Genomic DNA, 144,179 nt, shown 5'->3' on the forward strand with positions numbered 1-144,179 from the left:
CTCTTCATCACGTGAACCAAAGGATATAGAAATGGACTTCAAAGAAAGATACAAAGATATTAAGGCCAAAAACGAAGAAATTAAAGTTGAAATATATTCACAATACTTGAAGTAAACTCCTAGATACCATAACATATTACTTTCTGCATTTGATTATAAGACAGGAAAAATGCAGAAGACCTTTTTTCAGCCCACGATATAACATCCTAATTCAGTAGCAGATTACGAAAAGATAGATTATGAGATTTCTACCAATGATGTTCATCCTCTAGACTAGATAGAATTTCATAAGCAAGCAGGAGAAATAATGTACTCAACTATGAATAACAAAGCTATGACTGCCCAAAAGCTTCACAATTCTTTGGAAAATGTAAAAGTACAGTTGAAACTAGAAAAAGCATGCTCACAGGGAAAAGATAACAGAATTAAATCCCTTGAATATTTGGTTATTGAAGTGGGATATGATCCAAAGAATGTCAAAGGTGCAGAAGAACTCATTAAGAAAAAGAATGCAGACATTTCTACATTGGAGAAACAAATTAAATTGCCTCCTATTGAACATCCAGAGACAAAGGATTTTATAGAGAATCAAAACCAAAAAAATGAAATTATGAACCTCATTCTTTAGTTAACTGCTCAATTAACTGAAATGGAAAATGAGATGGATAAGTTAGTTCAGGAGAAAAAGGCCAGCATGGAAGCAGTTACTGTCACTACTATTCCTACACTGTCTATAGCAGTTCCTTCTACTTCATCACTTCTAGCAGCTACAACACTTCCCACTACATCAGCAACTACAACAGTTACAGAATCATATACAACAATAGCTCATCCCAGTGATGAAGCAGGTAAATTAATCAAAGTTATGCAAGATATGTCCATCAAAACAAATGAAATAAATAGACTTAAAGATCAAATAAAAAGTCTAGAAGATGAAAAGAAGCTGGTACAAATCATGCATAAAGATGAAACACAGAAGTCAAACAGATTGACTAAAAGAATACAAAAGTTAGAGAAAGAGTTGACATTGAAAGAACCACTTCCCCAAGCAAAGCAATAGTTGTGGGCCAATATCATTAACTTAGTTATTGATATTTGGCCTTCTATACAGGTGATATTTGAGCATAATAATTTGGTCAAAGAAGTTGGTGAGGCAATTCAAAGGGTAAGAGCCGAACTTGGAGATAAGCCAGAAGAAGCCTCAAGAATAATCCAGTTCCTTAATTCAAAAAACAAATATGAATTGCAGGAGGTTGGGATAACTGACAGAATAGGAACTATACTAGAATTAAAGAAATTAATCACCAAAAAGAATGTGATGATACAACTTGAGGAGAAATTCAAAACAATGGAGCTAGCAATAGCCGGATTCATGGTCAGATTTGATGTTTTGAGGCAGAAAGGTATGTCTAATCCATTGGTTATTAATGACAAGTTGATGAAACAGGAAGATTATGACAAGAAAATCAGAGAAGTGGTCAAGGAACAGTCAACAATTCCTCCCTGAAAGGAATTCCTACAGTAAAAGTGTTGTATCAGACTTTTGAGAACCTCTATTACCTCCAACCTGAGGTAAGACATATATTTATAAACAAGCATCATTTTTCAAAGTATGCAGAAACTAATGATATCTTTAGAAGAATGGTAAAGATTAAATTACCAGATAGAGAGTCTTGGGAAAAGTTGAATGACTTACTGTGAAAGATAAAACAATGAAAACAGATCAATTACGTTAAAGAGTAAGATATCAGCTAAGTCAAAGAGTATCATATGAAAGGTATAGTTTAAAGGTCAAAGGTAGAGTAAAGGGAAACCAACGTAAGAGCAATAGCAAAAGAGAGAAAGCAGCAAAAGATCAAAACAACAAACAACAAGATCAGTAAAAGCGGGGAAAACTAGCCTTTTAGTCTCCTAGGTGTCTCTATCTTCTTGCATAAATATATTTCTTTTTCCTTGAATAATTCCTAAATCAGTTTTAGGATATTTTGTAATAGTTTTTGAATAAATACTTCACAATTTGAAGTATTGAGGGTGGATTGTTGAACTTTTCTATGGTTGTATTGATTTGAAACCTAAGGGTTTATTGTAACATTTTCAAGTCAGTAGACTGGACAAGTAATAAAGGCATTTCATTATAGGATTCATGTGTTAGGCAATTTTAGTTAAGTATCTTTCAATTGTTCAACTTGTTATTTTCTTAAGTATTCTATAAACTTTTATGTTTTCCAAATTTAAATGTAATAACTGGGATGTTATTACAAAATTTGTTTAAGTACACCCTGTCATGAACAATTATTCATTTTGATGTTTTCTTCTTTTATCTAGAGCAGGGAATTCTTCATTGCTCCCTAGTTTCGATTGACCTCTTTCATTTTCCCCATTATCCGGTTTGAGGAATCCTTAATTGCTCCTTGATCCAGATTGAAAACAGTTCACTATTTAGCCTAAAAGATCTGAATTTACTCAACTAACTTGCCCTGTGGACACTTCCTTTAGGACTTGATTGAGTCTTGTTTTCTCAACATTTTGACTCCATAGCACAATGGTAAAAAGACATTTATCTATCCATCAAAATCAGTGATTCCACCACCAAATCAAATCAAAACACAACGAAGCTTAAGTAACTAGCCTAAAATCAATCAATTCAACAAAGCTAAATTATTATCAGAGAGCCCTCTCTTAGCATTAGGAAGGCGAGATCCAGATCTCAAAAGTAGGTTTGTGTTTACCTCTATTATTTTTTTTAAACACAACATGACAACCCTAGGGAAATTTTAGTGTGATAACATACTGGCGACCATACTGGAGAAATCAATCCTTAGTTTAATAAACCTTAAAGGAAATCCCAAATCTCATCTTTTTACCTTAAGGCCATTTTAGGGTTGTCAAAATTTTCTTTAAGAAAATAAAAAAATTAAAATTCTCGCTTCCAAAAGAACATACTATACGAGGGCACATCTAGATCCAAACTGTTCTATAATTTTTGATAATCGAGACAAAATATTAAGAAAAAAAAATAAAGTAGAAAGTCAAGAAAACATTAGTCAGCTAATCAAAGCAAATTCACTTCCTAAAGAGTTATCAAACTTAGAGGATCTTATATTTGATTTATCGTTTGAGCATTCGTTGTTGCATACCAAATCTGCAATTTCAGTCCATGATAATGTAATAGACCCTACTTTTATTCAATTTATTGAATCAAGGAATAATACTATACATCCTGATTTAGATCAACATGTTCTAGACACTTTTGACTAACTTGATGCTTTAACCTCAAATTTGATAAGGCACATAGACGAAGCCTATTTTCAATAGTCAGTTGAATTAGCTACCCTAATTGCTGCTACTCCTAAGCCTTCTACCATTCATTCAGAGTTTGTAGATTCATATTTATTTAATACCACCTCATATATTATTTCCAGTACACTTCATTCCACATAATAATTCATCCCCAAGCTTCCACTTTAGCCCAGAGTTTTATTTCCACCTCCAAATACTTCAAGTTCATCTTCTAGCACTTCTACTACACTTTCTAGCACATCAAGATCATTTGTAAGCCCTTCAAGTTCATATTCAAGCGCTGCCACTTTACATCCTACCCAAGCTAGAATCTTAGCCATGGCTGCTAGATATGCTCCTTTGACCTTAGTAGCTCAAGTACATGATATGCACCAAGACTACCAGAGTAAAATATTTCAGTTTGATGGTACTGGTCAATATACTACACAACAACATGTAAATAAAATGAATTATTATTTTGAATCACATGAAATTGATGAAGAAGATGTACATATGAGATCATTTTCACAAACACTAGCTGGAGATGTCAAGAAATGGTTTAAATCTTTACCTTCTGGTCATATTGTTGATTTAACTGTTTTCCATAGATTGTTTATCAATATATGGGAAAGAAAGAAAAATCCTTTACAAATATTGTCTGAATATGAAAACATTAGAAGAGCTCCTAATGAATCTGTTCAGGACTATTGCACTAGGTTTAACAATTTTTATAATGCAATCCCTGCAAATATCAAACCTCCACCAAACTTGGAATTAATCAAATTTCCTGATGGTATTAACACTGATATGTATTTCCAATTGAGAGAAAGAAACCCTCCAACTTTAAAATAGATGTAGAGTGATGCAGTTAGTGTAGAAGCTAACTTGTTGGCTAAAAGAGCTAGAATGAGGAATGAAAGGAGAGTTACCATTAAAGAATAACCATCCACTTCAGATTTTAAGATAGATGTTTTGGCTAAAAGTTTAGAAAGGTTAATGGATAGATTAGAGAATTAGGAAAGAAAACCTCAGTGGGAAAATCAACAAGGACCTCAAATCAAAAACCCTAACTTTAGGAAAAATCCTAATACTGGAAACTTAAAAGAAGGTACATCCGATCAATCAATTAGGCCACCTTTCTACGAAAATTGTGTTGAAGGTTCACAACAGCTTGAAGAATACCATGACACCCAAATACACTTGATGGGAGTAAACAAAGAGGGTTCCATTTTTATTACTCAGGAAGAATAGGAATTGTACATGTTACAACAATTACAATTAGAATCCGGAGAGTCCTTTGACTACAAACAAGGCTGAATCTGTTATCTATGAAGTCCACAAACAATATAGCCTTAGAAGCAAAAATAACATAGAACTTCCTATTAAGAAATCAATCCAAACCCAAACTAAGAAAATAGTAGAAGCTCATGTGACCAAAGTTTTACAAATTCTACCTAGAGGAACCCACGAGGCTTCCAGCCCAAAAATTGTAGATATAACTTCAGCTAAAACTTAAACTTCAATTGCTACTCAAACTATTCCAAACAAGAAAATCAAAAGCAAAACAATTGATAGAGAGATTGAATTACCAAGTGTTGGTAAAGAAGATAGAAACACACAAACCCAAATTGCTAAAGATAAAATCATTCAACTAGGAAAGACTCAAATTCCATTCAATATCAAAATTGAGATAGCCAAATTGAAAATACCAGCTTCTTTACAGAGATGGTAAAAAATGAATCATACAAAGCACAAATTACTGAAACACTTGACATAGGTGAAGGCGAAGATGCTGTAAACCTTAATGATGATCAACCTAAGTTATTATTTGGTCCAGAGGTGAATGGAAAACATCAACAAGGGGGTATTCCTCCATTCTACATTATTTTAAACATTCATCATAAAATCCTGCATAATGCTATGTTAGATTCAGGAGCATCTCATAACATAATCCCTAAAGCAATCATGGAAAGATTAAACTTAAACATCACTAGACCTTACAATGACTTGTTTTCCTTTGATTCTAGTCAAGTCAAATGCCTAGGCTTGATAAAGTATCTGTGTGTAACTCTAGTCCAATGCCCAACAAAAGGTATTGTTATGGACATAGTGGTTGTTGATATTCCACCTAAATATGGTATGGTGTTATCTCATTCGTGGGGAACAAAATTACAAGGATCTATGCAATTAGACATGTCATATGCTACCATTTCTATATTTGGACAACAAAGAAAGTTTTATAGAGAAACCTTGACGAAATACATGGTAAGTAGTTCAGAAAGACCACATAATTACAATATTTGTTCAATGCATTTTCATCTGGACTCATTTATCTTGTATAATTTAGATAATGAGAAAAATGAAATCACAACTTTAGAAGAAAAAAATAAAGAACCCGACAGTGATAATATATTTCATGAATCTAGGTGGCACCTTGATTTTGATGGTTCAATGAATAGATTAGGAGTAGGTGCAGGAGTTTGGATTCATAAGATGGAAAATAACCATTCTGAAGGTCATGCCTTCATATTAAACTTCAAATGCACTAACAACATGGCAGAGTATGAAGACTTAATCTTAGGATTGCAAATAGTAAGAAACCTTGGAGCCAAGAGAGTTTTTATCATGGGAGACTTAGAATTGATCATAAAACAAATTAAAGGAGAGTATTCTGTAAATAATCCTAGACTTAGCCAATACAAAGAAACTAGATCTGATTAAAGAACTTCTTGAAATTGATTTTACTGTTATTCCAAGGAAACAGAACATGCAAGCTCATAGCTTGGATACTTTTTCTAACACTTGCAGATTACCTTTTCAACCCAATCACCAGTACACTACAGAGGTAAGACACGGGCCTATTATACCTGATAATCTGAAATATTGGCAGATTTTTTCACAAGATTTTCAAATCTATAATTTATGAATGCTGAGGGAGAATTCCAAAACTTTAACATAGATACTGAGTGTAAAATAGATGACATCATAAATAATGAGATAATAATAAATAAGCTCACTAAATTCACTAAATTAGAAATAGATAACTTAGAAAAACTAGAAATAGAGGAAAAAGCAATGATGATTCTGAGATTTTAAACCTTAAAAATAACTTTTTGCCTAAGGGATTAGCCCCATTAGAAGATTTGTTCGACTCAAATGATGTAGCTAGAAAACCAAAAATGGAGCCTTTATGATCAGAAATAGAAGAGTGTAATATAGGAACAGAAGAAGAACCTAAGATTATTAAATTATCCAAAGCATTACCTCTAGCTGAAAAGCTGGAGTACATAAGTTTGTTTAAAGAATTTCAAATTGTCTTTGCCTATAGTTATGAAGACCTCAAATCTTATGACACCATCATTATTCAACATAAAATACCCATCAAATAAGATTAGAAACCCTTTAAACAAAAGCTTAGGACAATTAATACAGTTCTTATGCCATTGATTGAAAAAGAAGTAAAAAGGATGTAGGAGGTGCAAATCATAGCACCAATTAGATATTCATATTATGTCTCTAATTTAGTCACCACTAGAAAGAAAACAAGAGAAATCAGACTCTATGTTGATTTCATAAACTTGAACAAAGTATCACTGAAGGATAACTATCCCCTCTCGAAAATGGACCACATTTTACAGAGTGTGGTAGGATCATCTAGAATCTCATTACTTCATGGGTTTTCTAAATAAAATCAAATCCTAGTCCAACCCGAAGATCACCACTCGCTTGGGAACTTTCATGTATTTAAAAATTCCCTTTGGATTGATGAATGCTAGAGCAACATTCCAAAGAGCAATGGACATAGATTTTTCAGAAGAAATCCATGAATTTTTAGTTGCTTACCAAGATGATATCATAGTGTTTTCCAAATCTGATAATGAACATCTAGATCATTTGAGAAGAGTTTTTATTAAATGTAGAAAAATTGGCATTTCTTTGAATCCCAAAAAGACACTCTTTGGACTGGAAGAAGGTAAACTCTTAGGACATATAATTTCAAAAGAGGGTATTAGAATTGATCCAGCTAGAATAGAAGAAATCCTAAACATCATCCATCCCAAGAACATTAAAGAATTGCAATCATTCTAAGGTAAAATAAACTTTCTTAGAAGATTCAGTTCTAACTTAGCAGAGCTAATTAGATGTTTGAATAACATGTTGAAAGAGAATTCAACACTTAAGTGGACAGTAGAGGCCAAGCAGTCTTTGGAAGCAATCAAAGAAGCCCTTACTAAAACACATATTCTCATAAGTCCCAATTTCAACAAAGACTTTATAATTTTTTCATTTTCTTCAGAACACACTATTGCAGCAGTCTTGTTGCAAAAGAATGATGAGGGTTATGAACAACCCATCACCTTCTTCAGTAAAGCTTTGAGAGATGCTACACTAAAGTACAATATAATAGAAAAACAAGCACTTTCTTTAGTGAAAGCCATAAAGGATTTCAAAGTATATATTTTGTACTCTCACATAATAGCATATGTTCCAAACTCAGTTGTAAAGGACACTGTAACTTAGAATGGGCCTGATGGAAAAGGAGGAAAATGGATTGCCACCATACTAGAATATGACACTAAGATCAAGCCTACAAAGTTGATTAAAGGCCAATGTTTAGCCAAACTCATGGCTGAATCAAGCTATCGAGCCTTAGACATAAATTTCATTTCTGCTATAGATGATCAGGAAGAGATGGTGACTCCAAAAATCAGTGAAGCTTTCATAGATTCACCTTGGTATGAAAACATTATTTTCATTTTACTCAACTTACAAACTCGTCTTGGCTTATTTAGAACCAAAAGTAGATTCCTAAGGATGAAAGAAATGAAATATTGTATCTTAGACAATGTTTTATTTTGGAAAGATAATGGTGGCATTTCGTTAAATTGTTTATTAAAATATGAAGCTCATAAATTCATGCAGGAATTTCATGTAGGGGATTGTGGAGGACACCTATACTAGAAAACAACTGTTGATAAGATTTTAAGGGCAGGTTTTTACTGGCCCACCCTTTTTGCAGATGTCAGAAAATATGTGACCTCCTGTCACAAATGCCAAATATTTGAAGGCAAGAAGAAACTCTTACCATTAACCCTCAAACCTATCTCAACAGAAATTCCTTCTCAACAATGGGGTTTAGACTCCATTGGGGAAATTCACCCATCCTCCTCAGCCAAACATAAATGGATTTTGACAGCCACTGATTACTTTACTAAATGGATAGAAGCCATCCCTTCTAGACAAGCCATAGATTCTATCATCATTTCATTCCTTGAGAACAACATCCTTTCTAGATTTGGATGCCCACAAAATCTCATCACTTATAATGATGCTCCCTTCAAATCCAAGAAAATGGTAGAATTTTGTAACCGATACCACATTACCCTTGGCCACTCCATGGTCTATTACCCTCAAGGTAATGGACTTATAGAATCCTCAAACAAAAGCCTCATTAATATCATCAAGAAACTATTAGAAGACAATAAGAAGACCTGGAACAAAAAGTTGGTTAATGCCTTGTAGGCAGATATACTAACTACAAAAAAGTCCATTGGTACACCTCCTTATCAACTAGTATATGGAATGGATGCTAATTTTCCATCCTCTATAGGAGTACCAATGATGAAGATGATCCAAGAACTATAGGTAGAATCCAATGAATCCAAAGGAGGATAAACCAGACAACACATTTGCAGCAAAACATGGAAGAAGTCTATGACAAATCCCAAGTGATCCAAGATAAAATCAAAAATATTTTTGATAAGAAAACCAAAGCTAATGATTTTTACATAGGTGACAAAGTACTCAAATGGGATTCTAGAAGAGAAGAAAAAGGTAAACATGGGAAATTTTATTTCCTATGGCAAGGCCCTTACATCATTTATGGTTACAGAGGTAACAATAGATTTTTCTTGAAACAATTAGATGGAACAGATCTACCAAGTGGACAAGTCAATGGTATAATGTTGAAGAATTACTTTTCCCCAGGTTAACATTAGTTCATGTGTTTACTTTTCTCATTGTACATAACATTGCAAAGTTTAGATTGGGTTGGATGATTACCTTTTGAGGTTGAAGCCCAAAGAGAAGGCCCTAAGCTTTGAAAGGTATAGCATCATATGTATGAATAAAGAAGATCATAGAAAAGCAGTTACAAGGCAAACACAATCAAAGTTTCAAAGGCTACTGATATTAAAGTTCTGACATTTCACTTGGAAATTCCATCCCCATGTGGAGCCACTGTTAGGCTCATATAATAATAGGATTCATAATTTTGAATTGACTATGATTAGTCTTGCAATATTGTACATACTTTTACTTTCTACAAAATGTTTTCCCATATTGAAAATAAAAAATGTAAAGAGGGTGAAGTCCTAAAATAAAAATCAAAGGACTAAGAGAAAAGGATAAAAAAAAGAAGAAAAATATGAACCCCGCCAAAAAGAGATAAAAAATAGATTCTGAAAGTGATGCAAATTCAAATACCACTACTTTTTACTTTGCTTTGCCAAATAAGATTGTGTGCAGCTTGTAGAAAATACCACAATCCATGAGGGTAAAAAGTTTAATCTTGATTCATTCATGCTTTAAATTTCATGCTAATAGATAGAGAATAAAGATCTAGCCAAACTATTTAATCTTGGTAGACCAGTAGTTAGGTAGAGAATAATAATGAGCTACATAGCTTAATCTGAGCCATTGGAAACTCATAAGGTTATAATTAGATAGTTTGATTATAAAAGAAAAGAAATAGAGTGTTAGCAATGCACCTAGTAAATGAAGAAAACATGTTAGGGTAAATGATGGGTAGGTAGAAGTAGTTTTCACAAGGCATGGAGAACATCAATTCGCTCATTTTATATTACTAACTTTCTTCCAAACTCATTTTCCCTTATAAGAAAACCCCTTCCCTATTCATTTTCCCTTGTTCTGACACGTTATGCTTCCTGATTTTCCCCTTATTCTAATCCTTTTCCTTTGATAAAAACCCTTTCCCTAGCTTGAAAACCCATTCCCATCATTAAAACCCTCCATTAAGGTAATCAGGCCCGGTGTGAAAATTCCCCCCCCCCCGATATTATTTAACTCATCCCTAATGTCTTTCTAACATTCGCTCTCATATTTCCCTAAGAGCCCTTTATATTATCTTAACCTATAGTTTTGATATATTTATTCCCCGCCATATAAAACTAACCCCCACTATATTAAACCTTTGCAATATGTATTATACCCCTCCGCATACAATATCCCTCAGTCCCACTTCATTTAAACTCCCACTATCATTTAAACCTCCACCTATCTATAACCTGACCCCACACCCCAACTCATCCCTCACAACTCCACCACGCGATCACCCTCTGATCACCCACCTCGAGATCCAATGGCCCACATCCCGTATCGCGTGCTTCGACATCCCACCTTTAACATCCCAAAAGCACGCTAGATTAGCAGTTTTACCCACTCTCCTTTTTACCATGTGGCAACCCCGCATTATGTCGTGTCCTCTAAAATAATACCACCCTACCACTCAAAAGTTGTGCGGTAAACCACCTTACCACCTCCTCGCATTTTATGAAACCGCCCTACTGTTTAAACTTAACTCCGCGCCCAAATATTAACCATTGATTGGTTAAAAAAAAAAGAAGCTGCCCTTTACAACTTTTTCACTATTATTCTATTAGCAGTTGCAGAAAGAACCTCTATCGACCTATTCTAAAGCCTAGAAAATCTGTTGAACCATTTAAAGCCATTTATGACCAGAAGACGCTGTAGACTCTGATTTGAAGTAGCATAAAGACCATTGAAGCCTCAGAAAGCCTCCGCTACCCCCAGAGAACCCTTTTGCATACCAAAGCTTCATTTTCCAAGTATTCCTGAAGTGTCAAAGTCCTATACTTAAACTTTGTAGAACATTTCTAATAGGTTAATCAATTGAACTAATCTAATAGCCTTACCAACCTAAAGAAAGCCATTGTTGCATCCAAAACCCTTTTTGCAAATTATATTCACATTTTCACAATATTCAAAGGTCCTAAGCATATTTCTTAGGCCACATAGTCATAAATTGAGTAAAATTAACAAATCTATGGCTTCCCAAACCATGTTGGATGCAAAACCCCTGCAAACTTCTCACTTAGATGTTGGCCACCTCCCATTGGTCGATAGAGATTTCCATATCAAAGACACGACCTCCCCTAGCAATCTATTAAAACTCCCTTGTTGGACCAAAGATAAATTCCTCAACCAGAATGATGATATTCAGCTATGGGAGTCAAATTTACCAAAATACTTGTTCCCACAGGTATACTAGTTCCCTAAAATCATCCACCTATGCCAACTCTACTATATCCCAAGTCAAAGAGCCATCGTTTCTCCTAACCAGCAAATTTTGTTCACAATCACTTCAGGATCAATAAAATAAATGTTGCAAATCTAGCGAAAGCCTAATGAAGCCCCATTTTCTATTGAAAACCTACTTGATCTGTACTGAAAGCTGGACCTTCCCAAGAGATCCCAATTTTTTCAGACTTTCCTCCTAGAAAAGGTCCAAGTTCCTATAGACAACCCTCCATATTCTACCACCATTTTCTCTGAGAAATCTAGACAGATTGTAACCATGATGTCCTGTATTCTAGGATATACCACTGATGAACATGTAAATGAGCCTATACTTGGTTTCCTTTCTATTTTTTGCCGAGGCAACCCTCCAGCTATAGTTTTCAATTTTTCCCAATTCTTAGTAGACAAAATCCATGATTAACTGATGAGATTTCCAGATGAAAGAGTATTCAAATACTCTTCAGTATTGTTCCATATGTTTCTATACTTCTAGTTAGAAAGGTTTACATTTAACATCCAAAAATTGGACACTAAGGGCAATCTTAGATATGTTACTTTTTGGACACCCTTAATCTAAAAATATTCCACTGTTTTCAGCTACAATGATTTCACTGATTCATTTGTTCGCCGAGTGGTTAACATGCCAAGCAGTAGCAATCAACCCAAGCTCAGTGATGAAATAAAGAAAGTGTTACAGTTGTCCAAACAAAGTAGAATAGAAGACTTGTATTTACACCAGAACAACACTGAAATTAGGGTTTATGGATGTCAACTCACTCCATATAAGCTGCCCAAATATCTACTTATGAGGATATTTTCACTAGAATATATCAGGAAAATCATAAATTCAAATGATGTTAATTTTCTATCAGCGAGGAAGAAAAAACAATTTCAAACCAAAAACCAGCTTGGTCCTTTTATCTGCAATAATAGGGATGCTAGAGAGGAATCAAAAAGATGTTTATAGGAGATTAAGTTCAGTGATAGTTTCAAATGGCAGTATGATCCTTTGAGTGTCATATACAAACTAATACTCAAGTTTAAATTGAGCCATTTTATGCATGATTCCAGGCGAGAGATTGAAAGATATTCCAACCAGTCAGAGTGGTTGGAAAACACCTTATCGGATATGGAGGAGAAAATAGATACTAGTTCAATTCTACATACTTCAGTCCTACAGGACAGAAATATAAAAAGGACTAGAGAAGAAAGCTCTTGCTCAAACAAATATACAACAGATAACAAATTTGAAATAATGTATAGAAAAAGAACAAAATTGAATCTTGTAAATTTGCAAGAAGAAGAAATTTATAAAATTGAGATCATTGATACTGACACTGTCATTAAAGAAAATTAACCTCCTTCAGTTTCAAAGGAAACTAACCAGCCTTCAACTTCTAGTGCTCAGATCATCCAGAAGCAGCATAGTGTTGAAGTCTCTTCATCAAGTGAACCAAAGGACAGAGAAATGGACATCAGAGAAAGATACAAAGATATTAAGGCCAAAAATGAAGAAATAAAAGTTTCAATATATTCACAGTACTTGAAGCAGACTCCTATAGTTCATAACAGATTACTTTCTACATTTGATTATAAGACAAGAAAAATGGAGATAACCTTTTTGTAGCCCACAGAACAACATTCTAAGTCAGCAACAGATTTCAAAAAGACAAATTATGAGATTTTTGTCAAAGATGTTCATCCTCTAGACAAAATAGAATTTCATAAGCAAGCAGGAGAAATGCTATACTCAACTATGACTCACAAGGCTATTAGTGCCTGAAATCTTCACAATTCTTTGGAAAATGTAATTGTACAGTTGAAACTAGAAAAAGCATCCTCATAGGCTAAAAATAACAGAATTAAATCCCTTGAAGATTTGGTCATTGAAATGGGATATGATCCAAAGAATGTCAAAGGTGAAAAATAACTCATTAAGAAAAATAATGTAGACATTATTGCATTGAAGAAACATCTTAAATTGCCTCCTATTGAACATCCACAAACCAAGGAAGTTCTAGAGAATCAAAACCAAAAGGATGAAATGATGAACCTCATTCTTCAGTCAACTACTCAATTAACTGAAATGGAAAATGAGATGGATAAGTTAGTTCATGATAAAAAGGCCAGCATGGAAGCAGTTACTGTCACTACTATTCCTACAGTGACTACAATAGTTTGTTCTACTTCAGCATTTCCAATAGCTACAACAATTCCCACTACATCAACAACTACATCAGTTACAGTATCATCTACAACAGTAGCTCATCCTAGTGACGAAGCAGGTAAATTAATCAAAGCTATGCAAGATATGTCCATCCCAACAAATGAAATAAATTGACTTAAAGATCAAATAAAAAATCTAGAAGATGGAAAGAAATTGGTACAAATCGTGCATAAAGATGAAACACATAAGTGAAACAGATTGACTGAAAGAATACAAAAGTTAGAGGAAGAGTTAACATTGAAAGAACCACTTGCCCAAGCAAAGTAGCAGTTGTGGGCCAATATCATTAACTAAGTTAACGATATTTGGCCTTCTATACAAGTGATAATTGAGCAGAATGATTTGGTCAAAGAAGATGGTGAGGAAATTCAAAGGGCAAGAGTCAAACTTAGAGACAAGCTAGCAGAAGCATCAAGAATAATCCAGTTCCTTAATTCAAAAAAAAATATGAATTGCAGGATCTTGAAATAACTGATAGAATATGAACCATACTAGAAGTAAAGAAAGTAATCACCAAAAGGAATCTTATGATACAACTTAAAGAGAAATGCCAAACAATGGAACTAGCAATAGCTAGATTCATGGGAAAATTTGATGTTTTGAGGCAGAAAGGTCTGCCTAATCGATTGGCGATTAATAACAGGTTGATGAAACAAGAATATTATGACAAGAAAATTAGAGAAGTGGCCAAGGAATAGTCCAACAATTCCTCTGTGAAAAGAATTCCTACAGGAAAAGTGTTGTATTAGACTTTTGAGAACCTCTTTTACCTCCAACATGAGGTAAAACATCTCTTTATAAACAAGCCTACTTTTGCAAAGTACATAGAAACTGATGAAATTTTCAGAAGAATGGTAAAGATTAAATTACCAGATGCAGAGACTCAGGAAAAGTTGAATGACTTACTGTGAAAGATAAAACAGTGAAAACAGATCAATTAAGTTAAAGAGTAACAAATCAACTAAGTCAAAGAATATCAGATGAAAGATGGAGTTTAAAGGTCAAAGGCAGAGTAAAGGGACAACCGGCATAAGAGCAACAACAAAAGAGAGAAAGCAGCAAAAGATCAAAACAACAAACAAAAAAATCAGTAAAAGCACGCACAACTAGCCTTTTAGTCTCATAGATATCTCTATCTTCTTGCATAAAGATATTTCTTTTTCCTTGAATAATTCCTAAATCAGTTTTAGGATATTTTGTAATAGTTTTTGAATAAATACTTCACAATTTGAAGTATCGACGGTGCATTGCTTAACTTTTCTATGGTCGTATTGATCTGAAACCTAAGAGTTTATTGTAACATTTTCATGTCAGGAGACTGGACAAGTAATAAAGGCATTACATTATAAGATTCATATGTTGGGCAACTTCAACAAAGTATATTTCAATTGTTTAACTTGTTATTTTCTGAAGTATTCCATAAACTTGTATGTTTTCCAAATTTAAATGTAATAACTGGAATATTATTACAGAATTTGTTTAAGTACACTCTGTCCTAAACAATTATTCATTTTGATGTTTTCTTCTAATATCTAGAGTAGGGAATTCTTCATTGCTCCCTAGTTTTGATTGACGTCTTTCATTTCCCCCATTATCCGGTTTGAGGAATCCTTAATTGCTCCTTGATTGTGATTGAAAACCATTTCACCCTTCCACATAAAATATTTGAATTTGCTCACCTACCTTGCCTTGTGGACACTTCCTTTAGAACTTGATTTAGTCTTGTTTTCTCAACTTTTTGACTCCATAGCCCAATGGTAAAAAGACATTTATCTATCCATCGAAATCAATGATTCCACCACCAAATCAAATCAAAACCCAATCAAGCTTAAATAACTAGCCTAAAATCAATCAATTCAACAAAGTTAAATTCTTAAGAAAAAGCCCTCTTTGAGCATTAGGAAGGCTACATCGTGATCTCAAAATTAGGTTTGTGTTTACCTCTATTATTCCTTTAAACACAACACAACAACCCTAAAAAAAATTTAGAATAATAACATATATAACATTATCTTCTTAATTTAAATTACTTATTTTTTTAATCAGAAAATAATATTATGCATATTCAATTAGACCAATAAATAAATTATATAATATATTAAAAGATACAATCACATCAATCTCTACTATTAAAAATTGGTGAATTAATTTTTTAAATTCACATGGAAGATGTTAGCATATTTTGGACATGTCTTTACCAAAATGGATGAGATTTTAAATATTAAGTAGTTTGTATTATTAAATCAATGTGTATTTTTCCACATTCGATTAGGATTATTATGAAGTTATTATACAATTTATCTAGATACAAACAGCATTATGTGAATTTATATATACTTTTTCACAATTAGTTAATATAATTACTATATTAACACATAAATTGTATTAGTCAAATAAATAAATAGGTTAGTTTGAATGATAAAGCTAACAAGGAAAAGGAAATGGATTCTCCATTTTTATCCACAACCTTACGTTCGTCCTGAAGAGTTGGAGTCAGACACAAGTTCTGCCATCAACCGCATATTCATGATCGAGAGGGACTTAGCCACATGGAAGAAAACGAAAATGATAAAGAGGTTTTATAATGTTAGGTGAGATTCGAAAGCACCAGAACACACAAAACATTCAACATCCTCTCCTATGAGATGAAGCCTTTTTATGGACAAATTGGACCTACCGCAAATCTGAGTGCCTTACAGCTCGCGATGGAATATATTCAACCAATTTGACATCTTGAGGATCATAAACATGGCACTTTTTCTTTTGGAACGCAATACAAATTTTGAGAAAAAAACTACCGAAATTAAATATAAATTTTAATAAAATTTTGAAAATATCCTTCCAAATTAAATATAAATTTTAATAAAAATGTGAAAAACTGTGGCCTAAATTTCAGAAAATCTGATTTACAGTCCTGGCCAAATTGGGACAACGCGGATTATAAGTGCTCTTTTTGATAAACATGGCACTTTTTCTTTGTCCCGCAGTGAATGGCCCACAGCAATCAAAATGGCTCCGAGGACGGTACACACGGTGTTAGGATAAAATTGCATGGCGTGTTCAATGAACTTGGAATTTTCGAAATCAGAGGAAGCGTGTTATATTCCAAACGCTGGTAACGTACGACAGTCTGTCTGATGATTTTCTCATATGGCCGAGAAAACCACCTCTCGTTTATCTGATTGTCACTATCTTTCCCCACCTTTCCATTCGATAATAGCATTCACATCTCAAAAATCTGCACTGACAAACGTGGCCACTATGCTCGGAAGAAACTGCGAGTATTAGGAATATATTATTCCCCGGCCCTATTCAAAATATTGTTCCTCTAAATATGCAGCTGGTATTTAATCCTTAAAGTCGTGAAACCTTTCATTTCCTGAAAGAGTATTTTGTTGATACTTCAGATGCTCAGCCCGTACACGGCCCTGAGAAGCTTGATATTCAGAAGAATTAGTCGCCCCAAATATTATTTAAAGGCCCAGTGGCAATGGAATAAATGTATATTACTAACCGAGTGAAAACCTCGCCTGCCTGCGCACATTACAAAACCGAGCAGTTAATTATTAGACGTTTTTAACATTTTTTTCGAATTTGGTGATGAAAATTTTCATGTGTAGTTTAATGTTTTTTTTTTTGTTAATGTATTTTCATAATGATTGTCTAACCCTAAAACGTTTTAAACGTTTTTATTTAGTTTTCAAGGAATCAAATGATTAAAATTTTACATGAAAATGTGAATTTCCACTATTTAGAATGTGTTTTAAGTGTGTTTTGGAAGGAAACATAAAAAAACGGGTAATAGTTCTAACGCGTTACAAAAATGAGAGTACATTGTACTGCTGTACTCATACACGAGTTCCTTGCCGTTAATGATAAGTGAGCTTGATAAATCTCCATACCATGTGTCTCTGCTTAATTTGAACCATGTTATCTTGTATCATTAATGAAGTCTAATTTTAATTATACGAAAATGTAATTATTGTCTGGAGGATGTTTACGTGTGGGAGTGTTACTCTCTGGTTTTGATATGATGTCTTGATACGATGTAAGTTTATTTTTATTATTTTTTCACTTTATTAATCATAATATGTATAAAGTTAAATATTATTTGAATATTGCAGAGTATATAAGGAGGTAGAAGATGATTTAGAAAAAAATTTCTATGAGATTGGCAAAGCTAGAGGAAAAAATTGACAATTGACCATTCTTTGTAGATAACCCAATATCTGGGAGATAAGCAAACATCTCTTTATCCTCAGAGATTTTACCCAATGTCTATGACTCAACTAGTTTTTTTTCTTGTGCTACTAGTAGTTTTTTTTGTTTTCTCATCTCAATATATGTCAAGGTATGACAACTACACTAGTTTTATAAGTTTCTATTTAAAATATGCTCTAGCTAGACTAGGTGCCACTTCAAGAGTTTGAACTTATGTTCCTAGTTGACAAAGTATTGGGTGAGATTCTTTGGTCTAGATAATCCTCATTTGACTTAATACAAAATGACTAACTTCATAAAATAATAATAATAAATATAATTATCTTAATTTAACAATGATGTGGCTGGTATATTTATTTTAATTTACTTTGATTATAAATAATATTAAGTAGAAAGTTTTTTATTTTATTTTTGTGATATATTAAATTTTTAATTAAATTAAAATTAAAATTAATTTTGAAAATCATAATTAGAATTATATTATTATTATATGACATTTAATCATTAAATTTAACTACTCATTACATATTTTGTAATTCTTTATAGACAGCTCCAGCACGGTTCAAAACATAAAATATAAAAAATTGGTCAATAAATTATATATATTTTTAAGTTTATTAATATTATTATTAATAACACAGTTATATAAATTATATATCTACCAATAAACATTAATAAGTGTCAAAATAATTTCTTCAAAATACATGTCACATTCCCCATATTTAAAAATTACATAAATTATAATTTTATTTTAAATTATTATTATTATTAATTATAAAAACAATTAACATATGAGTTAAATAACATTCTTAAGTATAGACATTCACTTATGTAAAGTTTTAACTTGTAAATATCTTTTGTTACAATACGATGATCCAATATCATGATTTATAAATACCATATATCAATATGACAGTTGACATTTTTTTATTAATTAATTTAAAATAAATTAATCAAAAAATATAACCAACATTAAATTAAATATTAACCCTTAATTTATATATACTACAATAAATATTTCTACATATACCATAGAGATTAAATCTCCACAATTTATTTAATCTATATTATTTATCAATAGACCTAATCTACTTATATCTATCAATATAATTGTTATCTTTTAATTTTTTATTTTTATTTTTAATTTTAAAAATTTAGTTTATCAATAGACCTAATTTACTTATATCTATCAATATAATTGTTATCTTTTAAATTTTTATTTTAATTTTTAATTTTTTAAAATTTTATTTTTTTAATTTGATTCTGTAATTTTTATTTAGTTTGGAGATAGTAGGTAAAATTGAGAGTTACGGGGAATCATAGTTTTGTAATTGTCTTTGGAATTTTAAATTTTCTATATCTATTAAAAAAAAATTAATTTTAAATCCTCCCTATCTATTAAAGAATTGAATTTTAAATCCTCCCTATCTATTAAAGAATGATAATGATTATAATTTTTTGTTTTTATTGTTTTTCAATAATTTATTTAGTAGTGTATATAAAATATTTAATGTGTTTTATAAATAACATATTTAAATATGACTCTTAAATAATATAATTTATATAAATTTTATATATAAAAAAAAAAAAAAAAATATAAATGTATGGCTATAATATAAAAGGTTATGTGTAAATATTTTAATATTTAATATACAGTAAAAAAAATTAATATGAAAAAAAAATATGTTTATATAAATAATAATTAAAATATTTCAATATCAATTTGATATATATAAATATATATATGAAATAATTGTATGTAAAAAAATAGTTGAATGATGTGTGTTATTTTTCTCATTTATTACCTAGTCAATATGGAATTAAGACATGTTATACATCAACTATTGTAAATCTATTTTAGTTCGACATATATCATGGACTCAAAGAGATATTAATTGTGATGTGACAACTTTTCCTAAATGAATTATGTTGAAAAAACATTTCTCCTAGAGAAATTCAATCCTTCTTTACTCAAGATACATTTACAGAGAAAATGAATTAGATGTACATTGATAATTAAAAAGATTAAGTAGTGTTCATTCCAATATGTTAAAAGTGTGTAATCCCTTCGATATTTAACATGAAATTCACAAATAGCATAGACTTGCTCTTAATACATAATATATGCAAAATTAAAATGAATATTGATAAAACAATTGAATAGTGTGTTACTTGAGATATTTGTAATTTTTTTCATATTTATATAAAATTGACATAAAACCTAATACATTTAAAAGTATATGAATATTCTCTTATCATTACATGTTTCTCTTTAAAATATAATAGTTTAATATTAAATCTATAATTTTATTTTTTTAGTATTATTTTTAATTATATTTCTTTTACTCTTTTTATATATATATATATATATATATATATATATATATATATATAGTTATATAATATAATATAATATAATTCAAATAATTTATATTTTACTAATTCTAAATTAATTATAAATAAATATGAATCTAATTTTTAAAAATGTAATCATTTGAACTATACTCATAAATTTTTTTGAAAGTTATAAAATGTTAAATAATCTAAAAGTAATATTAATTTTGTTGAAATGATAGTGGATTCAATTATCAACACTTTAAACAATTTAAACATTATAAATTTTTAACAACTTTATGATCAACCTTAAAATTAATATAAATGTGAACTTACTAAAAATACTATAATATCTTTGTAAATTTAAAATTGATATACATATAAATTTAATCAACTTATTTATCAAGATATTTTGGTATCTATATCTATCTTGTCACACTAGTTTTATTCTCATCCAAAATCATAACTTTATATCAGTTAGATATTCCAAATGAAATAGTCTTTAAGTGCTACTTTTTGAAAAGTTTCTACTTTGTCTAGAATTTGATAGATATTCACTGAAATTACAAGTTTTATAGATAAACTCTTCACAATTAAAGTGCCCCATAAATATTTTAAAATATTGAATCCTTATATGTAGTAAAAAAACCAACTAAAATAAAATTCTGATAAAAGAAAATATACCGCAAATTCCAAAAAAAATCCCCCTCCTATTACACATGTAAAACCAGTTAAAATTAATTAACACTTCCAAAAACACGACAACACATAAAACATTAAATACATCATTAAAATTAAAGTTAATTTTGTGGGATCTGAGTAGGCCTAGACCTCACTGCGATCAAAGCTCAGACCTGAATACAACCTATGAACTACATACCTACGCAAATAGTTCCGCATGTATTAAAAGACGTAAATAAGAATATCCGAACAAATGTCATTCCTCTCACATTTCTATATTCCCATCAGTCTAATGCACAGCTGTCATATATTTTCCAATTATACTCATGTCTGGATACCTCACTGCGATTTGCCTTTCCCCGTCCACGTCACTGGATAATGATCCGCGTCTATTAAAAAATTCCCCTGCCACACTAAAATGATTGGTTTTACCAAGAATCAATGTCACCCTGATTTTAAAAAATTCACCTGCCACACTAAAATGATTGGTTTTAGCAAGAATTAATGTCACCCTTAATTTAAAAAATTCGCCTGCCACACAAAAATGATTGGTTTTAGCATCGGCACCACAATCCATGTCACCCTGAATTTTCGAAAGAAGACAACGCATAGTATATTCTTGAAATCTTGTAATGCACTACAGTAATTTACCTGATTGCATGTATTTTACTTACGTTTTCAGTTGATGGTACATACTACATATTAAGCATGATAAGCCTCAAAATTGCAGTGGCTATCGCGCCGCTGGACCTAAAATTGCCACGAATGCAAGCACTCTTTGCTTTATACACGAACATCCAAAGAGCATCCGATTGCTGGAACGTATTATTCCGGGAACATAACACATATTTATTCCAAGTTGAATGATCATGATAAGTGACCCTGACACCTCTTCAGATTTATCTGATTGCATGTATTTTACTTGTGTTTCCACTTGATGGCCTGAAAATTGCCACGAATGCAAGCACTCTTTGCTTTATACACGAAACATCCCAAAAGCATCCGACGGCTGGAAAGCATTATTCCAAGTTGAATGATAATGATAAGTGACCCTGATACCTCTTCAAATCATAGTTATTAAGTTGGAACTGGAATTCGGTATATAAAGTTGGAATTCGAATTTTCTGGAATTTGTTATATAATGAGGTGTACCCTCCGCGCAATCCAATATTCACTCTGAACTGGTAGGAACAGTCGACCACCGCATCATTATCTCAATGTTACATCTCTAATGTGATCCCTGTGTCATAGATCTGGTTTCACGAGTGCTTCTGGGTGGAATTTCCAAACCTTTTTGGACAGAGTAAGCAGAATTTTTTTTTCCAGAGTATGAAAAAAGCTATATATTCACTATCAAAAAAGTTACATTTGCTTTTTCGGGAAGCTCCCAATACAGTAATGTTATCAGTAATAGTAACAGGTGCTGAAGCCTTGTGCCTACCCCAAATCTGAGTGCCTCAAAGCTCGCAATCGAATATAATCAACCAATTTGACATCTTGCGGATTATAAGCAGGTAGTTTAAACATGGTATTTTTTGTTTAATTTTTTTTTAAAATTTAGTGAAAATTATAAGCGGGTAGTTTAAAAAAATTTGAGAAAATTTAGTGAAAATTAAATACAAATTTTAAGAAAATCTGATAAAAAAAATTTCAAATCATGTGACGGCTAATTGTGAGGTCGTTAGACAACGCGGATTATAAGTGCTCTTTTTTATATGTTTAAAGTGTGATCTCTTCCTGTTCAAGAGGGGGAGGAAAATCTCGGACTTCTACGGTATCGTCAGCGGTGATGTCATTTGCTTTGTCCCAAAGCGAATGGGGGACAAAGCGAATGGCTCCGACGGCTGTACATACGGTGTAGCATAAACTTCACTACGTGGCGTCTTCAATAAACTTGCGTTTGGAATTTGCGAAATCAGACGAAGCGTGTTATATTCCAAAAGCTGGTAACGTACAACAGTCTGTCCGATGATTTTCTCAATGATCGAGAAAACCTCCTTTCGTTTATCTGAATGTAAGTATCTTTGCTCACCTTTCCATTCGATAATAGGCATTCACATCTCAAAAAACTGCACTGATAATCGTGGCCACTATGCCCGAGATTGCCGCTATGCTTGGAAGAAACCGTGAGTGTTGGAATATATTATTAGCCCGGGGCTGAAACATTCAAAATATTGATCAATCTTTCGGAATCAAATTACTACCCTTTTTTTTGGTTACTGCGTGTGCGTTTATATTTTAATATGAATTTAAGTTTTTGTTTATGAATTCAGTTTTTTTTTATCTATATTGAATTAAGAATAAAAATTTTTTTAAACATTATATAGGAGAATTTTTGCGGTCAAGATGAAAAAGCAAATCATGGCACCCGTCATCGCCAGGACAAGATGAAAAGACATATCATGTAATCAGCATAAATAGAGAACAATGTAGAGACGCTTAGTTGATCAAATGGCTAGTATAAGATTAATAATATTTAATTTATATGAAAAGGCATATCACGGCACTGGCTTAAATAGAGATCTATGTAGAGACCCTTAGTTGATCAAATGGCTAGTTTACTAATAATAATATTTAATTTATAACATTAATTAAGAGGAGCCAAATATATTAATTAAATCAAGAAATAAGATAAGAAACCAAATATTCAAAGAATAAAAGGAATCAAACATACAAAGTCAAAAAATACAAACCTTAATAAACTGCTAACTTACAATAAATATTATTTAATTAATAACATTAATTACTAGGATCCAACTATATTAAATAAGATCAAGAAATAGATTATGTTTGGAAATATATATAGAATAAAAAGAATAATAAAAGTCAAACCTGAACCAATGAGCATAGTCAAAAATAACAAAAAGAGTCAAAATCTTATCAACAAAAATAGGGTCAATGCCTTATTAATAAAAGAGCTTATTAATAAAAACAAATTAATGAAGAAATTAGAAAAAATAATAAATAAATTTCAAACAAAAATAATCAAAGTAAGAGTGACTAATGAATGAGGGTCACCGATAAAATAAGGGGCTAAGGCCATACAAATAAATCAAGGAGCCAAGAAAAAATGACCAAAGTCTAAAATAGTTAAATGACCAAAGTCTAAAATATGTTAGAATACTTTTAGAAACTAAAATAGTTAATATCCATTTTAGCCCTAGATTTATTAAGAGTTGAGAGGATCAAATGTTTTGTAATTAAATGGATAAATATTTATCTTAACAGTAATATGTTAGAATATTTTTAGAAAATAAACCCGTCCATATTTATTTTAGCCCCAGAGCTATCAAGAACTTAGAAGGATCAGATGTCTCGAATTGCAAATTTACTTCATAGATCCCCAATAAAAATGTATCTCAGTCATAGACACCCAAAAAAATTATGTTGAATATATAATTATAATTAATGTGCTGAATTTAAATATTTCAAATATCTCTAAGATTATGTATTATGAGAATACATCACTACTAAATAGTACATAGAGGGGTATTTTAAGACAATTCTTTAGCAAATTGTTTTAACTTGAGATAAAAAAAAACTTGTAAATTTCCTTTAAGAAAGTGTCTCAAATTATTGTCGTTAAAAACTTGTCTCTATAAACACAATATAGAACACAAGTATTATTGTCTCTTAAGAGGAAATTCATTTTTGCCTCTTAAGAGACAAATGAGTGTCTCAAATTATTGTCTTAAAAAATTGTCTCTATAAAGACAATATAGAAGACCAGTATTATTGTCTCTTATGAGATAATTCATTTTTGTCTCTCAAGAGAGAAATCCTAGTTATTGTCTCTACAAAGATATTTGTCTTTAATCCTAGTTATTGTCTCTCTAAAAAATTCTCTTTAGAAGAAAACTATACAATGCGATTTTTTTTGTTTCTTCTGTTATTAATTCATGTTAGGGCACTATCGAATCGAACCACCAACCTCCTTCTTGCAAGGCAAGTGCTCTTCAATTGAGCTAGTACCATTTAAATAAATGTATTATCTCAACCAGAAAAGATAAAAACCAATGAGAAAAAATGTATTTTCATATTAGTGAAAAAATTACGCTACATGTTACTACATGATAAATTTCGGACAAAAGAAAAAATTGTACATGGTACTCACTCTTAGGTCATTTAGTGGGTTAAATTTCACAACATTTATTTGTCAACTCATGGTAGATAATCATATCTTATAGTGTGTAGAAGAAATTTATGTTCAACGCAGAAATTTTTCCATAGTAAAGGGCATAAGCATACCGCAGACCAATAGTGCAGACAATGCTCTTCAAATCATATAGGAAGTAGAAAATTGTGAGAAAATCAGCCCATAGGTATTTTTTGTTGTGAAATTAAGATAGAAAGGGACTTTTTACACTGAAAATGTAAATATGGAAACACATACAGTAAAATATGAAGAAGCTTAATGGTAGAAACTTTCAGACATGAGAAGTAAAATTGCAACTACAATTGATTAGCATCAATGTGTAGGCTGTTGTAAGGAAATTTTCGGACATGGATAGTAAAACTATAACTACATTTGATTAGCATATGTCTCGAAGTAAAATTGCAACTACATTTAATTAACATCAATTATGGGTATATGTGAGGGTGTCAGGTACTTGTATGCTAGCTTGATGTGAAATATGAGAAACTGAATCCTTGATTAAGGGGGGGGAGTGAGATGGATTATCCTTAGAAGGTTTAAATAATACGAAAAGGTTAGGACCCAGTTATAATAAACATAGAGTTTAACAAGTTGATGAATCATGTAGATGAAAAGGATTTCTAATAAATTAGTGAATACAATGGTTGGAAGTCATATATCTTATAAGATGGATTTCCTTTTATATGGTCATCAGTTATCAATTATTTTAAGGGAGAAGAAAATATTAATATATGGGTAAAAAAATGAAGAAGGAGACTCCATCACATTTAAAGATGATAATGAAAGAAAATGATGATAACGATATGCAACAGAAAAGAGAATGAATTAAAAAGATCAATTAGATGAAAAAATATGGTGATAGGGATAATTATATAGCCAAAGAGACAATGGCATGATCAAAGAAGTTGTTTTCCAAAAGAAAAATGTAATGGCAAAGAGAGCGATGAAAGAGAGTGATACAACAATAAAGAGAATTAAGATAGAATATGATGAGAGAAAGAATGATGTAGAAACAAAGAGAGAAAATGGTGTAGTAGTTAAGAGAGTAGTACGGTGAAAGAAAATAATAGAGAAAATGATGCGGTGACATTGTAAAATGAATGATTAAGATACAAAGAAGAAATGATTATGTGAACATGCATGTATTTTGTTAACCTGCAAGGGAATAAAGAAGAAAAAACAGAAGAAAGGTAATAATAATATCATGTAGATGTAAATGCAATGAATTCATAGAAATACATCTCTAAGCAGCATGATTGTCATACTTAAATATTTTTTTTTGGATTATGGAAAGGAAACTATCTTAACCCAATGTTTGTTTAAAGGCTAGATTGGCCTAAATGTAACTTTGTAATTGTAAGTACCTAAATCACTGCTGTTGTAAGTCCAATAAAATCATATATGCTCCCAAAATATATTATGTTGAAAAGTTCATGGTTCCTTAGAAACCACTTTGTAAAAACTTGAAGGCTGATGGTTGAAACCACTAGTGCTTGTTGTAGGAAGAAACTACGTAAATTACATAATGTGATGTGTTTCTTTTCATATGTACAAACCATAGAAGTCACTTGATGTGATGTGTTCTTTGTGGTACATAGAAAGCACTCAACCTCTCGAGGATTGTGACAGTTAAGTGTAATCTATTGCAAAAACTATTAGGTGTAATAATTATGTGTTAATAAAAAAACGAGATGATTGATGTTGTTGTATGGGTAGTGAAATTGTGTATTTATTTTTAGGTACAAGATGATAAAAATTGAAGAAGAACATGGATAAAGAATCTAGAAAGTCCAAAGATCATAGAATACCAAAGATAAACACCAAGACCGGTGAAAAAACAGAGAATTGAAGATGATGAAGAAGAAGAGACCAGCTCAAAAAGAGTTGGATAATGCATATTGAAAACACAAATACTCATTAAGGGGAAGTATCTTACAGTAAATCCTACTTTCCAGTATATTACGTTGAATCCTACTCGGCATATATTAAATGAATAAAGTAAAAAATAAACATTTGGTTTAGTTATAAAAATCATTAAACTTATTAAATCATTAAAGTCACTAATTACAATACATGAAACCATTTATACTCAATGAGATAATATAATATATTTTTTCCGTTAGGAATTTATTACTCCTCATGTTCTTGCTTCATATTTCTTTGTATATTATAAGCTATTAATTCCAATAAATTTCCACATAAGTTAGCGTTTAATTTACATGGGATTTGTTTTTTATTAAAACCATTCTAGAACTTGAATGACTTGCACATCCTCACAAGAAAACCATTTTCATTGATATTCACATGAAAGAGTTTTCATACACTTATTAGTCTTTATTATTACATGATAATTAAATTTAGTTGCAGCCCATAATTTCTTAGTTGGTTCCTATTATCATTTGCACCAACAACTTGTTGCACAATAATGTAGCCAGCATGTTAAGAATATGTTGAGGGTACTGGAACCGCCAAAATCTCAGGGGATCCTCCCAATAAGAAGTCCCAACTAAACCTCAAACCGTTTGGAGTAGGAGTCCCAGCAGTGGGTAGTAAAGTTATGCCTTAAGTACGTTAGCGTGCAAAGGTAAACAAGATATCCTTGTCAGAAACAAGTGTGTAGCCTTGCAGTGAGTCATGAGAGATTCATGGGGAAGTTCTAACACATGAAGGGGGAAAATAAATGTGCGCCTTCGAAGCTTGTAATACTACGCACCCTAAAAGGAATACACAAGTTGAATGACATCACAAAAGGACGCTCTAGCCCATGGTTAGTTGATTGATCCTCAAGGTATTTGTTTAGGCTAAACAATAGTTAATAACATTGTTGAGTACGACGTAGTTATCGAATTGTTGTCAGAAGTTATCACTCCTGACATCTGGGAATCAGTTGTCAACCTTGATTCACAACTTGTTGTTCTTCAACTCAACAGGTAATATTCCATTAGAAACCCTAAGATATTGAGAATGTATCTACATATTCATCTATTGGAGAGAAATTTTGATTACATTAAATATCATCATATTCCTAGGCATATGAATACATTGACAGATGCATTAGCTAGTTATGTGTTGGATAGACATTTGCGAAACATGTGGAAATCTAAACCAAAATATTTGTACCATAGTAAGCAAGGAAATATATATATATATATATATATATATATATATATATGTCGATAATAGTTGTCATACATCAAAACCCCAAAAAATAATATGTGTTCAAATACATCTATGGCCCACATGCCTCAAAAATGTAAGTTGCTAGATCTATGAACTACTTGGCATGTTGCTCATGGTAGCACGTAACTACTCATACTACACGAGTCAGTATTCGGTGGATCCGGTCTAATAGCCACACTGTGTGCCACTGATATTGGCATGGGATGTCACCCACTCAGGCATAATTTGGGATAACGTGGGTCAATCCCTCGAGGTTCCGCACGATATCCTCCTCATTATCAGTTCCTTCGTAGTAAGAAGCGATATCGAATTGTCGAGCAACGTGCCTGGCGATCAGGGACATCCTAGCAAGACGCTCTAGTCCCACATCTACACAATCCAAATGTCATGAATGCATGTATTCCAGAAACAATAAACAATTAAAAATTAGAATTGTTTGTTTTTACCTCCACCATCATAACCTTCTCCCTCTGCATATCTGGATCACCGCGGAACTCATTACCATAGGGCCAGTGCTCTACGATTAGTTGTCGCCATAGCCACGACAAGAAGGTGGGCTTAGATGACATATGTTGGCCCCTGGTGATCCTAGGCATCAATGCACTCCAACAGAACATCCGCGGGTCTCGCGGAAATGGTGGTTCCACCTCAGCAAGCTAGTAGTGAAATAGCGAGACCTACTCCAAAAATAAGGTCACTAGAATGGAACCATAACATAACTGCTTCAATTTTCCCACGTTGGCTTTAGATAGCTGGTGCTTCATGTTTACTTTCATGGCTTCCACCTAATTGAAGATAGGCAGCACCGTTTGGACTCATGTTGTGCTTGAGCGCCGGCCATTTTGTTGATTGTCAGCAGTAGCACTTTCAACACCAGATCCTGAACACTCATGATCTCTATCTTGCCACTCCTTGAATTTAGTGCTTCTGGGCAGTGTTCTGCGAGAAACATGTTCACACTTGCCTCAATAGGCCTGGACCCATACAGATTGATTAGTTCCCCTCTTCAGGATAGTCCTTGATGAAATAAATGTCAAAAGTTTCCAACTCTAGTTCTTGGTGCTAGATCATAAAAACTTCCTGATTGACATCCCAGAGACTGATCAAATAATGCAGCAACTAAGGATGAGCTCGAAGACTATTTATGATAAACTATTTATGAAAAAGGTACTCCTTGACTGAAATGGTCAAGCAGTTCTCTCAAATATATTTTTCTACCTTTTCAGGCTCGAGAGACAGAAATGTATGAAAAGGGACCATGTGGAGTTTTCTTTTCCATATCTTTTTCAAACTCTCTAAATATGAAAAAGATACCGAGTTACACCTTTGATGGACTTGTTAAAACATTAAATGACATTGGATTCGTCACCATGACAGGCATGAGATTCTCCTTCCTAAGGCTCACTAAACTGACTAGGTTGGACTTGTCTGAAGGATGAACTTACAGTGCAATCACATGCTATCCCCTTCAAGCTTATGATTAAAAAATAATTGGGGTACCTGCCAGAAATGGTGGGCGAAAATGGGAAATTCTATCAGTTGTGTCGGCAGCTCACTCTTAAACATGACACTTTCTGCTTCATGTCAGGTTGGGATATCCTCCTTTCAATCATTGACCTTCCTGGGTTGGGCCATTCAGTTTTGCCTTCCATTTGATCTCTGCCATGTCATCATGACCACCGATCCAATGGATCCAAAAGCTGCCAAACTCCAGAGTCGTGTTGCCAATATGTTCAAGAGTTAGTCCTTCTACGGTTACACTTACTCTTGATTCTATGTAGCACCTAAAATAATTGCATCCCTTTGTCTCCTGTCGATGATGTGGGATAGATCATGGCCTTCCTTCAACATGGTCGCTTCCTGTCGACTTCATCTCATTATCCATGAAGTCGATCAAGAGACTCCCTTCTATTACCTTAGAGCTTGCATGCCCTAATGGCAAGTTCTTCGCACTCGACAATAAGTTCATATCATTGGCTTTCGATCGGGTGATTTCACGGGTGTTCGAATTTAGTTCCTTTATTCAGATTCCGTGAACTGTGCTGCAAGTACCTTGAGAGCCATTATCATTATTGATGGTTTCTCTTGTGCTTGTTAATGGTTCACATCATTGATCGGTAATCAAGAAACTTTCTAGCATGTTCGACTTCAACACATTCATTCACATGTTATGGTTTGTACTCTGATTGAGTCATCTTGGAGTTCAAGACCCTGGGCTCAAATTACACAAGTCCAGGTTTCAAGGCAATGTGACATGATCATGCTGATATACATGTCTCTTTTAGATGGATGGTTATGACCATACCATGAGTTGTTATAAGTGATCCTTCTCATTATTGGATGGCTGCAACCATACCTTGGTTTCGATATGATCCTCTCTATGGGTGGCTACGCCCATGCCTTGGATCAATTTACATGATCATTCTCTGGATAGTTGCATCATACCACAATTCATGTATCATTTGTCAATGTTTTTAGTGATTTATATGCATCTATGATTTCTTATAGGTTTTCCAATGATGGACTCTAGTTCCCCACATTTACTTGTAAACAATCACCCCTCACTCTACTTCGGCCTTCACGCTTTAGGGGGCATCTTTTACACAACATTTTCTCCCTATCATTGTACTCCCCATTCCGCAATCCTGGAGGACCTATACGGTGAACCCTACATGCTTTCCCATCATAAAGAAACTCCCATTATGTCTGTCTTCATGAGCAGAATGATTCCCTTTTACATCATTTACCAAGAATCTTCCTTTTACCCCAGTTTACAAGACCGATGCTAATTACCAATTTCCTCCTCGTGCCAACTTGCAAAGATTAAAACCAGGACTAGTGTCGTACGACGCTACTGAGCCTTTTCTCAGTCACGCCAATCCTCTTTTGGAAAGTTTTTAAATATGGAGTCGAAGCTTCCAGGTCGAGAAGCTTCGTAACAGAAGTCTGGTAAATGGTTGGGCTGGATGGAGCCGAGGAAGTTATTTTGGGCTCCTTTCCCTTATTAGGACGGAACCAACCCAAACGATAAAGCCTTCTCCCATGATAAGAGGAACCATATCCCCTCTATCCAATCTATATAAACCCCTCCTTTTACAAGCTTCACTAGTTTCAGTCTTAGTATTTTTGGAGCTTGAATAATCATCAAGACATCTATAGCTTGTAGCTCTCTAGTTTATGTTTGAGGGGGAATAGTGTGTTTGGTTTGGTTTGAGACTAAAGGGAAGAACCCTTAAAACGTTCATTGTTGGGTCTATCCATGAGATGCTAGCAGAAGTGTGGGAACCCAAATATGTCGCAGGAGACCAACAATGTCAAGGCATTGGTTGTAATATCTTTCTGAACTTATATGAATACAACTATTGATTGATTTCCTACATTGAAGTGTTATCTTACATTTGATGGCTTAATGTTCCTTGAACTGTTAAGTAGGCTGAATGCAATTTGTCTGCTATCACGTTTGTTGTTGTTGTTTGTTTACTTATTTCAGGTATTCGAAGGAAGGAAACACAAAGTAGATTGACTAAGGAAGCAGGATAATTACCAAGCGGAGCAGTGTTCTAGGAAGTAGGCCCTCTTATTTGATTCTAGCTTAGGGAAGTTTTCCATAGATTTTTTGTTTTTGGCTAAACCCGCTATCTCGGGTTAGAGGAATTGTTTGTGTCCACACTGAGAATTTACCTGCACAACACAGAGCCCCTGAGGGCCTAGCCCATCCTAGGATTGGCCCGTCCTTAGTTCAGGAGCCTTGGCCCCTCCTCGGCTGAGGGAAATAAGAGATTATATTTGTACATATTTTAGTTTTTAGTTTGTCCATTCATTTGGGCAGAGCTTGGCTAAGCATGGATGAGTGTTTCCATTCTGTGTTTTATGGAAGATCGGAATCGTTGCAGTTCACTCTTGTGTTGAGGTCCCACTATAATGAAGCCGAGAGCAACCCTTTCACTGTCGTGTTAGGATTTGTTGTTTTTTGTCCACTATGGGTTTGTGTGGTGTCTACATTGACTATTGGTGCATGGCAGACAAAACTGTCAGAGGGAAAGTTTGGAGGAGATCTCTTCACTCGAGCTGGCCCTATGTGAAGATTGACATGCGGCCTGACCCGACTAGATGTTTTGAAAACCCTCATACCATCATCATCGCCACAGGGGTGATGTCCTAGCACCTAGATTTCCCAAGGGCTGGTGAGGGAGAAGACAAGTTCTGTAACAAGGGCCATTACCTACGACAATGCCACTCTATTTTTCAACACTTGGCAACCAGCCTCTGGCGATGATCGAGACTCAGCTAAGGAAAAGGCGGTGATCACCACAATGTCCACCGATTTTCGATCAATGGTTTATCTTCCTACGAATGGAGGAGTGGAGTTGAATGGAATAGGAGTTTTGCTTGTGCGTTGAGCTGCTGGAGTCGTGGATCTATGAAGAGCATGCAGCTCATGTGGAGAACGTTGTCCAGACTGAATTGCCCCGACTAGAAAGTGACTATTTTGCATAATTTAATGGGTGGTTTCATGTGATTGTTGGATGGATGATCAGACGATGCCCATGATTGTGCATAGCCTATCTCATCTACATCATTGGAGGCACCTTGATTAGAGGGTACACCATAGTCACCAAGTCGATCCGAGAAGAGTGTAGAAGTATTCGATTCCATTCCAGGGGTTTGAAGGAGAGTGGAGAATATGTGGAGTACTTGTGGAAGCTTGCAATTGTTTTTAGATGTGTTAAGGTGCCTATATTTCTTTCAAAACCAGAAACTAATTCGATATAATGATGAGGAGAACTCTTAGGAACACTTGACGTCTCTTCCTGAGGATATGGATCCTGCACGACAACATGGCGTGACCAAAGATTTGTGAGTGATGCTACGATCCGTTGGGGTGAGCAGGTGTGTTACAAACTTGCATGTTTAACAACTCTAGAAAGTGGATTCTTGTAGAGAGGCCACATGATTTTGAAGGATTCATTCATAGTGCAATAACTATGGAGTTGTGAGAATATTGAGTTTGGTGCACGAATATTATGACTGTGCACAGTTGAATTATCTGGTAACTGGTTGGTACCAAAGGCCACATGATGTTGCCGCAAATTACAATGGGCACGGGGAATGAAAGGATTCACGGTAGATATTATATATATCCATGCCATTATTCCTCACATCCATTTCATTTACTGGTTCTCCCATGACCAACACTTGCAGTTTATACCCAATGTATTTTTACCCATTGTGTATTTTTTGGTATCGGTAAAAGTAAATATGTCTTGGAAATTTGTATACTTATTGAGATTCACGACCTCACTATGAGCTAATTTTGTTAGAATTCACAACTCTAACGAATGGCAAGTAAAACATGGAGATCAAGACCTATATGCCAAGTCAAAAATGGAGATGCCAAAGATTCAAAAGTACAAAGCTGATGATATTCATGTGGGAAATCAGTGATTTGTTCGAGCATAAAAATGGTATGGTGTATCGAAGGTGAGTGGCAAAGGATTCAAATGGGCTTGAAAGTTTGTTTGTGTTTGTAGAATAGACTCAATATTATGTTGTATTATGAGTCACACATTTTATTAGTAAGCAAGTATATGATGTTTTGTAGTGGTCTTTGTAATGTATGTACCCGGCAACTCCAAAATTTGGAGTTGCATTGTAAGCCTTGTAAGGCATGTGTACCCCCATATAGTTCATGGTAATCTAAAAACCACTTTGTATTTGCAGTGTCGGTTTGTGGTAAGCCAGAAACCACATGTAAGAGTGAAGTGGGATGGAGATTCCTATTGACATGGTTTAGGGTTAGACGAGAAAACCCTCACCCTGGTTGAGTCGGGTCTTTGCTGAGCCTTAGTGGCTGGAGTGCCCTAGTGGCAGGTTTGTGTCCCAAAGTGGTTGGAGTACCCTAGTGATAGGTTTGTAGACTAGAGTGGCTGGAGTGCCCCAGTGGCAAGATTGTGGCCCAGAGTGGCTGGAGTGCCTTTGTGGCTGTGTTGAGCCTTCATGGCTAAGTTGAGCCTTGGTGGTTGTGTTTATCCTTGGTGGCTAAGAGCCCTTGGTTTCATGGTTCATGGTGATCCAATAAAACCAAAAGCATGGTTACGGGTAATCTGATAAAACCCATGATGATATTGGAGGGGGATTTACAGGTATAGGTACATGTATGCGGTTATAATGGTTGACAGAAACATGTATGCGAAGAACATCCTACAAGACTGGTGGTTGCAGCGGTTGGCACCCATGCATTCTGGTGGATGGTTTCTCCTTTATATGGACATCAACATATTCTTTTATGTTTGACCACAACTAGACTTTGCAGATTGATATTGGGACAAGTACTCATTAAGGGGGTGTGTTGGAATATTAGTTCCTACTTGTCTCAGTTGTGACTTTCTATGTAAACAGCCTATTCCTATTCTATAGTAGTGGTTTCCCTAGTTTGGTGTGTGGTTTAGATATTCTCTCAACCAGCAGATTGTGTGTCCAAGATGGTTTCCTATCTTGAGACAATACTCCTATATATATGTAATATATTATTTGATTAATGAAGATAGAGATTTCCCTTATGAAATCTTAAAAAATTCATGAAGAGTTGAATGGGATCAAATGTCTCCAGTTGCAAATCTCTTTTTGAATGTAAAACTTGAGGAAATGTTTGAATCTCAAGAGATTTGATCCCTTAGTGTTCTTGATAGATCCGAGATTAAGATGGATTTCAGTCATAGCGAAACAATAAATATGTTGAATATATAATTAATGTGCTCAATTTAAGTATTTTAAATATGTATAAGATTATATATTATGAGAATACATCTAGGGGTGTTTTAAGACAATATTTAAGACAATTTTTTAACAAATTGTCTTAATTTGAGACAAAAAAAACTTGTAAATTATCTTAAATATTGCCTTTAAGTGAGTGTCTCAAATTATTGTGTTAAAAAATTGTGTTTATAAAGACAATATAGAAAACAAGTATTCTCTAAAGAGACAATTCATTTTTGTTTCTTAAGATACAATTCATTTTTTCCTCTTAAAAAACAAATTGAGTGTCTCAAATTATTGTCTTAAAAAATTGTCTCTATAAAGACAATATAGAAGACAAGTATTATTGTCTCTTAAGAGAAAAAAAAAATAATTTGTCTCTCAAGAGAAAAATCCTAGTTATTGTCTCTATAGAGACGTTATGTCTTTAATCTCAGTTATTATCTCTCTAGAGACAATAAAGAATTCCAAAATTTCCTTTAGCAACAAAATATACAATGCGAATCTTTTTATTTATTTAGTGACTAATTCATGTTAGAGCACGATGGAATCGAACCACCAACCTCTTGCTTGAAGGATAGGTGACCTTCCATTGAGATAGTACGATTTAAATAAATGTATTATCTCCATGAGAAAATCTAAAAACCAACGAGCCAAAATGTATTGTCATATTAGTGAAAAAAGTTATGTTAGATGTTGCTACATGACAAATTTCAAACAAAGGAAAAAATTGTACATGGTTCTGACCTATCAATTAGTGGGCTAAATTTCACAACATTTATTTGTTGACCCAGGATAGAGAATCTTATTTTATAACATGTAGAAGAAATTTATGTTCAAGGCATAAATTTTTTGATAGTAAAGGGCGTAAGCAGACCAATAGTACATATAATGCTCTTCAAATCATCTAGGAAATAGACAATTGTGAGAGACTCAACCCATATTTATTTTTCATTGTAAAATTTAGATATAAATAGACTTTTTACACTGGAAATGTAAATTGAAAACACATACAATACAATATGGAGAAGGTTAATCGTAGAAACTTTGAGACATGAAAAGTAAAACTACAACTACAATTGATTAGCATCAATGTATGGGTTGTTGTAAGGAATTTTTCTGACATGGGAAGTAACACTACAACTATATTTGATTAGCATATGTCTGGAAGTAAAACTGCAATATATTTGATTAACATACATTATGGGTATGTGTGAGGGTGTCAGGTACATGTTTGCTAGCTTGATGTGAAATCTGAGAAATTGAATCCTTGATTAAGGGGGAAAAGTGAGAAGGATTATCCTTAGAAGGTTTAAATAATATGAAAGTGTTGGGACAAAGTAGTTGAAAAGAATTTCTAATAAATTTGTGAATGCAATGGTTAGAACTCATATATCTTAGTAGATGGATTTCCTTTTATATGGTGATCAATTATCAATTATTTTAAAGAAGAAGAAAAAAATATATATATATAGATATAAAAAGGAAGACAGAGACTCCATCACATTATTACATGATAATGAAAGAAGATGGTGATAAATATATGCAACAAAAAAGAGAATGACATAAAAATATCAATAGAAAGAAAGAATATGGTGATAGTGATAATTATGCATCAACAAATACAGTGGCATGACGAAAGAAGTTGTTTCTAAAAAGAAAAATATAGCAGCAAAGAGAATGGTGAAAGGAAATGATGCAACAATAAAGAGAATGAAGATAGAATATGATGAGAGAAAGAATGATGCAACAACAAAGAGAGAAAATGATGTGCTAGTTAAGAGAGTGGTACGATCAAAGAAGAGAATAGACGAATTAATGTGGTGACATGGTAAAATGAATGATGAAGATATAAAGAAGAAATGATTATGTGAACATGCAGGTATTTTGTTAACATGCAAGGGAATAAAGAAGGAAAAAGAGAAGTAAGGTAATGATAATATCATATAGATGTAAATGCATTGAATCCATAGAAATACATCTCTAAGCAGGATTATTACACAACATTTTGTCACTATCCCTATACTCCCCATTCCACGATCTTGGAGGACCTCTACAGTGAACCCTACTTGCTTTCCCACCATGAAGAAACTCCCATTATGTCCCTCTTCATGAGCAGAATGATTCCCTTTTGCATCATTTCCCAAGAATCTTCCTTTTACTCTAGTTTACAAGACCGGTGCTAATGACCAGTTTCCTCCTCACATCGCCTTGCAAAGATTAAAACTAGGACTAGTGCCATACAGTGCTATTGAGCCTTTTCTCAGTCACACCGATCCTCTTTTGGCAAGTTTTTTAAATATGGAGTCGAAGCTTCCAGGTCTAAAAGCTTCATAATGGAAGTCTAATAAATGGTTGGGCTAGATGGAGCCGAGGATGTCAGATTAGGCTCCTTTCCTGTATTAGGATGGAACCAACCTAAGAGATAAATCCTTCTCCCATGATAAGAGGAGCCATCTCCCCTCTATCCAAGATATATAAAAACATCCTTTTACAAACTTTGCTAGTTTCAGTCTTAGTATTTTTGGAGCTTGAATAATTAGCAAGACATCTATATCTTGTAGCTCTCTAGTTTATGTTTGAGGGAGAATAGTGTGTTTGGTTTGGTTTGAGACTAAAGGGAGGAAGCCTTAAAACTCCCATTGTTGGGGCTATCCATGAGATTCTAGCAGAAGTGTGGAGACCTGTATATGTCAGAGGAGATTAGCAACATCAAGGCATTGGTTGTAATCTCTTTCTGAACTTATATGAATACAACTATTGATTGATCTCCTACATTGAAGTGTTATCTTACGTTCGATGGCTTAATGTTCCTTCACCTATTAAGTAGGATGAATGCAATTTGTATGCTATAACGTTTGTTGTTGTTGTTTGTTTACTTGTTTGAGGTATTGAAAGAAAGGAAACGCAAAGTAGCTAGAGTAAGGAAGTAGGATCATCACCAAGACAAATAGCGTTCTAAGAGGTAAACCCTCTTATTTGATTCTAGCTTAAGGAAGTTTTCCATAAATTGTTTGTTTGTGGCTAGACCCACTCTCTCGGGCTAGAGGAATTGTTTGTGTCCACACTGAGAATTTACCTGCACCAAAAATTGGCGACTCCACTAGTGAACCAATCCTTTTGTTTTCATGACTGTCATTTTATGGTTTTGTGTGAACTTTTCTAGTATCACCATTTCCCTTTAGTTTCCTCTGCTTTGCCTGGTTTACTGCCTCGAGTCTAAAATTTATGGTGGAAAGTCTGGTTTTAGCCTTTGAAATTTTTATTTTTTTCCTTGAATCATCAGTCAACGCATTTATTTTTCGGACAGTCGCGCCGATACACGCGAGTTTCTTTAAAACAGTCGCGCGTACCCGCTTCTGGCACTTGCTGTTAGTTAGGTAGTCGCAGCGATTGTTGTAGGTGAAGATCAGGGTTTCCCCTAGATCATAACCAGTGTGTCTTGCCCTTCTAATTTCTGTCTCTTAGCTTGTTTTGACTGTGTTCTCCCTGACATTAAAGCTCCATTGGCTTGGTTTATGTGCTTGTTTGGTTTGCCTTTTCTTCACTTGGTTTCTTGAGTCCTTGGATGGTTTGTAGCCCTAGGGCATCTAGGTCGTCATCCATTCACCTGTTTGTGTGCTCAGCAAGTCAAGTTGTTAGTTAAGTTCCTCCTTTCATTTCGATTTTTTAAATACGGAGTTGAAGCTTCCAGGTCTAGAATCTTCGTAATGAAAGTATGGTAAATGATTGGGCTGGATGGAGTCGAGGAAGTCAGGTTGGGCTCCTTTCCCCTATTAGGATGGAACCAACCCAAGAGATAGAGCCTTCTCCCATGATAAGAGGAGCCATCTCCCCTCTATCCAAGCTATATAAACCCCTCCTTTTACAAGATTCACTAGTTTCAGTCTTAGTAGTTTTGGATCTTCAATAATCAACAAGACATTTATAGCTTGTAGCTTTCTAGTTTACGTTTGAGGTAGAATAGTGTGTTTGGTTTGGTTTGAGACTAAAGGGAAGAAGCCTTAGAACTTCCATTGTTGGGGCTATGATATGCTGGAAGAAGTGTGGGAACCCGGATATGTCAGAGGACACCAACAATGTCAAGCCATTAGTGTAATCTCTTTTTGAACTTATATGAATACAACTATTGATTGACTTCCTACATTGAAATGTTATCCTACATTTCATGGCTTAATGTTCCTTGACCTATCAAGTAGGTTGAATGCAATTTGTATGCTATCATGTTTGTTGTTGTTGTTTGTTTATTTGTTTCAGGTATTCGAAGGAAGAAAACGCAAAGTAGCTAGAGTAAGAAAACAGGATCATCACTAAGTGGAATAGTGTTCTAAGAGGTAGGCCCTCTTATTTGATTCTAGCTTAAGGAAGTTTTCCATAGATTGTTTGTTTGTCTGAGGCTAGAGGAATTGTTTGTGTCCGCACTGATAATTTACCTGCACCACACAGAGCCCTTGAGGGCTTGGCCCATCCTTGGTTGAGGAACCTTGGCCCCTCCTGGGCTAAGGGAAATAAGAGATTATATTGAAATATTTTAGTTTTTTAGTTTGTCCATTCATTTTGGTGTAGGATGGCTGAGCGAGTGTTTCCACTGTGTGTTAGTGTACCTTACTTTCAATTTCGATTGTTCATCCTAGGAACTTGAGTATGGTGGCAATTACAGTGTGTCGTAAGTGTTATTCACTCATTTATGGGAACGTAGTACTAAATGAAGAGTGAATTTGAATTCAATTGAGCATTGAAATTGACAAAGTTAAATATCAAGTTTAGTAAATTACTTATAATTACTTTCTTATTAAAAAAAAAAAAAAAAAAAAACGGTTTATTTTCGGATTTAATTTGTCTAGAATCTGAGAGGGATTTATTGAAATTATAAGTTTGATGGGTGAACTCTCCACAATTGAAGTACCCAGCCGTTTTTCAATTTTCGAGGATGATGAATTCATATATATAGTTGAATAACAAATTTAAACAACAAAAATCAAAATTTCACTATAAATTTTTGCAATAAATTATGGCCATAAATCCACAAGAAACTCCAAAAAATTACACTTAAAATCAACTCCTAAACTAATTCCTAAAGTAATAGACATTGAATGGGAGCATTTAGAACAGCTACAGATCACCACCGCAATAACACTTCGAAGTTAAAAGCCCATCAAATAGCAAAAACTGCATTTTTTAAAATTTATTTTCGTGTAAGAAAAATTATGTTTTACATTTGACAAAGGAAATTTGGCAAAGTTAATTATAAGATGTCTAAGCCGAATGGTACACGGTCAATGAACAAGTCATTGCTATAATCGTGGCCTATAGTGAGGCACTAATAATACATGGCTCCTAAGAGAGCAATTAATAAGTTATGAAATGAAGGGCAAATACGTCACTGAGATAAAAGTAAAAAACTATGACGGAGCTTATCAATCTTTTCATTTTTTTAAATGCACAGACCATGGAATCAACATAGTTAAAGAGAGAGTTCATTTTCGAAGACTACGAAGAAATCGGTTAACGATGAACCGTGAAGGTGAAGCAGAATTCTTCTTTAATTTAAGAAATGATTTACCGGGAATTTGGAAAATAGGTTGTATAGGTTGAATTGACCTCTTAATTATCAAATTCGCATAACAAATTGCATGCACAGATTGAATTGTTGGCCATAAAAGAAAATTAAATGTTACACGCGGTAAATGGATGCTTCGAGGGCCCATTTGCAGCCTGAATTGAATGATGGAGGCATCAAGGATCTACATGCTCCCTACCTGAGGCGTATGTTGTGTAACATATAAATATAATAAGTACTGGGTTAAGGTATGTATGGTATATTAATTAAATAATTAATTAGTTTAGAAAATATCTCAACCAAATATTAAAGTAGGAGATATATTAGTTGGTTAAATCTTTGAGATCCAACTAATTAGCAGTTATGGAGATGAATTTTATTCAATATGCATAAGACAAGCAGGAGTTAAATTTCCATGTCCCTTTCCTAACTAGTACTTGTTCCAATCTTTTTCTCAATAATGTTTTCATTAGCTTTTTTAAACATGTTCAAAAACGCATAGAGAGAACTCCATCAAATTGTTTCATAACCCTCGTATAGTTTTAGTTGGCAAATTGGATTCTAGTTCCACTTTCGAACTCCCAAATCACAGATCTCCCAAATTCAACTCACCAGAAAACCACTTTCACGTCTTCAACAATTGAGGGATCCTTCCCTAGATCCGTAACTGCGAAACGAACTCGACAACCATCCATATTGAGTTTTACACAACTCGATCTTTTAAATAATAGCTTTAGACACAATCAATTACCTCTTTGCAATAAAAACTGAACTATTAGTCATTCTATAAACGAGCCCCTATCTACCGAGATACATGGGCACAAATCAATATACTTGCTAGTTATACGGAAGAGTCGTCGATATAAGAATGTATCTAGAATCAATTATTAAATCAGGACCTTTTTATCAGATTATGAAGTTCATCATAAATTAATTTAAAAAAATAATACATATTAATTACACTAATTCAAACAATTATAACCACACCATTCCATACATCTCCGTTGGGTTAATATGACAATGTAATGTATTTTTGTCATAGATTTACACTTCAAAGCCTTTTCTAGAGCAAGTGTAACCTCTAAATAAGACAAAACTCTGCACCCTGTTTACTAAGCCTAGAACAGACTTGTTCTTAACGATTAATATATTTTAGCCAATATCAATGGTCAATTCATGGGATTGTGGTAGGAACTGGCTTTCGTCCTCATCTTTGGCAATGCTGTAGTGGTCATCCAGAATTACAATATCACACAAAACCATGGTGAGTAGGAAAGATAAGTACATCACCCGACCCAAAAATACTTCGGAATGGACTCTTTGAAAAAGGATTATAAAAAAGATCACTGTAAAAAATGCTCGAGAAAATATTTATCCCACTCATTAAACTCGTTGGCCAAGGCCGCACCGTGGACTTTGGCACTGCAACTTCCCTTGGCAGTCACCGGGGGTGACAATTTCACAATAGAACTTTTAAAGAACGCCTTCACTTTAATCAACAAAGAGAGAACATTGAACGCATAGGTCTAAATTCACTTGAGATTAGTGATTGCTACTCTGTTGCCTGACACAGATGCTCATATCGATTACTCTAATTTGGAAGAAAAGATTGAAAACATTGTTGTTTAGCTAAAACGATTTTTTTTTGCTCCTTAAATGAGAGTTTTTGTCAAAACCCTTCGATAAAACATTGGAATGGCGACATCTTCATAGAAACGATCGCAAAGCAAATTTACTAATAAATGAGAGTTTTTGTCAAAAGCCTTTCATAAAACGTTAGAATCACGACATCTTCATAGAAACAATCATAAAACAAATCGTAAAGAAAATTTACTAATAAATATTGAATTTTACATGGAAAATCTTAAAATAGAAACACCAAGAGAAAAAATAAATTAATTATTCATTAGATCACTTTTTCTAAATATAATATATGTTTCGTCCTCAATAAACTTGCGTTCGGAATTTTCCAACTCAGATGAAGCGTGTTATATTCCAAAAGCTGGTAACGTACAACAGTCTGTTCGATGATTTTCTCAGTGGCCGAGAAAACCAACTCTCATTTATCTGATTTAATCTCTAAAGTCGTGAAACATTTCTTTTCCAGAGAGAGCAATTTTGTCGAGAGTTCAGATGCTCATCCCGTGCAGCAAGCTCGGAAGGTTGATATTCAGGAGCATTAGTCCCCCCAAATATTATTTAAAGGCCAAGTGGCAATGGAATAATTGTATATTACTAACTGAGTGAAAACATCGCCTAGCTGCGCAGATTACAAAACCGACGATCTAATTATTACACGTTTTTACGTATTTTTGGAATTTGGTGACGAAAAATTTCGTGTGGATTTATATTTTTTTAAATGTATTTTCATAATGATGGTCTAAACATTAAACGTTATTTTTTTTAAATCTATTTTCACAGTGATGGTCTAACCATCAAACGTTTTTATTTTGCTTTTAAGCAATCAATTAATTAAAAATTTAAGTAAATTGTGTTTTTGCAAGGAAGAATAATAATAAAAAAATAAACTTGTAATAGTTGCCCACGCGTTACAAAAATGAGAGTACTCATACATCGGTTCCTTGCTGTAAATGATAAGCGAGCTTCATAAATCCCCATACCATGTGTCTCTACTTAATTTGAACCACGATATCTTCCATCATGAATGAAGTCAAATTTTAGTTATATTAAAATATAATTTTTCCTCTACTTAATTACATTAGGTATGGGAGTTTTGCGTCAGCTTTGATATGATGTAAGTTCACATGAAAGGGTTGATTTTCTTACTATAATTGTATATTGCATATATTTTTTCACTTCATCAATCATGACATGTACAAGGTTAAACAGTATTTGAATATTGCAAATTACATAGGGAGGTCAAATTCCAAATTGGCAGAGCTAGAGGAGAAAATTGACAACTAACCATTTCTGGTAGATAACCCAATATCTCAAAGATGAACGAACATCTCTTTATCCTAGGAGATTTTACCCAATGGTTATGACTCAGTAGTTTTTTTGCTTGCACTATTAGTACTTTTTTTGTTTTCTCATGTCAATATAAGTCAAGGTATGACAACTACCCTAGTTTTATATGTTTCTATTTACAAGATGCTCTAACTAGAAGAGGTGTTACTTAAGGAATTTGAAGTTATGTTACTAGTTTGGTTTCCCGTGGAAGAAAATTTTTGGTATAGGTAATCCTCATTTGACTTAATACAAAAAGACTAACTTCAAAAAAAATTAATAATAAATAAAATTATCTTAATTTAACATCTATTACTCTTAATGATTAATATTATAACAATGATGTGGCTAGTATCTTTATTTTAATTTACTTTGCTTATAAATAATATTAAGTAGATAATATGTTTTTTATTTTTGTGATATATTAAAATTTTGATTAAACTAAATTTAAATTAATTTTGAAAGTTAAAATAATAATTATATTATTTTTGACTGACATTTAGTCATATTAAATTTAATTACTCATTGCATATTTTGTAATTTCTTCCATAAAACTCTATTACCATTCAAAACATAAAATATGCTTTAAAAATTATGAACTTTAAATTTATATAAAAGAAAATGGTTAATAAATATGCTTTAAAAATTATGAAAAAGGAATTGGCATGGCCCAGCCATTTGTTGCATTTGCTTATCTGCAACAGAGGACAATTGTCACATCTTTCTATAGTGTTTCCACACTCAGGTTCTATGGAAGAAGCTTGCCACCCATTTTGGTTTCAAATATAACACTTTTTCATCCATAAAAGATGCTTTCAACTGGTGGAGTAAGCATAAAATGATATGGAGGCGTATCCCACTTATTGTGTTCTGGTTCATTTGGAAATGGAGGAATCGGGTCATTTTTCAAGATTATAAGGAGAACTTTATGCTATTATTTGACCGTATTATTTCTTTATATCTCTCGCTCATTCCCATTATTCCTCAGCAAGTGAAAGGAATATCAAAATTGCATGTCAATCCTCTTTTGTCATTTCCAAGGGCACACTTCGATGGCACAGCACAAGAAGGTATTTGCGGGCATGGAGTGTTCATAAATATCATGGAGAACCAGCACTATGAAATTTTTTGGAATGGGGGTGCTAGAAAAAACAATAAAACGGAAGCCATGGCATTATATGGACTTCTAAGTTTTTTCTCTTTCCTGAACATTAGCGGCCTTTGGATCTATGGAGACTCAAAAATCATTATTGATCATGTTATCAGCAAACATTCCATTAACAATGCCAACCTCTCCAGATGGATGCATAGAATCTCCTCTATCTGGAAATCTTCAAAGGATTTCTCCATCGCTCATGTAATTTGCTCTCAAAATATGATCGTTGATGTTTTATCAAAGAAGGGCCTATTATCACAATGCGGAATATGGAACTTGAGCATCACTGTGGGGACTGTCTCGCATCAAATTCAACAATTCTCATTGCCGGGTATATAGGAGTCTCATCGTCCTGGTATGTATTATGATCCTTTCCTTTTATTCACTGTCATATGCACAGGTACCACATTCATTACCATATCTCTGATTATTAGTTTTCTACTCTTTTGCTTATTGTATATGTATTTCCGTATATATCGTCATGTTTCCATATGTTATATGGTGGAAGTTAATTTCTACCTTTCTCTATTCCCTATTCCATACTATACTGTATCAGAACCTCTGTAGTGGAATTATATTAATATATACAACTTTTTTTTGCACTGAAAAAAATTATCTATTTTTTAATTTTATTAATATTTTTATTACTAGCACACCTATATAAATTATATAATTGCCAACAGGCATTAATAAACATCAAAATACTTTCCTCAAAATACACGTCACATTTCCCATATTTAAAAATTACACAAATTATAATTTTATTTTAAATTATTATTATTATTAACTATAAAAAGAATTAACATATGATTTAAACAATATTCTTAACTATGAATATTCACATATGGAAATGTTTAATTTGTAAATAGTTTTTTTCCAACTCAATATCATGCTTTATTAATAACACCTACCAATATGACATGTGTTGATATGACATTTTCTTTAATTAATTAATTTGAAATAAATTAATTAAAATTATGTAACTAACTTGAAATTAAATATTAACCCTTAATTTATGTATACTACAATAAATATTTTAACATATATCATAGAAACTATATCTTCAAATCCACTTAACTTATTTTATCTATTAACATACCTAACCTACTTGTATCTATCAATATAATAATTATTTTTTATTTTTATTTTTATTTCTATGTTTATGTTTTTCATTTAATTTTGTACTTTTGATTAGGTTTCGAAACTGAAATTCTCTGTTTGCGATTTAAAAGTACGTGAAATTAAAAGCCACGGGGAATCATAGTTTTGCAATTGTCTTTGGAATTTTAAATCGTCTAGATGTATTAAAAAATGATAATTACTATAATATTTTTTTTATTGTTTTTCAATCATTTATTGAGTAGTGTATATAAAATATTTAATGTATTTTATTGATAAAATATTTTAAAATGAATCTTAAATAAAAATAATTTATATAAATTTTATATATAATGAAAAAATAATAAAATATAAATATATATTATTTTTTATATACATAATATAAACGTGTGATGTGTAAATATTTCAATATTTAATATAGAATTTACATTTAAGTATTATTTAAATATTAATAAGAATAAAAAAATCATATAAGTTATAATTAAAATATTTCAATATTAATTTTATATAAATATGTATATAAAATATTTGTATGTAAAATTAAAAGATTTTTTTTATCAAAATAGTTCAATGATGTGTGATATCTCTCATTTATTAGGTACTCAACATGGAAATAAGACATGGTATATATCAAGCAATGTAAATATATTTTAAGTCTACATATATCATGGACTCAAAGATAAATTGATTGTGATGTGAAAATTTTTCTTAAATGAATTATGTTGAAAAAAGATTTTTGTGTGAGATATTCAATTCTTCTTGACTCATGATACATTTATAGTCAAAATGAATTAGATGTACATTGGTGATTAAAAAAATTTAGTGATGTTCATTCTAATATGATAAAAATGTGTAATTCATTCCATTTATCAACGCCATAAAACAATTTAAACATTATAAATTCTTAGCAAATTTAAAATTAATATAAATGTGAACTTACTAAAATTATTATATTCTCTTTATAGTTTTAAAATTAATATAAATATAAATTTAATCAACTTATTTATCAAGATATTTTGGTATCCATATTTATCCTACAACATTAGTTTTATTCTCATCCAACAACATAACTTTATATCAATTATATATTCAAAATGGAGTAGTCTTTAAGTGTCATTTTTTGGAAAATTTTCCGGTTTATTTTATAATCTAATTTGTCTAGAATTCGACAGAGATTCATTGAAATCACAATTTTTACGGGTGAACTCTTCACAATCAAAGTGATGGAGAGGTTTCTAAGGATGTTGAATCTATGTATGAAGTCAAAAAACTAGTGTAAACAACACAAATAAATATTTGGCTACAAATTTTGTTGGCTATAATTTGACCAAAAATCCACAACAAACTCCCAAAAATCACACTTCTATTACAAATCATGTAAAACTAGTTAAGGTTAATTAACACTTCCAAAACACGACAATGCATAAAAGATAAAATACATCAATAGTTATGCCATGTTTGTCGCATGTGAGTAGCCCTACACCCCAATTCCCTCAAAGATCAGCTGAATACAACCTACGAACTATATATCTAGGCAAATAGTCTTGCCTATATTAAAAAAATGTTGGAGTTTCTAATTCCAACCACCTGCTCAATGTCAAAACTGTCCATCCAAGTGTCCCAAATCACTTTCAGTTATTCCACTTTAGTTGACTTAGTCATTTGTTAGTGATGTTTCCAATGTAATCTTATTTAACTCATTTGTAATATTGAGAAGAGTAATCCTCTGCTCCATTTTTCTCCATGATTTCTCTCATTCTTTAACATGGTATCAGAACACAAAGATGCATAAGACTCCAATGAGAGAAGCGATTCAAATTTTTAGGGATCATAAAGGAGAAGCAAGGGTCATGACAGGCCAAAGAGAAAAGTGTGAATTCTGCACCTGCGAAGAGGAGGAATGTGCAATTGTGCACATATAAAAAAGGGTTTTGTGCTTTGTATTCATATCCATGGTTAAGTTTGGTAAGTATGGATAAATTTGTGTCCCTTAGATTATAATACAAATTTGTATGATCAAATTTATTTGTGGGCCCTTTGAGTGGTAAAGTTGAATCTCTGTTGAGTTCTTGAGGGACTTTTGTTGCATGTCACCATCGTGTTCCATAGCTACAACCATTATTGTTAGAGCCAGAAGTTGAAAACATAAAAAAATTTATGTTTATAGTTCTATTTGTGTGTTGAGACACAACAAATGGGAAAATCCAAGATTTTGAGAAGGTCAAAGAGACACATAGAGATGTTTGATGTCTTTTTATATTTGGAAGAGAAAAGGAAAAATTACACCTTTGTATTAAAATGCATAAACTAACATGTGGATGATGACATTCTTCCCCTGATTTTAGATACCAAAACAGCCAAGGAGGATAGGGATACCCTTGAAAGGAGTTTTGGTGTAAGGGGGAGCATTGAAGTTGAAGATGAAGTTAGATCTATTGAAGTATATCTACATCGAGATGAAAAGTTTGTTGAATCGCACTATGCACAATTGCAAGTGGATGAACATTTAGTAAATCTAGCAACAGAGCTTGCTAATGAAAATTTAGTGAATCGAGAAACTCAATTTGTTGATGTTAAGTTTGATGAAGATTTGTTGCCTAATGATGAATGGTCACACATGATGCACCAAAAGCACCATATTGATGTGATTTTATTTTTTGAGATGATCCCACTTGAATATGAAAACCAAGTGGAGGACAACCTATCTACAGTGGCATAGCTTAGTACATAAGTGGAAGAGATAGGGACAAAGAGAGAGACAAAGATAGAGGAAATAAAAAAGAAGGAATGTCACAAAGGGAAAATAGAGAAAGAGACAGAAACATAGTTTGAAGTGCAACAAGAGAAATATCTCATTACATAGTAGAAGGAACATAACCATTGTGGTTCTGCAGATGGTTTTACACTTACCATTGATTTCCAATGTGAAAGTACACCAAAAGATTATGAAGAAGAGTTAAATTTACTTGAAGCATGGTTTGCAACACCATGTGTTGATAAAGTCTGCATGGAAGCTGTAGAAATGAATCTTCGAGACAATTTGACACTACAGAGGCATGATTCAAAAAGCAAAAAGGAGAAATGTAAGTCACACTATTTTAAATATTATAAGCCCTTCACCAGCTGACCAATCCTGTGCTTGGGTGGAAGTTTAGACAGGCCTTTTGCCAAAAGTTAGAAGATCACCCACACAACAAAACCAAATTAGAGTTGAAGACACACATAACTCCACACAACAAAACAAACAACACGTCAATCCATCAACTCTGTAGATCTCAAAATTCAAACCACCCTCAGCTGCTTCAGCGATTCGTGGAACCTAATCATGCCAAATCTTCACGCTGTCGCTTCTTGTCATGCTTTCCCTTTCATTCTTTGCATAGAATTTCACCTCTATCAATAAAAATTGATCATAGGACAATCCTATGGATTATACTAATACTTCTTTGTTCTCCCAATTGTCGTCAAACATCGCTCTTCCAATAGAACTCTATTGATATGCACTCTCCACCGCAACAACGACTCCAATTTACACCACCAAGCCCACACACTCTGGCTTTAAGCTCACACACTCCTAGGCTTACCTTAAGCGGCCTCACAATAGCTCACAAAACTCCTCACACCACAGAGACAAGTCATAACTCCTCATAGGAGAACACTCAGACACTTATCACCACAGTCGGCCTAAGATAGCTATTTACCACTTGGCCTCTCCTCACAGCTCCCCTGAGCTCTGCCTCCTTGTTAGACCAGAGCATACATAACACACAGTGGATTTATACTCAAAGACTTAGATGGAAAAACCAGAGAATAATTCACAGAGACAAACAAATGGAGAAACAACAAGATTACTTAGTCAAAACCAGCAGAATAGATAAAACAATCACTTTGCATTACATAATAGGCTTGGGCCTTGGCTTGCATTCCTTGGCTAGAGAAATTACAAATTTATAAATGTAGAAGAAGGATCTAGAATCCTGTATGTGATTTAGATGGAGATCTGGAATGATCTAGAAACTAATGGCGGTGTAGAAAGATCTAGAATCCTGGAGATCTAGAAAGATCTGATCTAGAAGGATCTAGAATCCTGCGTGAATTTGGCTTCACACTTAACATTCTCCCACTTGAAGCCAAATAAGAGTCATCAAGTCACACCGAGTCCTACCATGCCTCTACATAACTCATGTTTATTTCGTGGTAGAATCTTAGTGAGCATATCAACAGGGTTCCTATATATATCGATCTTTTCCAAGGATAACTGTTCTTCCTCCAACACATGCCGGATCCAATGGTACCTTAAGTCAATGTGCTTGGTTTTTGAATGAAATTCTGGGTTTTTCTCCAAGTGAATGGCACTCTGACTATCACAATATAACACATACTTGTCCTGCTTTATTCCTATCTCTCCTAGGAATTACTGCATCCACAACATCTCTTTACAAGCTTCTGTTACAGTTATGTACTCTGCTTCTATTGTAGAGAGGGCTACTATTCTTTGTAGCCTTGACACCCAAGATACTACTGCACCTGCAAATGTATACAGATAACCTGTAGTGGACTTTCTGGTATCCATATCTCCAGCCATATCCACATCTATAAATCCTTCAAGAACAGTCTCATCATGACCAAAACATAAACAATAATGACTAGTACCCTTGAGATACTTCAAAATCCATTTTATTGTTTGCCAATGTTGTTTGCCTGGATTGGCAAGGAACCTACTCACTACTCCCACTGAATATGCAATGTCTCGTCATGTGCATACCATGGCATACATCAAACTGCCAACTGCTGAAGAATAAGGAATCTTGCTCATCTCTTCTTTCTCCTTGTCATCACTAGGACATAATTCAGTACTCAGCTTGAAGTGGGCCGCAAGGGGTGTACCAACTGACTTGGCATCATTAATATTAAACCTGTCAAGAACCTTCTTGATATATTTTTCTTTTGCTACCTAAATCTTTCTTTAACCTATCTCTCCTAGGAATTACTGCATCCACAACATCTCTTTACAAGCTTCTGTTACAGTTATGTACTCTGCTTCTATTGTAGAGAGGGCTACTATTCTTTGTAGCCTTGACACCCAAGATACTACTGCACCTGCAAATGTATACAGATAACCTGTAGTGGACTTTCTAGTATCCATATCTCCAGCCATATCCACATCTATAAATCCTTCAAGCACAGTCTCATCATGACCAAAACATAAACAATAATGACTAGTACCCTTGAGATACTTCAAAATCCATTTTATTGTTTGCCAATGTTGTTTGCCTAGATTGGCAAGGAACCTACTCACTACTCCCACTGAATATGCAATGTCTCGTCATGTGCATACCATGGCATACATCAAACTGCCAACTGCTGAAGAATAAGGAATCTTGCTCATCTCTTCTTTCTCCTTATCATCACTAGGACATAATTCAGTACTCAGCTTGAAGTGGGCCGCAAGGGGTGTACCAACTGGCTTGGCATCATTAATATTAAACCTGTCAAGAACCTTCTTGATATATTTTTCTTGTGCTACCCAAATCTTTCTTTAACCTATTGATCTTATTCTTATCATGCCCAACAATCAACATGTCATCCACATATAACAATAATATGATGTATTTTCCTTGATCATACCTCTTGATATAGACACAATGGTCAGCTTCCAACCTCTGCAAACTATGTTCCAACATCAATGAATCAAATTTCTTGTACCATTGTCGAGGTGCCTATTTCAACCCATAGAGACTCTTCCTCAACCTACAAACAAGGCCTTCTTTGCCTTTTTCTATGAAGCCTTCTAGCTGCTCCATATAAATTTCTTCCTCCAATTCACCATGAAGGAATGCAGTTTTTACATCTAACTATTCACATTCTAGCTCTAAAGCAGCAACTAGACTAAGAATGTCTGTAATGGATGACATTTTAACAACAGGTGAGAAAATTTCAATGCAGTCAATACCTTCTTTTTGGGAAAAACCTTTCACCACCAGTCTTGCTTTATACCTCTCCTTCTTTTTGTCACCTTCATGCTTAATCCTGTACACCCATTTGTTTTGTAGAGCCTTTCTACCTTTTGGGAGGTTTACCAACTCCCAAGTTTTATTTTCCTGCAAAGAGTTCATTTCTTCTTCCATTTCTTTCTTCCATTCTTTACTGTGCTTGACTTTACAAGCTTCTTGAAAACAATTAGGTTCACCTTCATCAGTCAACAAAATGTAGTTTGAAGGAGGATACCTTTGTGAAGGCTTATGAGGCCTAGAAGATCTGCGAAGCAACTGTGGTGGTGCATTATTAGGTTGAATCTCTTGTAAAGGTTCCTACAAGATTCATTCTTCTTGTTGTTCATCATTTTCCACTTGTTGTTCTTCATGCTCCTGAATTTGCTGTTCATTTTCTTATATTGGTGGTATGTTTTCCTGTTGCTCTTTAAACTTGTCAATAAGCTTCTTGACCTCCAACTCACCTACAATCCTCTTGAACATTTCTGACTCATTAAATATAACATCCCTGCTTCTAATAATTTTATTATTGACTGGATCCCATAGACGATAACCAAAATCTTCATCCACATATCCCAAAAATATGGATTTCATATATTTATCATCTAGCTTAGTTCTATTTTCTTTGAGAATATGTACGAATGCTTCACATCCAAATATTTTCAAGTGAGAATAATTCAAATTCTTACTAGTCCAAACTTCTTCAGGGATACCACCATCCAAGGTTGTAGTTGGAGATCTATTTATGAGGTAGCAAGCGGTCCTGACTGCTTTAGCCCAAAAATTCTTCTCCAAACCGGAATTGGATAACATACTTCGCACCTTTTCCATAATGGTGAGATTCATCCTTTCTGTGACACCATTCTGTTGAGGAGTACCAGGCACAGTCTTCTCATGATTTATGCCAAACCTGTTACAATATTCCTTAAATGCATCTGAGTAATATTCTTCACCATTATCTATTCTTAAACACTTCAGCAATTTGTTAGACTCTCTTTCAACAGCAACATGGAATTTTTGAAATATTCCAAACACTTCACTTTTATTTTTCATAGGATATGCCAAAACCTTCCTGGATGCATCATCTATAAATGTTACAAAATATGATGCTCCTCCTAATGATTTGATGTTAACAGGACCAAATACATCTGAGTGTACCAATTCTAACACATTTTTCTTTCTATCATGGCCACCTCTAAGGAATGAAACCCTTCTTTGTCTACCATATATACAATGATCACAATGATCAAGATTGTAGGATTTCAAACCTCGTAATAAATTTTTATCAACAAGGATTTTGAAACCTTTCTCGCTCATGTGACCCAAACGCTTATGCCATAGATCTGCTGAATTTTCTTCTTTTGTGACAACAGCCAAATCTGATTTTGCCGATCAGTGTCTTCAATGTGTATAATGTTCCTGTCTTGGGTCGTTTGGCCATGACCAATGCATCTTTGCTAATTTTCCAGCTTCCTTTTCCAAAGTTTGTCGAATAGCCTTCATCATCCAGTCGTCCCATAGAGATTAAACTCATGCGCATTTCTGGTACATGGCTGACCTGTTTTAACAATATATCTTGTCCATCTTTCATCTTGATCTGGACATCTCCCACTCCAGCAATACTGCAAAAATCATTATTTCCTAAATGCACTCTACCATAATCACCAGGATTATATGAAACAAAACTATCCTTGCATGGGGTTACATGGTGAGATGCCCCGGAGTCAAGGATCCAATCAAAGCTACTGCTAGATGTATATACACATGCATCTTATACTGAAACAGTAAACAACACATCACCATCTATTGCTGCAGCAGTAGTCTCACCTTCATTTGTGCTGGATGACTTGTGATTTGTATTGGACAGTCTCTAATCCTTTTGTCCTTTCTTCCAGAATCGACATTCTTTCTTAATGTGCCCGGGTTTGCCACAAAGAAAGTAGATGATTCTGCCTCTCCTTGATTTTGATTGGCCTCTCGATCTTGATCGCCCTTGCTGGCCTCGATCCATTCTCCTACCACGATCAGCTAGAGCTAGAGCCTCTTCTCCCTGGTTTTCCGCAATTGACTTGTGTCGCAACTCCTCATTCATTAAACTGCTGCTGCCATCATCAAACTTCAGTGTCTGTGTAGTTGTTGAAGTGCTCAGAGCTACAATTAAATTTTCCCAACTGTCTGGCATAGAACACATCAACAATATGGCTCTAATTTCATCATCTAAAATGATTTTAACAAGGGCAAGTTGATTAGTAATAATATTAAATGCGTTCAAGTGATCAGCAACTGAAGCACCCTCCTTCATTTTGAGATTATAAAGCGTATTTATCAAGAACACCTTGCTTGATGTCGTGTTCTTCTCATATAGATCATGGAGCTTCTTCCGTAATCCTTCTGCCGTCTTTTCTCCAAACACATTGAAATAAACATTCTTTGCTAAATATCGGTGGATTGTTGCAATCATCTTTCTATCTAGCTTATTCCACTATTCATTTCTCATCGATGAGGGTTTCTTTGTTGTGCCCTCAATCGGCAAATACTGATCCTTTAAAATCAGCATATCCTCCATTTGTGATTTCCATAGGGAAAAAATAACCCCGCTCAACTTCTCCATATCTGTAACTGTTGTCTCCATTTTCAATCAAATTCACACCCCAAAACACAAAAACTCCACTTAAAAATAAAACTTTAATTATTACTATTTAAAATTTAGTAATAATAACCTTCATCCTTTTTAAAATATAATTTTCAAAATTCCAACATATAATTATATATGTTTCATAAGAAATATAAAAACATATATAATGTTTTAACCTTTTCGCATTTCACATATCTAGTCGGTCATAGGAATTCTTACAGAATCACTATCGGAGGGGCCTAACGGACCAAAGAGGGGGGGTCAAGCCCATTGCTTCACCCCAGCATGATCGGCTCGGCTATGAGGGAAAGTGCCGGCTAACGAGGGGATCCATCGAGCCGAATTGTAGACATCAGACGACAAGGATTTCGATGCATCAAAGTAAGATCTAGGTCGGTCATAGCTTTATCGCCATGATGATATACCTGGCTCCAGAATGTTTGGCTGGTGGATTGACACCTTTATAGTTAGACTTCATGGCTAGGGCAATATGCAAATTAGGAGCCTCGATGGGTTGCCATTCTATGTCAAGGTCGTCTCACTTTCTTATTGAGAAATGCCAGAACATGAGGAATCTAAACAACAATGCAGCAACCAGAATGGGGGAGTTGCTTAACATCTTCACTATCGTTGGATATAAAGAAAGGGGAAAACTGCATATAATTCTTAATAGCATAGAAAAAGTCGGGTAGTGCAAGAAGGGCGCTATACATTGTGGAAGGAATGCCCGAGAATATATAAGAGACGGGACCATAACCGGAACGAATAATATGAGCCATGTAAATGCGTGTGGATAAAAGACTAAAAGAGGTGTCCCGCAACGCTCAAAGTTCATTGGGATGGTTGATGGCGCTGGAATACAACATATGTTGGTTTGAGAAAAAACTTGACATATACGTGCAAGCTTGATGTAAAAAAAAACTTACAAACACAACGTTTCAACTCCAAACTCCATGGATCTCCACGTTTAAAACTCCAACAACACGTTTAAACATAGATCCATAGCCTTGTTTTTCTTGCAGCAATTATCTTTTAGTTCCAACATTCCTCAGCTATTTCATGGATAGATCCTTCAATAGCTCCAGGGGTAACAACCAACGTTTTAACGAATGCTGCCAAGAGTAAGGCAATGGCACTAAGCGGCTTGCACAGTGGATATTTGCCCCTAGTTCTGATACTAGTTGTTAGACCAGAGCATACATAACACAGAGCGGATTTATACTCAGAGACTTAGATGACAAAAGCAAAGAATAATTCACAAAGACAGACAAATGGATAAACAAAAAGATTACTCAGTCAGAAATAGCAGAATAGATAAAACAATCACTTTGCATTATATAACAGGCTTGGGCCTTGGCTTGCATTCCTTGGCCAGAGAAATTACAAATTTATAGAGACAGAAGAAGGATCTAGAATCCTGTATGTGATTCAGAGGGACATCTGGAATGATCTAGAAACTAATGGCGGTGTAGAAAGATCTAGAATCCTGCGTGAATTTGGCTTCAAAGGTAACACTCCTTACAGCTCTCCTTAACTATGATACCATATCCAAAAGGAAGACTCTCTCAAGAGAACTTCTTGTTTGCATTACCTACAATGAAATTTATAAATACATCTAGCCGTAGAAACTACAACAACTATCATTATTTCTTACCTAAATTGAACAGCTCCTGCTGACTATTAATGCCCGTCGAATTACACCGATGACTTGTCCTATAAACAAGGACATGCAACTTCATGATTAATATTCTAACAATTTAGAGGCTCAGCGCGTGCAAAAAGCTCATAAAGTTGATATTAGCAAGAATTAGTCGCCCCAAATATAATTATTTAAAGGCCAAGTGGCAATGGAATAAATGGATAATAGTCCATGTCGACTAAAAAATTTTCCTGCCACACTAAAATGATTGGTTTTAGCATTAGCATCAGAATCCATGTCACCCTGAACTTTCGAATTAAGACAATGCATAGTATATTCTTGAAAGTTTGTCATGCACAACAGTCTGATTTATCTAATACCTCTTCAAATCATAGTTATCAAGTTGGAACTCCAATTCTGTATAAAGTTGGAATTCGATTTTTGTGGAATTTGTGAAATAATGAGCTGTAGGGCTCCGGGCAAAACAGTTCCGCTTAGCTGTGCACTCCAATATTCACACTGAACTGGTAGGAACTGTCGAGCACCGCATTATTATCTCAATGTTACATGTCTAATATGAATCGGGGGCTAATCTTCTAACTTTTTTGGAGAGATTAAGTAAAATTTGTTAACTATAATAATAATAAAAAATCACTCGTACTCAATTTCACCCTTCATATCATCCAATTCTCTCCAAATTATATGAGTGACAAATACATTTTCATCACCGTATGAAATCGATGGAATTGCAAACAGTTCCGAGCTAGAATACTTGTTTAAGAATATCACGAAGAAAGGCTAGATTCTAAGAAATAGTGGATTCTGTAAGGTCTAAAACTTTTGTTTGTCCTTCAAACTTTCGATATTAAACTCTGTCATTTTTTTTAAATTAAAACCACAACTTAAAGTAGCATTAATATATCATTGGTTTAATAATCGATTTAAATATATCGTAATTAAATCGATAAATACTTATCTTAATCATAATATATTGAGAATATTTTAAGAAAATAAATCAGTCTAGATCTATTTTAGACTTAGATCCATGAAGCGCTGAGAGGGATGAAATGTCTCTAGTTGCAAACCTCTTTTCTAAATGAAAAACTTGTTGAAATTAATGGAGAAATGTATTCTTGTAGAGATCTTTCATTAGTATGTGTGAGCCTTACATTAACAATTAGGTCGTATATTCTAGGAGGTTTTTCTAACTCTCATACTTGCATGTAAACTATTTATTTATGATGATTAATGATGGATGTGTAGAGCGTTCTGCCAGAAGCAATCTCCAAGTAAAGCTCCTCACCTATTAGCTCCGCAGTTTGATGAATATATTTTTTGTCTTCCATTTTTAACATGGTTTCAGATCTCCGACCTTCACAACAATTTTTTTTATTTGCTAAAGAAACACAAAGCGTTGATGCATCAGATTGTTGAAATGATTTTTTTTTTTTTTTCGTTGAATTTTCTTTTTAAGGGTTATAATATTTTTTAAAAGGAAAAAATTGTGGTTTGGGGTGCCCATTTGAAAGGGGTTGTATTAAGAGCACCATTTCTTTGAGATCTAGAGAGAGATATAATTTTTTTTCAATTGCTAGAGGTGGAAAGTTATTTTGAGGTAGACCTGTTAAGATGAAAAACCAGATGACAGAGGCATACCTGAATGAGAGCAATAAGCTCCATAAGTCTAATTATTCTAATTAGAAATTTAAGTTGCAGACCATGCTTGAGGGGAAAAAATGCAAGGGCAATTGCAATCGGTGATGAGTATAAGCCAACCATAGCTACGTGCAGAACAACAACAACAATCCAGAACTGGGAAAAGAGGGAGAATAAAGAAAAAGTGTTGTGAAAATTTTTAGTGAAAGATTGTATTATCCCTTACATCCAAGAATGTAAATCAGAAAACATCTCAAAAACTCTCAAGGAACTGTACCAGATAAAAAACACAAATCACCTATTGTTTCTGAAGAACAATATTCTCTCCATTGAAATGGAGGAGACTGAATGAGTGGCTGTGTTCATCTCTCGAATCAAAGAGCCAATAGATAAGTTGGGTAACATACTGGAGGTAGTATCAAACACTAATCTCATCACAATTACCATGAATGGTATGAATGATGGCTATCAGATGTTTATCACATGCTTGAATGTGAGAGAGAAAGCCCCCAAATTTGAATAATTAACAAGGATCATAATGCAACAGGAAGAAAGATAGATGACTCCGAAACCCATACAATAAAATATGGAGAAGGTTAATCATAGAAACTTTGAGACATGAAAAGTAAAACTACAACTACAATTGATTAGCATCAATGTATGGATTGTTATAAGGATAATTTTTGACATGGGAAGTAACACTGCAACTACATTTGATTAGCATATGTCTGTAAGTAAAACCGCAATACATTTGATTAACATCAATTATGGTTATATGTGAGGGTGTCAGGAACTTGTATGCTAGCCTCGTGTGAAATTTGAGAAATTGAATACTTTATTAGGGGGGAAAGTGAGGTGGATTATCTTTAGAAGGTTTAAATAATATGAAAAGGTTGGGGCCAAGTAGTTGAAAAGGATTTCTAATAAATTTGTGAATACAATGGTTGGAACTGATATATCTTAGTAGATGGATTTCCTTTTATATGGTGATCACTTATCAATTATTTTAAGGAAGAAGAAAAAAATAATATATAGGTATAAAAAGAAAGAAGGAGACTCCATCACATTATGAAATGATAATGAAAGAAGATGGTGATAAAGATATGCAACAGAAAAGAGAATGACATAAAAATATCAATAACATGAAAGAATATGGTGATAGTGATAATTATGTAGAAACAAATATAGTGGCATGTTGAAAAAAATTGTTTCTAAAAATAACAATGTAGCAAGAAAGAGAATGAACAAAGAAAACGATGCAACAATAAAGAGAATTAAGATAGATTATGATGAGAGAAAGAATGATGTAGCAACAAAGAGAGAAAATGGTGTGCTAGTTAAAAGAGTGGTATGATGAAAGAAGACAATAGGCAAATCGCTGTGGTGACATGGTAAAATGAATGATGAAGATACAAAGAAGAAATGACTATGTAAACATGCAGGTATTTTGTTACCATGCAAGGGAATAAAGAAGGAAAAAGAGAAGTAAAGTAATAATAATATCATATAGATGTAAATGCATTGAATCCATAGAAATACATCTTTAAGAAGCATGATGGTCGTACTCAAATAATTTTATTTTTTTTGGATTATGGAAAGGAAATTGTCTTAAGCCAATGTTTGTTTAAAGGCTATATTGGCCTAAATGGGAGTTTGTAATTGTAAGTACCTAAATCACAAATGTTATCAGTCCAATACAATCATACGTTCTCCCAAAATATGTTATGTTGAAAAGCTCATGGTACCTTGAAAACCACTTTGTAAAAACTTGAAGGTTCATGGTTGAAACCACTAGTGCTTGTTGTAGGAAGAAACTACATAAATCACATAATGTGATGTATTTCTTTTCATATGAAGAAACCATAGAAGTCACCATAGAAAGCATAGAAAGCATTCGACCTCTTGAGGATTGTGACAATGAAGTGTAAGCTATTGCAAAAACCAATAGGTGTAATAATTATGTGTTGATAAAAAAAACTGAGATGATTAATGTTGTTGTGGGGTAGTGACTTTTTTTTTTTTTTGTAGGTACAAGATGAAAAAAATTGAAGAAAATCATGGATAAAAAATCTATAAAATCCAAAAATCATAAAATACCCAAAATAAATTCCAAAAACAATGAAAACAAGGAGAACTTAAAATAAAAATGAAGAAGCAACTAATTCAAAATAAGTTAAATAATGCATATTGAAATTACAAATACTCCTTAAAAAGGAGTATCTTACAATAAATCCTACTTGCCTTACATTAAGTGAAAAAAGGTAAAATGTTTGGAGTATCTTACAATAAATCCTACTTGTCATACATTAAGTAAGGAAAGTTAAAAATAAACATTTGATTTAATTATAAAATTCATTAAACTAATTAAATCATTAAAGTCACGAATTACTACACATGAGACCATTTATACTCAAAATATAACATTGGTAAATGAGATAATATAATATATTTTTTCCTTTAAGAGTTTTCTTTGTTTATTATGAGCTATTAATTCAACACATTTCCACATAAATTAGTGTTTAATTTGCATGGGATTTCGTTTTCTTTATTAAACCCATTCGATAACTTGAATGACTTGCACGTCCTCACAAGAACACCCTTTTCATTGACATTTTCATGAAAGAGTTTTCATATACTTTTTAGTCTTTATTATCACATGCTAACTAAATTTAGTTGCAGCCCATAATTTCTTTGTTGGTTTCTATCGTATTTGCACCACCAACTTGTTGAACAATAATGTAGCCAGCATGTTAACAATAACGTAAATACAAATCTAATTACCAGTGTCCTTAAACTGTCTATTTCTATATAATGGTTTCTTCCTTGAACAATGCTACTACAGTTGGTTTCTTCGTTGAACAAAGTTACTGCAATTTATATTGTATACTAGCTCGTTATAAAGTTAAATACAAACCTAATTACCAGTGACGTCACTGTCTGTCTATCTCTATATAATGGTTTCTTCCTTGAACAATGCTACTACAGTTCGTTTCTTCGTTGAACAACGTTACCGCAATTTATATTGTATATTACCTCCTTATAAAGTTAAAGACGATTCACAACATTATAACATGTCTTATTTTCCTTACTCCTGGTTTGTCTCTTCATGCACCAATTAAAGCCGTTTCCTCTGACTATGATCAATGTTCACAGATCCCATCGTTCACCGAAGAATTAAAAAACACTTCTAAACAGAACACCAAAATAACAGCCACACAACATCACTCACTCACATGAATAAATTCGTTGAGAGAGCGGAAGTTGATATATACGGCAATATGAGGGACATGAGTAGAGCTGAGTTAGAGATCATAAGTGCACATAGTAAATTCGGCTTTTTACTATTTGTACTTTACTTTCCTTTGTTCATCGTAGGAACTTGAATATGGTGGGAATTACTTGTCATGTGTCATAAGCGCTATTCACTCATTCATGGGAACGTAGTACTAAATGAAAGAGTGAATTTGAATTCAATTCAATTGGGTAATGAAATTATAAGTTTGATAGGTGAACTATGCACAATTGAAATGTTTAGTCATTTTTCAATTTTTCAAGATGCTGAATTATATATAGTCAAATAACCAATTCAAATAACACAAATTAAGATTTCACCACAATATTATTTTAGTGTAAGACAAATTAAGTTTTACATTTGACAATGGAAGTTATAAGATGTGTAAGCCGAATGGTACGGTCAATGAAGAACTCATTGTTATAATCGTGGCCTATCAATGAGGCACTAATAATACACGGCTCCTAAAAGAGCAATTAATAATTTATAAAATGAAGGGCAAATACGTTATTGAGTTAATAATAAAAAATTATGATGGAGCTTGAGCTTGTAAAGTTGTAGTCGGTAAATTGGATTTTTTAGTTTTATTTTTGAACTCCTAAATCACAGATTTTTTAAATTCAATTACTCAACAACGTCAATAACCTCCCAAGTTGTTGCATAATCTCACTAAAAGACTACTCTCACGCCTTCAACAAATGAGAGATCTTTCTCTGGATCCTCAAGTGCGAAACTAACTGGACAACCATCGACATTGAGTTTTACACCACTCTATCTTTTAAATAATAGCTTCACACACAATCAATTACCTCTTTGCAATAAAAACTGAACTACTAATCATTCTATGGACCAGCACCCATCTACCCAAATACATTGGCACAAACCAATGTACTAGCTAATTGTATAAAAGATTCGTCGATATAAAAATGTATCTAGAATAAGTAATTAAATAATGACCTTTTTTTTTCTTTTTTTTAGAGGAAAACATTGACTGGACAACTAGGGAGACGAAGGAATAGCTAAGGTTTGAAACAGGGGTGACAGAAACAAGCTGGTAACCATGGAGGGTCAAAGAGTAGGGAGCTCCACTCCCTCCTATAGTAATGTATTTTCAAACAAAGGCAAAGGGACGAGTAGGAACAAGCTCCAAAATCCTTCGAAAAATGAGGCAAAAACTACTGGAACCCGGAAGATGGAAGGCAGCAAACCCCACGATAAGGAAGGGACCCACGAGGAGGTTCGGCAGGATACGAATGCGGGTGACAGTGGTCAGAGGACAGAGGGTAGAGCTACAAAGGGACCCTGCAAACCCAAGTCCAATATTAAACCATGGGTGCTCCTGAATGATCCAGTTCTGCAGGAGCACAGAGATCACATGGCAACCTATGTGGTCATATGCAAGTTTATGGGTATTTGGCCCACGGAAAAAGCACTATACACATGGATAAAAAACACCTAGAAAGCAAAAGGAGAACTAAACATACATCTTGGGTCTAAGGGTTTTTTTACGGTGATATTCACGAACCTGGAGGATAAAGACAGAATTTTCGAAGGAGGAACATACTTCTATTCTGCCGCAGGTCTCTACATGCGACCTTGGATGATGAATTTTGTGCCGGAGCGAGAAATTTTCACATTGGTCCCGGTATGGATTAGATTATATTCCTTACCTTTAAATTACTGGCTTCCATAATCCTTAAAAGCTATAAGTAATAAATTAGGACATTTTATAAAGATATTAGAGGCGACTTTGTGAGACAAATATACCTCCTTTGCTCACATCTATGTAGAAATGGACTTATCGAGGGCACTCTCGGACGAAGTCATCCTAGAAGTGTATGATGAAGAATGGGTTCAGGCGGTTGACTATGAACACATCCCTTTCAAATGCTGCAAATGCCATGAACATGGGCACCTCTTTAGAGAATGCCCACTCAACAAAAGAGAGGACAAACTGAAAGGCAACATCAGAAGAGATCCTGAAAGATACACCAAAGTAGCAGGTAGGGGGAAAGGAGGTGTAAAAAAGCACCAAAAGAAACCTAGTGAGAACAAGATACCAAGTCACAATAGTTTTGAGATTTTAGAAGAAGAGGAGGAAGAAAATGGATAGAGTAAGGATCTGGAGGAAACTCCATCAGAAAAAGAAACAGAGGACAACATGGACATGACACTGCCAAATAATTAACTAAAGGAGAATCCACTAAGCACCATAGTAATTGGAAGGGACCAGGAGATGACCTCAAGTGAAGGAGGAATGGACGACCAAGACCTACATGAGATTTTGGATAGGGAGAACCTGGAACTGGAACACTTTCTAGAACAAGGAACCAACAAAGGGATAGACTCTATACCACAAGTGGAGTTTTATAGAGTGCAACAGCTATGCCTCCGAAGGTCCCAAACAAAGGCTGCATGAGTCAAAAGGAACCATGACAGCCAGGAGAGTCAAGGGGTCAGACAAATGGAGATTACTTCTGGATACTCCACCAAAAACCCAAGCAAGAAAAGAGGAAGAAAGAGACAGAATGAAGTCCTATTAGAATGTGGGAAACTCATGATTAATTCAGGTAAGATGAAAGATCTTACCAGCGACTCTTTCACAAACATATCATAATGAAGCTGACATCCTGGAACATTAGGGAGCTGGGTAGCAAGAGAAAACAAAGAAATCTTAGTAACAGAATAAAAGAAGAAAAACCAGACATGGTGTTTATTCAAGAAACAAAATGCTCAGTAGACAAGATCAGAGAACTACACAACAAATGGCTCTACAATTACGAGTTCCTTGAAGTCAAAGCAACCAACAGAGCAGGGGGAATTCTTACCCTATGGAATCCGCAGAAATTTGAGATCATAGATGCAAAAGCTACTAGAAATCAACTTTCAATGGTAATACAACCTTTGGGAGACAAAGAGTGCTACTTGATCACAAACGTGTATAGTCCTCAAATGCTAGAAGAAAAACTAAAGCTCCTTACCTCTCTGGAGGAGCTAAGAGAGAGACACTCTATTATCCCCTAGATTATGGGAGGGGACTTCAATATGATCAAATCCCTCTCTGAGAAGAAAGGGGGAAGCAGAATGTTAGGACGCGACTCACTAGCATTCTAGAACTTCATAGACAACATGAGACTGGTGAGTATGGAAACAACAAATGGCACCTTCACTTGGAACAACAGGAGAGGGAGAACTGCCCAAGTTGCCTCGATATTAGACAGATTCATAATCTCGGAGGATCTCCTTCTTTCCGGTCACTCTATGACTTCATGGATCCTTCCTTTTGGAGGCTCGGACCACTAGCCGATCTAGTTGGAAGATTCTTTTATTGGAACCCTAGGAAACAGACCTTTTAGGTTCGAAAATGCATGGCTCACTCACCCCAAATTCATTTCTAATATTAGAAATTGGTGGGTGGAAGACATGCCCACCCAGGGCACAAAAACGTTCCTTCTACATTAGAGACTTAAACATATCAAACAAAATCTCAAAGAATGGAACAGAAATGAGTTTGGTAACATTTTTGAAGCCAAAAGAGAGGTAGAAAGAAAATTACAAGAAGTTAATCAAATTCTCATCAAGGAAGGATTCTCAGAGGAAAGGAAAGGATAGGCAGAGTTTCTACAACAAGAATGGGACTACAGATGCCAACAGGAAGAAATCTTCTGGAGACAGAAATCCAGAATAAAATGGATAAAGGAATGGGAGAGAAATACTATATTCTTTCACAAATCCACCATGAAACACGGGGATTATAACAGGATCACTAAACTCTTAGATTTGCAAGGGAAAGAGTTAAATACTCACAAGGAAATGGAAGCAGTTCTGGTGCAACATTTCCAAATCATAGCTGAGGAAAACATAGCAGAAAAATCTCAATTCATCAAAATCTTCACAAAGAACATTCCAAAATTGGTGACAAGGGAAGACAAACCATAATCTCAACAGGCTAGTAACGGAAGAAGAGGTCAATGAAGTCATCAAAGAGATGCACAATGGCAAAGCTCCAGGTCTGGATGGATTCAATGTAGACTTCTTCAAAACATGCTCGGAAATAGTCAAATTTGACATTCTAGATGTGGTGGAGGACTCGAGAAAATCCAGAACAGTCCTTAGAGCGATTAATGAATCTTTCATAGCATTAATCCCTAAATAGAAGAAAGCCATGACACCTGAAAGATTTATACCCATAGCTTTATGCAATTTGGTGTATAAAATGATTTCCAAAGTTATTGTTAACATACTCAAACCTCTACTTCCATCGCTTGTGTCAAAGGAGCAAATCAGTTATGTGGAAAGCAGACAAATTCTCAACAATATCATCCAAGCTCACGAAGTGGTGCACTCCCTCAAGAACAAAAAGCAAGCAGGGATGATAATACAACTGGACCCAGTAAAAGCTTATGACAAGCTAAGCTGGCCTTAAATAAAGGAAATTCTTAAAGCTTATGGCTTTGACTATAACTGGATAAAGTGGGTTATGGCCCTGGTTACCACGGCTAGTTGCTCTATCCTTCTCAATGGCTCTCCATCAAGAACCTTTAGGCCTTCAAGGGGCCTTAGGCAGGGTGATATTTTTTCTCCATTCCTCTTCATTCTCATGATGGAAGGATTGGGAAGAATGATAAACTCAGCCAAGGAAGAAGGAAGAATCAAAGGGCTAAAACTCACTCAGAATGGGGACACTTTGACTCATCAAAATATTTTGGATGATACTATGCCACAAGGCACACCCATAGTCAAGGAAGCCAAATCCTTCAAACAAATCCTACATGACTTTGCCTTGGCCACTGACACGAAGGTAGGCCTCACAAAATCAAAAGTTTTCTTTTTCAATGCGGATATTTCCATCCAAAGACATATCTCTAGAATTCTGGGATCTGAAAGAGAGAATCTAACATCTAAATATCTGGGAATTCCTCTCACTGACAAACCTCTGAAGAAGGAAGTATGGGAGTCAATTACGAATAAACTGAAGGACAAAGTCAATAACTGGACTAGCAGATCTTTGAATTTAGTAGGAAGATTAATTCTAACAAAGGTTGTTCTTCAAACCATTCTAGTTTATATGTTTTCAGCACTTCTTGCCCAAAAAGGAGTTTTACAACAAATCAGGAGTATTCAAAGAAACTTTCTTTGGGGTAAAGGAGAAGAGAAAAAGAAATGGGCCTTCGTAGCGTGGGAGAAGATTTGAAAACCCAAAACCCATGGAGGTTTAGGTCTCCATGACCCAGACACCCTGAGCAAATTCTTGGGAGAAAAACTTTGGTGGAGATGGCTAAAGGAAGCCAACAGCCCATGGACCAAGCTATGGAAACAAAAGTATGCAATGGATTGGTAGGAACAGGACCACATTCAGATGTCAGGGCACATTAGGGGTTCTCATATTTGGAACAAGGTGTGGGAAAACAAAGACTTAATTCAAAATCATAGTTTCTGGGAGATAAGAAATGGGAATCTTGCCTGGTTCTGGGAGGACAACTGGCAGCAGGAACAAATCTCAGTAGGAAAGGCCTACATATCATCAGAGAGGACATCCTCAATAAAGGTCTAAAAAGCGTATGTGACTTCTGGGATCAGTTAAGAGAGGAAAGGAAATGGAGAATCTGGAGGATACCAAAATACAGTGCAGAGACCCCTTTGAAAGCCCAGGCTAAAGTCCTCGAAGAAATCCTGGAGAAAAGGAAAATTTTAACTTCTAACTCAGATGATCTGCTAAGATGGGGTAGAAACAATGAGGTCAACTTCAACCTCAAAGAAGCCAAAAGAATAATCACCAGATTTGATCACCCAAATCCTAACAAGACGTGGAAAAACCTCCAGAGCAACCCTCACCAAATGAAGATCAAAATGTTCATATGGTTAGTTCAGCACAAAAAAATACTGACCTGGGAAAATCATAGGAAAAGAGGTTTTGAAGGTCCTTCAAAATGCCATTTATGTGGCCTACAGGAGGATACCATGGATCACATTCTTAACCTTTGTGTGTTCACCTCCTTTATATGGAACTAGGTAGCCTCCATCTTCAACCAGACAGTCAAGAAGGACGATGATATTACTGCAAATCTAAAGAATTGGCAAAAAGACTTTTCGTACTATGAGAGAGTCAATGTAGCCTAGACGCTGATTCAAGTTTTTTTGATTTGGGATGTGTGGAAAGAACGCAACAACATGATCTTCAAGAATAAATCTGGTTCAGCCCAAGGCATCATGGCTCAAATCCTAAAACAACTCAAAGAAACAGTTAATGTCTTTCTGAAGCATCCTCCAGAGAAACCGTCGAGTCAAAGGAACACTCGCATCCTTGAAAACTTGGGACTTAAGTATCACGGCCCTTCTAACACCCATAAGAAAGCAAGGCACAAATCAGATGGCAAGGCTTTCTAGCAAACCCCTTCCCATGGCTTCCTGAAACTCAACATAGATGGAGCCTCAAAAGGGAACCCAAGGGATGCGGGTTTCGGGGGAGTCATTAGAGATGCAGAGGGCAATATCAAAATCATTTTTCACAGTCATTTGGGGAGGGCTACCAGCAATATGGCTGAACTCATGGCCATTGAGCAAGGCTTAGAAATCCTGAGAGACTACAATTTACATAATACCATCATAGAAGCAGACTCGGAATTGACGATTAACTCGATCAAAAGGATAAGCACCGACACAACACTAGATAAAGTTTCAAACCACTTGCGACTCTCACAAGCTTTTCATCGGGTTCAATATCATCTTAGAACTCTCAAAACTCTAAGCTTTGTTCACATGCACAGAGATGCCAACAGAGTGGTGGACAGGCTGGCCAATGAAGGGGTGATTTGCGCAAGAGAAAACAAGTGTTGTTTGTGGGAGTTTGCTCAAAATGGACAACTGAGAAAGGACTGCAGCACTCTGGCGCGCGAAGACAGGGATCTTTATCATCACTCCAAGGGGAAACATCCAGCAGATATCTAAGTGGATGGAAGTCAAGGGTACTCCTAACAGGCAGCCCAAGTTTAGGAACTTGCAGGGGACTGGTGGGAAAAGGAGAGAAAAAAGTAAACCAAAAAGTGGCTCGAAGCTTCTTTTAAGAATTGGGTGGTTTTGCAAAAGTTATGAAGGTTATCGGAGAGCCAATTGTACCCGAAGTGGTTTTACCAAAATGTCGTTGATGCCAAAAAAGGAGTTACACGTGGCACTAGGAAGACCGCGGTGGTTTTGCTGGTGGGACCGCGACGGTTTTTCTACAATGTCCCTGGATATCGAGTGTCGGCTATACCATAAGCGGATTTTCAGTTATGCCCCTGATTCCACTGACCGTATTACACGTGTCTCCGGGCTGTTTTGATTACCGCGCTCATCGCTCAAGGAATTCTAGTGCTTCTATTGCGCCCAATATCCCTCTCAGTTGTTCGATTTCGCGAATGCAGATCTACGGCTCCATTATGTTGTGTATGCTTCCCACCATCGGGTTGACGCAAGGATCTTGTTATCACTTTTAAAGCCGCCCTTTGGATTTGTTGGTTTTAATGTTTTCTGAGCCCTTAGCTGCGTTCTTGAGCATGTTGCTCAGTTCTCAAACTAAGGGTGTATGTCAAACAATTGACATCTTGTATACTATGTATCCTCCTTGGTGCTTAATTTGAATAGAAGGTCCGTTTCTTGCTTGAGCAAAAAAAAATCATGACTTTTTTATCTAATTATAAAATTCATCATAAATTAATTTAAAACACTAATACATATTAATTACACTAATTCAAACAATTATAACCACACCATTCCATATATCTCCTTTGAATTAATATGACAATGTAATCTATTTTTGTCATAGACTTACACTTCAAAGCATTTCCTAGAGAAACTGTAACCTTTGAATAAGCCAAAACTCTGCACCTGTTTACTAAGCGTAGAACAGACTACTTGTTAACGATTAATATAGTCGACCGCATATCAATGGCCAATTCAAGGGCTTGTGGTAGGAACTGGCTTCCGTCCTCATCTTTGGCAACGCTGTAGTGGTCATCGAGAATTACAATATCACACAAAACCATGGTGAGTAGGAAAGATAAGTACATCACAGCTAGCTCAAGAAAGAATTGATGACAATCAAAATACTGTTTTTACTTTTGTGCACAGGTCTTTACTCTAAATTAATCATATTTTCTTCTATTGTACCAATAGACAACTTCCAATCAAAACTACTCTATTAATAATTGTTGGATCTGAAACATTGAATATCAGCACTACTTGTAGCAATCAAGACAAAAGGAACGATAATGAGATCCTTATACTTCTCACAATTCCAACTAAATGCGACCTCCAATGGCAATGGGGCAGTCTCAATAGTTGATACGATCTTCCTTACAGAGATCCCATCAACTATGTTGTTTGACATCCTTGCTGCAACTGAATACTTTTGGCAGTCTTACTACCAGAAGGTACGAAGATATTTCAACGCTTTAGCTACACTCTACAGTGATCTGCAAGCTTCATAACTCACCACAGTGTTTCCCATATTGAATTCCAATAGGCTTAGAGTCATGTATGACGCAATGCAATTTCATTGTGAGGCTTTGTATGTGAGGCCAGGTCTGTTTAAACCATCCAACGAACTGATATTGATCCCGAGAATGGATCAATCACACTAGATATCACGTGTTGTTACTCTCATTAGCTGGTTGATGCGGATCTATATCTCTTCAACAGAAACAACCTTCAATCGATAGGATTCTTGAATCTCGACTCAAACAGACCCCACATCAATGACATCCGCCTGTTCAAAGCGCACTATTGATAGTATTCACAAGCCTGCAATAAACCCTCTTGTCTCTACAGGTTTGACTGACAAACAATACACACTTCCATATACAAACTAACACACTACTATGCAACAACAAATTACACTCTCTCTATGCCCCTGGGCCCTCCAAAAGGGAGTTAGCCTAGGCCCTCCCAAAAGGGAGTTAGCCTAGATAGGCGCTGATACTAAATTGAGAAACTAGTTTGCACATCAAAATGCTATACTCTATAGTAGTCTATTAAACATCAAATATAAATACGAGTAGTATTGGTTTAAGATAGAAATTTTATATTAATCTTATAATTAACTAGTTAATAAAATATCATAAACAAATATCAATGTAAGAGTTATATTAGTTGGATTAAATCTCTTAAATCCAACTAAATTACATTTATGATGATGAATCTCATTCAATATGCATAAGACAAGTACAAGCTAAATGTAGAAGTGTAAAACCCTACAACTGTGTATTGAAGAGGATAGGGTTGTGCGAATGTCTCCTGTTGGAAATTGTTTACAGATTAGAGCTTCCACTCCTTATCAATAATGAAGATTCGACACAAAATCTTTGATGATTGCATAGGACAATTTATACATAAAATCTGTCACAAAATTTACAGTGAGTTTACCAATGCCCACGGACTCAAGCTGGCTATTAATTATTGACAATCTAGAACTTGTACTACACAGACTAGTGAATATTGTCATGATTATTATTCTGACGCATCCCCTTAATGAGGACCTACATGTTAAGTTGTATCTTGGTCGAAATCTTAGCTAAGCTTACAAACATGACTCAAACGTTTCATTTTGATTTTGTTTACAAAAGTGTATTGACAAAACTTTTTCTTGAACTTGTTGCTCCAAACTTCTTTCTTCTTCTTCATTTTACTCCATATCATGAACACTGGATATTGCTCCTTGTTACAAATAGCATGATACCAATTCATTCCAACTTCAGAAAATTTACTTCCATAATCAAATGATTTTAAGTCTTATTCAATGGACTGCTTTGGATAAAAATGGGTTGCTCCCTTGAACACACCCTTTTTCCCTTGTTGTATTTGTTGCGCTCTCAATCTCGTATTGTCTTGGTCATGGCTTGGCTTTGGTCATCATCTAGGTCTGCAACAAATTCCTCATTGAATTGGTTACACATTTTCTCATAATCAACTAGTAAATCTTCAATCGCAAGATCATGTGGAATATACTACAACTCCTAATATTCATTGTCATCAAACCATTTTATTTATGGAATAATGCTTCTCACTAAAAAAATGCTCTGTGAATAAAAAAATATTACCGGACCCAAAAAGACTTCCGAATGCACTCTTTGAAAAAGGATTATATAAAATATCACTTTAAAAAATGCTCGAGAAAATATTTATCCCACTCATTAAACTCATTAGCCAAGGCTGTGCCCTGGACTTGGCATCGCAACTTTCCTTGGCAGTCACCGGGGGTGACAATTTCACAATAGAACTTTTAAAGAATGCCTTCCCTTTAATCAACAAAGAGATAACACTGAACACAGGTCTAAATCATCTAGCATAGACTTCAACACTATGTTACCAGAAAGGCGAAACGGCAAACGAAACGAGAAACGAGAATGGTACGAGAAACAAAGTTGGGAGGCTTTGCATATAAGAAACAAGGAGAGAGAAAATAGAAGGTTAAAGGTAAACAGTATAAAACAAAGAATTAATCATAAACATCCAAAAATTTAGCTGGTAAGATTGTAAAGAAACATTTATAAATAGTAATTTACTTTAAAAATATATATAATTTTGTAGATCCAAAAATTTAGCGAATCACTTCTATAAACTTTCATAGAATCAATCTCACAAATCCTAGCCCTTTAAAAATTTATTATATATGAGATTGGAAGGTATGCATAGGGTGAAATATTTGACGAATTTTCTATGTTTTATGTTCTTCCCTTTTCAAAAAATCATTTCATGTTTTCAAAGAGCTCTCATATTTTCCAAGGCCTTGTATGCCAAGAGATTCAACGACAAGTATGTAAAGGTCATGCAAGAGAGGGAAATATTGCATTAAATCCCTTAGGCCTTCAAAAATGTTAGTGTGTTTTATTAGATCGAAGAAGGGGACTTTGTTTGGCTTCCTTTTGCACACCCCTTCACAATTATTATCTTTGATGATTTATGCACTACTACTACAGTTGGACCTTAAGACCCTACAATTATTGGGGTTTTGATATATCACCACTCTTGAATCCCAATTGATAAGATAAAGCCTAAAATTCAATTTTCTGGTTCCATAATATATTTTGGTATCATATAATTCTTGTCATATAAAATTTAAACTTGATATTCGAAAGAAAAACACAGGCTATTAGTGGCCATAGCGCTGGACAATGATCACGAACAAAGGAAATATGAAAAACAACAATTCCAAAATTTCCTTTCTATAAGTTCTAGTTACTTGAAGGATTCGCATAACGTTATATCTAGAAATATAGATATGAAGAGCATATTAAAACAATCCACTGGAAATTTTTAGATGATGAATAAAGACATAAAATTTATGATGCAAGTATGAAAACATTAAGATATGTGGGCTTTCATGCTACAAAATAAAAACTAGCAGAAACAAAATGTAAATGTCAGAACTTAGGGATCGAATCGTGGAAAGATAAAATATGACTGCACAAATTGGTTGAACGATGTACCTGAGATTTATCTTCACAAGAAAAGGATGGAACTGAATCTAACTTGTTGGGGTCGTGAATCTGCTCGGCTCGGTTTTGATCTGTTCTTTCGTTGCGTCTGGGGAATGATAATTTAATCTCCTGTGCAGCTTAAATCCTTGATTAACCTTGATAGCTATCACAACCATTAGTTTATTTTGCATACACAATTTTTTAGTTTATTTCGCATGCACAATTTTATTCAACAGAAAAAAAGACTTTGCATGTGCAGTTGCAGTGCTTGAAAAAGCAACTGGAGATTTAACCCCAGTTGGGAAAGGAAATCGAGAATGAAGAAGAAATGATTTTCACTGTACGCTGTAGGAAACGACTCGTTTCACGACCCGTTTCGCAAGAAACCAGTTTCTGGCCAACGAGAACGAAAACGACGTATAAGACGGTGTTTCTTGTGTCGTCTTGTTTCTAGAGCGGTTTTTGCCAAAAACATTGCCCCTCATCCCGTTTCTGGTAACATAGCTTCAACACATAGGCCATCAAACAGGGTTAAACAAACACCCGGTCCAAAACGTTCAACAGTAGTCCATAGCAATTATAATCACTCCAAACATAAGTACGAAAATAATCAGAAAATAACTTACCAAACAGACACTTAATACATATGTATTAACACCCTCCTAGTGCACTACTTTATAATATCAACCTTTATTATACCAACCTATCTTCAAAGTGGCTCACCTTCACCTACACACGATCAATAGTTGCACCAGAAGAGGCCCTCAAATACAATACTTGGACAACTGCATGCTAGACACAATCAAACCGCATTGGGAAACTCTAACAGGATCCACATGCATTGGTCTCACTCACATCTGCAAGATGAATAGCGACTGCTCACAAGGAAGCTATCTAGAAAATTTAGGCTTCACTGTCCCATGCAAAACTCTTGGCATATACACTTTTGAAAACATCCACACAACACATAATAACGTTCATTCAGAGGATTTCAATACGGCAATGCCGAAGGGTTCTGCAATGCAATTTTTTTAATGTTATCCACAACCTTATGCTCCTAATGAAGAGTTGGAGTCCACCACAAGTTCTGCCATCAACCGCATATTCATGCTGAAGAGGGACTCGGCCACATGGAGGAAACGAAAATTATAAAGAAGCTTTTTTAATGTTAGCTGAGATTCCAAAGCACCAGAACATACAAAACATTCAACATTCTTTATGGACAAATTGTGCCTACCCCAAATCTGAGTGCCTCACAGCACGCAATGGAATAATTTGACATCTCGCGGATTATGAGAGGGTATTTTAAACATGGTATGTTTTTTGGAAAAAATGGGCAGAAATTAAAAACAAATTTTTGAAAATCTAAGTTGATCTCTTCCTGTTGCTAAGTGAAGACAGTGAAGACAATCTCGGACTTCTTGGGTATAGCGGTGATGTTCCCAAGTGAATGGCTCCGGCGATTGTACACACGGTGTCCTCAATAAACTTGCGTTTGGAATTTTCGAACTCAAACGAAGCGTGTTATATTCCAAAAGCTGGTAACGTACAACAGTCTGTCCGATGATTTTCTCAGTTGCCGAGAAAACCACCTCTCGTTAATTCGATTTAATCTCTAAAGTCGTGAGACCTTTCTTTTTCAGAAAGAGTATTTTTGTTGAGAGTTCAGATGCTCAGCCCGTGCAGCAAGCTCGGAAGCTTGATATTCAGGAGAATTAGTCGTCCCAAATATTATTTAAAGGCCAAGTGGCAATGGAATAAATGTATACTACTAACTCAGTGAAAACAGCGTCACCTAGCTGCGCAGATTACAAAACGAAGATCTAATTATTACACGATTTTACGTTTTTCTTTTGTGGAAGACCACTCTCACGTCTTGGATCTTTCTGCAGATTTGCAATTGCTAAACTAACTCGACAACTATTTATATTAAGTTTTATACCACTCTATTTTTTAAATAATAGCCTTAAAACACAATCAATTACATCACAAACCAATGTACTCGCTCGTGGTATAGGAGAGTCGTCGATATAAGAATGTATCTAGAAAAAGTTATTAAATCGTGACCTTTTTACCTGATTATAAATTTCGTCGTAACTTAATTTAAAAACCTAATACATATTAATTACACTAATTCAAACAATTATAACCACAACATTCCAAAGGAGATATTACACTAATTCAAACAATTATAACCACAACATTCCAAAGGAGATATTACACTAATTCAAAGTCAAACAATTATAACCACAACATTCCATAGATCTCCTTTGGATTAATATGACAATGTAATATATTTTTGTCATCGATTTACACTTCAAAGCATTTTCTAGAGCAAGTGTAACCTCCGAATAAGACAAAACTCTGCACCCTGTTTACTAAGCGTAGAACAGACTTGTTGTTAACGATTAATATAGTCGACCGCATATCAATGGCCAATTCATGGGCTTTTGGTAGGAACTGGCTTCCATCCTCATCTTTCGCAACGCGGTAATGGTCATCCAGAATTACAATATCACACAAAACCATGGTGAGTAGGACAGATAAGTACATCGCAGCTAGCTCAAGGAAGCATTGATGCCAATCAAAATATTGTTTTTACTCTTGTGCACAGGTCTTTACTCTAAATTAATCATATTTTCTTCTGTTGTGCCCATAGACAACTTCCAATCAAAACTACTCTATTAATAATTGTTGGATCTGAAGCTACTCTATTCTGCTCTATTAATATGTCAGCTTACAGGTATCTACACATTTTGAAAATCTTTTGAATATTGCTATGAGGAAATGATTTATATGCAGTTCAAAATTTTGTATATGTATCAACGAAAGATATATAAATGAAAATACACTTTGAATAAGAAACCATATCCATGACGATACGCCCACCATAATTCTGTAAATACAGAATTGTTTTTGACATAATATAAATACCATACAGCTTTTTCTTCTGAAAAAAATGGTTGGATCTGAAACATTGAATATTAATAAGATCCTTATATTTCTCGCAATTCCAACTAAAGGCGACCTCCAATGGAAATGGGGCAGTCTCAATAAGTGATATGATCTTCCTTACAAGGATCCCATCAACTATGTCGTTTGGCATCCTTCTGCTGCAACTGAATACTTTTGGCAGTCCTGCTACCAGAAGGTACGAAGATATTTCAACGCTTCTACTGCACTCTATAGTGATATGGAAGCTCATAAGTCACCACAGTGTTTCCCATATCGAATTCCAAGAAGCTTACAGTCATGTATGACGCACACACTGCCGAATTTGTATGTGAGACCAAGTCTCTCTTAACCGTCCAACGAACTGATCCTGATCCCGAGAATTGACTAGATCAATGACAATAGATCTCACGTGATGTGACTTTCATCTGCTTGTTGACGCGGATCCATAGCTCTTAAACCGAAACAACCTTCAATCGATACTATGCTTAAATCTCAACTCAAAGAGACCCCACATCAATGACATCCGCCTATTGAAAGCGCACTATCGATAGTATCCACAAGCCTACCAAAAACCCTCTTATTTCTATAGGTTTTACTAACAAACAATTCACACTTCCATATATAAACTATAAACTAACATGTTGTTGGCTCTCTGTTAATGGCGGTGTAGAAGGTCAATGCTCCCCGTGTGTTTTGTGGCATGTGCTTAAATCTTGCGATGTGTATGTTTACTAACACCTGCGGCTTTTGGTGTAATGGCAATCGTGACTCCAACAAGTGGTATTAGAGCTAACACTCTGCCAGTGACAAATTACACTCTCTATACCGATGGGCCCTCCAAAAGGGAATTCGTCTAAATAGGTTCTCTGATACGAATGTGAGAAACTAGTTTGTATACCAAAACTCTATAGCAGTTTATTACATCTCAGATATAAATACAACAAGTATTGATTCAAGATAGAAATTCTATCTTAACTATACAATCAACTAGTTGATAAATAACACAACCAAATACCAATGTAGGAGCTATATTAGTTGGACAAAATATCTCAAATCCAAGTGTAAAACCCTATGACTCTGTGTTGAAGAGGATTGGTTTTTTTAATGTCTGCTGTTGGAAATTGTTTACAGATTAGAGCTTCCACTCCTTGTCAGAAATGAAGATTCAACACAAAATCTTTGGTAGTTGCATTTAACATACAACAATTTTACATAAAATCTGCCATAAAATCTATAGTGAGTTTACCGACGGCCACCAACTCAAGCTAACTATAAATTATTGACAATCTAGAACTTGTACTACACTGACTACTGAATATTGTCATGATTATTATTCTGACAAATCCCCCTTATCACGACCTAGATGTTAACTTGTCTGTTGGTCTAAGTCTCAGCGAAGCTTACAGACATGACTCAAATATTTCATTTCACTTTGTTTACTAAAGTGTATTGACAAAACTTTTTCTTGAGCTTGTTTCTGCAAACTTTTTTCTTGTTCTTCATTTTACTCCATATCATGAACACTGGATATTGCTCTTTGTTACAAATAACATGATACCAATTCATTTCAACCTTTTCAAAAAAATTACTTCCATCATCAAATGATTTTAAGTCTTATTAAATGACAACTTTGGATAAGAATGGTTTGTTCCCTTGAACACACCCTTTTGTCCTTGTTTTTTTTTGTTGCGCTCTCAATCTCATATTGTCTTGGTCATTGCATTGGTCATTATCTAGATCTGCAACAAATTGCTCATTCAATTGGTTACACATTTTCTCATAATTAGCCAGTAACTCTTCAATTGCAGGATCATGTGGAATAGACTGCAGCTCCTAATATTCATTGTCATCAAATCATTTTATTTATCGAATAATTCTTCTCACTCAAAAATGCTACCTGAATAAAAAATATTACCTGACCCAAAAATACTTCCAAATGGAATCTTTGAAAAACGATTATAAAAAATATCATTGTAAAAAAAATGCTCGAGAAAATATTTCCCACTCATTAAACTCATTGGCCAAGGCTACGCCCTGGACTTGGCACTGCAACTTCCCTTGGCAGTCACCAGGGGTGACAATTTCACAATAGAAATTTTAAAGAACACCTTCACTTTAATCAACAAAGAGAGAACACCGAACACATAGGCCTAAATCATCTAGCATAGGGTTCAACACATAGGCCATCAAGCAGGGTTAAACAAACACCAGTAAACAACTATCCAACTCTTGGTCCACAATGTTCAACAATAGTCTATAGCAATTATAATCACTCCAAACACAAGTCCGAAAATAATCAGAAAATAACTTACCAAACAAACACTTAATACATATGTATTCACACCTTCCTAGCACACTACTTTATGATACCAACCTATCTTCAAAGTGGCTCACCTTTACCTACACAAGATCAATAGTTGCACCAGAAGAGGCCCTCTCGTTATTGCAAAACAATGCAGTAAGCTGATTTAAAAAACCTTAAATTTGTTTTCCTGATGATACGCTCTCAAAGAAAGAATAAAACAGTGGATACGACCTCCAGACAGGGCCCCTTTGCATGAGAAAAATAGATGGACAAGATCGTTGAGGAGTACGAGGATATCTTCACCTCCCCCACAGGGGTGCCTCTACATTCTCAGGTCAAGCACTCCATCGATCTGACCCCATGTGCGCCGTTACCCAATGGACAAATTTATCGGTGCTCCGTTCTGGAGAACGATGAAATCAAGAGGCAAATTTAGGAGTCACTGCAGAAAGGTAACATTTGGCCGAGTTCATCGCCCTGTGGGAGCCCGATCGTGTTGGTACAGAAGAAGGATGGGACTTGGAGACTCTGTATTGACTATCGGACGCTGAACAAGATCACTGCCCAAAATAGGTATCTGATCCCATGGATTGATAACCTTCTGGACCAACTCAAAGTGGGAAAAATATTTTAGCAAGATCGATTTGAAATCCGGATATGACCAGGTACCAATCAAACCCTCCGATGTGTGGAAGACTTTGCCTTCAAAGCTAAGGAGGGCCTTTTTGAATGGTTGGTTATGCCTTTTGGGTTGACGAATGCCCCTGCAACCTTCATGAGGCTGATGGATGACATCTTGCGGCCATTCACCAACTCATTTGTAGTGATATACTTGGATGATATTCTGATCTTCAGCCAAAGTTAGGAAGATCACCTCCACCACATCTGATAGGTTCTCCAAACACTGTGGCAACACAAGATGTGTGCCAATTTAGAGAAATGAACTTTTTTCCTGACTCGGGTTTAGTATCTAGGATATGTTATTGATCAATGGGGCATGCATGTGGATCCAACAAAGATCCAAGTCATTCGGGATTGGTCAACAGCAACAACTCTGACAAAGCTCTGCAACTTTCTGGGTCTTGCCAATTTCTACTGCAGCTTTGTGTTGGGGTTCTCTCATATCGCTTGGCCCTTGAGTCAAGTCACCAAAGGAGGAGAGAAAGAAATATTATTTTGGTCTGAATCTCAACAGAAGGTATTCACAGAGTTGAAACATCGCATCTGCTCTACACTAATGCTCACATGACCAAACTTGCAACAACCATTTGAGCTCAAGATAGATGCCTCTAACTATGCTATTGGGGCAGTCCTTATTCAATAGGGGCATCTAGTGGCATATCACAGTGAGACACTTTCAGACAAAGTCTGGAAGTATCCCACTTATGTTAAATATATGTATTCCGTTGTGCAGGCCTGCCAACAATGGAAGCATTACATTGGTGGAAGGAAATGGTCATCCACCCAGACCACCGACCCCTGCAGTTCATATAGATGCAAGCGAAGTTGTAGAATGATTTCCATTAGAAGTGGTCCACATATCTGCAACAGTTCCATTTGAATATCAAGTACAAGAAGGGCAACACAAATAATGATGCAGATTGCCTCAGCCGACCACCGATCATGGCGTTAACCACTGTGCTCAACTCTTATGGGCATGAGAGTTCTGATTGGCCACTTCTCTACAAAAGTGACCCAAAATTTGGCCACACATACCACACGCACTTGGAGGGTCATCAAGTTCCAGATATTCACCTCAAGGATGCTTTGTTATGCCACCTGGGACACCTTTGTGTTCCTTCAAGCGAGCATGCAAAGATGATTTATGAAGCGCAGTACAGTCGGGCCACTGGGCATTCAGGGTCTTGAAAACAGTGGCAGTACTGCAGAAGTATTTCTATTGGCCGAATCTTTGACACGATGTTGGGAAGTACATCATATCCTTCACTGCTTACGCCATTGCCAAATGGACCATCATAATCAAGGTCTATATACTTTGTTACCTACCTCTAGTCGACCTTGGTAATCCATCTCCATGGATTACATGTCAGGCCTTCCTTCTACTAAGCATGGAAACAACTGTGTTTTTGTGGTCATCGACAGATTCTCAAAGATGGTCATTATGGCAGTCTGCAAGAAGAGTATCATAGCAGAAGCCACTGCTAAACTCTTTTTTGAATGAGTGTGGGTAGAATTTGGGATCCCATAGTCTATCAGCTCAGATCGGGACAACAGGTTCCTCAGTACATTTTGGTCCAGTCTCTGGTTGATGCTGGACACCAAGCTCACTAAGTACACAACTTTCCATCCCCAAATTGATGGCGAGACAGAGGTCATCAACAGGATGATCATACACATTCTGCGCATTTACAACTCAAAGCATCCACGCACATGGGATGAGAGCCTCTCTTATGTCCGACACAGCTATAACCGGGCTCTCCACAACTCAACTGGCCACAACCCTTTTCAAGTAGGCTTGGGATTCCAGCCTCTATGTCCCATTGACGTGGCCATACCATTTCCAGTGACTCAAACATATTCGGCTCATGTCCAGTCCGAAGCCAACAAGGAAAATAGCCTCATTAAGCAGAGTCAATGCATCTTCCAACAGGTCCATGACATATTGGAAAAATCCAATGCTAAGTACAAGTAGCGACATGATCAGCATTGGGTGCCACACAAGTTCTAGGTGGGTGATAAAGTTTGGCTACATTTGCAGAAGGAGCGCCTTGTTGGGCCCCTCCGCAAGATTCGCCTGCTTCGATATGGGTCATACACCATCACCAAAGTTGTGGGAGATAATGATTTTGAGCTCAGCATTCCGCCATTCCTTGGCCTACACCGACTGTTCAATGTAGATCATCTTCGGCCATACTTTCCACCTTTACTCGACACATTCGACATTGTAGAACACCTCACACCAACATAGCTAAATCCAGACTGCATGGAACAAGCTGCAACTGATCAGATCATGGACACGCAAATCAAGAACACTCGCCAACAGAAGATCCAACTGTATCGAGTTGTCAAAGCTGGACCAAGTTCAGCAGAAGTTTACTCATTTCATGGAGGAACTCAACGCAATGGAGACCATTGCTTCCTAAAGGGGGAGGAAAGATCCAGGTGGATATTGCTGACCACTTGCCTATTCCACTTGGATCCCCACCATTGTTCTATGAGTTCTTTTTTAATTTCCTTAATTGTAGCACAATTTACTATTTTTTGCAGTTTTTTGGATCATGAACTTCTGGAGCTGTTTTGAGGCCCTAAATGATGTTTTTTTGGAAATATTATTTTGGACGATTTCATTGTAATCACATTTTTAGTTGTATTCCCCATATAGATCTTTCTGACGAGGTATCATGCACGTTAAACGAAGATAATATGACCAAGTTATGACCCCAAGAAGTTGGTTGCTCAACTAACCCCAACAGGGCCCATAAACTCTTGGTGTTACATATCTTCGGGTTAGGATTTTGGTTTTTTAGGGTTTTTTCCTATTGTTCAATAATAAAAAAAGCCCTTGAGCCACATTGTAACTAAGATCAAAGGTGTGTGGCCACCACATCTCTTCTCAGAGATAAGCTACCATCATCCGAGCTAGCCTCATTTCCATTCTGTTTGTAAGCATATTTCATTATTTGATATTAATGAAAAGAAATGTTACTTCTATTGCATCTCTGGATTTATGGTTATATGTGTAATTTGTTACATTCCTATATAAATTCAAATCAAATTATTAACATATATTTCCATGACAACTATTTAATCATTTTATTTTTTAACCTTAAAATTTAATAACCTTAAACTTAAAATATATATTTAGTTTAACTTAAACTTATACTAAGTTGAATGATTAATATATAACATCATCTTCATATTTTAAATTATTAATTTTTATAATTAGAAAATTAATATTATGCATAATCAATTATGGTATATAAATAAATAAATTATATCATATATTAAAAGATATAATTACATATAGTCTTCACTATCAAAAGTTGGTAAATTAATCTCTCTAATCTACATGGAAGATGTTAACCCATATTTTGGGCATGTTTAAACATTAATTAATTTGTATCTTTAAATTAACGTGTATTTTTTCACACTTAACTAATACGTTTTATATACAAATTAATGTGTATTTTTTCACATTGAACTAATATATTATATAATTATTATACAATTTATCTAAAAACAAACCGTATCATGTATATACATATTTACCTTTTTCGCAATTACTTAATATAATTACTGCATTAACAGATAAATTACATTATTTAAATACATAACCTATTTTTATTATAATTACTACATTAACAAATAAATTAGATTACTTAAATACATAACCTATTTCTAATATACTATATTAACAAATAAACAGTTTATATCTGAATGTAAAAGGTGAAAAGCTAAAGGAAATAGATTCTCCATTTTATCCACAACCGCATGTTCTTGATGAAGTGTTGGAGTCAGACACAGGTTCGGCCAGCATCCGCATATTCATGATCCAGAGGGACTCGGAGACATTGAGGAAAACGAAAATGATGATGAAGGTTTTATAATGTTGTCTGAGATTCCAAAGCAGCAGAACATACAAAACATTCAACATCATCTCCTCACCTCTCAGATGAAGCTAATGAAAAGTTGGAGTCCGACACAGGTTCTGCCATCAACCGCATACTCATGATGAAGAGGGAATTAGCCACATGGAGGAACGAAAATGATAAAGTAAGGTTTTATAATGTTAGGTGAGATTCCAAAGCACCAGAACATACAAAACATTCAACATCATCTCCTCTCAGATGAAGCCTTGTGCCTATCCCAAATCTGAGTGCCTCAAAGCTCGCAATCGAATATAATCAACCAATTTGACATCTTGCGGATTATAAGCGGGTAGTTTAAACATGGTATTTTTTTTGTTTGAATTTTTTTTAAAAATTTAATGAAAATTATAAGCGGGTAGTTCAAAAAATTTGAGAAAATTTAGTGAAAATTAAATGCAAATTTTAATAAAATCTGATAAACAAAGTTTCAAATCAAGTGACGGCTAAATTGTGAAGGTCGTTAGACAACGCGGATTATAAGTGCTCTTTTTTATATGTTTAGACTGATCTCTTCCTGTTCAAGAGGGGGAAGAAAATCTCGGACTTCTACGGTATCGTCAGCGGTGATGTCATTTGCTTTGTCCCGAAGCGAATGGCTCCGACGGCTGTACATACGATGTAGGATAAACTTCACTACGTGGCGTCTTCAATAAACTTGCGTTTGGAATTTGCGAAATCAGACGAAGCGTGTTATATTCCAAAAGCTGGTAACGTACAACAGTCTGTCCGATGATTTTCTCAATGACCGAGAAAACCACCTTTCGTTTATCTGAATGTAACGTTAAATTTGACGCCGGTATGCCCGTATTTCTCATTTTTCCCCGTAAAACACGTTTTAATTTAAAACCTCCACATCATACGCAACTTGTTATTCATTTTCAAAATCGTCAATGGCATGTTTAAAAATTAAAAGTTTTAAATTTTTTTTTTATAAATTATATATATAAGTTTATAACCTATGGCATTTTTGATATGGTGTACCGTGTGACAGTGATCGGATGGCTATCACCGTATGGCATTTTTAATATGGTGTACCGTGTGACAGTGATCGGATGGCTAATGCTATCACCGTATGATGTATCAGATCTGCGGTGCGGATTTTGCATTCAATTCGCATTGGGCCCTTCGGGTTTACCGCTTACCAGTTACCAACTTACCATCAGATTCCATTAATGAGTCCGCGGGGAAATAATCCATCAATTTACCACCGAATCCCATTCCATTAATGAGTCCGCGGGGAAATAATCCATCAATTTACCACCGATTCACCGAATCCCCAATGCCCATCACTTGTAAGTTGTGAATCTGTGATGTGCAGCGTGTTGTAGCCTGTAAGTTGTGACTCAGACTCTCAGAGTCATCTTCACTGCTTGTCTGTGTGTAAATTGGTGGGAGAATTGGGTTATGGTAGATAGGTCTTTCGAACGTCGATGTCGGCCAGCACCCCGCTGATCTGTAGACTGTGCATCGTGAATCAGGTATTTTGAATTCTTTTGTTTTGCTTTTTCTGATTACGAGTTCCAGCGTCCCTGTGCTCTTGACAGTGGGAGCTGTAGGGAACTCTCTTTATTTTTCTGAAAGATTTTGTGTTGGGTTCTGCTATGTGTATCCTCCCGAATATGGATATCTTCATTTGAAAATGGAATGGGGGTATGCATGTCTTCTGACGATGAATATTTACATGTAAAAACTGGGATAGAGGAGAGATGGATAAGAAGAAACAACATCTATAATTTGCATCACAAGTGTAGGTACTCCTTAATATTGGTTTTGCTTTGCTGTTATGGTTGTGTACCATTGATTTTCGTTATGATATCTAGTTTACCAGTGTTTTGTCTTGGAATTCAGTAAAACATTCCAGGATTACATTTTGTGCTTTTGTCAAATCAGAAGGTAAGCATTGATGCGTACCATGTTTTCAAAATCCCAAAGAAGAATTTGATATGCATCTACTGGTTTTCTTTGTCTGCCATAGGGAAGTTGCATGCTAACAAGATTCTTCAACTTGTTACGGAGATGATGCTATTTGTCGTGAAACATAACTGTGTGCGCTGGAGGCTAAACTTAACGTACAATTAAATAATTTTAAGAATCAGTATACATTTCCTAAGATTGCTTGACATAAATTAAACAGTATGAAAAAAAGGTGAGGTTATAAACTGACGAGGCTGACGGTAAAACCTTCGCGTTTTTGCTGACTAAAAACTTATTTATGAATTCACAAGTTGCACGAAAAAAGTATTAAATAGGTCAGTTCAAACCACGTTTAAAATTCAATTAGCTATTCTCTTATAGATAAAGGAGTTGTATTTGAATGCGTCATACCTTATATATATATGGTGCCTGATACCCATTCAAATTCATATAGGGTTTTTGACTGGTTCAAAGCTTATTATTTTGAATAAAAACCAAAGAAAGCACAAATGTCTAGTAGTGGAGGATCATATATGATTACGTGGAACCAAGTTGGGATAAGGTCTGAAACGCACTCCTGTTTTATTTTATTTTATATGAATTAATAGGCATGTTTTATTTTAGATGAACTAATAGCCAGTTTACGTCTTATTGAAAAAGCTGGGACGAGTAAGGAATTGCTGAAGCCTGAAACTATAGAAAATTCTAGATTTGGTGTTTGGGTAGGTATTTGCAGGCCGTTCCTGTTATTGTCCCATTTTGAGAATTTTATATCTCATTTTGAGGTTAAAAAAATATATTAAAAAATAAAATAAAGCTTAGACTAAAAATTGTTTAAACGCCAAAAACTCCAAAACTCTAATAATACATACAGCTTATAATACATTGACAACTTATAATACATCCATTGACAACTCCCATATTTTTTTTAAATATGAGTAACACTGACGTGCCTGGCCTGCCATATTTCACTTCTTGATTTACTCATTGTTACCGTAGTCCCCTTTTCATTGCCAAGTAAAGTGGATTCAGAATCAATTACATGGTACCTTGGATGAACTTTGGCGTTTCGGTGATGTATCCATATCAAAACCAGAAAGTTACAAGTGCTTGTATTTATGTCACAACAGATCATATCCGTGTTGGAATCCAGAGGCACAACAAACAAAAATAAACACACAGCAGAATATCAAGCACATAAACTCAAGAGTTTAACGTGGTTCACCCAACCAATCTGGGCTACGTCCACCAAACATAGGCATCGGCAATTTTATTATTCAAACTAGAGATTACATCATGAAAACCTCACAAAACTCTCACCCTCTTAGCAAACCATCCGAATGGTTGCCTGTTATATAGCATAGAGAATCTAACAGCCTCATTAACTCACTCACATCAAATATAGGAGGCATTAACTCCCTCCCAACAACTTGGAGCTAATCAAGGAACTAAATTTCTATTGTTGTCATCAGCTGAGATTTTTCTTATTTTGCTCCAAACAGAAAATCTCAACAATCTCCACCTTGACAACAATTCACCTGATGCCCTGTTATTATTATTTTATCTTTTTTGCAAGCCAAGAGAAGCCAAACACCAGCGTAGCTTCTCCAACAAAACTGGTTTCGTGAACATGTCTGCACAGTTCTCCTTTGTATGCACCTTTTCAAGAGAGACTCCCCTTTCAGTGATAACCTGTCTTACAAAATGGTACTTAATTGGAATATGCTTTGATTTACTATGATAGGCCGGATTCTTAGCCAAATGTATTGCACTTTGACTATCACAAAGTAACCTGATGTTGTCCTGTAACCTACCAAACTCACCAAGCAAACCTTTCAACCAAACCGCCTCTTTGCAAGCATGCGAAGCAGCAATGTACTCTGCTTCAGTAGTGGATAAAGCAACAATGTTTTGTAGCTTTGACATCCAGCTGATAGCTCCACCTGCAAGAGTAAAGACGTACCCTGAAGTTGACCTTCTCTTATCCAAATCACCTGCAAAATCGGAATCAACATATCCGCAAACAAATTCACTACTCTTATTGTAAGAAATACAATAACTACTTGTGCCTCTCAAATACCGAAGCACCCATTTCACTGCTGACCAGTGTTCTTTACTCGGATTTGCCATGTACCTGCTGACAACCCCAACTGCATGTGAAATATCTGGTCGCGTACACACCATCGCATACATTAAACACCCTACTGCATTGGCATATGGAATTCGAGACATATAATCCTTTTCTTCATCGGTATTAGGACATAAACTCGAAGAAAGCTTAAAATGGGAAGCTAAAGGGACTGACACAGGCTTCACATTATTCATACCAAACCTCAAAAGTATTTTCTCAATATACTTTTGTTGTGATAGCCATAGCTTACCATTGCTCCTGTTTCTGAAAATCTCCATGCCCAAAATCTGTCTTGCTGCTCCTAGATCTTTCATATCAAACGTCCTTGCCATCTGAGTCTTCAACCTGTTGATTTCTTCAATGCTTTTGCTTGCTAAAAGCATATCATCAACATACAACACTAAGATAATGAACATGCCATTATTTAACTGCTTAAAGTAAACACAATGATCATATTCACTTCTTACATATTTCTGACTCAACATGAAAGAATCAAACTTCTTATACCACTGCCGAGGCGACTGCTTCAGGCCATATAATGACTTCTTGAGCCTGCAGACAAATTTCTCATTGCGATGCTGAACAAACCCTTCCGGTTGTTCCATATATATTTCCTCATCTAAGTCTCCATGTAGAAATGCAGTCTTAACATCTAATTGCTGCAACTCTAAATCAAACAAAGCGACTAATGCTAACACAATTCTAATTGAAACAATTTTAACCACTGGTGAAAATATCTCATGAAAGTCTATGCCAGCTTTCTGAGAAAACCCTTTTGCAACCAGTCTCGCTTTGTACCTGTCTTCCGTATCATTCACACCCCGTTTCACCTTGAACACCCACTTGCATCCCACAGTTTTCCTGCCTTTGGGAAGTTCAACCAGATCCCACGTGCCATTCTTACCTAAGGCCATCATTTCTTCCTTCATGGCTGCTTTCCATTTATCACTATTTGAACCTTCTACAGCTTCCTGATAACACAAAGGTTCATCATCATTAGCTATCAAAGCAACTGAAGTAACAAGATCATCATACCTTCTCGGAGGGCGTTTGATCCTTGTAGACCTCCTTAAGAATGTTTCTGGTGCTTCCACAATTGGCTGTCTATCAACTGTAGGAATTTCTTCATGATCGCCATCTGAGACCTGTTCATGTCCTCCATCTGAACCCTGTTCATAATCTGATTCTGAAACCTGTTCATGACTAGAATCTGAACTATGGTCGTTATGACTATCATTAGAAATGCTGTCAAACTGAATATGCTGGAAATCAGATACATCATCCTGTTTCAATCTACTATTTACATCTAACTGTACAAGAGAGGATTCATCAAACTTTACATCTCTGTTGATGATGATTTTGCGGGTAGTAGGATCCCACAATCTAAATCCCTTTGTTCCATCACCATACCCAACAAAGACATACCTTTTCGATTTCGGATCTAATTTAGTTCGCTGATGTTTAGGCACTAGAGCATATGCATCACAACCAAACACTCTGAGTTTAGAATAATCACAAGGGTGTCCTTTCCATACCTCTTGCGGAATCTTGCAGCCTATTGCCATTGATGGAGATCGATTTATCACATAACAAGCTGTTGCCACTGCTTCTGTCCACAACTCCTTTTGCAACCCGACGTTACTCAACATACACCTTGCTCTCTCTAGAAGAGTCCTGTTCATGCGTTCAGCAACTCCATTCTACTGAGGAGTATAAACCGTGGTCTTATGTCTCTCGATCCCTGCATCCTTGCAATAGCTGTCAAACTCCTTGGAGGAAAACTCACCACCATTGTCAGTTCTTAAACATTTTATAGTTCTACCAGTGCTATTTTCTACCAATGCTCTAAACTGCTTGAAAACTGTAAAAACATCAGACTTCTTTTTCAACATGTAGACCCATACTTTCCGAGAAAAGTCATCAATAAATGACACAAAATACGACGAGTCACCATACGACGCTGTAGGGGCTGGACCCCAAACATCTGAATGAATATAATCAAGTATCCCTTTACTAGTATGTTTGCCTGTTTTAAACTTTTGTTTACTTTGTTTTCCAAACAAGCAATGTTTACAGAAATCTAACTTTCCAGATCTTAGATTAGGTAGTAACTTACGGTCAGCCAAAATTTTCAACCCTCGTTCGCTCATATGGCCCAACCTTTGATGCCATAGGCGAATGGAACTACTGTCCTGTTCAGACACCGACACATGATCTGACCCAGTTCTACCTTCTAATTGAAAAAGATTTCCTACCTTCTTAGCCTTCATCACTAGTAAGATACCTTTATAGATTTTCATAACTCCACCTTGAATTACAGTTTTATATCCATTTGAATCAAGTGCTCCTAATGAAATCAAATTTTTCCTTAAATCTGGTACATGCCTCACATCAGTTAATATTTTTGTTGTCCCATCAAACATTTGCAGTTGTATGCTCCCAATTCCCACAATATTACATGTTACATCATTACCCATGTACACAACACCATCATCAATTGATTTATATGTTTTAAACCAATCTTTATGAATACACATGTGGTTAGATGCCCCGGAATCTAACAACCAATGTTGATCATGTTTTGAAATATTAACTGACAATACTTCATCACTCATACCTGAACCGGATACTGAACCTGTATCTGTGGTGTTGGCTTCCTTCTTTTCTGTCGAAGAGCCTTCTTTAGCAGCCTGCTTTCACTTCCAGCAATCCTTTTTCAGATGTCCAGCCTTGCCACAATGCCAGCACTTCACCTTGGGCTTCTTTCCTTTGGACTTCGAACGAGAGTCGCTATGCTTTCCCCCGGAGTGTCTCTCTCGTGAGCGACCTCTGGCCATCATTACCTCTGATGTAGAGGTGTCTGCATTCGACCTCTTCCTCGTCTCCTCAGCCAACAAGGCTCCAACAACATCGTCAAACTCAAGGATATCTGATGTACTAAAGCTTATGGAAGTAACAAAGTGATCCCAGGATTCGGGCAATGAACATAATAGAGTTATTGCCTTATCCTCTGAATCAAATTTCACATCTAGACTGTCTAATTGCACCAATAAGGTATTAAAAACATTCAGGTGATCAACAATTGAGGTACCTTCTTTCATCCGCAAACCGTAAAGCTGTCGTTTCAGGAGAATCCGATTTGTCAAAGATTTCGTCATATAGAGCTTCTCAAGCTTTGACCACAAGCCTGCGGCGGATTTCTCTGACACAATGTTGAACAGAACATCGTCCGCCAGACATAACCGAATTGCGCTCAGAGCTCTATCGTCCATCTCATCCCATTCATCCTCCGTCATGGAAGGAGGTCTTTTGTTTTTCCCCAACAGTGCTTTCGCCACACCTTGTTGAACCAGCAGATCGTGCATCTTCACCTTCCAGATCTCAAAATTATTCTTGCCATTAAATTTCTCAATTTCAAACCGGGCACTTTGAGTTTTTGCCATTTGTATCAAAAAACACAATAATCTCCAAAACTAACTAGCAATAAATTTTTGCACATCACACAAAAAATTTCTGCCTATGTTTTTAATCTTCACGCTTTAATCTCTGACATCCATCGTGTCTCTATTAATTTTTCAGGTTGTGTGCACGCATATATTTCAGCATCAATGCGTTGCTTGCCTATTGCCAATGTAAATATTTCATTGATTAAGACCATCAATCAACAACATGTGACAACATCTTATACTCGTACAATAAAAGCATGAACGATTTTTTCTGCTATCCTTGACAAAGAGCATCTTGCATTCTCAAAACTGTCGCAGGTATTGTTTGCATTGGTTATCCAAACAAGAAGTCTACGTTCAACTTGTTCACGGGGAATCTTTGGATTAGAATTTGGAGCGATAAAATTTTACAACGGAAAAGAAGATTCCAGTTGAATTTCTTCAAAGAAAAAACAGTAACATTTGTTTTTAAAAAATCAGAATCAGGGTTTTATTTCCGCCCCCTCACTCCCCTAACAGATACAGAGATCAAATTCTTAGGACGCTCTTATGCGTTGGTAACACAGTGTACCCAAATAATACAGAGTGTGTATCCAACCGTCTACATTCTATTCATGAATTAGCATAGAACATGGCACTGGCAATAACAAGTAATGCGTTCACCCATATAACATATTAATCCACCAGTAATATGTTATGAAACACCAGCAATGTAATACGCACCATTTAATATGAAACACCAGCAATGTAATACGCACCACTCAATTCAAATATGCACTAGTATCAGGCAGCACCGCACAACAGCAAACCACCAGCACAGTCTGCCAGCGCTAACAGATCAACGCAGCACCAAATTGATCAGTCCACGCACCAGCGCTCCAGCGGAATACCTCCACGCCTTACAGCAATTATCAGCACGACCAGCGCTCAGCTGCGCTCCACCTCCAACTTGCTCTGATACCAATTGTTGGAATCCAGAGGCACAGCAAACAAAAATTAACACACAGCAGAATATCAAGCACATAAACACAAGAGTTTAACGTGGTTCACCCAACCAATCTGGGCTACGTCCACCAAACATAGGCATCGGCAATTTTATTATTCAAACTAGAGATTACATCATGAAAACCTCACAAAACTCTCACCCTCTTAGCAAACCATCCGAATGGTTGCCTGTTATATAGCATAGAGAATCTAACAGCCTCATTAACTCACTCACATCAAATATAGGAGGCATTAACTCCCTCCCAACAACCTGGAGCTAATCAAGGAACTAAATTTCTATTGTTGTCATTAGCTGAGATTTTTCCTATTTTGCTCCAAACAGAAAATCTCAACAATCCGATCTCTGTGCGAACTCCACGTTAATCGTAATTCTCAGTAAGGGGTTTACACCCATGAATTTTGCGCAGTAAGTCTTCTATATGTTTGAAATTTCAGTAGAGCTTGATGCATTGAATCCATTTGCCTTTAGTGGGATATTAAACCAGCTGAATTCTGAGTAGTGGGTTATGTAAAAAAATGAGCTTTGTTTTGTATTTGTTGTAAAAAATTGGACTGGACTTTCAACAGCGGTTTGTGCAGTAAATAGCATTAGACTGTTGGGTTTTGTCCGAAATGAGGTTGAACACAACTTCTTGTCTGCAAAGTTGGTTGTTGGGGGAGGCTGGGAGGCACCAAAAAGGTCATTGTATCCAACCGAGAAATCATGTACATTTATGTTTTTGGTTTGAAAATTATTTCACAACTATTGTTCTTTTATTGTACAATTTGAAATTAGATGAAACTTGTACAAATAAATTTTAAAAGTCATATGATGGGCAGTTTAAAAATAAAAACGTCATAAAAAAATTCCTTGACGGGTAGGATCACCCGTCAAATTTAACCCATGAATGTAAGTATCTTTGCTCACCTTTCCATTCGATAATAGGCATTCACATCTCAAAAAACTGCACTGATAATCGTGGCCACTATGCCCGAGATTGCCGCTATGCTTGGAAGAAACTGTGAGTGTTGGAATATATTATTAGCCCGGGGCTGAAACATTCAAAATATTGATCAATCTTTCGGAATCAAATTACTACTTTTTTTTTTTGTTACTGAGTGTGTGTTTTTTTTAATATGAATTTAAGTTTTTGTTTATGAATTTAGGTTTTTGTGATCTATATTGAATTAAGAACAAAATTTTTCTGTAAAAATTATATAGGAGAGTTTTTGTAGTCAAGATGAAAAGGCAAATCATGGCACCGGTCATCGCCAGGACAAGATGAAAAGACATATCATGTAATCAGCGTAAATAGAGATCAATGTAGAGACACTTAGTTGATCAAATGGCTAGCATAGGATTAATAGTATTTAATTTATATGAAAAGGCATATCATGGCACTGGCTTAAATAGAGATCTATGTAGAGACCCTTAGTTGATCAAATGGCTAGTTTACTAATAATAATATTTAATTTATAACATTTATTAGGAGGAGCCAATTATAATAGTTAAATCAAGAAATAAGATAAGAAACCAAATATTCAAAGAATAAAAGGAATCAAACATACAAAGTCAAAAAATACAAACCTTAATAAACTGCTAACTTACAATAAATATTATTTAATTAATAACATTAATTACTAGGATCCAACTATATTAAATAAGATCAAGAAATAGATTATGTTTCGAAATATATATAGAATAAAAAGAATAATCAAAGTCAAACCTAAACCAAGGAGCATAGTAAAAAATAACAAAAAGAGTCAATATCCTATTAACAAAAATAGGGTCAAGGCCTTATTAATAAAAGAGCTTATTAATAAAAACAAAGTAATGAAGAAATTAGAAAAAACAATAAATAAAATTCAAACAAAAATAATCAAAGTAAGAGTGACTAATGAATGAGGGTCGGTGATAAAATAAGGGGCTAAGGCCATACAAATAAATAAAGGAGCCAAGGAAAAATGACCAAAGTCTAAAATAAAATAAAATAAAATAAATATATAGAAGATCTTAGAATGAACAAGATGATAAAGATAGTTACAAGAGAGAAGAAAGATCCATAAGATAAAACCTAATTATTAACAACAACGCTTGGAAAACAAGATGAAACAATAATCACAAGAGTAAAAAGGAAAAGGAAACTTAAAAACCTCGAGGAGGACAAGGTAGGGACCCAAGTTTTACTAATATTCCAACCATTGTCTTTCTTTAAATTAGTGGGCCTTTTTTTCGATTTCTAAGGCGTCCATGAATTTTCGATGATGGAAATGACTAATATTGGCAGTGACTTGGCCCTCCTCAATGCAAATGTAATTCTTGCTTTTTTCTACATGTTCTGCCAAGCAGAGGAGCGGGTCCTTGCATGCCTGATGTCAGCAGCGTGCTCCCAAATCCTTTGATTAATTGAGCGACCAGTCTCACCTATGTAGGGTGTCCCACAGGAGCAACGGAGAACGTAAACACCTTTCATATTTTTAGTGTCCACTAGGTCTTTTGCAGATCTTTGGGAGCTCCAAATGGTATTCAGAGGCATAAATGTTGAAGGATCCTTATTCTTCCTTAGGATCCTTGCAAACTTGTCATTGGTCCCTTGGCTAAAAGGGAGATGAACACCTGAAAATCGATATTTGGGTTCTATTTTAGCCTTAGGACCTTTTTCAGCTTTGAGGAAAGCCTTCGTACACTGGTGTCTATTGTACCCATTATTCAAGAAAACATTCAAGATGTGTGATTTCTCATCATTTAGATGGTTTCCATCCGAAACTCTTAAATCTCTAGTTGCTGAAGTGTTGAGAACACCAAGCTTTTGAATCAAGAATAAATGTATGCAAAAAGCTTATAAAAATGATATTCAAGAAAATTCGTCGTCCCAAATATTATTTAAAGACCAAGTGGCAATGGAATAAATATATATTACTAACGAAGCGAAAACATCGCTTAGTTAGGCAAATTAAAAAACCGAGCAACTAATTATTAGATGTTTTTATGTTTTTTTGGAATTTGGTGACGAACATTTTCATGTGTGGATTTTTATTTATTTATAATGTATTTTAACCATAATTGTCTAACATTAAAAAAAATTATTTTGTTTCAAACAAATAAAATGAATAAAATTTTATATGAAACTGTAACTTTTCACTATTTAGAATGTGTTTTTCAAATATGTTTTTGCAACAAACATAAAAAAAACACGTTACAAAAATGAGAGTAGATTGGACTATACAAGTTCCTTGGTGTTACGAGTTCCTTTCGTTAATGATAAGTGAACTTGATAAATCTCCTTACAATGTGTCTTTACTTAATTTTAACCATGATATCTTCCATCGTTAATGAAGTCTAATTTTAGTTATATTAAAATGTAATTATTTTCTAGGAAGTTGTTTAAGTGTGGGAATTTTCCTTTTTAGGTTTGATATGATGCTAGCTCACATGAAAGGAGTGTTTCCGACTATACGTTGCATATTACATGCACTTTATCACTTTATCAATTATGGAAGGCAAAAGGTTAAACATCATTGGAATATTGCATACTACATAGGGAGGTACAAGATGACTCAGAAAGAAAATTATACATGAGATTCATAGAGTTAAAGGAAAAAATTGAGAGCAAGTTGACTATTCTTGGTAGATAAGCCAATATCTGGAGATGAGCACACATCTCTTTATCCTCAGACATCTTACACAATGGTTATGACTCACTAGTTTTAGCTATTTTTTTGTTTGTAATACTGGTAGTCTTTTTTATTTTCTCATGTCAATATATGTCAAGGTATGACAACTACCCTATTTTTATAAGGTTCTATTTCCAATATGCTTTAGCTAGACAAGGTCTTCGCTACTTTAAGACTTCGAACTTATGTTCCTAGTTTGGTTTTCCTTGGGATAGACTAGTGGGAGAAAATGTTTGGTCTAGATAATCCTCATTGACTTAATACAAAATGACTAACTTCAGAAAAAAATAATAATAAATATAATTATGCTAATTTAACATCTATTACTCTTAATGATTAATATTATAACAATGATGTGACTGGTATCTTTATTTTAATTTACTTTGATTATAAATAATATTAAGTATATAATTTTTGTATTTTTGTGATATATTAAATTTTGATTAAATTAAATGGTTTAGTGGGCCTCGTGGTTATGATGTTGTGTTTCCTCCTAAGAGGTCACAGGTTCAAAAAAGAGGGGGTAGAGTATGTATGCCTTCCTAGACTTTGTAGTCAAATCACTGCCCGGAGGTGGGTCCCTTGTCCCACAAACAAGGGGGTCTCGTACACCAATGTGGTGATAATAATAATTATTTTTATTTGACATTTAGTCATATTAAACTTAACTACTCATTACTTATTTTTTAGTCTCTCCCAAAATACTTCACTACTGATGATGATGATTAACATCCAATATATTTAAAAAATATAAACTTTAAATTTTTACCTTAAAAAAATGGTTAACAAATTATATATTTTTTAACTTTATTAATATTATTATTACTAGCACAATTGTATAAATTATATTGCTGCCAATATACATCAATAAGCATCAAACTACTTTCCTCAAAATACATTTCACATTCCCCATATTTAAAAATTACAATTTTGATTTAAATTATTATTATTATTAATTGTAAAAATAATTAATATATGAGTTAAATATTATTCTTAACAATGGATATTTACATATAGAAGTTCTCAACTTGTAAATAGCTTTTGTTACAATATTGTAATCTAATACCATGCCTTATGAATACCACATATCAATATGATATTATGGATAAGATATTTCCCTTGATTAATTAATTAAAAGAATATAATTAATTTAAAATTAAATATTAACTCTTAATTTAAGTATACTACAATGAATATTTCGACATATCCCATAGAATTATATCTCTAAAATCTATCTAACCTATTTTATTTATCAATATACTTAATCTACTCATATCTATCAATATAATTATTATCTTTTAAATTTTTTTATTTTTTTTTTTATATTTAAGGAAAAAAATTAGATTTGATTTTGTAATTTTTATTAAGTTTTCAGGTTGAAATTTTCTATTTGATGCTGTGATTTAAAAGTACGTGAAATTAAGAGTCACGAGGAATCATAATTTTGTAATTGTCTTTGTAATTTAATATCCTCTATATCTATTTGACTTTGTAATTTTTCTTACGTTTCGAGATTGAAATTTTCTTTTTGATGCTGTGATTTAAAAGTACGTAAAATTAAGAGTCACAAGGGATCATAGTTTTGAAATTGTTTTTGGAATTTAATATCTTTTATATCTATTAAAAATGATAATGACTATAATTTTATTTATTTATTATTTTTTATTAATTTATTTAACAGTGTATATAAAATATTTAATGTGTTTTATAAATAAAATATTTAAATATAAATTTTAAATAAAATAATTTATATAAATTTTATATATAAATAAAAGAATAAAATATAAATATATATTATTTTTTATGACCTAATACAAAAGGTGATGTGTAAATACTTCAATATTTAGGTACAAAAGTTTGCATTTTTTTTTAATATTATCAATATCAATAAGACATGGTATATATTAACTAATATAAATCTATTTTAGCTCTACATATATCATGGACTTAAGGAAAGATAATTATGGTGTGAATTCTTTTCCTAAATGAATTAGGTTGAAAAAAAAAAAACTCTTTTTTTTTTTAAGATTCAATCTTTCTTAACTTAAGATACATTTATAGTAAAAATGAATTAAATGTACATTGGTGATTAAAAAAATTGAGTGATGTTCATTCTAATATGACAAAAATGTATAATTCCTTCCATATTTAACATGAAATTCATAAATTGCATAGACTCCCTCTTAATACATAATATATGTAAAATAAAAATGAATATTGATAAAACAATTTAATAGTGTTACTTAATATGAGAAATATTTGTAATTCTTTTTATATTTATATAAAATTGACATATAACCTAATACATTGAAAAATATAAGAATATTCTCTTATTATTTGATATTTCTCTTGAAATATAATATTTTGATACTAAATTTCTAATGTTATTTTTTGTTGTACTATTTTTAATTGTATTTAACTTCTTTTTTTTTTTTCTCTCTTTTATATATATATATATATATATATATATATATATATATAATATGCAATTCAAATAATTTATATTTTACTAATTCTAATTAATTATACTATAAATCTAATTTTTTAAAACGTAATAATTTTAGAAATCCATAAAAGAAAATAAAAATTATAAAATGTTAATAAATCTAAAACTACTATTAATTTATTGAAATGATAACGAATTCAATTATATCCCCTCAGACAATTTAAATTGAAAAGATAACTAATTCAATTATAATACCTAAAACAATTTAACCATTATAAATTCTTAACCACTCTAAAATTAATATAAAAAATTGAAAATTATAAAATGCTAATAGATCTAAAATTAATATTACTTTATCTAAATGATAATGAATTTAATTATCAACCTCTAAAACAATCTAAACGTTATAAATTTTTAACAACTTTAAAATCAATTTTAAAATTAAAATAAATCTAAACTTAATAAAAATATTATATTTTTTTTTTTTATAGATTTAAAATTAATATAAATATAAGTTTAATCAACTCATTTATCAATATATTTACGTATCTATATCTATTCTATAACACTAATTTTATTCTCATCCAAAATCATAATTTTATAGTAATTGGATATTCTAAATGGAGTAGTTTTTAAGTGCTAATTTTTGGAAAGTTTTTTGGTTTATTTTCTGATTTATATGGTCTAGAATCCAAGAGGGATTCACTGAAATTAAAAGTTTTATAGGTGAACTCTTCACAATTGAAGTGCCAGGTAAGTTTTTGAGAGTGTTGAATCTTCATATATAATTAAAAAAACCAATTTAAACAACACAAATCAAGTTTTGACAACAAATTTTGTTCACTAAATTCTGGCAAAAAAATCCACCACAAACTCCAAAAAAATCACACTCCTATTACACATGTCAAACTAGTTAAAATTAATTAACACCGCCAAAAACACGACCACGCATAAAACATTAAATCCATCGGTAAAGTTAAAGTTAATTTTGTCGAATGTGAGTAGCCGTAGACCTCACTGCCCTCACAGCTGAGAGCTGAATACAACCTATGAACTACATATCTAGGCAAATAGTGCCGCCTGTTTTAAAAGACGTAACAAATGGCGATTCCTATTTCCAATCCCATAGGAAATTTATTGCGTCTGACATGCGTCCGAGATAGCCATATATAACACGGCAGTATTTTTTTTCTCTGTACCCATCACCACCTGCGTGTTATATATGGCTATCTCGGGCGCGTGTCAGGGCGCAATAAATTTCCTATGGGATTGGAAATAGGAATCGCCGTAACAAATGCCATTCGTCTCACATTTGTCTATTCCCATCAGTCTAATCCACAGCTGTGATATATTTCCAATTACGTCTGATACCACGCTATCTTTATCTCCGATTTCCTTTTCGCCAAGGCTTTGGATAATGGTCCACGTCGATTAAAATATTCGCCTGCCACACTAAAATGATTGGTTTTAGCATATGCACCAGAATCCATGTCACCCTGAATTTTAGAAATAAGACAACGCATAGTATACTCCTGAAAGCTTGTAATGCACAAAAGGCTGAAAATGAACATCTGATTTATCTGATTGCATGTATTTTACTTATGTTTCCACTTGATGGCCTCAAAATTGCCACGAATGCAACCACTCTTTGCTTTATACACGAAACATCCAAAAAGCATCCGAGTGCTGGAACGTATTATTCCAAGTGGAATGAAAATGATGAGTGACCCTCATACCTCTTCAAGTCATAGTTATCAATTTGGAACTCGAATTCGGTATCAAGGTGGAATTCGAATTTTGTGGAATTTGTTAAATAATTACGAGGTGGCGCAAAACAGGTTTGCTTAGCTGCGCACTCCAATATTCACTGTGAACTGGTAGGAACAGTCGACCACCGTATCATTATCTCAATGTTACATCTCCTTGTGTCATAGGCTCTAGTTTTATGAGTGCTTCCGGGGCCAAATTTTCAATTTTTTTGGACAGATTAACCAGAATTTGTGAACTATGACTAAAAAAGCTCTCCTACTCAATTTCACCCTTCATATCATCAAATTCTCTCCGAATTATACCAGTGACAAATAGATTTCATCACCGTATGGAATCGCTGGAAATGCAAACAATTCCGAGCAAGAATACTTTATGATTATCACGAAGCAAGACTGGATTCAAAGAAACAGTGGATTCTGTAATGTCTAAAACTTTTGTTTGCCCCGTAAACTTTCGATGTTAAATTCTCTATGCCCCTGGGCCCTCCAAAATTGGAGTTAGCCTAGGCCCTCCCAAAAGGGAGTTAGCCTAGATTGGCGCTGATACTAAATTGAGAAACTAGTTTGCACATCAAAACTTTATACTCTATACTCTATAGTAGTCTATTAAACATCAGATATAAATACTAGTATTGGTTTAAGATAGAAATTCTATATTGACCATATAATCAATTAGTTAATAAAATATCACAAACAAATACCAATGTAGGAGTTATATTAGTTGGATTAAATCTCTCAAATCTAACTAAATTACATTTATGATGATGAATCTCATTCAATATGCATAAGACAAGTACGAGTTAAATCTAGAAGTGTAAAACCCTACAACTGTGTGTTGAAGAGGATAGGGTTCTGTGAATGTCTCCTGTTGGAAATTGTTTACAGATTAGAGCTTCCACTCCTTATCAGTAATGAAGATTCAACACAAAATCTTTGATGATTGCATAGGACAATTTACACATAAAATCTGTCACAAAATTTACAATGAGTTTACCAATGGCCACGGACTCAAGCTGGCTATTAATTATTGACAATCTAGAACTTGTACTATACCGACTAGTGAATATTATCATGATTATTATTCTGACACATCCCCTTAATTAGGACTTACATGTTAAGTTGTATCTTGGTCTAAGTCTTAGTTAAGCTTACAAACATGATTCAAACTTTTCATTTTGATTTTGTTTACTAAAATGTATTGACAAAACTTTTTCTTGAACTTGTTACTCCAAACTTCTTTCTTCTTCTTCATTTTACTCCATATCATAAACACTCGATATTGCTCGGTTTACAAATAGCATGATACCGATTCATTTCAACTTTTTCAAAAAGTTTACTTCCATCATCAAATGATTTTAAGTCTTATTCAATGGACTGCTTTGGAGAAAAATGGGTTGCTCCCTTGAACACACCCTTTTGCCCTTGCTGTATTTGTTGCACTCTCAATCTCGTATTGTCTTGGTCATGGCTTGGCTTTGGTCATCATCCAGATCTGCAACAAATTCCTCATTGAATTGGTTACACATTTTCTCATAATCAACTGGTAAATCTTCGATGGCAGGATCATGTGGAATATACTACAACTAATATTCATTGTCATCAAATCATTTGTTTATCGAATAATGCTATGTGAATAAAAGAATATTACCTGACCCAAAAATACTTCCGAATGCACTCCTTGAAAAAGGATTATATAAAATATCACCTTAAAAAATGCTCGAGAAAATATTTATCCCACTCATTAAACTCATTAGCCAAGGCTGCGCCCTGGACTTGGCACCGCAACTTCCCTTGGCAGTCACCGGGGGTGACAATTTCACAATAGAACTTTTAAAGAATTCCTTTCCTTTAATCAACAAAGAGATAACACTGAATACATAGGTCGAAATCATCTGGCATAGACTTCAACACATAGGCCATCAAACAGGGTTAAACAAACACCCGGTCTAAAACGTTCAACAGTAGCCCATAGCAATTATAATCACTCCAAACATAAGTACGAAAATAATCAGAAAATAACTTACCAAACAAACACTTAATACATATGTATTAACACCTTCCTAGTGCACTACTTTATTATACCAACCTATCAATGGTGACTGCTCACAAGGAAGCTATCTTGAAAATTTAGGCTTCACTGTCCCATGCAAAACTCTTGGCATATACACGTTTGAAAACATCCACACAACGCATAATAACGTTCATTCAAAGGATTTCAATACGGCAATGCCGAAGGGTTCTGCAATGCAATTTTTTTACAGCAACGAAATCTTTATAGCGGCTCCTCCAATGTTCAACAGGGCACTCAACACGTTTGCAGCTCTTCTGGCATTCACAAATGCGACTTCAGATCTCACAACATAGTCCTCCTACGTTGGCTTTGAGATGTGGAACACTTTGGACCTTGACTTAACAATTCTACAGGGAAGCGAAAAACAAGGAGATTGGAAGCTACTCCTAGAGTTCACAACGACTACAAATCTTATCCTCCTACACAGAAAATCTTATCGTCCTCATGCTCTGCGGCCCTTGATCTCCATCGACTCTCATATGATATCAGAAATGAAGACTCAACACAAAATCCTTGAGGATTGCATTCAACATACGAGAATTTATACAAAAAAATCTGTCGTCGAATCTACAGTGAGTAAACCGACTCAAGTTGACAACTAATTATTGACAACCTAGATTTTGTACTGCACTGACTATTGAATAGTGTCGTGATTATTATTCTCACAGCCCTATGAAACTGTTGAACAAAGAGTCACATGGAAATGTATATTTAGCAAGGTGGAAATGTGTGTTAGAAACTCTCATTATAAATAAGGCATAATAAGTATATTCCAGATTCTTACTGCACTGACTATTGAATAGTGTCGTGATTATTATTCTGACATCCCTATGAAACTGTTGAACAAAGAGTCACATGGAAATGTATATTTAGCAAGGTGGAAATGTGTGTTAGAAACTCTCATTATAAATAAGGCATAATAAGTATATTCCAGATTCCATGAAACGACTGTAAAACAAATTTATTAATAAATGAGAGATTTTGTCAAAAGCTTTTGATAAAACATTGGAATCGCCACATCTTCATAGAAACGATCATAAAGCAAATCGTGAAGAAGTTTACTAATAAAGAAAATTTTTCTCAAGAGACTTTGATAGCACGTTGGAATCACGACATCTTCATACAAAACGATCATAAAGAAAATTTACTAATAAATATTGAATTTTACGTTGTAAAATCTTAAAATGGAAACACCAAGAAAAAACATTAGATAATTTTTTCTAAATATAATAATATTTATAATAAAAATTTAATTTCAAATTGTGGAAACTATATTTCCATGACAATTATTTAATCATTTTCATTTTTTAACCTTAAAATTTAATACACGAAAGTTTAAATTATATATTTATTTTAAGTGGAACTTATTTCAAGTTGAATGGTTAATACATAACATTATTTTCGTAATTTAAATTACTAATTTTTATAATTAAAAAAATAATATTATGCATAATCAATGATACTAATAAATAAATTATGTCATATATTAAAAGGCGTAAGGATATCTAGTCTCTATTATTAAAAGTTAGTAAATTAATCTCTCTAATTCAGATGGAAGATGTTAGCATATGAATGAAATTTTAAATATTAATTAGGTTACATTTTTAAATCAACGTGTATTTTTTGACATTTAACTAATGTTATTATAAAATTGCTATACAATTTAACTAAAAACAAACAATAGTACATAAATACATATGTACTTTTTCACAATTACTTAATATATTACTATATCAACAAATAAATTATATTATTTAAATAAATAAATAGGTTAGTTTGAATGAGAAAGGTGATAAGGAAAAGGAAATAGATTCTCCTTTTTAATCCACAACCTTATGCTCCTAATGAAGAGTTGGAGTCAACCACAAGTTCTGCCATCAACCGCATATTCATGATGAAGAGGGACTTGGCCACATGGAGGAAACGAAAATGATAATGAAGCTTTTATAATCTTAGCTGAGATTCCAAAGCACCAGAACATACAAAACATTCAACATTCTTTATGGACAAATTGTGCCTACCCCAAATCTGAGTGCCTCACAGCTCGCAATGGAATATAATCAACCAATTTGACATCTCGCGGATTATAAGAGAGTATTTTAAACAAGGTATATTTTTGGAAAAAATTGGCAGAAATTAAATACAAATTTTTTAAAATCTAAGTTGATCTCTTCTTGTTGCTAAGTGAAGACAGTGAAGACAATCTCGGACTTCTTGGGTATAGCGGTGATGTCCCTAAGTGAATGGCTCCGGCAACTGTACACACGGTGTCCTCAATAAACTTGCGTTTGGAATTTTCGAACTCAAACGAAGCGCGTTATATTCCAAAAGCTGGTAACGTACAACAGTCTGTCCGATGATTTTCTCAGTGGCCGAGAAAACCACCTCTCGTTTATCCCATTTAATCTCTAAAGTCGTGAGACCTTTCTTTTACAGAAAGAGTATTTTTGTTGAGAGTTCAGATGCTCAGCCCGTGCAGCAAGCTCGGAAGCTTGATATTCAGGAGAATTAGTCGTCCCAAATATTATTTAAAGGAAAAGTGGCAATGGAATAAATGTATACTACTAACTGAGTGAAAACAGCGTCACCTAGCTGCGCAGATTACAAAACGAAGATCTAATTATTACACGATTTTACGTTGTTTTTTTTTTTTTTGTTGAAGACCACTCTCACGTCTTGGATCTTTCTGCAGATTTGCATTTGCTAGACTAACTCGACAACTATTCATATGAAGTTTTACACCACTCTATTTTTTAAATAATAGCCTTACACACAATCAATTACATCACAAACCAATGTACTCGCTAGTGGTATAGAAGAGTCGTCGATATAAGAATGTATCTAGAAATAGTTATTAAATCATGACCTTTTTATCTGATTATAAATTTCGTCGTAACTTAATTTAAAAAACTAATACATATTAATTACACTAATTCAAACAATTATAACCACAACATTCCAAAGGAGATATTCCACTAATTCAAACAATTATAACCACAACATTCCATAGATCTCCTTTGGATTAATATGACAATGTAATATATTTTTGTCATAGATTTACACTTCAAAGCATTTTCTAGAGCAAGTGTAACCTCTGAACAAGACAAAACTCTGCACCCTGTTTACTATGCGTAGAACAGACTTCTTGTTAACGATTAATATAGTCGAACGCATATCAATGGCCAATTCATGGGCTTCTGGTAGGAACTGGCTTCCGTCCTCATCTTTCGCAACGCGGTAATGGTCATCCAGAATTACAATATCACACAAAACCATGGTGAGTAGGAAAGATAAGTACATCGCAGCTAGCTCAAGGAAGAATTGATGCCAATCAAAATATTGTTTTTACTTTTGAGCACAGGTCTTTACTCTAAATTAATCATATTTTCCTTCTGTTGTGCCCATAGACAACTTCCAATCAAAACTACTCTATTAATAATTGTTGGATCTCAAACATTGAATATCAGCACTCCTTGTAGCAATCACGACAATAGGGATGACAATGAGATCCTTATATTTCTCGCAATTCCAACTAAAGGCGACCTCCAATGGAAATGGGGCAGTCTCAATAAGTGATATGATCTTCCTTACAAAGATCCCATCAACTATGTCGTTTGACATCCTTCTTCCAGAGGGTACGAAGATATTTCAACGCTTCGACTGCACTCTATAGTGATATGGAAGCCTCATAACTCACCACAGTGTTTCCCATATCGAATTCCAAGAAACTTACAGTCATGTATGACGCACACACTGCTGAACTTGTATGTGAGACCAAGTCTGTCTGAACCGTCCAACGAACTGATCCTGATCCCGAGAATTGACTAGATCAATGACAATAGATCTCACGTGATGTCACTTTCATCCGATTGTTGACGCGGATCATAGCTCTTCAACAGAAACAACCTTCAATCGCTAGTATCCTTAAATCTCAATTCAAAGAGACCCCACATCAATGACATCCGCCTACTGAAAGCGCACTATCTGTGGGAGCAAACAATGTCCAGCGGAAATGTAAAAGGCATACACATCACATATAAAATCATAAAAGAACATAACACAAAGATTTAATGTGGTTTACCCAACCAAAATTGGCTACATCCACCAAACAGAGGCATCGGCTATTATTCAAAAGGAGATTACAACAATTTAATTCTTCACACATACTCTTAGCTCACCCTATTTTCTACACCCATATCCTCTACAGGCTTACATTTCTTATAGCTGGAGTATAAAACTGAATCATAAATTTTCTCACAACAAATTTAGGACGCATTAACTCCTCCTCAAGAATAATGGATCTAATATAGCAACAAATCCTATTGTTGTCACCTACATGAGATTTTTGCCAAATTTAATAAACAAAAAATCTCAACAATCTCCAACTTGACAACAATTAGCCTGATACCCTGTTTATTTATTATTTTATCTTTCCTGCAAGCCAATAGAAGCCAGACACCAACGTAGCTTCTCTAACAAAACTGGTTTCGTGAAAATGCCTTCATAGTTTTCCTTCGTATGCACTTTTTCAGGAGAGACTCCCCTTTCAGTGATAACCTGTCTTATAAAATGGTACTTGATAGGTATATGCTTTGATTTACTATGATAGGCCGGATTCTTAGCCAAGTGAATTGCACTTTGACTATCACAAAATAACTTGATGTTGTCCTGCAACCTACCAAACTCACCAAAAAACCTTTCAACCAAACCACTTCTTTGCAAGCATGTGAAGCAGCTATGTATTCTGCTTCAGTAGTGGATAAAGCAACAATGTTTTGTAGCTTTGACATCCAGCTAATAGCTCCACCTGCAAGACTAAAGACATACCCTGAAGTTGACCTTCTCTTATCCAAATCACCTGCAAAATCGGAATCAACATATCCGCAAACAATTTCACTACTCTTGTTATAAATGATACAATAATCACTTGTGCCTCTCAAATACCGAAGCACCCATTTCACTGTTGACTAGTGTTCTTTTCCTGGATTTGCCATATACCTGCTGACAACTCCAACTGCATGTGAAATATCTGGTCGAGTACAAACCATCGCATACATCAAACAACCTACTACATTGGCATATGGAATTTGAGACATATATTCCTTTTCTTCATTTGTATTAGGACATAAACTAGAAGAAAGCTTAAAATGGGAAGCTAAAGGGACTGAAACAGGCTTCACATTGTTCATACCAAACCTCAAGAGTATTTTCTCAATATACTTATGTTGTGATAGCCACAGCTTAACATTGCTTCTGTCTCTGAAAATCTCCATGCCCAAAATTTGTCTTGCTGCTCCTAGATCTTTCATATCAAATGTCCTAGCCATCTGAGCCTTTAACCTGTTGATCTCTATTATGCTTTTGCTTGCTAAAATCATATCGTGAACATACAACACTAAGATAATGAACATGCCATTACTTAATTTCTTAAAGTAAACACAATGATCATATTCACTTCTTATATAATTTTGACTCATCATGAAAGAATCAACTTTCTTGTACCTTGTCGAGGCGACTGCTTCATACCATACAATGATTTCTTCATTCCGCAGACAAATTTCTTGTTGCGATTTTGAACAAACCCTTCCGGTTGTTCCATGTAAATCTCCTCATCTGAATCTCCATGTAAAAATGCAGTTTTAACATCTAGTTACTGTAATTCTAAATCAAGTAAAGCAACTAATGCTAATACAATTCGAATTGAAACAGTTTTTACAACTGGTGAAAATATCTCATGAAAATCAATGCCTGCTTTCTGAGAAAAACCTTTTGCGACCAGCCTTGCTTTGTACCTGTCCTCTGTATCATCAACACCCCTTTTCAATTTGTAAACCCATTTAGAACCCACAATTTTTCTGTCTTTAGGAAGTTCTACTAGATCCCATGTGCCATTCTTGTCTAATGCCATCATCTCGTCCTTCATAGCTTCTTTCCACTTTCCACTTTTAGAACCTTCTACAACTTCCTGATAGCACAAAGGTTCATCATTGTTAGCGATTAAAGAAACTGAAGTAACATAATCATCATACCTTTTAGGAGGACGTTTGATTCTCGTGGACCTCCTTAAAGATGTTTCTGGTACTTCCACAATTTGCTGATTATTATCTATAGGAACTTCTTCATGATCTGCATATGAAACATGTTCATGATCTACATCTGAAACTTGTTCATGATCTGCATCTGAAACCTATTCATGACTTACATCTGAACCATGTTCATCTTGACTATCATCAATATTTGAACTGGTTTCAAACTGAATGTGTTGAAGCTTAGATGCATTATCCTGTTTCAATTTATCATCTACGTCTGGATTTTCAAGTGAGGACTCATTAAATTTAACATCTATGTTAATGATGATCTTGTGAGTAGTAGGATCCCACAATCTGTATCCCTTAGTCCCATCACCATATCCAACAAAGATATATCTTTTTGATTTAGGATCTAATTTAGAACGCTGATGTTTTGGAACTAGAGCATATGCATCACAACTAAAAACTTTCAGTTTAGAATAATCACAAGGATGACCTTTCCATACCTCTTGAGGAATTTTGCATCCTATTGCAGTTGATGGTGATCGATTTATCAAATAGCAAGCTGTAGAAACTGCTTCTGTCCACAATTCCTTCTGCAAATTGGCGTTACTCAGCATACTTCTTGCTCTCTCTAAAAGAGTCATGTTCATGCATTCAACAACTCCATTTTGCTGAGGAGTATATACAGTGGTTTTATGTCTTTCGATCCCAGCGTCCTTGCAATAATTATCAAATTCCTTTGAAGTAAACTCACCTCCATTTTCATTTCTTAAACATTTAATGGTTCTTCCATTGATGTTTTCAACTAATGCTCTAAGCTGTTTGAAAACTGTAAACACATTAGACTTTTTCTTTAACATGTAGACCCACACTTTTCTAGAGAAATCATCAATAAAAGATACAAAATATGACGAACCTCCATATGAGGTTGTAGGAGATGGACCCCAAACATCAGAATGGATATAATCAAGGATTCCCTTACTAGTATGTTTTCCAGTTTTAAACTTCTGCTTGCTTTGTTTCCCAAACAGACAATGTTTGCAGAAATCTAACTTATCAGACTTTAAATTAGGAAGTAACTTATGATCAGATAAAATCTTTAAACCTCTTTCGCTCATATGGCCCAACCTTTGATGCCATAAACGAATAGAATTACTGTCGTTTTCAGACACTGTAGAAACATGATCTGACTCTGTTCTTCCTTCTAACTGAAAAAGATTTCCAACCTTCTTTGCTTTCATTACTAGTAAAATTCCTTTATAAACTTTCATTACTCCACCTTGAATAAAAGTTTTATATCCATTAGTGTCTAGTACTCCTAGTGAAATGAGATTTTTTCTTAATTCAGGTACATGTCTTACATCAGTTAGAATTTTCTTTGTCCCATCAAACATTTTTAGCTGGATGCTTCCAATTCCCACAATGTTACATGTGACATCATTTCCCATGTAAACTACTCCATCATTGATTGGTTTATAAGTTTTAAACCATTCTCTATGAATGCACATGTGATTTGATGCACCAGAATCTAACAGCCAATGTTGATCATGATTAGACAAATCAACTGATAACACTTCATCACTCATACCTGTCTTGGATGCCGAACCTATATCTGTCATGTTTGCTTCTTTCTTCTTTGTTGAAGAGTCTTCTTTGGATGTTTGTTGTCTCTTCCAAAAGTCCTTCTTCAAATGTCCCAATTTGCCACAAAACCAGCACTTTACCTTACTCTTCTTCCCTTTCGATTTTGAACGCGAGTCGTTGTGCTTACTGAAGCGTCTTTCTTTAGAACGACCTCTGACCATCATTGCTTCTGATGTAGAGGTTTATGAATTTGACCTCTTCCTTGTCTCTTCGGACAACAAAGCTCCAACAACATCATCAAATTCAAGGGTTTCTGATATACTAAGACTTATAGAAGTAACAAAATGATCCCATGACTCAGGCAACGAGCATAATAAAGTTATAGCTTTATCTTCTGATTCAAATGTTACTTCTATACTTTCTAATTGCACCAGGAGAGTATTAAAGACATTCAAATGATTAGTAATAGCTGTACCTTCCTTCATGCGCAAACTGTACAATTATCGCTTTAGAAGAATCCTATTAGTTAAGGATTTTGTCATGTATAGCTTCTCAAGCTTTTTCCACAAACCAGCAGCAGTTTTCTCTGACACGATGTTAAACAAAACATCATCCACCAAACACAGTCGAATACCGCTCAATGCTCTTCCATCCAATTCGCTCCATTCATCATCTGTCATGGTGTAAGACTGTTTGGATTTTCCCAACAATGCCTTCGCCACGCCTTGTTGCACAAGTCGATCATGCATCTTCACTTTCCAGATCTCGAAGTTGTTTTTTCCATTGAACTTCTCGATCTCAAAACGAGCACTTTGAGTTTTTGCCATGTTGTTACAAACAAAATCTCCAATTCCAACTTTTAATAAATGAAGTTCTTATTTAACAAATTCCTTTACCTTATACTATAATGCCTCTGCCGTACCATGTCATTATAATTTCAAAAAAACAAAAAATTGCAGTTTTACCAGAGGGAAAAATGCTTGGCTCTCCTTGACTGTGGAATACCTGTGCCTGAAACAAAATCCATGTGAGGCATGAAATTGGTGCGATTAACCCTTTCGTTTCCGCGCCAATAGCCCTTTCTGGTGCGCTGGCGTGACTGTTCCTGAATCTTCCGCGCCAATGGGCATGACTGTTACTGAATAAACCACGCCAGCCCTTCTTTAGCTCAAAATTGGCATGACTGTTTGTGCCAAAACCGTGCCAACAAAAAATCTCCACCTTCCGCACTAGACTTGGCGTCTCTGTCACACGTACCAGCTCCACAACATGCTCTGATACCAATTGTTGGAGCAAACAATGCGCAGCGGAAATTTAAAAGGCATACACAGCACATACAAAATCATAAAAAAACATAACACAAAGATTTAACGTGGTTCACCCAACCAATCTGGGCTACATCCACCAAACAGAGGCATCAACAATCTTATTATTCAACAGGAGATTACAACAATTTAATTCTTCACACATACTCTCAGCTCACCCTATTTTCTACACCCATATCCTCTACGGGCTTACATTTCTTATAGCTGGAGTATAAAACTGAATCATAAATTCTCTCACAACAAATTTAGGATGCATTAACTCCTCCTCAAGAATAATGGAGCTAATATAGCAACAAATCCTATTGTTGTCACCTACATGAAATTTTTGCCAAATTTAATCAACAGAAAATCTCAACACTATCGATAGTATCCACAAGCCTGCAAAAAACCCTCTTATTTCTATAGGCTTTACTAACAAACAATTCACACTTTCATATATAAACTAACATGTTGTTGGCTCTATGTTAAAGGTGGTGTAGAAGGTCAATGCTCCCCCTGTGTTTCGTGGCATGTGCTTAAATCTAGCAATGTGTCTGTTTACGAGTTTTGGTGTAACGGAAATCATGACTCCAACAAGTGGTATCAGAGCCAACACTCTCCCTGCAATAAATTACACTCTCTCTATACATGTGGGCCCTCCAAAAGGGAATTAGTCTAAATAGGTTCTCTGATACCAAAGTGAGAAACTAGCTTGGATACCAAAACTCTATAGCAGTTCATTAAATATCATATATAAATACAACAAGTATTGATTCAAGATAGAAATTCTATCCTAACTATACAATCAACTAGTTGATAAATAGCACAACCAAATACCAATGTAGGAGCTATATTACTTGGACTAAATCTCTCAAATCCAACTAATTAACACACACAAAAATTACATTTATGATGATGAATCTCATTCAATATGCATAAGATAAGTAGGAGTTAAATCTCCAAGTGTAAAACCCTATGACTGTGTGTTGAAGAGGATTGGTTTTGTGAATGTCTGCTGTTGGAAATTGTTTACAGATTAGAGCTTCCACTCCTTGTCAGAAATGATGATTCAACACAAAATATTTGATAGTTGCATTTAACATACAACAATTTTACATAAAATCTGCCATAAAATCTACATTGAGTTTACCGACGGCCACTGACTCAAGCTAACTATAATTATTGACAATCTAGAACTTGTACTACACCAACTACTAAATATTGTTGTGATTATTATTCTGACAAATCCCCCTTATTACGACCTAGATGTTAACTTGTCTGTTGGTCTAAGTCTCAGCGAAGCTTACAGACATGACTCAAATATTTCATTTCACTTTGTTTACTAAAGTGTATTGACAAAACTTTTTTTTGAGCTTGTTTCTACAAACTTTTTTCTTGTTCTTCATTTTACTCCACATCATGAACACTGGATCTTGCTCTTTGTTACAAATAACATGATACCAATTCATTTCAACCTTTTCAGAAAATTTACTTCCATCATCAAATGATTTTAAGTCTTATTCAAAGGACTACTTTGGATAAGAATGGTTTTTTCCCTTGAACACACCCTTTTGTCCTTGTTTTTTTTTGTTGTGCTCTCAATCTCATATTGTCTTGGTCAGCGCTTTGGTAATTATCTAGATCTGCAATAAATTGTTCATTCAATTGGTTACACTTTTTCTCATAATCAACCGGTAACTCCTCAATTGCAGGATCATGTGGAATATATGGCAGCTTCTAATATTCATTGTCATCAAATCATTTTATTTATCCAATAATTCTTCTCACTCAAAAATGCTACCTGAATAAAAAATATTACCCGACCCAAAAATACTTCCAAATGGACTCTTTGAAAAAGGATTATAAAAAATATCATTGTAAAAAAATGCTCGAGAAAATATTTCCCACTCATTAAACTCATTGGCCAAGGTTGCACCCTGGACTTGGCACCACAACTTCCCTTGGCAGTCACCAGGGCTGACAATTTCACAATAAAAATTTTAAAGAACACCTTCACTTTAATCAACAAAGAGAGAACACCGAACACATAGGTCTAAATCATCTAGCATAGGGTTCAACACATAGGCCATCGAGCAGTGTTAAACAAACACCAGTAAACAACTATCCAACTCCTAGTCCACAACGTTCAACAATAGTCCATAGCAATTATAATCACTCCAAACAGAAGTCCAAAAATGATCAGAAAATAACTTACCAAACAAACACTTAATACATATGTATTCGCACCTTCCTAGCACACTACTTTATGATACCAACCTATCTTCAAAGTGGCTCACCTTTACCTACACACGATCAATAGTTACACCAGAAGAGGCCCTCTGGTTATTGCAAAACAATGCAGTAAGCTCATTTAAGAAACCTTAAATTTGTTTTCCTGATAATACGCTCTCAAAGAAAGAATAAGACAGTGGACACGGCCTCCAGACAGGGCCCCTTTTCATGAGAAAATAGATGGACAAGATCGTTGAGGAGTATGAGGACATCTTCACCTCCCCCACAGGGGTGCCTCTACATTCTTAGGTCAATCACTCCATCGATCTAACCCCATGTGCGTCGTTACCCAATGGACCAATTTATTGGTGCTCCGTTTTGGAGAACGATGAAGTCAAGAGGAAAATTGAGGAGTTGTTGTACAAAGGTAACATTCGGCCGAGTTCATCACCCTGTGGGAGCCCAATCGTGTTCGTACAGAAGAAGGATGGGACTTGGAGACTCTGTATTGACTATTGGACACTGAACAAGATCACTGCCTGAAATAGGTACCTGATCCCATGGATTGATAACCTTCTGGACCAACTCAAAGTGGGAAAAATATTTTAGCAAGATTGACTTGAAATCCGGATATCACTAGGTACCAATCAAACCCTCCGATGTGTGGAAGACTCTACCTTCAAAGCCAAGGAGGGCCTTTTTGATGGTTGGTTATGCCTTTTGGGTTAACGAATGCTCCTGCAACCTTCATGAGGCTGATGGATGACATCTTGTGGCCATTCACCAACTCATTTGTAGTGATATTCTTGGATGATATCCTGATCTTCAACTAGAGTTAGGAAGATCACCTCCACCACATTAGATAGGTTCTCCAAACACTGTGGCAACACAAGATGTGTGCCAATTTAGAGAAATGAAATTTTTGCCTTACCCGGGTTTAGTATCTAGGATACGTTATTGATCAACAGGGCGTGCATGTGGATCCAACAAAGATCCAAGTCATTCAGGATTGGCCAGCAGCAACAACTCTAGCAGAGCTCCGCAACTTTTTGGGTCTTGCCAATTTCTACTGCAGCTTTGTGTCGGGGTTCTCTCATATCGCTTGGCCCTTGAGTCAAGTCACCAAAGGAGGAGTGAAAGAAATATTTTTTTGGTTTGAATCTCAACAGAAGGTATTCACAGAGTTGAAACATCACATCTGCTTTGCACCAATGCTCACATGACCAGAATTGCAACAACCATTTGAGCTCGAGACAGATGCCTCTCACTATGCTATTGGGGTAGTCCTTATTCAATAGGGGCATCCAGTGGCATATCACAATGAGACACTTTCAGACACAGTCCAGAAGTATCGCACTTATGGTAAATATATGTATTCCATTGTGCAGGCTTGCCAACAATGGAAGCATTACATTGGTGGAAAGAAATGGTCATCGACACAGACCATCGACCCCTGCAGTTGATATAGATGCAAGCGAAGTTGTAGAATGATTTCCATTAAAAGTGGTCCACATACCTGTAACAATTCCATTTGAATATCAAGTACAAGAAGGGCAACACAAATAATGATGTAGATTTCCTTAGCCGACCACCAATCATGGTGTTAACCACTGTGCTCAACTCTTGTGGGCATGAGAGTTCTGATTGGCCACTTTTCTACAAAAGCGACCCAAATTTTTTCCACACATACCACACGCACTTGGAGGGTCATCAAGTTCCATATTTTCACCTCAAGGATGCTTTTTTATGCCACCTGGGACACCTTTGTGTTACTTAAAGTGAGCATGCAAAGATGATTTAGGAAGTGCACTACAGTCGGGCCACTGGGCATTTCAGGGTCGAGAAAATGGTGGCAGTACTACAGAAGTATTTCTATTGGCCGAATCTTCGACATGATGTTGGGAAGTATATCAGATCCTTCACTGCTTGCGCCATTGCCAAACGGGCCATCAGAATCAACGTCTATATACTTCGTTACTTACCCCTAGTCAACCTTGGGAATCTATCTCCATGGATTACATGTCAGGCCTTCCTTCTACTAAGCATGGAAACAACTATGGTTTTGTGGTCATCGACAGATTCTTGAAGATGGCCATTATGGCAACCTACAAGAAGAGTATCATAGCAGAAGCCACTGCTAAACTCTTTTTTGAACGAGTGTGCGTAGAATTTGGGATCCCATAGTCTATCAGCTCAGATCGGGACAACAGGTTCCTGAGTACATTTTGGTCCAGTCTCTGGCTGATGCTGGACACCAAGCTCACTAAGTACACAACTTTCCATTCCCAAAATGATGGCCAGACAAAGGTCATCAACAGGATGATCATACACATTCTGCGCATGTACAACTCAAAGCATCCACGCACATGGGATGAGAGCCTCTCCTATGTCCAGCACATCTACAATCGGGCTCTTCACAACTCGACTGGCCACAACCCTTTTCAGGTAGGCATGGGATTCCAGCCTCTATGTCCCATTGATGTGGCCATACCATTTGCAGCGACTTAGATAGATTCGTCTCATGTCTAGTCCGAACCTGACAAGGAAAATAGCTTTATTGAGCAGAGTCAATGCATCTTCCAACACATCCATGACATATTGGAAAAATCCAATGCTAAGTACAAGTAGCGACATGATCAGCATCGGGTGCCACACAAGTTCTAGGTGGGCGATAAAGTTTGGCTACATTTGCAGAAGGAGCGCCTCGTCGGGCCCCTCCGCAAGACTTGCCTGCTTCGACATGGGTCATACACCATCACCAAAGCTATGGGAGATAATGATTTTGAGCTCAGCATTCCCCCATTCCTTGGCCTACACCGAGTGTTCAATGTAGATCGTCTTCGGCTATAATTTCCACCATTACTTGACACATTCGACATTGTAGAACACCTCACACCAACAGAGCTAAATCCAGATTGTGTGGAACAAGCTGCAACTAATCAGATCATGGACACCCAAATCAAGAACACTCGCCAGTAGAAGATCCAACTGTATTGAGTTGTCAAAGCTGGACCAAGTTCAGCAGAAGCTTCATCATCTCATGGAGGAACTCAATGCAATGGAGACCATTGCTTCCTTAAGGGGGAGGAAAGATCCAGGTGGATATTGGTGTCCACTCGCCTATTCCACTTGGATCCCGACCATTGTTCTATGAGTTCTTTTTCAGTTTCCTTAATTGTAGCACAATTTACTATTTTTGGCAGTTTTTTGGGTCGTGAACTTCCGGAGTCGTTTTGAGGCCCTAAATGACATTTTTTTGGCAATATTATTTTGGACGATTTCATTGTAATCACATTTTTAGTTGTATTCCCCAGATATATCTTTCCGACGAGGTATCATGCATGTTAAACGAAGATAATATGACCAAGTTATGACCCCAGGAAGTTGGCTGCTCAACTAACCCCAACAGAGCCCATAAACTCTTGGTGTTACATATCTTCGGGTTAGGATTTTGGTTGTTTAGGGTTTTTTCCTATTGTTCAATAATAAAAAATCCCTTGAGCCACAATGTAACTAAAATCAGAGGTGTGTAGCCACCACATCTCTTCTCAGAGATAAGCTACCATCGTTCGAGCTAGTCTCATTTCCATTTTTTTTGTACGCATATTTCATTATTTAATATTAATGAAAAGAAATGTTACTTCTATTGCATCTCTGGATTTATAGTTATATGTGTAATTTATTGCGTTCCTATATAAATTCAAATCAAATTATTAACATATATTTCCATGACAACTATTTAATCATTTTATTTTTTAACCTTAAAATTTAATAACCTTAACTTAAAGTGTATATTTAGTTTAACTTAAACTTATACTAAGTTGAATGATTAATATATAACACCATCTTCATATCTTAAATTATTAATTTTTATAATTAGAAAATTAATATTATGCATAATCAATTATGGTATATAAATAAATAAATTATATGATATATTAAAAGATATATTTACATATAGTCTTTACTATCAAAAGTTGTTAAATTAATCTCGCTAATCTACATGGAAGATGTTAACCATATTTTGGGCATGTTTAAATATTAATTAATTTGTATCTTTAAATTGACGTGTATTTTTTCACACTTAACTAATACATTTTATATACAAATTAGTGTGTATTTTTTCACATTGAACAAATATATTATAAAATTATTATACAATTTATCAAAAACAAATCGTATCATGTAAATAGGTATTTATTTTTTTCACAATTACTTAATATAATTACTACATTAACAGATAAATTATATTATTAAAATACATATCCTATTTTTAGTATAATTACTACATTAACAAATAAATTAGATTACTTGAATACATAACCTTTTTTTTTTTGTAAGGTTAGGCATTCTTTATTCCAGATGACAAAACAAAATTACAGTGTACTAAAGTTTAGGTGGCGGGTCTACCCGCAGGAAACTAGACCGCCACCTTTCGGCCTTGAAACTTGACCAAAATTTGAAAATGTTTTGCTCCCTTTTTCTGTCATAACCATGTTTTTGTCTACTACTAACTAAGCTAATGACAAGAGCATGACTTAACAACCAGACACAGTTCTATTTTATCAACATTCAAAACAAAAGAAAAGACTCAGCTCAGCTAATCCTCGTCCGACGAGTTGACCGGCGTCGGCGCTGGTACCAGGCTTCAACTGCTTCTGCTCCATGGCCCATTTTAGGTCCAGCAACATTTGTTCCATGTTCTTCAGCAACAGATGGTTTCTTGCAGCCTGGACTTGGACGGCCGCGATCTCTTTTAGGAGAGTATTCTTGATATTATCCACTTCTTTCACCAGTTGGCTTTTGAGATTCTCCTCCGCCTGCTTGCGTTACTCGTCCTCCTCTTCACGGATGACCTGATTCACCTCCATAGCCTGGCCAACCACATGTTTCATGATCCAGTAATGCTGAAGCGTTTTATTGAACAGGGAGTTTCTTCCTCTTGTGGTTCCTAGGTCCGGGATCAGATCCTCCCAGTCTTCGAGGGGGATTTCTTTGTTATCACTGATATCCTGCAGCTCTCACTCCCACCCATTGATTTGGGTGCGGATCTCCAGAGGAATCCTGGCCATGTACGCATTTATCGTGTGCATGGTCTTTTCAGAGTCAGGCTTCCTGCCCCTTTTGCTCGGATGGCGACTGGTGCCTTCTTCCCGGTTCTTTGCAGAATTAGCCTTCCTCGGCGCCATCTTGCCATGGACCTGGGACTTTGAAATTGTATGAGCTTTTCTACCTATCACAACAGAAAACCACAAGTCAGTGCTATTGAGATGAAACGCTATCATAATCCACTCGCTGACCATCCTGGCTTCAGCATGGCTGGTAGTCTACACCCTTAAAACAACACTCCCAGCAAAGCGGCCTAGGACCTGCCTCCCTCTCTCATTATCCCAAGAAAATCTGTGCCAAACAGCGTGGAAAAGCGCAGCAAACCAAGCCATCTGGTGAGGATAGCTTCCATGTTGAGAGCCATGGAAGAAATCCAGGGAACAGATATGGCCGGGGCTGCGGTACCCAGCTTGGAGCACGACAAGACCCAACAAAGCCCCCCTCACCTCCCATCTCTCTGAATAGGAACCAGAACTATCGCCATGCAAGGCCTCCCCTGCTCTGGAGGGAAAGAGGAGATACGACCGAGTGCCGGGAAGGCCACTATCAGTTCTACTACTGATATTCTGCTCACTGGGGCGGAACATTTCTAGTCGAACAAGGATAACGTAATTGCTAGCTAACATAACGCCTAGAGGGCAGGGATGATAGAAAACATACCACCTTTTCTTGCCGGAGCCGGGGAAGGGGCCTGGTCGCAGGATCGCGCTATCACCTTTCCACCTTTTTTCATGGTTCTTACCAAACTATATGAGCATTCCCTCTACCTTCTCAGGCATATGGTTTTTATCTACCTGCTTTCCTACCAACCGGGCCTCCACTTGGCCATTTAATTTTCTAACTAACCGCACAGTATCCCTATCTCAGGATGGGGCATGACTTGACTGACCTGCTTTATGCGTCATTACTCCAATATTCTCCCAGCTACTCCTATCGTAACCTTTTTGTACTCCTTATGTCACCTGTCGTCCTCCCTCTATCAATTATCCCGAGTTCCCAAGCTAACTCCAGATCCTTGATGATGTTTCGTGTCTCGCTTCTTCTCCGTCCCCGCGACCTGTCCTACCTTGCCCCGTCATCTGCCCGATTCTATCATTCCTATAACTATTGTCCTTTCCCACAGATGTGCTATCCGTTCCCATCTGTTGTGATCTTTCCCCACAACCGCTGTGTGTCGCCTGATCCTGGCCGTTCACCTCGGGCCTACCTTTACCACCCTTATCGACGTCAAGCAATTGTTGGCGGCGGTCTCTCTCCTCCGGGAGAAGTTGAGACAGACCTTCACTGTCGATCTCTTTGCCTCGATTCCGACTGCCCTAGTTCACGAGCCAGTCCACCAGTTTGTTTCCAGAACGTCTAATGTGGGACGAAATTAGGTAGTCTATTCTGGGCAGGAGCTTCCTGATTTCTCCTACAAGCCATGCCTTTCTCCAGCTCTTGCTAATTTTTTCCACTGGTTGTTGCTGCTGTAGTTTCCTGACCATGTCTACCACCAGCTTCGAGTCTCACACAATTTGGAGTCTCTTGAAATTAGCCTGTAGAGCAATTTCCAGGCCTCGTTTCAAGGCATGTAGTTCGGCTTCGTTATTTGAGGCTTCCCAGCAGTCCATCGCGAAGGTTCGCAGGGTTTTGCCCCCAACATCTCTGAAGACTCCCCCAGTGCCAGCCTCTCCTGGGTTATGTTTTGCGGCGCCATCGAAGTTAAGCTTTATGAATCCCTGTGGGGGATGGAGATACTGGTTGCTTTTAGCCACTTCCCTGATCTAGTCTTTTCTTTTGACACCCCCATTTAACATACTCTGGTTTACCTCAAGTCTTTTCAGGATTTCCTCCTCCATTTGCGACGCCTGCCAGTCTTTGTCCTTCCAGCTTTCCGTTAGGATTGTTTCACGTATGTTCCTGGTGGTTTATTCCCATATGGCTGTTGGGGTTAAGATTGCCCCGTTCCATGCTTTCCAGATGTTCCAGAGCAGGAACCCAGCAGAAAGGAGCCATGCACAGTTGACCACCAGATTTTGGTAAGGTTTTCTCGGCCAGTTTGCTATGGTGTTTACAATGTTCCGATGATTTCTGTGGCGGCGCTCAAACAATCTAAAGTGACTGTCCCACAGGGAATTGCTAACTGTGCATCGGTTCATCAAATGTTCCATAGTCTCCTCTTGGGAATTACAGAGTGTGCAATGGGATGGACCTTGGTGCCCCTTTCGCTGCATCTGGTCCCAGGTAAGCGCTCTGCTATGGAGTAAAGTCCAAACAAAGAATGATACTTTCAGCTAGTGGTTGATTTTCCATAGATTTTTCCATTGTTTTGTTTCCGGCTGTTGATTTTGATTGACTTTTTGGTAGTAGGCTTCTGCTATTGAGAAATTACCTTGAACTCGTTTACCCCATCTGAGAATGTCGGACCCTATTTTCCTTGCTACTTTACGAGATGCCATCTCTGTGTAGTACTCGTTCCATCTGTCAGTTTCTGGGGCCCCTTCCCAATCCTCTTTCTGTTTCCAATTGCGCCAATATCCTTCTTCGTATGATTTCCAGAAATTGCCGCCGGTTGTTGCCTCAGCCTGGGACGTGAAAGCATGGATGTCGTGGAGGTTGTCCTTATGGATGAGTCTTTCGCGTTGCTGCCATGATTCCTCCCAGAACCTGGCCTTGTCCCCTACTCGTATTTCCCAAAAACTGTGATTCCTTATCAGGTCTTTGTTGCCCCTCGCCAAGTTCCAGATTGCTGAACCTCTAATCTCCGTCTCACTTCTCAGTCTTCCTTCGGGTTCCCCTGCCGCATCGTATTTTCTTTCCCATATCACCTTCCACAGGTCAGGGCCACCCTGAGTCCACCTCCACCAGAGCTTTGCACCCATGACTTGGTTGAGGACGAAGGGGTCTCGAAGCCCTAAACCGCCATCTTTGGGGAGCCGACTTAGCCACTCCCATGAAATTAAGGCCCACTTTCTGGACTTGCTGGTGCCCTGCCAGAGGAATTTCTTGAACATAGCGACCAACTTTTGCCTTGTTGTCTTTGGGATAGCTTGGCACGAGATCTGGTAGATTGGCATAGCCTGCAGAACAACTTTCAGAAGGATTAGCCGGCTTGGGGCATTCAACGAGCGGACGATCCAGTTTTCCATCTTATTTCAGATTTTTTTGATTAGAAGTTCCCAGTTGGCCTTCCTGTATTGATGCTCATGCAACATAATGCCCAGGTATTTTGACAGGAAGGTTCCGATGTTGAAGCCCAGAGTGCATGCTAAGAATCTTTGGGCAGCCTGCGGGGTGTTGAAAAAAAACACTTCCGATTTGTCCTTATTAATCTCCGTCCCAGAAGCTTTGCTGAATTCAGATAAAGTTTTGATGACTCCTTGGGCCTCTTTCAGCGTGGCTTGACCATATAGCATCACATCATCTACGAATTGTTGGTGCGAAACCGGTATATCATTCCCGCAGATTCGAAGGCCCTTTAGCTGATCCCTGGAGACTTGAGCCTTAACCAACCGACCCAGGCCTTCCGTAGCTAGGATGAAGAGGAAAGGAGACAGGGGGTCTCCCTGCCTGAGCCCGCAGGAGGGAGTGAAGGCTTCAGTGGGGGTGCCATTTAACAGAATTGACATCACGGGGGTGCCAACCATGGATAAGATCCAGTTTATCCATCTTTGGTCAAATCCATAGGCTTTAAGAATGCCTTCTAGATATCCCTAGCTAAGGCGGTCAAACGCCTTAGCGAAATCAAGTTTGATAAGCATGCCTGGGGTGCGGGAGATTTTCAAGGAGTGAATCACTTCCTGGGCCACTATGATGCCATCTATGATCTGCCGCCCTTTGACAAAGCCTGTTTGCTTTGGGGCAATGAGATCCGGCAGGATCGGCTTTAGCCTATTTGCCATGATTGTTGATAAAATTTTGAAAGAACATTACATAGGGAGATGGGCCTGAAAGCCTGTGGTTCCTTCGAGCAGCCATTCTTCGAGATTAGAGCCAGGAAAGTGGCATTCAGGCCCTGGTGCATGCGCTTTGAACACCTGGATTCCTCCACTATGTCTAGCAGGTCATTCCCCATAAAACTCCAGGCCGCCTGGTAAAACTCAATGGTGAAGCCATCAGGACCCGAGGCTTTATTTTTTAGCATTTTGTTAACTACCTCTTCAAGTTCTTCCTTGGTGATTACCCTGAGTAGAGCCAGATTTTGATCTCTGGAAACTTTCTTAGGGATATGTTGGAAAACCTTGTCTATGTCCTCAGATCTGTTGGCATTTGGTTCAGTGAGAATGCCTTTGAAGTGTTCCACCAAGAGTTGTTCTATTTCTATCTGCTGCGTCACTCTGTTTCCCTGACTGTCTTTCAAGGAGAAGATTCTGTTGTGCTGGCGATGACTCAGCATTGCTTTATGGAAGAATTTGGAGTTTTTCCCCCTCCTTTAGCCATTGGACCCGAGATTTCTGCTTCCACAGAATTTCCTCCTGCTTTCGCCTTTCTTCTATTTGAGTGATTACCCTGCCTTCCTCCTCAGCCAGCTCTTCATTTCGACCTTCCAAGATGATTTGCTGCTGTATTCTTTCCAATCTGGACTGGAGTTTGCCTTGCTCCTGCTGAATATTGCCGAATTCTTCCCTGTTCCACTTCTTGATTTTGCTCTTGATTTCTTTGAGTCTGAGCTGAAAAGAGTGCATTTTGTTGCGGCCTTCCTTTCCACTCTTGCTATCCTGCCACCAGCTCCTTACTTTGTCGAGGAAATCAGGAGCTCTGAGTTAGAAGGACTCGAATCGGAAGGGCCTCTTTTTAATAAGATTATTCAAGGCTATTTCAAGCTTTACTGGCAAGTCACCGGACCCTATTGTGGGTAGGATAGAGGCTTCGTAGAAGATGTCCAGCCCAATTATGTGCTCTGAGATTAAAAATATGTCCAATCTTGATGCAATTTGTTTTGTCTCGCCTCTTCTGTTATTCCAGGTGAATTTCCCGTTTATAGTTGGGATATCAACCACCCTTAATTCTGCTTGAACGTCTCTAAATCTTTCCATCTCCATGTCTTCTCTGCTTATTCCACCTTTTTTCTCTCCTCTATAAGTGATTAAGTTAAAGTATCCTGCTAGGATCCATCTCTCCTCCTGGTGCATATTTCTGAGCTTTGTCAACTGATTGAGAAATAGGCCTCTATCAGCATGGGTATAGGGCCCATAGATAGCCGAGATCGCCACCCATTCACTTTGCCCTATGAGCCTGAATCTCCCTGTCAGGATTCTTGGCATTCCTATCCACCAGTCAGTTAGGACTTCTGCTGGATTCCAAATAATTGTTATCCCTCCTGCACTCCCTTTGGCATCTATAGTTACATGTTCATATCTCGGTTTTATTTTATTGAGTATTTCCTCCATCTTCTGGCATGAGATTTTATTTTCTTAGATAAGCATAACTTTGGGTTTGTCCTTCTCCAGTCTTGCTTCCAGATGTCTTTGTTTTCCTTTGTTGTTTAAGCCTCTAATATTCCAAGATGTCAAAATCATTGGTTAACTTGGGATAGGTTTTGGAATACCGCTGATAGTGGGACCACTCTTCCTGTATTGACTAACATTCTGCCCATGAGTTGGATAGAGTCCTTAAGGTTTTTTCTTCCTCTTCCCCCCCTTTACTTTGTCCTTGCTATTCAGGTTTTCTTTCCTGTTGGGTCTCCTGGGATTCTTCTAGTGAGGCTTTACCTTTTCCAAGTTTTGCTTTATATTGCTGGAAGGTTTCCGCATATAGCCTCTTTTGTTCTTCCGAAATAAACCTCTCATCCAGGTTCTTCCATTCATTCAAAAGTTTCCTTAAGACTTCTTCCTCTTGACTTAGATCTTCCTTACTGTTCTCTTCGTCTGTCTCCATCTATTCGTCTTGTTCGTCTTGTTCCTTACCTTTCTCTGTTGGCTCGCTTGGGGCTTTTCTTTTTGAGTGGTTTCTTTCGCTGCTTTCACTACTGTCCGACCCCTTATCCTCTTGATTTTCCATGGGTTGGTCTTCCTTTTCATCCTCTACCTCCAGAATTGCAAAGTTGTTTGGTTTCTCTGGGGCTGATTGTTTTTCCTTCCTTCCTTTCTGGGGGGTTTCCTTGTTTACTTTCCTTTTGTTTTTCACCTCTTGGTACTCATCCTGATCTGTTGGCTCTCTATTTTTTTCAGGGGGCTTCTACTTTCTTCTTCCTCTCGTGTTATCGGGCATTCCTTTGCCAGATGTCCATGGACATGGCACCTACGGCACCTAAACGGGATGTGTTCGTAGTCTATGTTCTGCTGCCAAACATCTTCATGATATTCAAGTTCTATTGTGTCTGGGATGGGGTTTGCTAGGTTCATATAAACACAGATCCTAACGTACGAGGTGTATCTTCCTTTCTTCGTGGTTTTTGCTATTTTCACGAAACTGCCTATTGAGTTTCCTATCCCCTCCAAGATTTCCGGGTCCCAGAAGTCTGTGGGGAGCTCGAATAAGCGAACCCAGACAGGCGCAGCTAGAAAGGTTTCTTTATCAAGGTTGTAGCATTCTTCCCAGAAACGCATGAAGAAACCAACATTGTAATAGAAATACGGGCCATTTTCAAATACCTTTTCCTTATCTTGCAGGTTAAAGAAGATTACCGTGAAGAAGCCTTTCGCTCCCAGCTTGAGCTCGATGTGGCCTTGGGGCTGCCATTTTTGCTGAATCCACTTGGTAAGATCTCTTTCCGACGGCCAGACTCCTACGAACTTGCAGATAAGGGCATGATCCCTCATATAGCTTATGTACTTTTCCAGTTTATTCACTGGAATCACGAATCTGGGTCTCTCCGCTGCACATGGCAGGCACTTTCCTCTGCGGCCTGTTTGCCAGGAAGTTCCTAGCACTAGCCCTGCGCTCTTCCGTTCCTCTATCTCCTGGCTACTCTGTCCCTCTCCTGCCACCGTATCCCGATAGGAGGGGATCTCTCCCCTCCTGACATCTTCTGTCATACCATTGTTGCTTGGGTCTCTGCCAATTTCTGCTAGTCCGGGTTGCTGACGGCCTTCTGGCCCTTCCTTCGCACTGCCCCAAGGGTTTCACCACCTTGCCGCCATTAGGTTTTTTGTTGCACAACTCTCTCTCCTTGTCATAGCCAAGAGGTCAAATTCCTTTTCCCAATACCTAACCTATTTTTAATATAATTAGTACATTAACAAATAAATAGGTTATATCTGAATGAAAAAGGTGAAAAGCTAAAGGAAATAGATTCTCCATTTTTATCCACAACCGCATGTTCTTGATGAAGTGTTGGACTTAGACACAGGTTCGGCCATCATCCACATGTTCATGATCCATAGGGACTCAGAAACAGGGACTCAGAAACATGGAGGAAAACGAAAATGATAATGAAGGTTTTATAGTGTTGTCTAAGATTCCAAAGCAGCAGAACATACAAAACATTCAACATCATCTCCTCACCTCTCAGATGAAGCTAATGAAGAGTTGGAGTCCGACACAGGTTCTGCCATCAACCGCATACTCATGATGAAGAGGGAATTAGCCACATGGAGGAAACGAAAATGATAAAGGTTGGTTTTATAATGTTAGCTCAGATTCCAAAGCACCAGAACATACAAAACATTCAACATCATCTCCTCTTAGATGAAGCCTTGTGCCTACCCCAAATCTGAGTGCCTCAAAGCTCGCAATCGAATATAATCAACCAATTTGACATCTTGCGGATTATAAGCGGGTAGTTTAAACATGGTATTTCTTTTTGTTTAATTTTTTTTTTAAAATTTAATGAAAATTATAAGCGGGTAGTTCAAAAAATTTGAGAAAATTTAGTGAAAATTAAATGCAAATTTTAATAAAATCTGATAAACAAAGTTTCAAATCAAGTGACGCTCAATTGTGAGGTCGTTAGACAACGCGGATTATAAGTGCTCTTTTTTATATGTTTAGACTGTGATCTCTTCCCGTTCAAGAGGGGGGAGAAAATCTCGGACTTCTAGGGTATCGTCAGCGGTGATGTCATTTGCTTTGTCCCGAAGCGAATGGCTCCGACGGCTGTACATACGATGTAGGATAAACTTCACTACGTGGCGTCTTCAATAAACTTGCGTTTGGAATTTGCGAAATCAGACGAAGCGTGTTATATTCCAAAAGCTGGTAACGTACAACAGTCTGTCTGATGATTTTCTCAATGACCGAGAAAACCACCTTCCGTTTATCTGAATGTAAGTATCTTTGCTCACCTTTCCATTCGATAATAGGCATTCACATCTCAAAAAACTGCACTGATAATCGTGGCCACTATACCCGAGATTGCCGCTATGCTTGGAAGAAACTGTGAGTGTTGGAATATATTATTAGCCCGGGGCTGAAACATTCAAAATATTGATCAATCTTTCGGAATCAAATTACTACTTTTTTTTTTTTTGTTACTGAGTGTGTGTTTTTTTTAATATGAATTTAAGTTTTTGTTTATGAATTTAGGTTTTTGTGATCTATATTGAATTAAGAACAAAATTTTTCTGTAAAAATTATATAGGAGAGTTTTTGCAGTCAAGATGAAAAGGTAAATCATGGCAACGGTCATTGCCAGGACAAGATGAAAAGACATATCATGTAATCAGCGTAAATAGAGATCAATGTAGAGACACTTAGTTGATCAAATGGCTAGCATAGGATTAATAGTATTTAATTTATATGAAAAGGCATATCATGGCACTAGCTTAAATAGAGATCTATGTAGAGACCCTTAGTTGATCAAATGGCTAGTTTACTAATAATAATATTTAATTTATAACATTTATTAGGAGGAGCCAATTATAATAGTTAAATCAAGAAATAAGGTAAGAAACCAAATATTCAAAGAATAAAAGGAATCAAACATACAAAGTCAAAAAATACAAACCTTAATAAACTGCTAACTTACAATAAATATTATTTAATTAATAACATTAATTACTAGGATCCAACTATATTAAATAAGATCAAGAAATAGATTATGTTTCGAAATATATATAGAATAAAAAGAATAATCAAAGTCAAACCTAAACCAAGGAGCATAGTCAAAAATAAGAAAAAGAGTCAATATCCTATTAACAAAAATAGGGTCAAGGCCTTATTAATAAAAGAGCTTATTAATAAAAACAATTTAATGAAGAAATTAGAAAAAACAATAAATAAAATTCAAACAAAAATAATCAAAGTAAGAGTGACTAATGAATGAGGGTCAGCGATAAAATAAGGGGCTAAGGCCATACAAATAAATCAAGGAGCCAAGAAAAAATGACCAAAGTCTAAAATAAAATAAAATAAAATAAATATTTAGAAGATCTTAGAATGAACAAGATGATAAAGATAGTTACAAGAGAGAAGAAAGATCCATAAGATAAAACCTAATTATTAACAACAACGCTTGGAAAACAAGATGAAACAATAATCACAAGAGTAAAAAGGAAAAGGAAACTTAAAAACCTCGAGGAGGACAAGGTAGGGACCCAAGTTTTACTAATATTCCAACCATTGTCTTTCTTTAAATTAGTGAGCCTTTTTTTCGATTTCTAAGGCGTCCATGAATTTTCGATGATGGAAATGACTAATATTGGCAGTGACTTGGCCCTCCTCAATGCAAATGTAATTCTTGCTTTTTTCTACATGTTCTGCCAAGCAGAGGAGCGGGTCCTTGCATGCTTGATGTCAGCAGCGTGCTCTCAAATCCTTTGATTAATTGAGCGACCAGTCTCACCTATGTAGGGTGTCCCACAGGAGCAACGAAGAACGTAAACACCTTTCATATTTTTAGTGTCCACTAGGTCTTTTGCAGATCTTTGGGAGCTCCAAATGGTATTCAGAGGCATAAATGTTGAAGGATCCTTATTCTTCCTTAGGGTCCTTGCAAACTTGTCATTGGTCCCTTGGCTAAAAGGGAGATGAACACCTGAAAATCAATATTTGGGTTCTATTTTAGCCTTAGGACCTTTTTCAGCTTTGAGGAAAGCCTTAGTACACTGGTGTCTATTGTACCCATTATTCAAGAAAACATTCAAGATGTGTGATTTCTCATCATTTAGATGGTTTCCATCCGAAACTCTTAAATCTCTAGTTGCTAAAGTGTTGAGAACACCAAGCTTTTGAATCGAGAATAAATGTATGCAAAAAGCTTATAAAAATGATATTCAAGAGAATTCGTCGTCCCAAATATTATTTAAAGACCAAGTGGCAATGGAATAAATATATATTACTAACTAAGCGAAAACATCGCTTAGTTAGGCAAATTAAAAAACCGAGCAACTAACTATTAGATGTTTTTATGTTTTTTGGGAATTTGGTGACGAACATTTTCATGTGTGGATTTTTATTTATTTTTAATGCATTTTAACAATAATTGTCTAACATTAAAAAAATTTATTTTGTTTCAAACGAATAAAATGAATAAAATTTTATATGAAACTGTAACTTTCCACTATTTAGAATGTGTTTTTCAAATATGTGTTTGCAACAAACATAAAAAAACACGTTACAAAAATGAGAGTAGATTGGACTATACAAGTTCCTTGGTGTTACGAGTTCCTTTCGTTAATGATAAGTGAACTTGATAAATCTCCTTACAATGTGTCTTTACTTAATTTTAACCATGATATCTTCCATCGTTAATGAAGTCTAATTTTAGTTATATTAAAATGTAATTATTTTCTAGGAAGGTGTTTAAGTGTGGGAATTTTCCTTTTTAGGTTTGATATGATGCTAGCTCACATGAAAGGAGTGTTTCTGACTATATGTTGCACATTACATGCACTTTATCACTTTATCAATTATGGAAGGCAAAAGGTTAAACATCATTGGAATATTGCATACTACATAGGGAGGTACAAGATGACTTAGAAAGAAAATTATATATGAGATTCATAGAGTTAAAGGAAAAAATTGAGAGCAAGTTGACTATTCTTGGTAGATAAGCCAATATGTGGGAGATGAGCACACATCTCTTTATCCTCAGACATCTTACACAATGGTTATGACTCACTAGTTTTAGCTATTTTTTTGTTTGTAATACTGGTAGTCTTTTTTATTTTCTCATGTCAATATATGTCAAGGTATGACAACTACCCTATTTTTATAAGGTTCTATTTCCAATATGCTTTAGCTAGACAAGGTCTTCGCTACTTTAAGACTTCGAACTTATGTTCCTAGTTTGGTTTTCCTTGGGATAGACTAGTGGGAGAAAATGTTTGGTCTAGATAATCCTCATTGACTTAATACAAAATGACTAACTTCAGAAAAAAAATAATAATATATATAATTATGCTAATTTAACATCTATTACTCTTAATGATTAATATTATAACAATGATGTGACGGGTATCTTTATTTTAATTTACTTTGATTATAAATAATATTAAGTATATAATTTTTGTATTTTTGTGATATATTAAATTTTGATTAAATTAAATGGTTTAGTGGGCCTCGTGGTTATGATCATGTGTTTCCTCCTAAGAGGTCATAGGTTCAAAAAAAGAGGGGTAGAGTATGTATGCCTTCCTAGACTTTGTAGTCAAATCACTGCCCGGAGGTGGGTCCCTTGTCCCACAAACAAAGGGGTCTTGTACACCAATGTGGTGATAATAATAATTATTTTTATTTGACATTTAGTCATATTAAATTTAACTACTCATTACTTATTTTTTAGTCTCTCCCAAAAGACTTCACTACTGATGATGATGATGATGATTAACATCCAATATATTTTAAAAATATAAACTTTAAATTTTTACCTTAAAAAAATGGTTAACAAATTATATATTTTTTAACTTTATTAATATTATTATTACTAGCACAACTGTATAAATTATATTGCTGCCAATATACATCAATAAGCATCAAACTACTTTCCTCAAAATACATTTCACATTCCCCATATTTAAAAATTACAATTTTGATTTAAATTATTATTATTACTAATTGTAAAAATAAATAATATATGAGTTAAATATTATTCTTAACAATGGATATTTACATATAGGAGTTCTTAACTTGTAAATAGCTTTTGTTACAATATTGTAATCTAATACCATGCCTTATGAATACCACATATGAATATGACACTTATGGATAAGATATTTCCCTTGATTAATTAATTAAAAGAATATAATTAACTTGGAATTAAATATTAACTCTTAATTTAAGTATACTACAATGAATATTTCGACATATTCCATAGAGTTATATCTCTAAAATCTATCTAACCTATTTTATTTATCAATATACTTAATCTACTCATATCTATCAATATAATTATTATCTTTTAAATTTTTTATTCTTAATTTTATATTTAAGGAAAAAAATTAGATTTGATTTTGTAATTTTTATTAAGTTTGCATACTGAAATTTTCTATTTGATGCTGTGATTTAAAAGTACGTGAAATTAAGAGTCACAAGGAATCATAATTTTGTAATTGTCTTTGTAATTTAATATCCTCTGTATCTATTTGACTTTGTAATTTTTCTTACGTTTCGAGATTGAAATTTTCTTTTTGATGCTGTGATTTAAAAGTACGTAAAATTAAGAGTCACAAGGGATCATAGTTTTGAAATTGTTTTTGGAATTTAATATCTTTTATATCTATTAAAAATGTTAATGCTATAATTTTTTTTATTTATTATTTTTCATTAATTTATTTAACAGTGTATATAAAATATTTAATGTGTTTTATAAATAAAATATTTAAATATAAATTTTAAATAAAATAATTTATATAAATAAAAGAATAAAATATAAATATATATTATTTTTTATGACCTAATACAAAAGGCGATGTGTAAATACTTCAATATTTAGGTACAAAAGTTTGCATTTTTTTTTAATATTATCAATATCAATAAGACATGGTATATATTAACTAATATAAATCTATTTTAGCTCTACATATATCATGGACTCAAGGAAAGATAATTATGATGTGAATTCTTTTCCTAAATGAATTTGGTTGAAAAAAAAAAAACCATTTTTTTTTAAGATTCAATCCTTCTTAATTCAAGATACATTTATAGTCAAAATGAATTAAATGTACATTGGTGATTAAAAAAATCGAGTGGTGTTCATTCTAATATGACAAAAATGTATAATTCCTTCCATATTTAACATGAAATTCATAAATTGCATAGACTCCCTCTTAATACATAATATATGTAAAATAAAAATGAATATTGATAAAACAATTTAATAGTGTTACTTAATATGAGAAATATTTGTAATTCTTTTTATATTTATATAAAATTGACATATAACCTAATACATTGAAAAATATATGAATATTCTCTTATTATTTGATATTTCTCTTGAAATATAATATTTTGATACTAAATTTCTAATGTTATTTTTTGTTGTACTATTTTTAATTGTATTTAACTTTTTTTTTTTCTCTCTCTTATATATATATATATATATATATATAAATATATAAAATATGCAATTCAAATAATTTATATTTTACTAATTCTAATTAATTATAATATAAATCTAATTTTTTAAAACGTAATAATTTTAGAAATCCATAAAAGAAAATGAAAATTATAAAATGTTAATAAATCTAAAACTACTATTAATTTATTGAAATGATAACGAATTCAATTATATCCCCTCAAACAATTTAAATTGAAAGGATAACTAATTCAATTATAATACCTAAAACAATTTAACCATTATAAATTCTTAACCACTCTAAAATTAATATAAAAAATTGAAAATTATAAAATGCTAATAGATCTAAAATTAATATTACTTTATCTAAATGATAATGAATTTAATTATCAACCTCTAAAACAATCTAAACGTGATAAATTTTTAACAACTTTAAAATCAATTTTAAAATTAAAATAAATCTAAACTTAATAAAAATATTATAATTTTTTTTTTATAGATTTAAAATTAATATAAATATAAGTTTAATCAACTCATTTATCAATATATTTACGTATCTATATCTATTCTATAACACTAATTTTATTCTCATCCAAAATCATAATTTTATAGTAATTGGATATTCTAAATGGAGTAGTTTTTAAGTGCTAATTTTTGGAAAGTTTTTTGGTTTATTTTCTGATTTATATTGTCTAGAATCCAAGAGGGATTCACTGAAATTAGAAGTTTTATAGGTGAACTCTTCACAATTGAAGTGCCAGGTAAGTTTTTGAGAGTGTTGAATCTTCATATATAATTAAAAAAACCAGTTTAGACAACACAAATCAAGATTTGACAACAAATTTTGTTCACTAAATTCTGGCAAAAAATCCCCCACAAACTCCAAAAAAATCACACTCCTATTACATATGTCAAACTAGTTAAAATTAATTAACACCGCCAAAAACACGACCACGCATAAAACATTAAATCCATCGGTAAAGTTAAAGTTAATTTTGTCGGATGTGAGTAGCCGTAGCCCTCACTGCCCTCACAGCTGAGAGCTGAATACAACCTATGAACTACATATCTAGGCAAATAGTTCCGCCTGTATTAAAAGACGTAACTAGAATATGCGAACAAATGCCATTCGTCTCACATTTGTATATTCCCATCAGTCTAATCCACAGCTGTGATATATTTTCCAATTATCTCTGATACCTCGCTATCTTTATCTCCGATTTCCTTTTCGCCAAGGCTTTGGATAATGGTCTACGTCGATTAAAATATTCGCCTGCCACACTAAAATGATTGGTTTTAGCATATGCACCAGAATCCACGTCACCCTGAATTTTAGAAATAAGACAACGCACAAAAGGCTGAAAATGAACATCTGATGGCCTCAAAATTGCCACGAATGCATCCACTCTTTGCTTTATACACGAAACATCCAAAACGTATTATTCCAAGTGGAATGAAAATGATAAGTGACCCTCATACCTCTTCAAGTCATAGTTATCAAGTTGGAACTCGAATTCGGTATCAAGTTGGAATTCGAATTTTGGGGAATTTGTTAAATAATTACGAGGTGGCGCAAAACAGGTTTGTTTAGCTGCGCACTCCAATATTCACTGTGAACTGGTAGGAACAGTCGACCACGGTATCATTATCTCAATGTTACATCTCCTTGTGTCATAGGCTCTAGTTTTACGAGTGCTTCCGGGGCCAAATTTTCAATTTTTTTTCTGGAGAGATTAACCAGAATTTGTGAGCTATGACTAAAAAAGCGCTCCTACTCAATTTCACCCTTCATATCATCAAATTCTCTCCGAATTATACTAGTGACAAATAGATTTCATCACCGTATGGAATCGCTGGAAATGCAAACAATTCCGAGCAAGAATACTTTATGATTATCACGAAGCAAGACTGGATTCAAAGAAACAATGGATTCTGTAATGTCTAAAACTTTTGTTTGCCCCGTAAACTTTCGATGTTAAATTCTGTATAGAAAAATAAAAAAATAAAAAAACTAAAACCACAACTTCTAAAACCACAACTTCTAACAAGTAGCATTAATATAGCATTAATATATTGTTGGTTTAATAATCGATTTACATATATCCTAAATAAATATTTAACATATTAACACTAATATGTTAGAATATTTTTAGAAAATAAATTAGTTCATATTTATTTTAGCCCTAGATTTATTAAGAGTTGAGAGGGATCAGATGTTTTGTAATTAAATGGATAAATATTTATCCTAACAGTAATATGTTAGAATATTTTTAGAAAATAAACCAGTCCATATTTATTTTAGCCCCAGATCTATCAAGAGCTTAGAGGGATCAAATGTCTAGAGTTGCAAATTTACTTCATAGATCCAGGATAAAAATGTATTTCAATCATAGACACCCACAAAAAATATGTTGAATATATAATTATAATTAATGTGCTGAATTTAAATATTTCAAATATCTCTAAGATTATGTATTATGAGAATACATCACTACTAAATAGTACATAGAGGCGCATTTTGAGACAATTCTTTAGCAAATTGTTTTAAATTGAGATAAAAAAACTTGTAAATTTCCTTTAAGAAAGTGTCTCAAATTATTGCCTTAAAAACTTGTCTCTATAAACACAATATAGAACACAAGTATTATTGTCTCTTAAGAGGAAATTCATTTTCGCCTCTTAAGAGACAAAATGAGTGTCTCAAATTATTGTCTTAAAAAATGGTCTCTATAAAGACAATATAGAAGACCAGTATTATTGTCTCTTATGAGATAATTCATTTTTGTCTCTCAAGAGAGAAATCCTAGTTATTGTCTCTATAGAGACATTTGTCTTTAATCCCGGTTATTGTCTCTCTAAAAAATTCTCTTTAGAAACAAAATATACAATGCGATTTTTTTTGTTTCTTCTGTGATTAATTGATGTTAGGGCACGATGGAATCGAACCACCAACCTGCTTCTTGCAAGGCAAGTGCTCTTCAATTGAGCTAGTACCATTTAAATAAATGTATTATCTCAACTAGAAAATATAAAAACCAATGAGAAAAAATGTATTTTCATATTAGTGAAAAAATTATGTTACATGTTACTACATGATAAATTTCGGACAAAAGAAAAAATTGTACATGGTACTCACTCTTAGGTTAGTTAGTGGGTTAAATTTCACAACATTTATTTGTCAACTCATGGTAGATAATCATATCTTATGGTGTGTAGAAGAAATTTATGTTCAACGTAGAAATTTTTCCATAGTAAAGGGCATAAGCAGACCGCAAACCAATAGTGCAGACGATGCTCTTCAAATCATATAGGAAGTAGAAAATTGTGAGGAAATCAACCCATAGGTAATTTTTGTTGTGAAATTAATATATAAAGGGACTTTTTACACTGAAAATGTAAATATGGAAACACATACAGTAAAATATGAAGAAGCTTAATGGTAGAAACTTTCAGACATGAGAAGTAAAACTGCAACTACAATTGATTAGCATCAATGTGTAGGTTGTTGTAAGCAAATTTTCGGACATGGGCAGTAAACTATAACTACATTTGATTAGCATATGTCTTGAAGTAAAATTGCAACTACATTTAATTAACATCAATTATCGGTATATGTGAGGGTGTCAGGTACTTGTATGCTAGCTTGATGTGAAATATGAGAAATTGAATCCTTGATTAAGGGGGGGAAGTGAGATGGATTATCCTTAGAAGGTTTAAATAATACGAAAAGGTTAGGACCCAGTTATAATAAAGATAGAGTTTAACAAGCTGATGAATCATGTAGATGAAAAGTATTTCTAATGAATTAGTGAATACAATGGTTGGAAGTCATATATCTTATAAGATGGATTTCCTTTTATATGGTCATCAGTTATCAATTATTTTAAGGGAGAAGAAAATATTAATATATAGGTATAAAAATGAAGAAGGAGACTCCATCACATTTAAAGATGATAATGAAAGAAAATGATGATAACGATATGCAACAGAAAAGAGAATGAATTAAAAAGATCAATTAGATGAAAAAATATGGTGATAGGGATAATTATATAGACAAAAAGACAATGGCATGATCAAAGAAGTTGTTTTCCAAAAGAAATTTTTAATAGCAAAGAGACTGATGAAAGAGAACAATGCAACAATAAAGAGAATTAAGATAGAATATGATGAGAGAAAGAATGATGTAGAAACAAAGAGAGAAAATGGTGTAGTAGTTAAGAGAGTGGTATGGTGAAAGAAGATAATAGAGAAAATGACGTGGTGACATTGTAAAATGAATGATTAAGATACAAAGAAAAAATGATTATGTGAACATGCATGTATTTTGTTAACCTACAAGGGAATAAAGAAGAAAAAACAGAAGAAAGGTAATAATAATATCATGTAGATGTAAATGCAATGAATCCATAGAAATACATCTCTAAGCAGCACGATGGTCATACTTAATTATTTTTTTTTTTGGATTATGGAAAGGAAACTATGTTAACCCAATGTTTGTTTAAAGGCTAGATTGGCCTAAATGGAACTTTGTAATTGTAAGTACCTAAATCACTGATGTTGCAAGTCCAATAAAAGCATATATTCTCTCAAAATATATTATGTTGAAAAGTTCATGGTTCCTTAGAAACCACTTTGTAAAAACTTGAAGGCTGATGGTTGAAACCACTAGTGCTTGTTGTAGGAAGAAACTACATAAATTACATAATGTGATGTGTTTCTTTTCATATGTACAAACCATAGAAGTCACTTCATGTGATGTGTTCTTTGTGGTACGCAGAAAGCACTCAACCTCTTGAGGATTGTGACAGTTAAGTGTAATCTATTGCAAAAACTATTAGGTGTAATAATTATGTGTTAATAAAAAAACGAGATGATTGATGTTGTTGTATGGGTAGTGAAATTTTGTATTTTTTTTTAGGTACAAGATGATAAAAATTGAAGAAGAACATGGGTAAAGAATCTAGAAAGTCCAAAGATCATAGAATACCAAAGATAAACACCAATACCGATGAAAAAACAGAGAATTGAAGATGATGAAGCAGAAGAGACCAGTTCAAAAAGAGTTGAATAATGCATATTGAAAACACAAATACTCATTAAGGGGAAGTATCTTACAGTAAATCCTACTTTCCAGTATATTACAGTGAATCCTACTTGACATATATTAAATGAATAAAGTTAAAAATAAACATTTGGTTTAGTTATAGAAATCATTAAAGTCACTAATTACAATACATGAGACCATTTATACTCAATGAGATAATATAATATATTTTTTCTGTTAGGAATTTATTACTCCTCGTGTTCTTGCTTCATATTTCTTTGTATATTATAAGCTATTAATTCCAATAAATTTCCACATAAGTTAGTGTTTAATTTACATGGGATTTGTTTTTTATTAAAACCATTCTAGAACTTGAATGACTTGCACATCCTCACAAGAAAACCGTTTTCATTGATATTCACATGAAAGAGTTTTCATACACTTATTAGTCTTTTTCATTACATGATAATTAAATTTAGTTGCAACCCATAATTTCTTAGTTGGTTCCTATTATCATTTGCATCAACAACTTGTTGCACAATAATGTAGCCAGCATGTTAAGAATATGTTGACGGTATTGGACCCGCCAACATCTAAGGGGATCTTCCCAATAAGAAGTCCCAACTAAACCTCAAACCGTTTGGAGTAGGATTCCAAGTAGTGGGTAGTAAAGTTATGCCTTAAGTTCATTAGCGTGCAGAGGTAAACAAGATATCCTTGTCAGAAACAAGTGTGTGGCCTTGCAGTGAGTCATGAGAGATGCATGGGGAAGTTCTAACACATGAAGGGGGAAAATAAATGTGCGCCTTCAAAGCCTGTAATACGACGCACCCTAAAAGGAATACACAAGTTGAATGACATCACAAAAGGATGCCCTGGCCCATGGTTAGTTGATTGATCTTCAAGGTATTTGTTTAGGCTGAACAACAGTTAATAACATTGCTGAGTATGACGCAGTTATCGAATTGTTGTCAGAAGCTATCACTCCTGACATTTGGGAATTGGTTGTCAACCTTGATTCACAACTTGTTGTTCTTCAACTCAACGGGTAATATTCCATCAGAAACCCTAAGATATTGAGAATGTATCTACATATTCATCTATTGGAGAGAAATTTCAATTACATTAAATATCATCATATTCCTAGGCATATGAATACATTACCAGATGCATTAGCTAGTTATGTGTTGGATAGACATTTGCGAAACATGTGAAAATCTAAACCAAAATATTTGTACCATAGTAAGCAAGGAAATATATATATATATATATATATATATATATATATATATATATATATATATATATATATATGTATATATATATATATATAGATATATATATATATATATATATATATAGATATATATGTATATATATATATGTATATGTATATATATATATGTATATGTATATATATATATATATATATATATATATATATATATATATATATATATATATATATGTCGATAATATTTGTCATACATCAAAACCCCAAAAAATAATATATGTGTTCAAATACATCTATGGCCCACATTCCTCAAAAATGTAAATTGCTAGATCTATGAACTACTTGGCATGTTGCTCATGGTAGCACGTAACTGCTCACACTACACGAGTCAGTAGTTCGGCTGATCCGGTCTGATACCCACACTGTGTGCCACTGATATTGGCATGGGATGTCACCCACTCGGGCATAATCTGGGATAACGTGGGTCAATCCCTCGAGGTTCTGCACGATATCCTCCTCATTATCAGTTCCTTCCTAGTAAGAAGCGATATCGAACTGTCGAGCAACGTGCCTGGCGATCAGGGACATCCCAGCAGGACGCTCTAGTCCCACATCTGCACAATCCAAATTTTATGAATGCATGTATTCCAGAAACAATAAACAATTAAAAATTAGAATTGTTTGTTTTTACCTCCACCATCATAACCTTCTCCCTCTGTGAGTGGCATATCTAGATCACCGCGGAATTCATTACCATAGGTCCAATGCTCTACGATTAATTGTCGCCATAGCCACGAGAAGAAGGTGGGCTTAGATGACATATGTTGGCCCCCGGTGATCCTAGGCATCAATGCACTCCAACAGAACATCCGTGGGTCTCGTGGCAATGGTGGTTCCACCTCAGCAAGCTGGTAGTGAAATAGCGAAACCTGCTCCAAAAATAAGGTCACTAGAATGGAACCATAGCAGAACTTCTTCAATTTTCCTACGTTGGCTTTAAATAGCTGGCGCTTCATGTTTACCTTCATGGCTTCCACCGAGTTGAAGATAGTCAGCACCGTAAAGTGGATAGCATACTGAAACTTTAACTTGTTGGACTCATGTTGTGCTTGAGCGCCGGCCACTCTCTTGATTGTCAACAATATCACTTTCAACACAAGATCCTGAACACTCATGATCTCTATCTTGCCACTCTTTGATTTTAGTGCTTCCGGGCAGTGTTATGTGAGGAACATGTTCACACTTGCCCCAATAGGCCTGGACCCATATAGATTGATTAGTTCCCCTCTTCAGGATAGTCCTTGATGAAATAAATGTCAAAAGTTTCCAACTCTAGGTCTTGGTACCAGATCATAAAACTTCTCGATTGACATCCCAGAGACTGATCAAATAATGGAGCAACTCAGGATGAGCTCGAAGACCTGGTGTGAGGAAGAATTTGAGGATCCCATAGTTCCTCAGGGCATTCAAGCAGTTTGGATCTACCATTTCCTATGTATCAATGTCCTCATGTTCACGTTCCATCGAATCGACCATTTTTCGGATGTTTTCCTTGCATAAACCATAAAATCATGTCAATAATCATCCTTGGCTAGAGAAATTTGGATCAAATGAGAGAAATTGGGCAAAAAATTGAAACTTTTGTGTTCACCGCGTCAGCGCGACTATTTTAAAAACAATAGCACCGATGGCGTGCTTGATAGTGTTAATAACCCCCGATCGACGTGATTCGTGCCCAGAAATTGTGCCAATCGAGGTTGAATTTTTTTGCTAAATCCTCCTCAAGAAATCTAAAAAACGGTTAAAAATAGGAAAAATGAGCATTAAAATGAAGCTAAAGGTCTTGGCTATTACTTGCAACTGATGGATCGTCGAATGGTCTCCCGATCTCCCTCAATCTGCTCCTGAAAATCTAGGGCACAAATGGGTGAAAAATGCTCCACAAAAGGTAAAATGGTAAAATAGTAAAAATTATTTACGTTTTCCTCTTATTCATTTTTCATGAAATATTAAGGTTTTAAAAGTATTTTTTACCTATTTTTTCCTCATAAATTCGATAATGCATTTACCTTTTGTCCAGCGACAGGTGACCAATCACTGATGATGGTACTAGAGTCACGTTTAAGCTCTTTTCTTGACTTGTAAAACTCAAATGAAAAGATCGCCGAGTATTTTTCCCTTTTTAACTCATAAAAGAGAATAAAAATGGGGGGTCCACTTTTAAGCTCTTTTCTGACTCTTTAAACACAAAAATATTACCGAGCTCTTGTCATTTTGAACTTGTTAAAGGCTGTGAAATGTCGTTTACCCAGTATACGTTTACCCCTTTTTTGGGTTGGGATAAACTATTTATGAAAAAGGTACTCCTCGACTGAAGTGGTCAAGCGGTTCTCTCAAATATCTTTTTCTACCTTTTCAGGCTCGAAAGACAGAAATGTACGAAAAGGGACCATGTGGAGTTTTCTTGTCCGTATCTTTTTCAAACTCTATAAACATGAAAAAGATACCGAGTTACACCTTTGACGGACTCGTTAAAACATTAAATGACATTAGATTCATCAGCATGACAGGCATGAGATTCTCCTTCCTAAGGCTGACTAAACTTACTAGGTTGGACTTGTCTGAAGGATGAACTTACCGTGCAAGCACATGCTATCCCCTTCAAGCTTATGATTAAAAAATAATTGGGGTACCTGCCAGAAATGGTGGGGGAAAATGGGAAATTCTATCAGCTGTGTCGGCAACTCACTCTTAAACATGACACTTTCTGCTTCATGTCGGGTTGGGATATCCTCCTTTCAATCATTGACCTTCCTGGGTTGGGCCATTCATTTTTGCCTTCCATTTGATCTCTGCCATGTCATCATGACCACCGATCCCATGGATCCAAAAGCTGCCAAACTCCAGAGTCGTGTTCCCGATATGTTCAAGAGTTAGTCCTTCTGTAGTTACACTTACTCTTGATTCTATGTATCACCTGAAATAATTGCATCCCTTTGTCTCCTGTAGATGATGTGGGATAGATCATGGCCCTCCTTCAACATGGTCGCTTCCTGTCGACTTCATCTCGTTATCCATGAAGTCGATCAAGAGACTCCCTTCTATTACCTTAGAGCTTGCATGCCCTAATGGCAAGTTCTTCGCACTCAACGATAAGTTCATATCATTGGCTCTCGATCGGGTGATTTCACGGGTGTTTGACTTTAGTTCCTTTATTCAGATTCCGTGAATTGTGCTGCAAGTACCTTGAGAGGCATTGTCATTATTGATGGTTTCTCTTGCACTTGTTAACGGTTCACATCATTGACCAGTAATCAAGAAACTTTCTAGCATGTTCGACTTCAACACATTCATTCACATGTTATGATTTGTACTTTGATTGAGTCATCTTGGAGTTCAAGACCCTGGGCTCAAATTACACAAGTCCAGGTTTCAAGGCAATGTGACATGATCATGCTGATATACATGTCTCTTTTAGATGGATGGTTATGACCATACCATAAGTTGTTATAAGTGATCCTTCTCATTATTGGATGGCTGCAACCATACCTTGGTTTCGATATGATCATCTCTATTGGGTGGCTACACCAATGCCTTGGATCCATTTACATGATCATTCTCTAGATAGTTGCATCATACCACGATTCATGTATCATTTGTCAATGTTTTTAGTGATTTATATGCATCTATGATTTCTTACATGTTTTCCAACAATGGACTCTGGTTCCCCGCATTTACTTGTAAACAATCACCCCTCACTCTACTTCAGCCTTCACGCTTTAGGGGGCATCTGTTACACAGCATTTTGTCCTTATCCTTGTACTCCCCATTCCACAATCCTGGAGGACCTCTACAGTGAACCCTACATGCTTTCCCATCATGAAGAAACTCCCATTATGTCCCTCTTCATGAGTAGAATGATTCCCTTTTACATCATTTACCAAGAATCTTCCTTTTACCCCAGTTTACAAGACGAATGATAATTACCAGTTTCCTCCTCGTACCAACTTGCAAAGATTAAAACCAGGACTAGCGTCATACAACACTACTGAGCCTTTTCTCAGTCACGCCAATCCTCTTTTGGAAGGTTTTTAAATATGGAGTCGAAGCTTCCAGGTCTAGAAGCTTCGTAACAAAAGTCTGGTAAATGGTTGGGCTGGATGGAGCCGAGGAAGTTATTTTGGGCTCCTTTCCCTTATTAGGATGGAACCAACCCAAACGATAAAGCCTTCTCCCATGATAATAGGAACCATCTCCCCTCTATCCAAGCTATATAAACCCCTCCTTTTACAAGCTTCACTAGTTTCAGTCTTAGTATTTTTGGAGCTTGAATAATCAGCAAGACATCTATAGCTTGTAGCTCTCTAGTTTATGTTTGAGGGAGAATAGTGTGTTTGGTTTGGTTTGAGACTAAAGGGAAGAAGCCTTAAAACTTCCATTGTTGGGGCTATCCATGAGATGCTAGCAGAAGTGTGGGAACCCAGATATGTCGGAGGAGACCAGCAATGTCAAGGCATTGGTTGTAATCTCTTTCTGAACTTATATGAATACAACTATTGATTGATTTCCTACATTGAAGTGTTATCTTACATTTGATGGCTTAATGTTCCTTGACCTGTTAAGTAGGCTGAATGCAATTTGTATGCTATCACGTTTGTTGTTGTTGTTTGTTTGCTTGTTTCAGGTATTCGAAGGAAGGAAACAGAAAGTAGATTGACTAAGGAAGCAGGATAATCACCAAGCGGAATAGTGTTCTAAGAGGTAGGCCCTCTTATTTGATTCTAGCTTAGGGAAGTTTTCCATAGATTTTTTGCTTTTGGCTAAACCCACTATCTTGGGCTAGAGGAATTGTTTGTGTCCACACTGAGAATTTACCTATACAACACAGAGCCCCTGAGGGCCTAGCCCATCCTAGGCTTGGCCCGTCCTTGGTTTAGGAACCTTAGCCCCTCCTCGGCTGAGGGAAATAAGAGATTATATTTGTAATATTTTAGTTTTTAGTTTGTCCATTCATTTGGGCAGAGCTTGGCTGAGCATGGATGAGTGTTTCCACTCTGTGTTTTGTGGAGGATCGGAATTGTTGCAGTTGACTCTTGTGTTGAGGCCCCACTATAATGAGGCTGAGAGCAACCCTTTCACTGTCATGTTAGGATTTGTTGTTTTTTGTCCACTACGGGTTTGTGTGGTGTCTACGTTGACTATTGGTGCCTGGCAGACAAAACTGCTAGAGGGAAAGTTTGGAGGAGATCTCTTCGCTCGATCTGACCGTGTGTGAAGAGTGACATGCAACCTGACCTGACTAGATGTTTTGAAAACCATCATACCGTCATCATCGCCACAGGGGTGATGGCCTAGCACCTAGATTTCCCGAGGGCTGGGGAGGGAGAAGACAAGTTCTGGAACAAGGGCCATTACCTACGATGATGCCACTCTGTTTTTCCACACTTGGCAACTAGCCTCTGGCGATGATCGAGACTCAGCTAAGGAAAAGGCGGTGATCACCACAATGTCCACCGATTTTCTGTCAATGGTTTATCTTCCTACGAATGGAGGAGTGGAGTTGAATGGAATAGGAGTTTTTCTTGCGCGTTGAGCTGTTGGAGTCGTGGATCTATGAAGAGCATGCAACTCATGTGGAGAACATTGTCCAGACTGAACTGTGCCGACTAGAAAGTGACTATTTTGCAGAATTTAATGGGTGGTTTCATGTGATTGTTGGATGGATGATCAGACGATGCCCATGATTGTGCATAGCCTATCTCATCTACATCATTGGAGGCACCTTGATTAGAGGGTACACCACAGTCACCAAGTCGATCTGAGAAGAGTGTAGAAGTATTCGATTCCATTTCAGGGGTTTGAAGCCGAGTGGCGAATATGTGGAGTACTCTCGGAAGCTTGCAGTTGCTTTTAGATGTGTTAAGGTGCCTATATTTCTTTCAAAACCAGCAACTAATTCGATATAATGACGAGGAGAACTCTTAGGAACACTTGACATCTCTTCCTGAGGATATGGATCCTGCACGACAACATGGCGTGACTAGAGATTTGTGAGTGATGCTATGATCCATTGGGGTGAGCAGGTGTGTTACAAACTTGCATGTTCAACAACTCTGGAAAGTGGATTCTTGTAGAGAGGCCACATGATTTTGAAGGATTCATTAATAGTGCAATAACTATGGAGTTGTGAGAATATTCAGTTCAGTGCACGAATATTATGACTGTGCACAATTGAATTATCTGATAACTGGTTGGTACCAAAGGCCACATGATGTTGCCGCAAATTACAATGGGCACGGGGAATGAAAGGATTCCTTGGTAAATATTATATATATCCATGCCATTATTCATCACATCCATTTCATTTACTGGTTCTCCCATGACCAACACTTGCAGTTTATACCCAATGTATTTTTACCCATTGTGTATTTTTTGGTATGGGTAAAAGTAAATATGTCTTGGAAATTTGTATACATATTTCGATTCACGACCTCACTATGAAGTCATTTTGTTAGAATTCACAACTCTAATGAATGGCAGGTAAAACATGGAGATCAAGACCTATATGCCAAGTTAAAAATGGAGATGCCAAAGATTCAAAAGTACAAAGCCGATGATATTCATGTGGGAAATCACTGATGTGTTCGAGCATAAAAATGGTATGGTGTATCGAAGGTGAGTGGCAGAGGATTCAAATGGGCTTGAAAGTTTGTTTGTGTTTGTAGAATAGACTCAATATTATGTTGTATTATGAGTCACACATTTTATTAGTAAGCAAGTCTAGGATGTTTTGTAGTGGTCTTTGTAATGTATGTACCCGGCAACTCCAAAATTTGGAGTCGCATTGTAAGCCTTGTAAGGCATGTGTACCCCCATACAGTTCGTGGTAATCTAAAAACCACTTTGTATTTGCAGTGTCGGTTTGTGGTAAGCTAGAAACCACATGTAAGAGTGATGTGGGATGGAGATTCCTGTTGACATGGTTTAGGGTTAGCCGAGAGAACCCTCAGCCTGGTTGAGTCAGGTCTTTGCTGAGCCTTAGTGGCTGGAGTCCCCTAGTGGCAGGTTTGTGGCCCAGAGTGGTTGGAGTACCCTAGTGGTAGGTTTGTAGACCAGAGTGGCTGGAGTGCCCCAGTGGCAAGATTGTGGCCCAGAGTGGCTGGAGTGCCTTCGTGGCTGTGTTGAGCCTTCATGGCTAAGTTGAGCTTGGTGGTTGTGTTTATCCTTGGTGGCTGAGAGCCCTTGGTGGCATGGTTCGTGGTGATGCGATAAAACCAAAAGCATGGTTACGGGTAATCCGATAAAACCCATG

Source organism: Pinus tabuliformis, chromosome 2_1 (genome assembly GCF_031772625.1).
Source record: "Pinus tabuliformis cultivar Carrire ecotype Pingquan chromosome 2_1, CPIR1, whole genome shotgun sequence".
Taxonomy (NCBI): domain Eukaryota; kingdom Viridiplantae; phylum Streptophyta; class Pinopsida; order Pinales; family Pinaceae; genus Pinus; species Pinus tabuliformis.